The 144,179-nt window shown below is 36.5% G+C and overlaps 2 protein-coding genes across 4 annotated transcripts in view; both read left to right on the top strand.

Moving 5' to 3' along the window:
- YIPF7 (Yip1 domain family member 7) overlaps window positions 1-896 on the top strand; it is a 14,337-nt gene extending 13,441 nt beyond the window's left edge. Inside the window, exon 6 of the mRNA XM_068680240.1 lies at window positions 443-896. Coding sequence (XP_068536341.1) covers window positions 443-605 — 163 coding nt within the window. The 3' untranslated portion in view covers window positions 606-896. The remainder of the gene's footprint in view (window positions 1-442) is intronic.
- A 43,187-nt stretch (window positions 897-44,083) lies between these two features.
- On the top strand, window positions 44,084-134,636 carry KCTD8 (potassium channel tetramerization domain containing 8). Of its 3 annotated transcripts, none has more exons than XM_068680242.1 (2): window positions 44,084-45,016; window positions 133,320-134,636. In XM_068680242.1, exons 1-2 carry the CDS (start codon window positions 44,173-44,175, stop codon window positions 133,778-133,780), a joined length of 1,305 nt encoding a protein of 434 aa, XP_068536343.1. In that variant the 5' UTR covers window positions 44,084-44,172; the 3' UTR covers window positions 133,781-134,636. The 3 variants fall into 3 exon arrangements, with proteins under 3 accessions (XP_068536343.1, XP_068536344.1, XP_068536345.1); XM_068680243.1 differs by lacking the exon at window positions 133,320-134,636 and adding an exon at window positions 91,679-92,075; XM_068680244.1 differs by lacking the exon at window positions 133,320-134,636 and adding an exon at window positions 48,526-49,652.
- Window positions 134,637-144,179: the final 9,543 nt, after the last annotated feature.

The following is a 144,179-nucleotide window of genomic DNA, read 5'->3' as shown; positions in this document are numbered from 1 at the left end:
TTACAAAAATATATTGCCTCCAGGTCACCAGGCTGCCGATAGAAGACTAGGTTTGTAGTGTCATTACAAATCCTAACAAATTCTGCTTGATGATTTTTGGCTGCAATAAGATTTTCCCTAACTTAAAAAAGATCTTCAGCTGCTGCATCTGTTGGAGCCCCAGAAGACTTACCTGGAAATACACTTCTCCTTCCATCAGTATGACTGATGAAGCTGCTATTCTTATCCACACTGAAGAAATTACCTGTTAATATTTTTATTTATTTATTTATTTTCTGATTGGACTTCTGTTATGTCAGTCAGTCCTTGGTTCTGCCACTGCCTTCAGCCTTACCAGTAATGAGTTGCCGGACGTGAGCTTGAGTTTCTAAGTTTGGTAAGATTTGATACTATATGTGCTAACAATTGTACTCTTTTTTATTATTATGTTTTTATTTTCTAGGGGGATCCTGGGAACTTTGTTAGCCCTGTTTATTATTGGATGGTGCAGTTTGTCAGCGTCCAAAATTTTTACCTCTGCCTTGGCCATGGAAGGACAGCAGCTTCTTATTGCATACCCATGTGCTTTACTGTATGGACTTTTTGCACTTCTGGCAGTTTTCTGAAGTGTATTTTCTGATAGCCTTATTACAGTTTGTTTATGGTTGTTGGAGGGCTAAGAAGTTATTTATTTATTTTTAGATTGCCTAGAATTGCATTAAGTTCTATTAACAAAATTAGATTATGCAACTTACCTTTTATTTGCCTAATGGCTTGTAATAAAATAATAAAAAAATAAGTAACAGGTATATGACTACATTGCTGATGTTTTGAAAATCCTACAGCATAGAGAAAGACGTTTGTATTGAGAAGGTACTAACAGCAAACAAACAAATAAATGTTAATTTTTAAAAATATGTTGTCTTCTAAATGTTTAATATATCTAATATATTAAGCAGAGAGTAACTGGAAGCAATAACGCAAATATTTAATGGACCTAGTAAATCAAGTGAAAATACATATTTGTTTCACAAAAAAAAAAAGAAAAAAGAAACAAGAAAAAACCCTGCTTATATGATTATTAATAATGTTACTGAATTTATATGTTTTTTATTATTTTCATTTTTAACAGAAGAGTGAGTGGCTCTGCTTTGTGATGTTGAAGGATTGTTCAAGCAACAGGAAGAACAGGTTGCTACAACAGAGGAAGGAAACTAGGAATGTCATCTTGTTTTATTTTTAAGAGGTGTTGCTGTCCAAAACATTATTGTACTGTTTTTAATGTACAGTAATGTTACATTTTAGAATTGCCACTAAACCACCGCCTGCTGTCACTGCAGAAAAGCACCACACAAAGCAAATGCAGCTCCTAAAAATGTCTCCTGAAAGGCAGAACTGTATTTAAGCAAGCAAAATACAAACCTCCACAATGTTATCTGCCCTCCTGCATACCCCCCTCCCCCATCTATTTGCTGCTTTCAGTATTACAGGAACCCAACATTTTTATAATAGCAATCAAGCACAGAATACACAAGATGATGTTTCAAAATATAATAGTAGAAGTATCAAGCCATCCAGAGGAAACAGAGATGTGAGTGCAGTCATAACAAGTGAAAAATCCAGCAGGCGGTGGTAGAGAAAATGAATGTAGCTGTAGAACAGGCTAGGGAAAAGAAATAAATGAAATAAAGGGAAATATGAAGGAAATAAATGGCAGCAGACTATTTCATCAATGTTTTAGTGTGTCTTCTTTCTTGATTAATATTTTTATGATTTTAATTATTCTCCAATTTAGTCATTATTTTGAGGTGTTAAGTGAAATGCCTGCAAAGTATTTCTCTGTCTAGACAGAGGACCAGTGATTCAGTAAAAAAGTCCTGGTACTGCAAAAGCACTTATGCAGAAGCTTAACATGAAGAAGCTGCTCAATAATATGTGGAAAGAACTCTCTTCCTAATCTTTTTCATCCTTTTCAGGTCAGAGGTAAGTTAGATAATCAGTTTGTCCTCACACTAGTGATTCTGTTTCTGAATTGAAAGTGCCTTTGGTAAAAAATATTTCCCATTGCTCCCATTTTTTTTTTATTTTTTTTTTAAGAGCGCTTGTGGAAACCTTTTTGGAATTCATTGTACTAAACTCCAGTGGAATTAATTCATACAAGTGGTCTTAAGAAGTAAACAAAAGATCATGTGTACTTAACCAATCCTTAAAAATCACAACTCATTTATATAAAAGGATTTGTTGCATTTACCTATGTCTTTGTTGCAAGGCTAGGAACACAGGTGCGGAGAAGTAATGCTGGACACATAACCTTGGCAAACCGTGGATATAACCCTAGCAAACTCTGGATATAACTACACAGGATCTAGCTGTATATAAGTGGGAACATCACAAATTTAGAAGATCAGCATATGTGAACACAACAGATTTGGCCCTGCTGCATTAGGGAGTAAATTTGCCACTAATGAGGTGCAGAAAAACACATCAAGTGACTCAAGGGTATGGTTATAAAATCAGACAGTTTGATTTACTATGCACTAATGGCATTCTTACTTCTGAATAGGAAAAGATTGATATGGCTTCACTTCTGGAGTTCATAAAAGATTGTTGAGAAACATTCAGATCCACTTTTGTTCCACGCTTCATATTACCATCCATACAGACTAAAACAAGTATAAAATGTCTCTGTTCTACAGCACTTTATATTCATTTTCATCCCAATCTACATAATATGAATGGCAGGAGAACCAGTGAATCAAGCCATCATTTTGTGTTTTGATGTCATAGATGGGTCAAATTACTTACAAAGAAAATGAGCACCTTGAAAATTTCCCACTATATTTACAAAGCAAATGCTAGTCTAGCTATAGTGTTGTTTGTTATTTATTCTCTCAGGATTTATAACATTTTTCTTTCCGTCACCAAGATACATTTGCCTCATTTCACATACTAGCTTCTTAATTTTAATTATTTCCCTGGCTTTACTCATTAGCCATGCTAATTTCCTTTTACCTTTTCCCAACATATTTCCACCAAGTGATATGTACTGGTGCTACCTCCCAGCTCGGTGTCCTTCAGGGGTCTCTATGCCACCCATGAGGCACCTGTGAGGATATAACTCTCTTAGCCATCCTCCTTTGACTTATTTTAAACAAGAATCCTCTTTTTAACATAATTCACCTTTCTGAAGTTGAACACAGCCATGGTGCTGCTTTTGGCCCCAGTATTCTTGTGGTTCCTCAATCTAAAAATATTATGGTCACTATTACAAGCTGTTACTTTTTCTAAAATAAATGTTATTTTGATCTAAAATAAAACCAGTTCAAAACACATATATTCAGTAACACAATCTCTTTGAGCAGGCCTTCCCACTGCCACCTAGCTTTTCTGTACCTTGTCTAGGCCATCATATTTCACTCCCTCACATCATTCCATGAAAATTTAAATACAAGCCTGGCAAGCTATTGCTTTCAACTTGCCAAAGAGAGGATTATAAAATAGTAATGGGTCAAAGACTGATTTTTAATTCATGCTTCCCACCCTGAAAATTTACTAAAACAGAAGACTTAAACATAAGCTTCAAAGAAAAAGGAAAAGAAATACAGTTTTGGAGGGGGAAAGTTGCTGATCTGTCCATGTTTTTTTTTTTTTTTATTTTCCTCAGCATGCACATGAAAGTTCAATTCTGAATGTGAAATTTGCACACAAAAATGTGTTGTGACTTAGTTCCTTTATTTTTTTATTATTATTTTTTTTTTTTTCAAATGGTGGTACCAGCACTGGACCCAGGTGGTACAGAGGACAAAGAATTTGCCTGTCTTCTATTGCATTTGCTGTGTGCCAGATGTCTTCAAGGTCACCCTCAGAAACTAGCCTGCAGCATTTTGCTGTACTCTAAACATTTTGCTGTTGTATTGTGACAAAATGCAGGAGAGTATTAAAGTGAGCATATTGTGAGTGAGGGGAGACTGTATCATTGGCTCAGAGTATGCAGTGATGTTAAAATGGGTATCTGAACAGCCACAGCTGACAAATCATCAGGTTGCATCCAGAGAACTGGTCTTCTTGGCAAGCCAAGGCACAGGTTAGTAGTAACAAGGTCCTATTATTTATCAAAAATCATCTTGTCAGATGTCATCTTTAAAAGGTTATAACGCAGGCCTAGAATAGTTTAACTGTTGGTGAACTGAATTGACGATTGAAAGTTGCTGACACAGTAAATTGGGCACATGCTGCACTTCTTGGTGAAATAGCTCCCTTAACAAAGGGACAAAGGGTAATGTTTTCTGTGATTTTTTTTTTTTAATATATATATATATACAGGATTATATACAAAAGCAGTGAAACTGATTTCACAATTGCATTGAATATGTCATATGAGAACAAAACATGACAGCTGTGTCTTGTCCTAGACCTCTCATGCCACCTTGTTTATTTTAGTCCCTTGCTAAACAGCAGTCTTTATATGATGGCATTTTCTGTCCACTAAATGAGTTTAAGTGAATTTTGCAGTAATGTTGAATTACTGACCTTTATTCATATCCGTAATGGCTATGAGTGAAGGCAAAATTCAATAAATTGTGTCTGCTTTGAATTTCCTTTTCCTCCCCTATTGTCAGGAGCATATTTAGTGGTCAAACTGATGTGGGCTTGTTCATGCCTGGTAGCCAAAAATATGGGTATATATGATAGGTTGCAAGGCAGTGAAGCTGCAACAAGTTCTGGACACTGCTTCTGAGATCATAACATTAGCAATCTAGTGGCCCAGCCTGGAAGATGATGTACATTCTTTCAAAGAAATCAGTGGTTGCAGCATCTGATAAGACTTATGGTGAGTCACTACACATAATGGCAAAGATCACAGGAACATGATGCATTTGGTGGTTATTGTATTTTCTGATAGATAATGAAAAAACACTGGATTGGCAAGGAATGGGCTACTGTTATATAAAGTCTACAAACATAAACTGGGTAATTAATGTCAATCTGAATAGATCACTGTAATATGAAACTGACTTTTACCTGTGTTGGCATTACTAATGGATATGTTCCTTTTCAAAATCTGTTCTCTGTCAAAATTTGCCCTTCACTGATTCCATGTTAATTTAGCTGCCTGCATGTTTATTCTAAGCAAACTACAACAGTGCTGTTAGAAGTACTGATTTTCTAGCTGTAGGCCATGACTCATGTGGTTAAACAATCTCACCTGCTCAAGGTTCCCGATGGTGCATTTTTAAGAGAGGTCAGAGCATGCACAAGGGCTACGTTTTAGTCATGTTTGCCAAGCGATTTTGAAAGAGTAACATCTGTAACAGTGACAATATGTTTGCTGTGATTACCAAGAACATTTATTAGACTTATGGTTTCAACGTTAACTTAAAAATGCCTGGTGACCTTGGTGCTGCACCACCGAACTAGATGAATGATGCAATTCACAGTGATCTACATACAGTTGCATAATAAAGACCTTGGACAACACATTCCCTCTGCTATGGCAGCACTGTAGTTATAATTGAAAAATATATATATTTATTATCTTCTTTTGGCATGATATTAAGTGCAGTGGTAATGAGTGAGGAGGCCACAGAAACGCCAAACATGCACAACTGTAAACAGACCCCGTGCAAAGTCACCACTTTGCAGAGAACAAGGGGTAGATTTTCAGAGCCACAAAGGTCAGTCCTGCTGAAAGTCACTGAGAGCTGAGCTCGAGTGTGTACTTTGGTGATTTTCCTGACAGCCTCTCGACAAGCACTCCTGAGCAATCAAGGAACAAGGAGCCACCGGGTTACCACAGTCAGTCTCCTGGGAGACTAATGACCCACGTGTAATTCTGGGTAGAGACAGCTGTAGCAATCAAGCATATGAAGCTATCCCCATGTGTGGCTGCAAAATGTGATCCCTGGCTAAAACAGTGCCTTTGTTTTATTCCAATTTATTTAATGCTCATCCCTGGACCTTGAGTGGTCCCAGCTTGTCTTACTTGAGTACCAGCTGCTTTTTGTCTCAGCTCTAAACGTATGATACAGATTCTGACAGGGCTCTGGCTTTGCTTTACAGCTTAGTAAATTGTTGTTTGCTCTCACTTTTGACCCTTAGCCTCTCTCCCTACTATATCTCTTATCCCAGATTTCTTCTTCTTTCTGAATTTAGCTTTCATGTCTTCTAGTTCCAAGTTTATTGTTTTAGCTATAATCTTAACCATTCAACAGTCTGGATCCATGCTGTATTTCATTGGTGCTCTACTTCACTTCTAGAAAATAAAGCACACAAAGGAAGAAGGAGTGCTAGTGAGTAATGTGAGAACATTTTTGTAAAAATAAAAAATCCCATTAGCCCTTGACCATCATTAGTCCTTTTGGTCTACTTTCAGTGAAATTAACTGTGCAGTTAGGATTATATGTCATCTCAAAAGTAGTACAGATAGATAAACCTCTAGTTTGTTTTATGAATAAAAGTAGTATATTCAATAGAATACCTTCTTGAAGCCCCAAATACAATCAGGACCTTAGGAATGATACAATTGCATATCTAGATGAGAAGGCTCCAGAAAAGAACATCCTAACATATAAGAGGCATAAAGTGATGCATTAGATTTTATCTCCCCATTGTAGAACAATATGATAGTTGTGCATTACTGTTCAATCGCTCTTCTGAATTGCTAACTGAATGGAGGAAGTACACTGTTGATGCACTGCAGAATGTGAAATAGTTTAGGCAGTTATTCCTTGTGAAAAGTAGTAATGGCACTTGGCTCTTCAGAAGAAGTAGGCGTGATAATGTGATCCACTTTAAAGTGCACTTGTGCATTTTGCTTGGTGAGTCAATTTGCTGGAGGAAGATGATACTAAATGACACTAATAACCACAGAAAGGATGAGTGCAGCATATATTTGCTTATATTTCAGACATTGTGCACATGGTGCATAGAGATCTGCAGAGTGTTGCAGAGTAGCAGCACTGCGATACATCTCACCTGCATAATGAGTGCTGCTGAATAACTGTTGGCACTGCGTAGGAAACCCTTTGACTGAGATATGAGCATACCTAATGCTTCCTGCCTTGTAAAAAGGACCACTTCTCAAAAGAGGAATTCACCCTGGAGACACATGAATTTCTGAGGGCAGACACTGAGGTGATAGGTTTAAAAGAGCGCTTTGCTTCACCATCACCACTGCCTATATACTTTATTGTCTCTTTCCAGCACACTGGTCTGATTATTGACCACGTCCTGCTGCAGAGGTGGAGGCTCAAATCACTTGCTGAGATCAGTTGCTGAGAATACCTTGAGGTGCAGCAAGGATCTCCTCCATGTAAGTGTCCATCAGAGCTACAAGCTGGGCATGGTGAATAAAGCGGAGACGTTTTTGCTAAGATAGAGCATACTCACATTGCTGTTGTCTCTCTCCCTGCTGCTCTTGGCCAGAAGATATGTGCATGCACAGCAGTTCAGCTCCTGTGCTACATCTGTGGCTTATCAAAGAGCTAAGTTCTTGACATGACCACAGTCCTTACAGGTCCTATGTCTGGGACCACCAGATGAAGTATTGCATGCATTACATGATCAAGCAGAAAGAAAAAGATTTTCTTATTTCACTAATTAAAATTGAACTTTCTAACCATTATAGCAGCTGAATAATCATAGATTTGATCAATCCTCTACCACAAAGGACTGACAACATTTCTGACACCATGATACAATAGAGTGACTTTCAGCAGAAACTTTAATCTTTCTCTCAGTAGATCTTTCAAATGACTGTACTGAAGATATATACACCTATCTTAAATGGTAGGTGTCATATTCTGGGTAGTGGATGTTTGTTTCATGTGCAAATATTTATGTACTGGCACAGATGCTAAAGGCACAGTAACAATCTCCTGGTTTCCTGGTTTTGAGTCATTAAGTTGCAACAGAGAAGATGATGCAACTGAAGCCACTAGAAGACACCTAGAGAATCTAGTTTCAGATTTGACATATGTAATGCTGATTGCTGGGGAAGAGTCACTCCATGCATGCCCACTTTCTCCCATTCTTTGCTAAAAAATATAATTTTGGCCACTGTCAGAAATGGGATACTGAGCCAGTTGAGGCTTTGAGACCATGATTCTTATGTTTATAATTATTATTCTCATCCTCACCGTTATTATGTAGTGCCTAATTGCTAATCAAGAATGATAGCTAGGCAAGGTACAAGCAGACAATAGTGCCTCTTTCCCACAACAGCTTATACTAGCAAAATATGACTGTGATAGCAATGCACAGTTGATGTAACACTGCATTAAAACATGGCAAAGCTTTCTCTAAGTATAGCCTGACTGGTACACCCCAGAAAGCATTTTGCTCTGTAATCACTGCAGTATGGTACTAATGAGCTTGTTAGGATTTGTCTGTTTTACTGCACAGTTTGCATACTTTGTGCTGTTGGAGTACTTCAGTGTTTTCTAGCTATACCAGTGGTATTTGTGTTCTGATTGCTTAACAAAACTGTGCTGCACCTATAAAGAAAGTTGTAATGCAAACACAAAGCATGGCAACAACAATAATATCCTGTGTGCCTACAAATCCCAAGGCACACAATGGCATGCATTCAGATGTGAACAATCTGGACAATGTGTAGCTATAGGCATCAGTTTGTACATAAATTCCGTTTATGTAAATTTCTTGTACAAGTTTTTACTTTTTTTTTTTTTTTTTTTTTTTTTTAATATCCCAAGGAGTTTAGGGAGAAAGGTTTTGTCTGCAAGAGAAAAGGGATAGTGGTTAACACAGATTGTGACTGTGCTCAGAGGTTCAACTCACACAGGATTTTCTATGGGATACTGGACAGTGGTTTGGGCTTTGAATCCCAAAGGTGTTTAGTGATGCATCCTGTTCATTTACTTGAGAGACAGGCATCTGTCAGGATCTGGTCTTGTGATTCCTCAGTGAGGATAACGATAGTTTCACATTTCACAAATATACTGTGGGGAGCGCTTAACTCCTTAAAGGTTACCAGGCACTCAGCTGATGGAGCCTAAAGTCAGCTCTCGTAAAATAGTAGTGAAGAGCCATTTCCCAAACTATCAAGTTATCTTTTCATTGGGACACAAGTTCCCATGACAGATGGCCTCCAGCCTACCTAATGGTCTAGATACCTAGATACCTAATGGTCTGCATCTCAGCTGGGACAGCCCTTATCATGAATGGTGTATTGCCTGCCCAGCCTGCTGGAACCAGATGGCTAGCCTCAGGCCATCAGCATGCTGTCGTGTTTGTCATGTTCTCCTCCTCCTTCTGTGCCTTTTCCCTTGCTGCTGTGCAACACCTTGATTCTTCCTAGTGGTCACATCTCCCTAGGATGAGGAAGAAAAAAAAAAAGACCTCAGAGTCCCCCTCTCTCTACCTTTGGTGATCCTCCAGGGATCAACATGAAGAGAGGAAAATACAGGTAGACAAAGATTAAAATGAATAGGAAGAAAAGTTGTGAGCAACTCACATTCCTTGTTTGAGTATCTTGATTCTAAACGAAGGGGTTACATAGATTATTGGCATGAGGATTGTGTCCTATATGACAGCTGAGAACTCTTGAGTGGTTTATGTCAAATTAAATTCAGCATTCAAACCTGTGTATGTATTGGCCATTGCAAAGACTTAGCTGTCTGTCCCACAACAGCTAAGGGTTAGAAAATGGCTTCTACCAAAAATCAATTCTTAAATTCAGACTCCAAGTCGGAGTTATTGAATGACTCTTACCCAGACATTCAGCATCCCCAACTTGTGATGTGACCTGGTTTATTGTGTTCAATTTAGTCTGTCTTGCAGGTGTCCTGACTTGGTTTGCAGTCACTGTGTGCAATGATGACTTCTAGCTGTGCACACAGATCACAACATCAGGTTGGCTGGCAGAGCTGGATCCAGCACACTGCTCCTTGTTAGATGGAACTTGGTAAATTGCTCAAGTGACCCCTACAAGACATTACTTCAGTAGTTCTGAGATAAATTGATGAAGAGCTTGATTTTATAAATAGCCTGTAGCGTTTTAAAAAATCAAACATCTGTAACTCTATTAGTCAGTCTGTTTCTGCAGGTAATAATCAGTTTGATGAGTTCCAGAAATATCTTTACAGCCAAATCCACTAATACTATTATTATGCAGTCCAGTGTGACAAGATAATGTGCATGGTCAGCAGTAACTCATTGCTACAGTTAATCCATCATACACTGTTGATATTCTGTTTATTACCAACTATTTATAGTATCTTCTCTTTGTCCTTGACAGGGCATACTCTATTTTAGCAAATAGATGCACATGTGATTTTTTGATAGATCTGGTGGAAAGTTTTCTTATCACGGAATCACAGAATCACAGAATCACAGAATTTCTAGGTTGGAAGAGACCTCCAGATCATCAAAATATGAAACACTTTTCCTGACAAGTTTGCCTATTTGTTCAAAGCAGAGATACAAATCACCTTTTCATCTTAACAAACATCAACACAGCCTGAGTATTGGAAATTTGAGGGGGAATTAGGGTTTTATCAGTCATCAAAACTTTGGAAGAACTGGAAAATCCTACCCTGTTTTACTTCAGTAAAGTAGAATAGAATGGAATAGAACAGTTCAGTTAGAAGGGGCCTACGAAAATCATCCTGTCCAACTGTCTGACCAATTCAGGGCTAACTAAAAGTTAAAGCATATTAAGGAAGGCATTGTCCAAACGCCTCTTGAATGCTGACAGGCATGGGGCATCAACGACCATGCTAGGAAGCTAGTTCCAGTATTTGATCACCCTCACAGTACATAAATGTTTCCTACTGTCCAGTCTGACCCTACTCTGGCCCATCTTTGTGCCGTTCCCATGCATCCTGTCATTGGTTATTAGGGAGCAGAGGCCAGCACCTCCCTCTCCCTGTCCCCTCCTCAGGATGTTGCAGAGAGCAGTGAGGCTGCCTCTCAGCCTTCTTTTCTCCAGACTGGACAACCCAAGTGTTCTCATGCCTCTCCTCATAAGACATGCCATCTAGACCTTCTGCCAGCTTTGTTGCCTTCCTCTGAATGCATTCAAGTATCTTAATATCATTTTTTATATTGTGTAACCCAGAACAGCATTCAGTGCTAAATATAGTGGGAGAATAACCTCTTTTGAACCAGCTGGCTTAGCAGTCTTTACTGCACCCCAAAATGCAGTTTGCCTGCCTGGCTGCCAGGGCACAGTGCTGACTCATGTTCAGCATGTGCTTAATCGGACCATGTTTACCAAAAGAAACCCCCACACCAACAAATATCAGTAAGTGGACAGCAAGTTTTGTTCAGGCATAGGCACAAATAGATAAGATGACCAAAAAGAATAATTTGACAAAGCTGGACTGTTTTCAGTTTCAGGAATACAAAGCTGACTTAAGCTGTTATGTCTCAAATTTCAGTTGACTTGGATCACTGAAAAAGCACTGTGTAGTTTTTTCTTACTTGGAAGCACGGAGAAGAGGAAATTGTGCTATTCTCTATACTTTATACAAACACAGGGAAATAGTTCAATGCCTTCATCACAGGAGTGCTTGTATTATTTTGTTTATCCCCTTTCTCATGCAGTTGCATTTTATAAAGTTGCTTTCCATTATTAAGTAATTTGAGCTGAAATCAAGCAGCAAGGAAAATGAAAGATAAGATTTTCTGTCAGTCCAAAATGTTTCTTTCATACCAATTAATCTGATGCTAGGCAAATACTTCTGTAACATCAAAGCAATTAGACTGAGTAGCATATTTTCATTATTTTCTTTTTAAGTCTGCTGTTCTTTAGATCAATTTCTAATAAACAGCAAGTAGTGAAAATAGTTTTCTACCTCATTTGGATCCTGATCCATCACTACATCTACACTGTCTGTCACAGAATCACAGAATGGTTGAGGTTGGCCAGGCCCTCTGGAGGCCGTCTGGTCCAACCCCCTGCTCAAGCAGGGACACCCACAGCAGGTTGCCTGGGACCATGTCCAGGTGACTTTTGAAGATCTCCAAGGAGGGAGACTCCACAGCTTCTCTGGGCAACCTGTGCCAGTGCTCAGTGACCTGCACAGTACAGAAGTGTTTTCAGTTCAGACAGGACATCCTGTGTTTCAGCTTGTGCCCTTTGCCTTTTGTAAATCCATCAATCCAAATTGTCATTTAAAGTAATAAGGAATACTGATCCTGTAGGCTGACCTCCAGGCTAATGTTGAATGTACCATCCACACTAAGGGGAATTAGTCTTCCCTCCAAGTCCAAGAATGATACTAAACACAACTTACTCATGATGGAAAACTAGTGCAAAGAAGATCAGGTTTTACTCTTGTGGTGGTTTAACTTGGGTGGGCAGTCGAGCTCCACCACAACCTCTCTCACTCCCCCTCTCCTCAAAGAGGAAAGAGGAGAAAATACAACACAAAGAGCTTGAGGTTTGAGATGAGAATGGTTTAATTAAGGGGAAAGGGAATTGGGAGGAAAAGAAACAAAAGAAACAATAAGGCCATGTGGAAGCAAAGAGAGAAGGAAAAAAAAATAAATTATTCTCTACTTCCCATCAATGAGTGGTTTGGCTACGTCCTGGGAAGCAGGGCCTCAGAACGCGTAGTGGTTGTTCAGGAGGAACAGCCCCCTCATGAGAGCCCCCCTTTTTATTGCTGAGTGTGACATCAGGTGTTATGGAATATCCCTTTGGTTGGTTTAGGTCAGCTGCCCCGGCAATGTCCCCTCCCCATCACTTGCCCACCCCCAGCCTGCTGGCTCCTGGGGGCTTGGAAGGAGTCCTGATGCTGTGCCAGCACTATGCAGCAGCAACACTGGAGTGATATCAGTGCTGTTCCAGCTACAAGTGCAGAGCACAGCACTGTGTGGGCTGCTACAGGGAAAGGTGACTCCATCCCAGACAGACCCAACACAACTCTGAATTACACCACAGTAAATCTGGAGTAAAGTCATTAAAAAATATCAGTGAATGGATCTTAGGAATATCAAGACATGAGATGTCTGGGCAACACCAAATACTTGGATAATGGCAGGGTTTAGCCTTAACGACTGAAAAAAAAAAAAAAGAAAAAAAAAAAAAAAAGAGTTTTTGAGTTTTTGACTTTCTCTGGAGTGTAAAATAACTGTGACATGCCTGACAAAGAATAGTTTGTGATAGAAAAATTGCTTTCACGTTTTTAATGAAAAAACTTGAAAGCAGATTCCTTCTGGTTCAGACAAACATTAATCAGTAGAAGCAGGTTCTTGTAAATAAATTAACTGATGTCATAGCCTCCTGTAAACTTTTTTCTCTTCACAAGCTAAGAAATCACAATATACCTCAGGGAAAATGGTCTTATTTGGTGTTAGAATCTAAAGACGTTCTCAAGAACTAAAGAAATACAAATCAGAAGTAAAATAAAATGCTTGTCTCTAATGAAAAGACGGAGACTGTTTGATTGGATTGTGATTCTTAGCATCTACAAAATTGAGGTCACTGTTGTGAAGGGGATCAGTCAGTTTCTAATCTATTTCTTTAGTGCAGTACTACCAGATCATCAGAAAGTTATGGGGAGAAGTCCAGCAGAGCTTGAGGCTTGGGCAGAATTCATTATTCAGTACCAAATTTTCCCTTCATGAGATGCATATTTAGTGCAGCGGCTGTATTTGAATCCATCAAAGAACTCTGCTTAGATCCCAAAGGGTTTCCTTGATAGCACTCTGAAAGGTCTTTTGGAGGTGTCTAATCTATAGCAAGTCTGTATGTATCCTTAAGGGAGTCAAGGAGTATACCTTTATTTACTTTTAAGGCTGTTTTTGTAAACTAACAATGAAAAGATTTACAAACATTACAGATGGAGTCTGACTACTGCCCCCATAAATCATGCCTGTAAAATCGCTTCCCCAAGCATTATAATGCACAAAGTACATATATTTACTCCATGGGAAAAAAAATAAAAATATAAAAATAAAAATGTTTCCCATGATTATTTCTACTGTCTTGGTGAATGCCAGCCTTGATTTCTCTCAGTAAGCCTTTAAATGATCACCATGCTTTCCACATGCAAAATGGAAGAATGGTTTGAAGCTTTGCTACATAACCAGAATCCTCATTGCCTTTCATGCTTGTACATGTTTTTTGTAGAAAAAAATCAGTTCTGTTAAACTATTTTAACCATCAGTGTAACAATCCATTTGTAGATTAAAAACAGCTTTCTATATGTATTTCTACTGAACTAAGGGGAGAAAATGACAGAAACACATCACAGACTCATAGAAATGCTGTTTGGAAGAAACAAAAAAGGAGCACATTGTCCAACCTTCCCCCTCTAAGGGTGACTATCCCCAACGCTGAGTTATATCAGCCAAAGCTTTGTCTAGCCAGGTCATGAATTCTTCCAGGTATGTCTGCAGCATTCATGGGCAACCTGTTCCAGTACTGCACCATCTCCTGATGTCTAACCTGAACTACCCAAGCCATGTTTTGTTGCTATCACCTCTTGTTATGCCACCTACCACAGCTGAGGAGTTAGGATCAGCATGTTTATAAATTCTTCACTCAGAGGGTACTGAGGCACTGGAACAGGTTGCCCAGATGCTCCATCCCTGGAGGTGTTGAAGACCAGGTTGAATGAAGCCCTGGGCAAGCTAATATAGCCGGTGGCATCTCTGCCCATGGCAGGGGGGGTGGAACTAGATGATCTTTAAAGTCTCTTCCAACCCAAGCCATCCTATGAACTTCAGAAGAAAAAAACTTCAGAAAGCTGAAGGCTGCCCTTAGGTTGCTCCTTAAACTTCTCCTTGCCTGTCTAAACTAGTTTTGCTCCCTCAGCCTCTCTTCATAGGGCATGTGCTGTGAATACATCTTCTATCTTCTAACATTGAGATAATTCTCAATATTTTTGTACCAAAACTGCCAATAACTTCAAAAAAGTAAACATATGAGATGATACATAACTACATGTATTTATAATTAAGGCCTGACAGTCTACTGAGATATCTAAAAAGCTCTGATTTAATGAGTCTCACCTTACCATATTTTAGTGAACAAATAAAATTAGACTGTCTGCTTTTCTTGTAAAAAGTGGTCGTATAACACAAAAGATTGTTGGTTGAAGAAAAAAAAATACAAAAACCTGTAATATATACAGCAGAAGTTCAGATCAACACAAAACACAAACCACTGTCCCAGGAGGACATTATGAGATGACTTCAGTTTTGTCAGCTTGTAGATAGCAACATGGCAGCCATTGGGAACATTATAGCAATTCCACAACTGTTTAATTTAGCAGACAATAAATGAAGTGTTATTTGTTCCCTTTACAAGTGGAAGGGGGAAAACTTAAAATGGAGTTTGGTACAAAGTATGCTGTTTCTCTAATTTCACAGCAGAGCAATCAGAGACTACTTAAAACCACAAAGTTTTGGAAAAACTCAATGCTTCTAAATCAGATATCACCCGCCTGGGTCTTATTATATTGAAAGTAACATAAAACTGTAAACAGCATATGCTGTGCTTCTGTACTGTAAAACAAAGGGTGAGCATCCTCTGTTTCAGAAACGGCTGTAAGAAGCTCATTTGTAATCAGCAAGGTATAAAATTCCTGCAGATTCCTAAAAATGATGAACCCCCATGAAAAGTTAGCTATACTCAACACAAGGCATGAGGGATCTTTTACATTAGAAATGGAACTTTGGAACATATGAAAAACAGGTATGTGCTTGAGTTTTACCAGTAAAGCTTGGACATACAAAACATATATTCTGAATTTCTGTGTAACTCTGGTGAGGCTATCCAAGCATCTTTAGTCATAAACATAAAGGTGCCTCAGATATGTAACAGTACTCCAGATATTCATTTTGTAGAAAGTAAGCTTTGACAACACTGAGCAGTTCAGCATGTATCTTATGCCTGAGGCCCAGTAAAATTCCCAGACTGGACATCTAATATTTTTCTCACTGGAGGAGGCCAGTCTGCTACAGATGTTAGTATTTATCTCCTGCAGAAGGCAAGCAGGAGGAGCCTCCTAGGGCTAGAGTTTGAACAGTCATTGAAAATAATAGGTACAAAATTATCTCTGCATCAGAAATTAACCCTCCATGTTATTCATCCCGGCAACATGCTTTAGCCTTTGACTAGAGAGTATTAATGGGTCAGATATTCCCGGTGTGACAAGATTTTTCTCTTTTTCTGCACTATGCCATTTTCATTTGTCACAGAGAGAAACAATGATAAAAGTACATTTTAGTGTAGTTTACACAGGAAGATTTGCAAACATAAATTCTGATTCAGCAATTATATAAATATTTTATACAAAATATATTGGAAGAGATCAAGAATCTTCCACATGATATAACTTCTTATTATGCTGTGGGAGATGTGGATCTAACTCAGGTAAGAAATCAAGCTGCGCCTCTCCCATTACAGCACTGAGTAAAAAAGTGGCATACTACCTCCATGCTAATACTCTGAGCACAGGTAAGTGACAACCAGTTTTGGCAGCTAGCATCCATACTGAATACTGAATTCAGCTTAGCATAAGGAACTGAGTGTTTCGCAGCACTTAGGAATGGCTTGTTAAGCTTGCTGGCCTTTGTGAGCCCATTAATTTTATAAGGGAGCTTAGATGACTAGCTCTGAATACGGATTCTGCAGAAAGTTAAATACCACAGCTATTAGGATTAATCCACCCCCTCCAGGTCTTCTCTCACTAACCTTAGGGAAAACACCTCATATATACCCTTAACAAAAAAAAAAAAAAATAAAAATCAGATACACATACAATCAGAGCAATAAAAATTGGAAATTTTTCCATTAAAATGGAATTTAATTAATTAATTAATTAATTTAATTTAATTTTCCATTAAAATGGAAAATTTCTGCTTGTATTCACTCTTTCTCTATTTTTTTCTTCCAAGGGTTTTCATTTACTACCTGTATCATCTCCAAGTTATCTCTGTCTCTGTTCTTTCCTGTTCTCCCTAATTTTGGTACTTCATACCTCTTCAGTATTTTCAGTATTCTTCAGTGTTATGTTTGCACTGGTAATTTCTATCTTGATCAGCAATTACTTTAATGTAGTAACCTTATTTTCTAATCAATAATATTTCTCATTACTGCTGCTTCTTATGTCACTGTGTTGTTAGTGTAGCCACAAGTCAGGATTAAATATCTGCATATACCTTGATCCCTTTTGTTGCTCTCTACAGCATTTTATAATTTCTCCAGTTGTTATTTTGTTAGTGCAGCTGTGTGTTGGGGCTGGCCATATGCACATATATGTGCATATGGCCAGCCTAACAAGAGTCTATTGTGAATCTAATACACGTCAAATGTATTCCTCACTGTAGTGGAAGATTGATTTAAGGTGTCCCTATTACAATAGAAGTACTGTGTGGGTATTTGGTTATCTGTCATTCTTGGTTAGCACAGGAGAAATGTTGCCTCCCCTGCACTAACTTTTAGATGTTGATGTATAAACCTTCAGGAAGTTTCTGCCAGAGATGAGAAGTTTATATCATCGAAAGCTGCCATGATACAAGAACTTAAAGTTAATTTAACTTGATTCTCCGTATGAAGGAAGAGTAATAATTCATACATAGAAGATAATCATATTATAAGGACTGTTGACTTCTAAGGCTCTTTTAGATTTGTCCAGATTGACATAAAACCTCTTAGGTTTGTCTGGAGAATTAAAAAAAAATTAACTGAGGGCTGTATTTGGTTAAAAATATTCAGTTTCTTCTTTCCCCCTTTTCACCCATTAAACAATAATAGGAAAAGATTAGCAGCTTTCTCTGTCCTCACTGAACTCTCTCTGCTTGGAAGATTACTGCTGTTGACTTTGGCTGCTCATATTGACTGCATGTTTGCATTCATTCAAGCCCTGGTGCTCTGCCACTCTAAAATGTTTTCCCTGACTGCAGGAATGTCCTTCAGAAGTCAGTCTCCAAGTGTAGCTCCTAAAACTCCATGAGGAGGACTCCACAAAAATTACATGGATCACTAGTAGAATACATGCTTATATATGTATATATATATACATATATCCTGTATATACATATATTTTTGTAGTTGTTGACTACTGTAAATGGCTTGAATTATTCCATATATATTCAGCTAATTCAGCCCAGATGGTGAATTCTTAAGACTCTTCTCTTCAAGGACAGAGAGCTTCTGAACAGATAGTATGTGACAATAGAAATCAATTCATGCTCAAAGAGTTTCTATTATTTGTCAGAAAAAATCATATCAAGCATGTCACATCACCTCTTTACTGTCCTGCCACAAAGAGACTGACTGAAAGATATATTGAGACATTTCAAGCAACCAGTGGCAAAGCCCTCCTGGAGATAGTACCTTTTTAGGTACTATCTCAGGCCTTGTGGTTTGAACAGGAGTCTCCCGTAGAAAAGCAGTAGATTATGTCTTTGAATTGTTTTCATAATTCTCAAATATAATATAAGGTTTTTAACATCAACAGAGTAAGGATTAATGAGTTCAGCTAGCTGAAACCTGAGGAAACAGTATTGCCATTTACTGGTCCACTCTCTTACAATTTTGTCATGGATAACATAAATAAAACATGTGGTTATATTGTTTGGGTACTTTTTTGTAATTACCAAAAAAAAAAAAAAAAAAGGGTTTCCATTCTTCTTTGTACAGAATATTGAGTATGCTAGGATATGTGTTGATGTTGTAAGTTACATTGGCTGATGAATGTGCTGCAGATAAGTTATATAAAAAATTGTTGTTGTTGTTGTTCATGACTGAGCTTCCAAATTGTTCACTCTGCCCTCTAATATATGTGATTTCAAAGGGGCAGCTCATAAACTTAAATTGTGACATATTGCTGAACTGCAGTTTTCTGTGACTTCATTATTCATAAGTGTAAAGATCATAAGAGAGCATAATGAATGAATGAATGAAAAAATAAATAGATGGTACTGCTCCAATAAATTAAAAACATGCAATGCTTTACATGCCCATTTCATGCCCTTTTGAAGGACAGCTACTTTTATAGATAAAAAATTAAGCACAGGCTTAGCCAAAATGAATAAAACAAGTGGAAAAAAATAAGTTGTGATTTTGTTGTTGTATTTGATTAGATCCAATAATAATAAAAAAGGTGATTTATTTTATTTTATTTTATTTATATATGACATGACAGTTTTCTTGACTGAAACAAAAACAATCTTCCTCTGAAGATAAAACTATCACCAAAGATCTTCAATATCAGAACAAGAGCCGTAATGGTCTGCTGAATTAAACCTTCTTGTTTTGCTACATTTCTAGCAGACCTGTATGTGTGTCTCAGGATCCACACCATCTTGAGAAAACGGGGCCAATGAAACCAGTCAATTTTGAACAACCAACAAAATGCAGTAAAACAAAACAAAACAAAAAAAAGAAAATCTTGATTTTTTGAGCTCTATATGCACAATTTATTAGTACAAATATCAGCTAGTCATTGAAAACAGCAGCTCTCATTATTTTCTATATGACTGTAGACATTAGCTGAACCTGTCTGAATGTTACTCTTGTTGGTGAGGGGAGAAGGAAAGGAAAGAGGAAGAAATTCCACTGAGAGGGAGAATGGATGTAGTATTTACTCTTCCAAGGGCTTATCTGAAATTGTCATACACTGTATTTGAACATTAATTAATTCTAAAAGTACATTTCAGTACACAATATACACATAAAAGTAGACTTTACTGATTATAAGTTATGCATGGAAGTACCTCCATCTATGATCATTCCAATATTATGCATTGCATCACTTCTGATAAAAATGAAAAGGAATCAAGTCCTATCCTGAACCTGAGACATTAAACTACCTCAAAAGTCAATAAAAAACACAGTTATATATAGTGTGATTCCTTCAGGCACTTGTTCAAAACCTCCATCGGATTGTAGCACCACACCATTGTTAAAAAAACAAAAACAAGAGACATAAGTCATGACACATTCCTCTACAAAGTCCTTTTTCCCAATGCTGGTATATTCTACAGTGGAATAATGTGCTAGCTCCTCTCACTGTGGTACTTTTAACATCAGATTTATTTCCATTGAAATGATATGGAAATGCAATGGGATGCATCCACGTTTGCTAAGGGAGTTGGCAGAGGTGATCACCGAACTGCTCTCTATCATCTTTGAAAGGTCCTGGAGAACAGGAGAGGTGCCCGAAGATTGGAGGATAGCCAATGTCACTCCGGTCTTCAAGAAAGGCAAAAAGGAGGATCTGGGAAACTACGGGCCAGTCAGTCTCACCTCTGTCCCTGAAAAGGTGGTGGAACAGCTTGTTCTGGATGCCATCTCCAAGCAATTGGAAGAGAAGAAGGTTATGAGGAGTAGTCAGCATGGATTCACCAAGGGGAAGTCATGCTTGACCAACCTTGTTGCTTTCTATGATGGCATCACCAGCTGGATAGATGAGGGGAGAGCAGTGGATGTCATCTACCTTGACTTTAGCAAGGTTTTGGATATTGTCTCCCACGACGTCCTGATAGCAAAGCTGAGAAAGTGTGGGATAGAGGAGTGGACAGTAAGGGGGGTTGAGAACTGGCTGACTGGCTGAACTCAGAGGGTGGTGATCAGCAGCGCAGAGTCCAGCTGGAGACCTGTGACTAGCGGTGTTCCCCAGGGGTCGGTGCTGGGTCTGGTCTTGTTCAACACTTTCATTGATGACCTTGATGAGGGAATAGTGTCTGCCCTCAGCAAGTATGCCGATCACACAAAGCTGGGATGAGTGGCTGACATGCCAGAAGGCTGTGCTGCCATTCAGTGAGACCTGGACCAGCTGGACAGATGGGCAGGAAGAAACCAAATGAGGTTTAATAAGAGCAAGTGGAGAGTCCTGCACCTGGGAAGGAACAACCACATGTATCAGTACAGGCTGGGGGCTGACCTGCTGGAGAGGAGCTCTGAGGAGAAGGACCTAGGGGTCCTGATAGATGACACGAGCTAGCAGTGTGCCCTTGTGGCCAAGAGAGCCAATGGGATCCTGGCGTGCACTAAAAGGAGCGTGGCCAGCAGGTCAAGGGAGGTGATCCTCCCCTTCTACTCTGCCCTGGTCAGGCCTCACCTGGAGTACTGTGTCCAGTTCTGGTCTCACCAGTACAAAAAAGAAAGGGATCTCCTGGAAAGAGTCCAATGGAGGGCCACAAAGACGATATGGGGCCTGGAGCATCTTCTTTATGAGGAAAGGCTGAGAGACCTGGGTCTGCTCAGCCTGGAGAAAAGAAGACTGAGAGGGGATCTCATCAATGTGTATAAATACCTGAGGTGTGTAAGACAGAGGGATTTGGCCAACCTCTTTTCAGTGGTTTGTGGGGATAGGACAAGGGGCAATGGCTGCAAGTCAGAACATAGGAAGTTCCACACTGACGTGAAAGAACTTCTTCACGGTGAGGGTGACGGAGCACAGGGACAGGCTGCCCAGGGAGGTTATGGAGTCTCCTTCTCTGGAGATATTCAAGGTCTATCTGGACGCCTACCTGGACAGCCTGCTCTAAGGAACCTGCTTTGGCAGGGGGGTTGGACCCGATGATCTTTCGAGGTCCCTTCCAACCTCTTCAATTCTGTGATTCTGTGATATCTCTTTCCACCACCTTTTATCAAGGGGTATATATGTACTTATAGCATTTCTGGAAAGTTAATCCAACAAGAACCAGACTTTAGTTAACAAGAAGTTCAGAAGTATGAAGATTCATGTTTGGGTAAATCAGGCTATGTCTGCAGCGTGGGATACAAGAATCCTGCACTGTGAGGGATGACCTCCAGGCTTTTGGACTCCTTGCCAGAACAAGACCTGAGCATATATCCCCTGCATCTGCACACCTTGGTTTCTGTGGCTGTGGGCCAGGAGGGAGCTGCCCTGCTGGGTGCCTGACCTGAATATCAGGGATCTGCATGGCACATCGATTCTTGAGCACACAGAGTGTGACCTGAAGGCTGAGTAGACTTTTTCCTCCCATTTACCTGCACCCATTCAGCAAGGATTTTAAGGAAATGAATACAATACACCCTATTCTGAAAAACTCATAATCATCAAATAGCTGTGGATTGCTAAGCTACTTTTCTGTGTAGGCACCCCCCCATCTCTTTGTCATCTGTGACAAGGTGGTATTTCCTCAAAGAAAGGAAAGTGTGGTCCTATGCAGGGGAATGGAACTGAGGAATAGTGTTAGATTTGTACTGGGAAGTTTATAACATGACTTTCCTTTTTTTGATTATTAATTGTCAAAAGAAGTAATTAAATGGCTCAGGTCACTTCATTTTCTGGATATTTAAACATTTGGGCTAATTTTGCTTGGTTTGCTTGGAAAATAGATAAAAAACAAATAGACAAAAAACAAATCAACACTTCATCCTTCAAGTAGAAGTTGAGAAAAAAATAATTAAACATAATATTTTATAAAAATATAATATTTAATAAGGTTATTTTCCTTTAGAGAAAAAGAAAACCAAACAAAACTGATCACCTCTGCTGAGATGTGATTCCAGGCGAGGAGATTAAGTTCTTTTTTTCTAAGGATATTTATACTGATAATATTTGAACATGGCTTATTTCATAAGATAAACATTGGAATCAGTCATTAAAATTCAGTGTCTCTCACCAAAATCCATGTCTGGAAAGTGATAATCTACCATGGGATAATTATACAGAGATAGTATATAATGTAAAGAATGTCATCCCTGTTATACTGTTTATAAAAGTATTTTAAAGACGGGTGTTTCTGTCAGTAGTTACTCTGTTCCTTTTCACTACCAGGTATAAGTCAGGTTCAAAAATATAAAAAATGGCATATATATGCATGTATTCATCTCAAAGTTGCAAGAGAAGTGGTACATAATAGATTATATGCTTTTATAGTGGAAATTGATGGAAAGTACAAGTAATGTGGAGTAAGTAATCTATTAGATTGATTTGTCATTTTAAATACCTTGACTGATTTTTTAAATCTTTGTAGTAATCATATAAAATACATGACAAACTGATATATATATATATATATATATATATATATATATATATATATATATATATATATAAAATCCTTAAGGCAGAATTCAGGCAGAACCAAACACTTAAAAGCTAGTTCAAAGAGAGAAAATTTGGAACATTTTGAATGGTGTCTTAGAATACATAACTGTTTTTATCACTCAAAATTATTTGTCTGTCTATTCTTTCAGACAGTATAATCTGGGTATTGAATTCTTTGCTTCTGCTGCCTTCGCAATTGTTTTCTTAATGCAAAGCCTATGAAGACACACACTTATCCTGCAGGGGATTAACAAAAAATATAAAAAAAGGCAAAGTGCAATAATTTGTGTAGTCATTTCATTTTGCTCAATAGAACAAAATGGAGTTACTCAAAAATCCTATATAATTTCTAAATGTGTATCACAAGAATGGTGTGTGTCACCATAACTACATCATGCTCTGCTATTGTGATATTGTAACTGTCAGCTTTTACACAGAACCCTTTTTGTCGTGTGTTGCTCCCAGTCAGTAATTATTGGTGCCAATAAATAAATAAATAAATAAATAAATAAATAAATAAATATTATATTAGCGAACCAGAACACATATCGGAATTTGTTGGGGTTTTGTTTGTTTGTTTGTTTTTCTACTGATGAAATGTTATAGCAGGAACCAATCTAATACTTATGCAGAGCAACAACTATTTTTAGTAAAGCAGTTTTCACTAGATATAATTTGTGTATGCTGAATACAATATGTGAACCATTGCAAATTTAACTCCTCTGGGGTAAGAAATAAAGTTGATGGTGTACGTGACTAAGGTGATTTTCAAATTTCAGAATATGATATAGGTTTTGATCTGCTATTGCAAGGTCCCCAGTTGTAAGATACTCCAGCGTAGGCAAACAAACACGGTATTCAAGTATCCTTTTATAGCAAGAATACCTATAGATAAACTGTGATTCGAATTAATGCAATTTCTTACTTTAACTTCTTTTCATTAAGACAGATTGGCCTCAAGTATTTGGAGGACATGTCCCAGCTAAGCACAGCTACTTTCATTTTGCACAGTGTAAGTGCTCTATGTATTCCACATTTGTTTCTTCCAATCCAAATATATTGTAAAACCAGTGATTTGTATCTGTCCATTGTAGGTTCAGCCTATTAACTCTTATCTATTTATTTGCCTGCATAAGTAGATTTTTCATATGAAGCCCGTGAAAGTAGTATCTAAGCAACAGCCTGAACATTTCAGCTTTGTCCTGAGGACTCCGTGCAGCATTTAGAATGAAGCATAAATGTCGCAAGTCGTAATGGCTACCAGGAGTTCCACCACTAGAGTAGTTTACCTGAGTGTGTTTGAAGCAGTTGTAAACAGCATGATATTTAAATAGTTACACTCTCCTACTTGAAACACCACTCTCACAGTTGTTACCAGTAATGAAACTACCACTGAGGTGCTAACCTAGAGAAATGTTAAGACAATACTAGAAGCAATAACACTGAGAAAAATAAAATAATAATCAGTGCTATACTCTTGTTGCAGTCTTTGCATCTGGTTGCAGGCATACATGGGATTCAGTGGGATTTACTTTTCTGATATTTAAGGCAGGCTAATAAGTAATGAAAGCTTATGATATTATTTGTATTTTATTTTATTTATACATACATTGAAAGGACCTGGCCTATTTTTTCACCTATAGGTCAATGTATCTCTCGAAGTAAGATAAGTAAGAACTGCTTATTCATGCTTCTTCCCCACCAGTACCTGAGAGTGTGGTACTCACTGTTGTGACAAATTTCCTTCTCTCAACTAGAAGAGCTATGTATGAAACATATGCTCTTTTGGCTGGCCATATATTGTGAGAAAGTTGTTTGGCAAACTCATCTTTTGATTTTTTACCAATTGTGATAAAACATATAAGGAAAAGTTTTTGAAAGATGGCATGAAAAGAGCTACTAACCTTAATGTGTGAGACTGAGTTTTCTGTTGCTTGACTTGCCTTTATTATTGAAAACAAATGAAAAGCCATAGTCTCAATCGGGAAAACAGGAGAAAATAATCAATATGTAAATCCTGTCTGTATTAGAAAAAGAATACTGATAGTATTGCAACTTTGATAGTGTTTCCACATTTATTTATTTATTTATTTATTTATTTATTTATTTATTTATTTTGCTGCAAAATGTGGGAACATCAGAAGTGAAATATTTCCTGCTAAGAGAATGACTGGAATGTCATATAAAAGAACCAGCCTTAGGCTAAAGCGAAGCTGAAATGTAATAATGTTAAATAGGAGGACATGAACTTAGGGACTTACAGAAAGAATTTATTCTATAAACAGTGGACTCTTCTGTTGAAATATCAGAGTAGTAGAAATACTTTCTTTTCTGTTAAGTAACTCCTGGCATGTGAAAAGAAAAAGATAAGATGCCAATGTGATATTACCATGAAAGAGAATTGGAGAATTTATCTACGAGAGGAATCTAAAAGACTTAGCCAATCTGTTTGTCTGTACTAATGAGCAATGAGAGGTGATATCCTGGGAATTTTCACCTAACAAATTCCCAGTCACTACCCAGCTCTCGGACACTGTCTTCGGAGTCTCCCTTTTCTATTATGATACAAATTCTTGACTTCCACATACATTGAGAAGTATTTTGCAGTTTTCTGAACAAAATGTTTATAAAATCTTTTTTACATTTTCACTCCACTGGACTCAATGACCTAATAATTCTTATCAGAAGAATATTCCTATACATATTCTGGGAATTACAATTGCCAAAGTAAAAGAAAATCCACTCTATTATTCAATTTGCTGAGAGAAAATGAAAGTTCTTTATGCATAACCAGAATTTTCATGGCCACAATGTCACTCCTGTGTGTGGGAGTACAAAAACTGTATTTCAGCAAAGCAGAGAGAACTTAGGGACAGTTAAGAGAAATAAGGCTTGGAAAACTAGTCTCTAAAATCTTGGCTAATGTCCACATTTTTATTGTGCCTAATAATGTCTTTGCATATGTATATATGGATAGTTACAAACTTGGATTATAGCTATGCTCCTCTGTAGTAATTAATATTGTTACAGAAGAGATCTGATCCAGAATTATTGCCTATTCTTGACTGCCCTGTCCTTTTATTCCCAGATTAATAATGAAAACGTTATTATTTTTTTTTCAGATATCCAAAGGTAAGCAAGTTAGCAGTAATTCTTATTTCATTTGAAATATGAATCATTATTGCTTTTGTCCTTGTGCAGTCTTTGAGTTCCCATTGTTATTATTCCACTTCTTTGAACAGGACAAAAAAAAATCACTTAAAGAAAAGTATTCAAACTGAATGTAATACTAAATAGCCAAAGATTGTGGCTATTGTGGTAATGAGTAAGTCACTGCACTGAGACATCATAAAAGTTGATTCACCATGGGGAAAGAAAAAAAAAAAAAAAAAAAGCATTAAAAAAAAACATTAAGGGGATGCCCCAATAATCTAGTAAAATATTGCATGAGCTACCTGGCTAGGGAAAAAAAAAAAAAAAAAAAAAAAAGTAAGAAAAAAAGTGGGGTGAAGAATAGAATAGAATTTAATTGGTAAAAGGCAGGAAAATACTAAGGACCAAAATAAAACCAAACCAAACCAAAACAACAACAAAAAAAAAAACAACACTAGGGAACAGATTTCTGCTATTTTCCTTGATAATTTTCTGTTTGCTTCTTCATGCCTTTATTCTTTCTTTTCTACTCCATTATTTCTTCCTTTGTCTCTCCTCTCAGTCTCATTTTCTTACTTCAATCTTTTTTCTTTTTTTTTTCTCCTGGCTGGTCTCCATAGAAAATACTGCAGTATTTATTTATTTTTTTCATATTATTCTTGCCAATACAGCAGTATCCTTGACAAAGAGAAAAAATAAGCTGCTGCTCTGGAGGTGGCTAGAAAACTGGCGTAATACCAGTGAACATAATCCAAGCCTGGTATGGGACAGACAAGGCAATCTAAAAACTTTTCCTTACCTCTAAAATCAAGCTTTTTGTGGAACCAGTAAGGAAAAGGGGCAGATTACAAAACACTAAAATCTGTCATAACTTTTTAATTTATCTGTGAAGGGCTTAAAGTGCTCCAGAGAGACTGTCCTTAAGCAGGGGTTTTGCTCTCAGTGTTCAATTTGCATTTCATCTTGTATTAAACTAAATAGTAATAAGATAACTACTTAAACTACTTCACCTCAACCCTTTGCTTTTGTTAAGCAGATGAGAATACCATGCTAGGGACAGAGGCCATCACTCTTAAATAGGCAGATTTAGACAAACAGATTTAGAAAAAAATAGACAAATTCAATCTGGAAACGAGCAGAGTAAGTCCTAGACCAGCACTACAGTGCAGTGGACATGGTTTCCAGCAATCATATAAAGTGGAGGAGTCGAAGATTAAGGCAGATCCCAGAGAAGTTAATAACCTAGGTATATGCATAAATTTCCTTTCCTTCCTTGCTTGTCTCTTGTCAAGCTTAGCTGCCTGCACCAAGCACGGGCTTCAAGACTGTAGACCCGTGTAGAGGTGTCTGAGGGGTTTTGTCTTGCCTGTGTTTTGTGGATCTGTGATTTTTCTAGCCTTTGAGGAAAAGTACCTAAGCATGTTTGGATACATTTGTTTAATGATTTCAATTCTTGTTTTCATTATTTTGAAACACACACTTCTGAAAGACTGTAGAGATATCCTGTATTCGATAGAAAACAAAATATCCTCTTTATTCCAAGGCCATACTGTGTCAATCCCTGGGGAGACATCAAGCTCATTTATTAGCACAGGAGCCAGATAAATACATGATAGAAGCCACCACTGACACTGACACAATAAACACTGTGGTGAAGGTTCAACAAACCTTCAGACACAGTAATTTGATGTTTTATTTCTCCTCCTTCTTTGTCAGCTATCCATCTATATGTAATTGAAGCACAAAACAACCATTTGATTAACAGTTCTTATTTAACAGAAATTCAAGACCAGAAACTTTTCAAAAATAAAACTAGGAACACTTAAAAAAAATGAAGGATTCATCCCAGATTTGGAGCTAGTTTGCATTGCCATTTCTGACACATAGGACTGAGCCTTTTATTTTCATATCTTGCTGTAAGCCTTTGCCAGCCTGCTTATATTCCCCAAATAGCTTCTGCTTCACTACATTTCCATCTGTACAGAAAGGGCATGGACATAAACACTGATAAACAGTGAATGAAATCTTCCCAACCTCCCAGCTAAAGGCAGGATACTGGCAGGCCATATTTTTCTTTTCAGAAAGTATTATGCTAGGGATTGAGTCTTTTATTGTGATTTAAGAGGGATTTTTACCAGGAAGCTTACAGCAACAAGCCTTTTTCTTCTTCTTTTTTTATTTATTTATTTTGCTAGATGTTGAACTGCTCTATGATGTATAGGTGTGTGTCTTTTGGCTGCTGTAGCAATCTTTCTCAGAACAAATAAAGTTCCATTAACTATATCTTCACCATTTAATCTCTGCAGTAGATTAAAGTAGATTTTTCTCCTGCATTTTTTGTTTGAGTTTTCCTCTGATTAAGAACTAGATGGAAGATTATCATATATGCTTACATAAAGGAGGGGATGTAAGATCTGTACTTACCTCTGTTGACCACTTACATCAGGAAATCATCTGGCTGTTAGTGCAAAGTAGATTTCATGGGAATGCTACTTCCCATGTTAAATAAGCAAGAAACATTTGGAAGGTTAGGGTTTAGAAGAATCTTGCCTTTTTCACTACCCCCCCCCCCCTTTTTTTTTCACCTTTATTTTTAACATTATTGTACTGGTAATTACTGGTAGAAAGTTGTCTGAGCCTCTTGAATAATTAATACAGTTATCATGTCTACAGTGGAAATAAAGCTCAGGGTTAGGGAATTATAAGTCTAGGCAATAACAATTTGATAAAGAGTTTTAAAAATCAATAGAAATAGATAAGTCACTGAAAAAAAAAATAAAACTCTCCACATCTTTCCTTCCTGTAGGAGGAAATCTTCAAGATGAGATCTTTCCAGTAAGGTAGAGTAGTACACGTTGAATATTGAAATAAATACCATACTGTATTTAACAAGTGTTAGTGTAAATCACAGGCCCATCTATTGTTAAAAATACACATATGTCTTAGGAAATTACAACCAGATTACTTAAAACTGAAAAATGTTTTTCTATGACTAAATTAATATCACCATAACTTAAGCTTATTTAATTCTCATTAATATCAATAGGAAGCTGATACTTAGAAAGAATAGAACCCTTATGCACTTAAAAGAAGCAGATTTGCAGCTGATGAATTCATAAAAATGAGAAGCTTTTAGCTTCTGATCCTACAAAACACACATGAAAATGCATGTACAGCTTGTACTCTGCATTCTTATAAGACAGCATCTATTCCTGAGTCCTGAACCCTCTTGAAACATAGCCCTATGGTAGAAAACTAGGAAGAAGGGTAAGTAATGTTTTTCTTCATTTAACTGTTTCCCGTTTACTTCCAGCCTGTTCATCAGAGTTGCTTCAGATGGCAGCTGCTCTCTTACGTGTTTTTTGGAATGATGCTCGGAGTAGCCCTCAATGAAACCCCAAGAGGAGGTCTCTGTGTAGGCAGCTGTGTAAATGCACTCCAGAGTGTGTTGAGGGAACCTGCAAGAATGTGAAGATCAGGCTGAACTGCAGTTAATATAGTGTGTGAGAAAGTTATTGCCTTAGTAACTCTAATGAAGGAAAAATATGCTGAAGAGCAGACTGCAGGAAAGAATTGTGTTCTTTAATTATAGATGCAAGAATTTGAAAAAATACCTGGAATTCTTCTCTGATTCTGAAAGAAAAGAATAAGTGATTGAAGAGTGATAGCTATTGTAGAGGTTTTAAATTGTCAGTAAAGATAGTTGCATGAACTCTTGAGCTGTTTGCCATGAGTTTATTATTAAGGAAAAGACTATAAGACTTGTTATCTCAGTGTTACCCATTTTTCAAAAACATGGTGATCATAAATTCCTATACCAAAAATCAATGTGGATCAACCTTTGGATATGATTTGTAGTTATTGAGGGTATCCAAATCTCATTTAAACATAGCTCTGCCACTGCCCAGTTCCCTTAATATGTCTGAACATTGTGTTCCTTCTGCAACTACACAGGAGCAGAGTGCACAAAAAGCACATCACAACATGTCATGCAGTGGTTTGATGTGGAGAACTGCACTTCATAAAGTCCTACAAGACTGTCATATGCTGGTGAGTCTTCAGGCTATTAATGCCAAAGAACTCAGGAATGATCAAAATGTTTCAAGGGACAAAGAAAAAAGAAACATGATGGAGCTTCTCCCTATCCTGAAATTTTGCATCCCTCACTGTTTGGTGAAATGACAGATAAAGTAATCCTAAAGTGAAAGTATTAAAAGGTTTCTGAGAATTTTTTTTTGTCTTCTCAGATGTTCTGTGCATATATTATGAAGCAGCAGTCTGTGCTAAGAAAATAATAACTTCTTAATTTTTTCTTCTGTGACAATTTTCTGTCCTTTCTTCATTCCCCCTACTATGCAGGTCCAGAAAGAAGTGGGAGACTGAGGAAGAGGAAGGCTTTTCCTTTCTTACAAAATTTTTCTCCACTGGCCACAGCCAGCTTGCCCCAAGCCAGAGAGAATAAGCAAACCAGTGAAAACTTAAATATGACTTTTCTGGTTCTACTCTTCCAAGGACTGGGTGCACTCAGCTCCACAACTCCGCTCAGCTCTGGATTTGTTGTTTCTTTGTTCAAGCCAGTTTGATATATGGCAACAGTACTAGATACCATGGGGTGTATACTAGATACCATGGGGTGTAAGTGTGAATCCAAAGGATCTGTAACCTGACCATATACAACTGAATCATGTTTTATGTCATGCATTGTCCAGTTGGTTATTATCTTCTGCCATTCACCACTTGCTAATTAATTAATTAGCTCACTGATATTCTAACCATGCAGGAAAAATCATTTAATTGGGTAAAAAACATTCAATCTATATTATTACCTTTAAGTGTCATATTTGGAAGTTCATTGGTTTGCTTATTCTCTTCCATATGGTACGATATATGTACAATAATTAAACTTTCTATTTTTAAGCCTTTATGGCAAGCTGTATCCTACACTAGGAAAAATGAAAAAAGACAGGAAGAAATGGACTGAAAGGGGGAAGATAAAACTGAGTGATTTAATCAGCAAACTTTGAAGGTAAATTCAGTCTATAATATAGATTTAATTGTCAGATAGAAAGCTGTGTGTCAAAGTTCCATGATAAAATATACCTGATTGATATAATGTTCATAATGGAGAAAAGGGGCTGACAGAAACTGGCCGTTTCTTTTAGAAGTATAAAGAAACATGGTTATTGATACACACAAAACAAAGGAAAACAATTGCAAACTCTTGGAGTAGGGGGCCTATTGGAACTACTGATCCGTATTTGTATCTCACTACTCACTAATTACAATCAATTTTTACTTTTTATAAAATCTTTTTCCTGTACTATCTTAAAATCTCCCAAAATACAGGAAATTGCAGTGCAATTACAAGAATATCTAAATATAGTAAAGACAATTATGCTTCCTTGTTTATTATAGCATTTGTTCTTATAACAAGAATAAGAAAGATGGACTTGTAAGGAATACTTTTCTATCTGATTTTCTAGATCTTCACTTAATGAGATCTGTTAAATAAGTTGGACTTATTTGAAATGTTTTTCTGTTTAAGTGTTAAACTTCCACTTCTATTGGTGTCTTTTCTTTTCTTTTCTTTTCTTTTCTTTTCTTTTCTTTTCTTTTCTTTTCTTTTCTTTTCTTTTCTTTTCTTTTCTTTTCTTTTCTTTTCTTTTCTTAATTCCCACATTATTTATTTATTTGTTTGTTTGTTTATCTTCTAAATGGTTTTGTAAAAGGAGATCAAACACACTGGGTCAAATAGGATTTTGAAGTTAAATACCCCTGGAAGCATATTACTTCAGTTTCATTTAATAGCTCTTTGGATTTATATTACTGTATAAAATATCCCCACTGCTTAGCAATATGGTGTTTCAGATGCCTTATTTTGATAGTGTTCTTGCCCATGCCTAAATTACTCCTGACCCTGCTATTGTAGTTTTGAGAGCCAGTCTAGGTGGTTTTGTAATTAGACTCTCCCAGGTAGCAGGAAGCTAGAGCTTTGGCTCCCTAGTTAGCAGCTGTGCTCCCAGCTGGGTGTGTTTATTATAAATGAAAAAGACTCTTCAAATTTCCATTCTCGGCATGACCATGCTTGGCTTCAGTCTCCCTTTCTGGACGTCACTGAAGATAAACATTAAAGCCGGTCTGAATGCTGCCTCATAAAGATTTGGTTGACATAATGTACCATAATGATATATTTCTAATCAGGCTATTTAGTGCTATCAAAGGATCTTTTAAAAAATGAATCATGACTTGTCATTTGAATATAAATGTAACCTAACTCAGGCAACTCTCTGTATAACAAGCCTATGCAGTATAGCAACTGAATATGAAATGAAATATTTGCCTAAAGCATGCAGGTGATAACAAAACAATGGGGCATTGTTGACCCATTGTGAGAGCATTTCACTGCTCATTTGAAGAAAAAAAAAATAAATTGTATTTCTATCTCATTATAAAAACTTGAAAATGTGCTCTCTGGCATTATTCACAATAGCGCACTGCATTTTATTGTCTCGCTTACACCCTATTTGGAAGGTTTAAGTGAGATTTAGGGAGTACATAGGCCCAGTACTGCTTCTTAACATGGGAGGGTTTCATCATTAATAGCTGTAGATCAGATATAAACCTCTATAAAAGAAGACATGGAAAAACAGCATTTAAAATTAGTTTTCCCTAAAGTCTCTAGAGTATATTACTGTAGAGCTGGAGGTTTTTGTTTCAGGTGATATTTTTATGTGTTCAAAAAAAATTCCTTTCCACTCTCCCTTCTATTTAAGCCCCTAACAGGCAATCTTTCCCTCTGCACCTCCCAGCACTTTCACTGCTTTTTTGCATGATTCATTGAGCTTTTTGTCTCAGATATTTCATCCAAGTGTAACAAATCCCCTCAAGCCAGCATTGGTCTAAAAAAGGCTGAGGATGGGAAAGTAACTTATTTCATATCAGGGTTAAAGTCTTTAGATTACTGTTCTGCATTTTAATAACTATGAATTTGTCTACTTGGAATTTTTTAAATCAGAGTTCTAGTTGAGCTTAAAGATAAACTCTAGATTTCCTAGACTAAATCCTACCAAAGTAAATGAGAGTTTTGCAAGAGATTTCAGGGAGGCCTGGATTTTATTCAATTTCTTTACCTTCTACATCTCTAGGAGATAAATCTCGGCTCTGCCATCCTATGCTGCTGCATTCTCCTTTAGTGTCCCCGTATGGTTATTCTTATAGATCAGTGGAACACCAAGGTGCCTTCTTCCAAAGTGACTTCCATGCTATGGAAAGCAATAATTTTCTTCCCTGGAAATATGCCTCCCAATGACCAGGTAGCCTTAATCAATTATGTAGGAAGTATTATTACCCATCAGTATGAAAATATATTTGATGCACTGCTCTATTAGGAATACACCTGGTCCACCACATAATTTATTACCTCTCTTGAATTGTAGGCTCCTGTGGCCAATGTCTGTTCTGATCTATGTCCTGAGCCCATTATCATCAATGAACGGATAGAGGTAACTTAACATAACCATGAGGAAACTAAACCAGGAAGCTTTCAAGAAGACCAAAAAAAGTGTTTGGTTTCTACTTCTTTACAAATAGGAGAGTTTAAAAGTGTTGATCCTTTGATTGTGTCACCATAAAAATGTAGTGTTATGTGTTCCTAGGTAGGGCAATCTCAACCACAGATATTCATGAATATGATTTTGACACTATCAACAAATTTTCTTTTAACATGGTAAAAATGCATGGATGGCAGCCAGACACTGTACTTCATCTGAAACCAGCCTCTATGATTAACTATGCAGTAGAAATCTAATTATATGTTACAGTATCATGCCTACAGGATGAATAAACTGGTTGAGACCGTATTCCTTCCACACGTGCAAAGTTTGGCTACACTCATTTCTTGTTTAACATTACTGAAAAAAAATGTGCTTTTTCTCCCAGAGATACACATGATTCTAGAGGCCAAATTATACTGGTTTACACACAGTGAAGTCTCACAAGGTTAGAATTTGATCATTTAGCATATTGCTGCTTAGCACAATTCTTTTTCTATCATGCATGTTAGGAAAAAAAAAAAATGTATTTCACTTTGGAGAAATGCAGTTGTTCTTGTGTGTAACAACAAAAGCTGTCATCAGCTTGGGAGATAAGAATAAAAACAAGAAAAACCAGTGTAAGTATTCATGTAGATCACATTCTGAAAATAAAAAAATAAATAAATAAAAATCCAACCAGATTATACTGAAGTTTTTTTTTCTGCATTTTCTCCAATCCAGTTACAAAAGGTGTTTGAAGTTATTTGCTACACAGCACCAAAATATTTGAGAATTAATGTTAGTTTTAGATCAGTATTAATTCTGCTTACCTTAGCTACATTTTGGTGAACCCCAAGAGCTGAAGGAGCACGGGCTGCCAACATCAATTTCAGAAAAAAATCAGAAAATAAACAAAGAAAAAAACAAATAAAGTCTAAAAAGACGCAAGAGTCAGTTTGAAGATTCAAATGTTTTGTTGTTTTAGGAGTATGATCTCTCAATTCCCAATTTCCAGCAGAAGGAAAAATGAACAAAACCAATAAAGTTTCATGAATTTTAATACAAGGTATGCTACATAAAACTGAAATCAATGTTAATATAATTTATAATAAAATGTTTATTTGTCAAATCCGAATCTGTGTGGCAATGTTTCTGCCCTTAATTCTAATAATTTATTAATATTTTATGTACAAGTATTTATATTACATTCATTCCCTGCTTGCAGCACCAGCTACCTTTAGTATGTTCAATAATTGTATTGAATTATCTTTTGAGTTCCCTAGTACCTCAACCTTTTGTATTTTAATTATTAGTTCCTGCATTTTGATGTTTAATAGGACATACCTCTGTTTCACCTCTATTTTTAGCTTTAATTTCAGGTTTAAGCTTGACATCCTCCATACTTCTTCTCCACATTTGTAGGTTTTGTGATTATCAGCAGTATTTTGCTCAAAGTATTTTAAAATTTATTATGTAGAAAACTGCAGCTGTGTTTTATCTGCACATACACGCTACTAGCTTCATTTCTTCCACTTGATTCTCTCAAATCTATGACTAGTTTAAGAAAATCTCCCATTACTCCAAAAGCTCTCTTGACCTTTCCATATGCCTTTTCATTTCCTCAGTCATTTCACACTTGAGCTGTTCTTTCTGGAGAAGGCGGAATATACAATATTTCTGTAACTAGTTTATTCTCTGAGACCTATTCAAATTCAACCCCTAATGACACTGCAGCCTCAGGAATTGTTGGGTGGCCACTGTTCTTCACATGAAGAACAAGCTAATCAGTGCCAATATGAACACCTGTCATGGGGAAGAAGGAAAAAGGAAACCCTTCTCTCATGGCATGGGCTCTCCACATTGAATTGGATGGCCAATTTAAGCTGATAGAACAACCGTTTATACCCCTTTCCAGGTCCTCTGCCGCCAAGTAAAGGGGGATAAAGTAGTTCCATTCATAAGAGTAGTTGCTCATAAGGAAGGTACAGGCTTCCCATTTCACAGACTTCCTATTTCACATTTCTGCTGGCTTCATCTAATATATATCTTTCATTGTTAATAGCCCAGTTAATGTAATCTGCAAGCCATATTTAAGTTATGCCTATAATATCCTACTTTTCTTCATATGACTAGCTCTCTCATTCTCCTACCTACTTTGTTAGACTTCTTTCCATTTTATACAGGCATTTTAACAACCTTTTATTATTGAGCTTACATTACTGTATATTAATGTCTATAAATTCCCCATTAATCTCTTATATAGCACATTTCCACCACAAAAGTACATTTTCCTGTTAGCATTTACTCTATTTTTTGTTTTCATCATCTCTATGCATACAATTGTTAGAGAGGCCATATTTGGGAGGGGTTTGGCTTTTCTTCAATAGCTTCAGCTGACTATAAGATACTACCTTATCAATCATAAAATACTCTTATGATGATAGAAAACAAATAAACAGTTGAATACTGGTGCACTCAGATAAATTCTAGATGTCTTTCCTCCCTCCACTCTATATATTAAATCAGAAAAGGTCAGCAGGAATGAATATATGTATATCAGTATATACATGATATAATTGCCTATTTTGATATAAAAATCTTGTAACAGTGAAGTAGTTATTTACAGTTAATTAACAACATTTTACTTGACATATGTTATTATAAAGAATACATACATATACACTTGACAAGGAAGTTCTTTTCTTACAAATAAAGAAGTGTCAATCACAACATGAATGCTCATAAACTATAGCAAGACAGTAAGGAGAAAACCGTTGTACAGTGTTTCTACTGAAATATGCTTTTCTTGGTGTTATTGTCCCCTTATACATGTATGTGTGGTTTTGTGTCTGTTTTTTGTTTTGTTTTGTTTTGTTTTATATTTTCCATAGCACCTGTGAAAATCCCAACTTCATTTTTTTATTGTTCTCTCAGAAATGGGTGGTAGCCCTCTCTAAATCCTTTCAGTCAGTCCAGCACACATACCCCCCAAAAATAAATTACTTTATTCTTTCTACTTTATGGCTTTTATTAATATTATTTTGATAGTGACAACAATTTTGTTGGCTGAAAATCAAATGCACATTGTTATTAGTAGTTAATACTTATTTTTGCATTCACGTGTAGATTTACTTTGCTATTCACTGAAGCCTTGTCACTTTCATAATTTTTCTTCTACTTTAAAGCTATCATTAATTTATCATTATAATCCATTCCACAGCTTTCTTTTGTGAATGCTGCTCCCTGCATGACAAAGAAACTCTATCTTTATATTCTGATTTTGTTCTTCAAAGGAATGTTAGGAAGAAAGTATCAAGTACACAAAGAAAGAAGAAAAAATATACAGAAGAAACAAACAGAAATTCATATTTCACTATGTAATTTTGTCTCTTTCAGAGCAAAAAGAGTAGACAGTATGCTTTAAAGCATTATGAATTATTATTTTTTGCTCTATATAAATATTGTTTCATACTAATGAAACATCAGTATAACTGACAGAGAAGCACAGTATAATCTCTGATCCTGCATAGCATGTGAATATCCATCTCATCATATCCATTGGGGCTCTTTTTTGCTGTTATTGAAGAAGTTTCTATATGTCCAGACCCAAGTATTGAAGCATTTACCTCCTGTTTAGGCATTTCACTCACATTAATTCCAGTGCATCATGTTAGGGTCTTGTATATCCTGTTATAGATCTGGCCTTAAGTGTTTTGTAGAATAAGAGCCATGTCTGACACATCCTTTTTGACTCATTCAACAGCAGTGTTGATGTACAATATGGCAAGCTGTGATATTACCAGAAACATGACATTTCTTGGATTTGTGCATTTGACTCAAGTATAATCTTATATTGCAGAAGTACTGTGCATTATATTTTCTTTGATACTTTATACCTTAATGAAGAAGGAAAAGATCATTATCATCATACATTCCAATATTAGATAACCTACAGCAAACAGGAAAAATCTATACCAAGTTTAGTGGAGCCATAATTTGTACCACTGTGGGGAGTTCCTGAAATAAACACTGCTGCATTAATTTCCATGTGCTAGACTGTAGATATATACCCACTCAGACATTAAGTGCCTACTTATAAGAACTCCTGAATACCACAAACACAAGCTGAAGCCAAAAGGAGCTGTGATTATGTAGAATCTATCAAAAACAGGAAAATCAAAATTTTTATTGACAAAACAGTTACAGTCAGACTCTAGCTTCTCCAGCACAAGTGCGTACCACTACCCATATGTGCTATCGGTTCCTGATGCTTCTGGATTTGACTTGACTTATGTTCATAAAGAAATGGCAACAAGAGAATATGAGGTTCCCTGTTTGGACAATAGCAAAAAGGAGCATAGCTGCATAATATCTGTTGCTATATGAAGGGGACATATTATAAACTTAATATTCAGAAGCCAGGTGTTAATGAAATGTAACCTAACTTCACTATAATGAAACACTGCTGTGCCAGTTATATGTGTGTTCTGTCAGGCTGTTCATTTTAGCAGGCTTTGGAAAATTGCTGCTGGAGAATAAGAAAGAAATGAGCAGCTGAGCAGAACGTCAATACACAGGATTTTTATGGAGATCGCTTCACATTGATCAACATTTAAAAGAGGGTTTTTTAAAAAGATAAATGAAAGAAGACGGAAAAAATAGTACATTCAAATACTGAATACAGACTACACTGAGAAAAGTGAGAAAAATGTCCTTATACCCAGGTTACACTTGCATAACTGTTCAGGCTATTAGGCCTAATTAACAATGAGCTAACACATTCTTACTATGGGGTGGTTAGATGCAGAGTATGCTAAATGTAAAATTTGCTCCAGTGAAGCTAGAATTTAGCTAGATTTAGGTTAGTGTAAATTCACAAAGAAGACACATTTCTGTTTTGAAAAGGAACCAAGAGCCTAAATACTCTGGGTATGCTAATTCAGAGTGCTATATTGTTTTCTACTATGTTTTAATCTTAATGAAGCAAAAGAAATTGTGCATTCTTTGTGTAACGAGTCCAGTAATACCAAATATCAAATTATTCTCATATTTGTTTGGATAAAATAATACAATTGAAATATTGTAATGAAGCTAGGCTGGTTCCTATAGGAAGAATTCCTGAGGTTATTCTTTTTGTGTGTGCGTTCTCTCATTCTGTAACATAGTATAGGGAGCATTCAAACAACTACAGTATGAAAGACCCAGCTTATTTTAACTTCCATAGATGACTTTGGACCCCAAGAACTCATCACGTAAAGTTTGTCCAGTTGTTGCAATGAAAAATTCAAACAACTCACTTCAGCCACAGTACAATGGAGCTGATTTAACAATGATAATCTTTGTAAATACTTTAAGGAAACATGTACGTTAACTGTTAGTGACTAAAACTTCCAGTCCTTGAGAAGTAAAACTTGCTAAATTCTTCTTGATTAACATGACTGAAAAAAACTTCTCACCAACTTCTTTTTTTTTTTTTCCTGAGAATGTATAATCTTTGAAACATTAATAACCAGCAGGTACATTTCAAAATGCATCTTACATTAGAGCAATCAATTACTACAGACTGTAAAGAAGAAAGATCCCACATTCTCAGAATCAAGTGTGCAGATTAGTTTCTCCTGATTTCAGTCTCAGCGGTACAACTAAATAATCTATAATACTCATTTAAATGTATGAAATGTTGTGTACACTTGCAGTGCTGTTTAGGTCCTGAATGTACAAATTCCCACAGTACTAAGTTTACATATGTGCTTCTGCTTAACTCTGAGAATTAATCACATGAATAAAATTATTTCTAAAGTCTTGTATGACAGAGCTCTAATAATGAATTGGAATAATGAAACATTACATAGAAATACTTCTAAGGTTATAAAAGATGGATTCAGGACTAGAAGGAAACTGTAGTAAGGAGAAGACCCAAGAAGAAGCAAATACAATACATATATTGAATTGACTGTTGTTAGATGAAGGGAAATGTGACAAGCTCACAGTCTTTAGGAAAAAAAAAAAAAGACAACAACAAAAAAAAAGCAACAACCATTTCTTTGAAATATTGCATTCTTGTCAACACAGAACAAGAAAGATGTACAACTTCTTAATACAAATATATTAATAACCGGAAAAATGACAGAAATTATAACAAAAACAGGAGAGAACCATGAAAGTGGCCAATTCTTTTTGGGCTTACTGAGTGAGAAATCCGATTCTGCTGGCAGTTTGTCACACTCTTGTCTACAATTTTAATGTCATTTTTTGGAGGCTGATGAGTTCTTGAAAGACAACATAATCATCCTAAATGCTTATCAGGTGATTTCTGTAATTATTATAGACCTTCTCATTGTAATTATCTGGAACTTTTTCTGATTGATACTCTTCCTGCCTGATCCTGAAATTCTGGACAGAGAAACAATTCCCTTTGACTTCACTGGAAATCTGCCAGAAGACTCTTCTTGCTAAAAAAAAAAAAAAAAAAAAAAAAAAAAAGTTCACTTAATTTATTCACTTACCGGGATTACAGAGTTTTCATATTTTCTCTCTAAGAACCTCTGATTAAGCAGCCAATTTCATTGTTTGTTCTTCTCCTACATGTTATCCTCTACTTTGTTGTTCATTTTCACTAGGGAAATATGATGTATTTTGCAATTTAATTTGAAAAGTGCTTATGAATCTTCCATTTTGTATTATTCAACTATGTAAAAATAAGACTAACAGCAGAAACCACCATGGATAGTAATAGTAATAGTGAACTTATTTTTTTAAATTTTGTTTTTAAAAAAGGTTGAAATGTATCTTTAAAATATGTGCTCTAATCTTAACTGTTGTCTGGGGACAAGTCACTTGTGAAGGTAACTCTCACCTTCAGCACTCTTCTTCTCAGAAACCTTAAATATTTTATTTATCAGTTTTTAACCAAATACATTTTCATAACAGATTACAGAAACTTTTTTAAAATGTAAATAACTTGCCTTTTACAGGTGTAAAAAATTTACAGGTTTAAACCTTTATCAGTTCAAAAACTGACAGAGCAATAAGCCAAGTAAATGTGTTAGTCCCTAATATCCTGATTTCCATTTCAGAACTGAGCGGTCTGAGCAGCAGTAAATGTGTGCTTGTATCTATATGAATTTCTCATAAGGATGACCCAGTCGATCTGGATGATGCAGTCTGGATGATCTCCCTGCCCATCCTTTCTGTTACTTTCCCGTCTCAGCGTGATTGTCGCGGAGAAGTCTGGATTTATCATGTAGCCTGATCAAGCCAGCACCTGGAATGACTCCACAGCAGGAAGAACTATGGTAAAAGGATGCTTTTTTTCTGAGGAATATGGTCTGCCTGTGTCTGTCCAGGCTGACTGCTTTTCCAGGGGCTGTTGTTGCTGTCTGTTGCTTGCACCAGTGTGCCTACCTAAGGTCAGGGCTGGTGAATCTCAAAGAGAAATTCTTGCCTATATGAGGTCTTTTGCCCTATCTTAAAATGCTCCCCAAAATCACTTTCTTGATTTCACCTGCATCTTTTTTTCCCCCTCTGCTTTAGGAATCAAAACCACCACCCATTTGAAGCATAAGGAAATTTACTTATGTACTTGCACGTTTACTTGTTTCTGTTGAAATGGGCTCAGGCTTCACCCACATGGCATTGCAGGACATTGTTGGGACATACTATGTAAGGAAGAAGAGGCTTCTTATCCTATAGAGTACAAATATGGTCTCTCTGCCCCATTCTCGTGAAAAATTATCTTTGAAATTTATATGAGGTTTGGTCATTGACCCAGACATATGCATTTTTGAGCACAGAATGTACTTATTCACAGAGGAAACCATAAGCTGACCAAATAATTGGCAGCATACAGGAGTTTAATGCAGAAGTGACAGCAAGAATTCAGTATGGTGATTTTTCCAGTGCTTCAGACAATGGCTGTTAAGCTTGGAAAAAATGAAGGACTCATTTTTCCTTCCCTGCCCCCACTCCCCCAATAATCTTGAGAAGAAATTTCTACTTTCCCCGAGTAATATGTTAACATTTGTTTTATGCATGACTTGTATGCAACCTGCCAAACTTGGGCAATCCTACATGGTAAATGATCTCACTCTAACATTTGTCAAGTTGCATATCCTTAGATTACGTACTTACAAATACAAGTCAGTAGAGAGAAAGTTTAACACAGTTGTGCTGTAGCCATGTGTTTCTGGAGATCAGAAAGACAAGCGTTTGTTTCCTTGCTAATGGCACTGTACTGGGTATGGTAGCAGCTCAGTGCCATTCATCGGTGTAATGCTGCAACATCACAGTCATGCAGTGCTCTGACACAAGTTGTCTTAGACACGGACAAATTATTATTCCATACTACACATAAGAGGGCAGGTATGAAATCTGTCCTCTTAGAAATCAGCAGAAACATTTCAACTGAATTCTCAAGGAGAAACCCTGCAGGCAAGAATAAGACAAGGAAACTGTCTTCTCTCATGCCTTAAGGATTTGTACCTAAAGAAATATGTGACAAAATGGTCAATAAACAATAATGCTCTACTTTCTTCTTGTCTAGCAGTTTGAATATTTTTTTTCTGACCTTCAAGAGCATTTCAAACAAATAACCAAAGAGAAAGCTTAATTGTGGCTTAATTTCTTACAGTCATCCCTGTTTTCAAAACCATTCATCAGTTTCGGCGTGTGGTCAAGAAGAGGCACTAATGGTATCTTTTCTGTACATTTATTCTTTATAACAATCTTTTTCAGACCCAAGTAATTTTTAAGTTTGAAGCATAGCATAACCTAGTTTTCTTGAAGTCTTCTCTCAGTCTTTCCAACATTCCCCACCCAACGGATAGGTGAGATGCACCTCCCCTAACATTAACCATGTGAAAGTTGGGAATGCTCTCTAAACATTAGACGTAGCATTTGTTGACAGCAAATGGAGGGAGATGGTAGCACCATAGACTGATTCATCCCACGGTGAAAAACGTACCTAAGGCAGGTGGGATGAAGTGCTGGAGAGATATCTGTGCTAGTGCATTAAAAGAAGTTCTCTCTACATAGGTTGAGGAACATGACTGAGCTTCTGGCAACTGCTGAAGGAAACTTCTTCTTCACCAGCACCTTCTAGTGACTAGGTGAGAGACTGCAACTGTACCTGTGAATGGATGTGTTCTGAAGACTGAAGTGTGACCATTATTTAACTTATGAATGAACTGGGCTACTGCGTCTATATGGCATAATTAAAGCTTGAATTCTTAACTTTTAAGGAATCATAAAAAATTAGTGTTGCCATGAAGTACCCAGCAAAACAGAGTCACACTTAGATCTGGCACTAGTAGTTTGAGAAATCCTGTCTGTTTTAGGCCTTAGTTTCTACTGGCAAGAGCAATCACACGTCTCTCTTCCAATACATGGGCACAAGTCTGCACTCTAGTGCGTTCCAGCAGCACAGACTGAAAGTACATGCATCAGAAATCTGGATGCAGGTGAGCTGTGGCTCCAGCTAAGAACAAATAAATAAAAATTAAAAAACCACACTCTTTAGATAGAGTACAAATGTAGTTGTTACACAGCCAACAATCCAGATGGTGATGTGTTCCAAGACAAAATCTGCGTTTGGCATCTGGATCCTGGTGGCAGCTGAGTTTCTTTTCTGCTTTGAATCACCCCAATTCTGTTGTGAAGCAAGAGAGTATGTTGAGCTTCTACCACAGTGCTCTGAAAATCAAGACCCCAGCACGCCGTGCCCCAGCGAAGCAGCAGCACGATGCATGCAGCGTTTGCGTGCCAACACGGCCTGTCAGAGCCGTACCACTGGCACGGCTGAATACCCGTTTCTTTGATGCCCTCAATTAAATTCCTCCCCTTCCCTCGCGGTGAAGGCGTGCTGATTATACGCTGAAATATGTTGTCATATGCACCCTGCTGGATGCTACTTTTGGACGGACCACCGTCATTCTGGCTGTGAAACTCTGCAAGCGCCGAGCGGCGCGGCAGCGTATGGGAGAGACAGAAGGATCTGGGGGAGAGGTTGAGAGGTTTTTAAGCGGGAGGAACAAATAAATAAATAAAAATAATCCGAAGCGAACCAAAAAAGCCACCCAGCAGCCGAGGCGAAGGGGAGGAGCCGGGCTAGGGGCTTGGCTCTCCCCTGGGCCGTGCTTGGCAGCGCTTCGCCAAGTGCCAGCCGGCTGCGGGGGCTGCTCGGCCGCGGGGACAGGGCTGCTGCGAGCCCCCCGCCGCCGGGCGGGGCCGCACCGGGCGGGGCCGGGCAGGGGGGGGCCGGGCAGGGCCGTCCCGGCGGCGGGGCAGCGAGGGGGCGCCGCGGGGCAGGTGAGGGCCGGCGCCGCGCCCCGCGGCGGAGCTGGAGAGCGGCGGCTCCGTCCAGGCGCTTCCGGGCGCGGCGGGGAAGGAGGAGGGGTGGGGTGGGTGGAGGGAGGGAGGCAGGCAGGGAGGGAAGGAAGGAGGGAGGCCGCCTTTTTTAGGAGGGAGACCCTCCTTCGCGGCCGCCCGCCCGCCCGCTCGCAGCCATGGCTTTGAAGGAGGCGGGCGGCAGCATCCTGCCCATCAGCGACATGGTGTCGGGGCCGTCGGGCTCGCCGTTCCCCGAGGTGGTGGAGCTGAACGTGGGGGGCCAGGTGTACGTGACGAGGCACTCCACGCTGCTCAGTGTCCCGGACAGCACGCTAGCCACCATGTTCTCGCCCTGCCGGGGCGGCCCGGCGGCGGCCCGGCAGCTGCCCAGGGACAGCCGGGCGCGCTTCTTCATCGACCGCGACGGCTTCCTCTTCAGGTACGTGCTGGATTACTTGCGGGACAAGCAGCTGGCGCTGCCCGAGCACTTCCCCGAGAAGGAGCGGCTCCTGCGGGAGGCCGAGTACTTCCAGCTGGGCGACCTGGTGAAGCTGCTGTCGCCCAAGGTCACCAAGCAGAGCTCGCTCAACGACGAGGGCTGCCAGAGCGACCTGGAGGACAGCAACTCGCAGGGCAGCAGCGACCGGCTGCAGCGGGCGGCGCTGGACAAGCGCTCGGGCTTCCTCACCGTGGGCTACCGCGGCTCCTACACCACGGTGCGGGACAACCAGGCGGACGCCAAGTTCCGCCGCGTCGCCCGCATCATGGTGTGCGGCAGGATCGCCCTGGCCAAGGAGGTCTTCGGCGAGACCCTGAACGAGAGCCGCGACCCCGACCGCCCCCCCGAGAAGTACACCTCCCGCTTCTACCTCAAGTTCACCTACCTGGAGCAAGCCTTCGACCGGCTCTCCGAGGCGGGCTTCCACATGGTGGCTTGCAACTCCACCGGCACCGCCGCCTTCATCAACCAGTACAGGGACGACAAGATCTGGAGCAGCTACACCGAGTACATCTTCTTCAGTAAGTGCTGCCCCCGGGGGGGTGCGCAGCGGTGTCTGCTTAAATCTGCCTCCCCGCTACCCTGAATAAAAAACAAAAGCACCTTGTTGCCCCCAACCCCTTAAAAATACCCTTAAAAACACCTTGTTGTCCCGCAGCAACGTGCAGGTGGGGGAAAAAGGGGGCTGCGACCCCTCTTTAAGCATTGTCACTGCCACGGTACTTTGTGTAGGGGGGGGGAGCCTGGGGATGCCTGATGGAGTGCCGACGGGAGCAGTTCCTTCTTCCCCCCCCCCAAGACCCCGTTGGAGAAATCAGGGCTGTTTGCACCTTTTAGTAGGAAGTAAATGCACCCCGGGGAGTATCAGCCCCCTTGCCCCGTGCCGAGGTCTCCCCCAGGGGCATCGCGGCAGGTCCCAGTGCTGGCTGTGCCGCTCCATGGTGTGGGGACTGCGCCGCTGGAGCTGGGAGAGAGGAAGGGTTTTTAATATTTCATTACAACATCGCCTTCAGCTCTCGTTAGCTGCGAAGTAAGCACGCTGCTGGCAGCGGGTGCGCTCCCGGTGAGGGCAGCGAGGGCAGAGCCATGTCCTGGGGAACAAGGAGCCTGGCTCAAAGGGAGGAAAAAGCCCAAATGCATACACAAAAGCTCTGTGGTGTGTACATAGCTCTTAAGTAACTCTGCTTGTTGGCTCTGCTTAGCCTTAAAGGTTGTGGGTCACTTGCAAATAGGGGAATCAAGTGATGGAGAATGCTGTGTTTCTATCTTGCAAAGTACTCAGCCCTCTGTAGGGCAGGGGTTTGGACTGCTGAAACAGCAGCTGGATGGAAAACACCAGCCCTTGGCAGAGATTTGTCTCTGAAAGGCAGAGGTTAGCCTTAAACCTTACTGGTGTGTTTGGGGAGCCCTGCTGTTCTCCATTCCCTGTCTTGTTCCTTCTACCTTTGTGTGGTCTCCTGCTGTCTGAGGGCAGGAGGAGAGCTTTTGTTGAGCATCTCTCTGCCCCTGGGTGGGATACACAACCCCAAACCTCACCAGGAGTGGGGCTTAACAGAAGCAACCTGTTCTGTGTGCAAAACCAGACTTGGGCACAGGATTTAGTAGAGGAGGGAGATGTGAATGGCTTTCTTTTCAGAAGAGAAATTCATTCAATAGTTCTATGTTATATAGGTGGTGACCACCCTTTGGTGAACAAACTTAAGTTCTTCAGTCTTCAAAACTATTATTAAAACAGCTTTTGAAGATTCGTTATGTAACCCATCAAGCTGGTCATATCTGATTAGGAGATGTAAAAACTGAGTTGTCAGAGGGGCTTTACTTTCTTCTGTGTGGACTTAATCATGTAAAATATGTGTTAATTAATTTTCCTTTCTGAAAAAGAGGGACCTAATTTTCAAAATAGTAGAAATTCCTTACTGTTGTTATCAAGACTATGAAATAGCCTCTTCTGTTTGCTCAGACATAGATTTTTTAGGTGCCTAATTATTTGTGTGCATTTGTGATGCTTACAATGTTTTGGATTCTTTTGTGTGTGTGTTATGATTGCTGTATAGAACAGTGCTCTAATTCAGATCAGCATTCCAAATTAATCCCCAGTGTAATGCCACTGATTTATGTGGAATCATGCCAGGGATGAATTAGATGTTGTACACCACAATTTCTTTTTTAATTTTTTTTGGCTTCCAGTTTACCGTGTTATAACAAGTAAAACAGGTAGTTAGTTACTTAATTTGATAATTGAAAACTTAATTTTTTGCCTAATATTATTATTTTTCCCCTACTCTTGGTTGCAAACAATGGCTGAGCTAAAGTAGGCTTTAAAGAAGGGGAATAGGTTTTATTTTTCGTAGCTTAGTTTGGCAACCTCTGCTTAGTGTAATTTTATAAATTTCTGTATGATTGTATGATAGACTCTTCCAAAATGTAGCAATGCTGAGATAACTTTAAAAAATAAACAAAGAAAAAAAAATCCAAATAAGAAGAGAAACAGGCAGAGCACGATGTCTGAAGTAATGCCTTAGGGATTATTTTTCTTTTTAACTGACTTAAATGTCCAGTTGATGGAGATCTCTGATAAAACAATGCTTTATAATGGAGGGCTCTGGATGGATTGGGTGCTTTCTGTAGTTTCTGTCTCCTGCATAAGAACCCACTGAAGGGACAGCAAACCTTGAAAGCCTGCCCTGCTGCTATATACCAGGGGGGAGAAGACTCATCAAAGTTACTGGCTGTGGTCTCTCCAAGACCATTTGCCAGGACCGTATTTGTTTATTTGCTCACATAAACACAGCTTTGTACACATCATGAGCACCTGCTACCAGCAGCTATATTAGTTGTTGGTTTGTAATTCTATAGCAGCCACACAGTTTTCTCTCCAACTGTTTCTCCAGAGGACTTGTGGACAATTCTGAAGGTGTGGAAAAATACATGAGGATATACACATTGTAGCCATTGCCTTAGATCAGGACAAGCTGAATGAGTTTCTTCCCAAGCTACTAAAGAACATTTGAAGGCCAAAGGTGGCCTTTAGTCTCTGCTTGGGGAAATGGATTTCAGGTCTGTTTCTAGTATATCTCTATCTTTTTGTTTTTTCAATTCAAAATACAGTCTCACTTTTTAAGGAAATAAATTCCACTTTCTGAAATGTTGTGGCAGATGAAATTCACTTTGGGTACTAAACACAAATTAGTTATTTTTTTAGATTGCTTAGTGTCAATGGATGGATTAGTTGAATCAACTCTGACTCAAGAACCAGGGGTTGTTTGAGATGATCCTTCAGACTTTGGTAACATGTCCTGACAGATAGAGAGACATGCTTTCTTTGCATGCATAGTTCTTTAAAATATATATTATTTGCCTCCAGTGGTGTGCAAACTATCACCTATGCAGGGACTGCTTCATTTGTCTCCACAATTACTACATATTGATGGCTCATTTCTGGAAAGTGCTCAACAGATCTGTTCCATGTATCTATTACAAACTCTCTCTCCTAATGGCCGATAAAATTGGTAGCTTTTAATGTGGTATTGAAAGGGCTCTCCTTTCAAAAAAATTGTGCATCACTTTTCATTTTTTTTTCTCCCCCAATAGCTCAGCTCTGAGCTATACTTGCTCAGAACCTGAAGACTAACTAGGGCTATTAAAGCTTACAGACCTTAGCCCATGAGAGAGTGATTTGGTTCTGTTAATATGGTGTGAAACATGTCTGCAGTTTGGGAAAGAGGCTCAAGCTCTTTTGCTGCATTAGTTTCAGGCCACCATGTGGACCACTGTTTAGTTAATTACCTGTTAATAGTCCTCACAAAAGTTCCATGTAGGTGGAGATGGGAGACCAGAAGCAAGGAGACCTTACTTCACATGGCCGCAGACAACTTAGCAAACCCTCTGTTAGTAGGTCTCTTTGTAAGGATTTTGTGTAATTTACATTTTTAAGCTTTTCTTTTGTGGTTCACTGTATCTCTTGGTGCTATTGTGTAATGTAGAATTGCCAGTGCATGCTATTACTATATATTTTTTTTCTCTTCTGTAGAATCTAATTGGTCTTAATGGATTTTACATTTAACATCTGCTACACAATCTGACTTATGGGTGTTGAGAGCATCATGCTCAGCTGGAAGCTATCCACTTTGAATTGACATGCATACTGTAAGAAGACAATAATGTTTCATGAAAAAAATGTTGTATTCTGTTTCAGTATCCCTGTTTCACGTGACATTTTTTTTCCGTGCCTGTTTTTATTCGTAACGGGTGACACTTGCGTGAATTTATGGCACTTATTTTCTGCTTGGTCACAGTATGCAGAGATTACACTGTTTTCTGTGGAAATTGTCATAAACAAGTGTTAATAATTTCATAATCAGTAGGGGAATAATCTGTTGGAAGCAATTAAAAAAAAAAACAAAACACAACACTCACCCCAAAAACAAGTAAACAAAATACCATACTAACACCTCATTGTTTGGATCTTTGTAATACAGAGGAGAAGAAAACAGAAGGTGATAATTGAAACATGGTGAAAAAACATAGGTAAAATAGATTGAGATGTTAATTGTTCTGTAAATGCCAAATCCAGTTCATCATCCCACTGGGATAGCTAGGGTATCCTAGCTGTGTGTTGGCAGGTAACCCTAAACTGCTCTGAAGGAACAATGTAAGGAGATCCGTTCTGTGGGTGGTTTCTGTGGCAATGCCAAGCTGCTCTTCATCCATCACTATTTGGTAGTGTCTTTGCTACATGGAGTGTCTTGGGATACTCTTTTCAACTTCCCTTTATATGTATGGGATGTATACCTAGAAATTACTAGGCTTAGAAGAGAAAGGAGACTAAACCAAAAGTAAAATAAGGATATTGCTTCTCTGTGGAATGTTAAGGTGGGCTATTTTTTTCTGAGCCTGAATTGGAGTCTCAAAGATTTGAGGGGTATTGTTGGTGGATTTAATCCATCATGTCTCCCTGCATCACAGGTGTGATGTAGGAAAGCTTTAGATTTCTGACAGTATAAGAATCTAGAAATGTTGGTCACTATTGTGTGAAGCTCTTTAAAACTTAGGAGTGATTCTGTAAGTTGTGTCTTTGGCAAATTGACATAAAACTTCATGTTCTGTTTATTAGTCCAGTTAACTCGAATATTGTTTAAAAATATAAGCGTAATAGTATATGCTTTGTCTTTTCATCTTCCAAAATGCACGTCACTGAACATAAAAGGATGAATCAAAGCATACAGTCGTAAATTACTATTATGAGAATATTTTCCTTATGCCATCACTTGACATAGTGAAATAATCTAGACTACTGAAATTGGTGTTCTAATTTCAGTCGTCATTTCAATCTACAGACTCAATTTCAGGGACTGATTTTTTTTTTTTAAAGATGTGAAATTAAAAAGGAATTAGAACAAATTCTTCTTTTCAATAAATAATGAAAACCAGAATTTCTCTACAGCTAGTGTGTGAAGACACTGCTCTAAAAATGATACTGGGAACCTTTTGATTTTCTTAAATTCGAGTAGAAGTATGCAAGACTCAATACAATGATTTATGATTGAACTTGAATCATTACATCCACATTCTGCTCTTATTAAAATAAAGTTAAATGTTTAAGTACTGTATAACCACTTTAATGTTTGGAGCTGGGGATTGGGATTGTTGCACAGTATTTTAAAAGTAAAATTGGAGATTATCAGAGGAAACATCTGTCCTGGTATTACATACTAGGATCACTACTGGATGAGTAACAGATTCATTGATACAAGCAGCTGTTATTTCTGGTATTCAGAAATGGAAATATACTTTTTTTGATAACTATTCCAGACTTACACTTCTTATGCATTGCTTGGGAATGAAGTTACAATGTTGCAGAAGCTGACTTTGCTGGTTCCCTAATATTTTGCAGGAAAACTACTTCTTGGTGTCAGATCACTTCATGCATTTTCAAGGATTTATGACAGTGGTTGCAGGGAAATGTTTACATTCTGACAGTGGAATGAGCAAATCATATCTTATTTTTTTCCTTTATTGTCAACATGAATTTCTAGTTATCTACTGTTCAAGTGCAGAATTTGTGTGCAAAAGTTCTTCACAGTATACCATTCCAACATCATGATTTAAAATTAAAACATTACTGCTAATAAAATATATTTTGAAGCATATTTGCTTTCACAGTGTGATATGGCTGGTAATTTCACTGCTGCTTTTCTCCTTTGCAGCAAATACGGAATTCATTATGCTGTGATGAGAATTTGTGTGGTGTGCAAAAATTCACTGAGCACTGCACAAAGAGGGAGCTCAACAATACTCACGTTATCCTCTTTCTGCCACAGTTCTGCATTTAAACATATTTTCCCAGAAATGAAAAGCCTGTCAGCCAACTCTTAAAGATAAAATGTTATGGGTGTGAGGAAAGACTGAAGTGGTTTCTACTAACCTAAGCCTAAGAAGGGCACTCTTTGTGGCCCAGCTGAACATCAGCATGACCTGAACAAACCATCCAGAAATAATCAGTCACATTTTGGTGTGTTATCAGTTTAAAGGTGAGGTTTTTGTTGAGGAAGGTATCTAGGACAAAGAAGGAAAGTATGGAGGGTTGTATACACCCATTTCACTTCTGTGGGGTGGCCAGGACCAGCATGGTGCCTGGTACAGCTCCCAAACAGCACTGCTCTGTGTTCTCTCAGCAGCTAGGCACATTCTTGGTGTCACTGTAGGAGATGTGAATAACATGCCCTCCATTTTCTATCTCCGCTTTTGGATTACTCTACTGCCAGAGTCATGTAAGTTGTCCAAGGTCACATTTACAGAGCTTTTCTACACTATGGGCTGATTATTTGGTTGGGGGTTGTTTGACTTGATATAATTGTTGAGGAAAGCTGGAGTCACGATACCAGATAACATCTTTACTTGGCAAGCAGATATTGATATTTTTGTATTTGAGGATGACTTTATTTAATTTCTCATCGCTAGACTTTTCTTACTTAAAGTGGCAGGAATAGTAATGGCACTCTCAAATCATGGCTCTTAAATTGAGCCACAAGCCCAATGGAAAATCCTTTAAAAAAAATTACCTGGTAAAACTTCATTTTTCTTTAGCAAATCAAACGCTTCATGATGGATTTCCTGGGGAGGTTGTTCACTCTAGCTTGATAAAACTCCATGTTCTCTTTGAGAAGGGGTAATTTATATTCTAATTAGAGTTCATATATTAACTAAATGTTAGGAGAAAAAAGTGCTAGGTCTGAAATGAAATTATCATTCTCAGTAGAGTTTAAGTACATCTCTTTAAATATTTTGTATTATTTCTATTCTTTTATTTTTAAATCAGTAATGACCTTTGCATATTTATCTTTTGCCTCATACACATTAAGGATTGTTCAGTGTTTTTTTTATTTTTTTTAACCTAAATGGGATTAGTCATAAACAGCATGTGAAACTCACACTCCAGCCCCATTCACAGCTGCAGGATAGACCTTCACTGGGACTGTAGCACCAAATTGTATTGCACTAGTCTTTCACACCAAAGTGAAATTAAAACTACGTGAGTAATTACTTAGTGTCATAATTGTTCCTAGTACACAAAATCCTGGCAGGAGGCAAGCAAGGAGGATTTATAATTTTCATGGCACTTGTAAAAGAATTGAATGCAACCATTCAATTTTGGTTGCATTTTATCAGAACGTGATACCAAAACTTATGTTTGTTACATTTTAACAGTTTAGTTTCAGAAGACATTTAAATGAAAGGGTGCATCTAGCTGCAAGGTGTCACTCCATTTATGTAATCACATCTCTAAATCTTCTCAGGACTTCACCACACATGTAACACAGTGGTGTCGATAAATGTTTCATGTTTTTAGTGATGAATACAACGGTTTGAAAATGTTTAAGCAAATATTATTTCATATTTATGGTAAGACTTCTGTCTTGGTACTGTCTTTCCAAGGTTGTAAGCAATGTGTTTATCCATTCTTTACCCTATGGGTGCCAGCCAGGCCATAAGCAGTGGGAGGACTGTTCAGCTCTGGCTAATACAGTGATTCATTCATCATCATCATTTCGCCTGGTCAAAATTCAGTTGTTCCCTTTCTCATTGTTCTCATATTCCTGAACTCTATTGCAGGGGCTCTGAGTAAAGGAGGTGAAGAGACAGGAGCCACTGCCTCAGGGGATTGCCACTGCCTCCAGGCAGCTTCTGCTGCCTCTGGGCTGTGTGTGCTTGTCAGGTTTGCTTTGTAGTGCTCCTGTACGCTGTGCCCGACCTCTTTTCTGTTTCAATGATATGCACTTAGTGAATAAGGAAAACCAGAATGGATTATAGAATAAAAAAGTAATAGAAATTCCTTTTGAAGGGGCTTCTACAACACTTTTACAACACTGAATAAATCCAGAGACAAACAACTCAATCCAAAGTGCAAGTACATACAGCAAGAGTAACTAATGCATAGAAGTAGATATGCTGCATGTTTCTTTTGGGGGAAAAAGAGAGGGATGAAGAACTAAAAAGAAATCAACACTGTCATTATTTTTTATTAATGAAATTAAATATTCCAGGTTTTCACTTAGCATGCATTTAGTCTTACTGTACATAGTATATAGAGATATTCTCTTTGCATTAGCACAAAGATGTGATTCAGAAATGAAATCAGGCAATATTTTATTTATTTGTTAAAACCTTCAGATGTGTTTTGTATCTTTTCTTCTTCATCCTTACTGGGAATTACTCTTTAGTAGTATTAACAAATATTCCCAGAGAGAGAGGAGTTGGTGCTCAGGGACTCTTGTCACATTTTGTTGTAAACAGACTTCTGCAACATAGGTTAATAGTGAAATTGTTGTGTATATGCATCTTTGAACACGGATATTCATAGGTTATTTCAAGGTTTATAACTACGTAAGCATATTCCATGGAAGTTGGTAAAATGTGCTATCGTTACAGAGGCTTTTAACCAGTAAATATTTTGTTGGATGTCTGTAAAGCTTTTTATATTTGTTAAATAATAAGAAATTTATGTCTAAATTCTAATGCAAGCATGTCTATATGCATAGGTATGTGTATCATGTATGTGTATCACATGGTTAGTGATACTCAGAGGTATATAATCTGGCAATATTGTTCATGATTCAAAGTTTTTTTTCCCAGCAGAGTTAGCAAGCTCCTTCCTTTATTCAGATTACTAATGAAATACCCATGTCCATCCTATCTGATGGTCACAGTTTAAGGTACAAAAGAATTAAAGTGGACATGTGCAGTATGATTTTAAATGCTCAAACACAAGGCATTCTTATCCTTTTGCACAAATAAGCAATTTCCCAGAATAAACGAACTTATTGAGAGGAAGAATTTTCATTTGGAAGATCAGTTCACTTTTCCTTGTCTTGATTTCATTTACTTACAGTTGTTTTTTTCATATACAGCTTGTCACCAGGTAAGTAGGCTCAGTGGATACTAAGTCACTTAGTAAAAGTAGAATTTATTTATTTATTTATTTATTAATTTTTCCCCTGTCCTGGAGAGATGTAAGAGTCTCTAGGGCTGATTTTCATTTTCTGTTTGACGTACATATATCCAGAGGATGTTCATTAAACATTTTCCACCTTTGGCTGTTTGCTGCTTACTTCCATATTTGCTTCTCATCTTAGACTTGCTCATCTTTTTTTCTATTTGTCTTTTTCTCTCCTCCCCCCATGCTTTGCATATTTCCTTCATCTTTCTGTTTAGCTAATTGCCTCAATTCCACCACTTGCTTCAGAACTGGGGATCTAAAGTTTTCATGTAAATTTCTTACCCTGCTCTGAGTAGGCTGGATACAAGTCACATCAAGATGAAAGTTTGGTAGTGGTATGCACTGGTCCATGTATTTAAACTATTGTGCCTTATTGACAGGACACGCAAGTTTGGTTTTGTTTTCCAACTATATCTAGTTTCAGTGAAAAAACATGGGCTTAGCTAAAGATTTTGAAAGTTTAGATTCACAGTATTTCTGTGAGAAATTGACTTATTCCTTCCTAACCGTGTTCTGTAATAGCTGAGTTAGAGCATGAATGTAACTTGGAGAGTCTGTGAAGTATACGCATTATTGACCCTTTATAAGTATCATAAAAAAAGGGGTAGTGCCAATATTTGTATATAGTGGAATATATTTTAAGGATGACTGATCTTAAAGAGGTCCAGAATTACATCTATACCCATTATACAAATAAGTATGATATAGTTCTTTTCAATATGTTTTCATAACTTAAAAACAGTTTATTAGAACAAGATGTTTTTTTTTCTGCCTATTAATCAAATCCCTACTAAAACCACTATACCAGCAAAACTTCCAGAGTAATGATAAATATCTATTATGTGTAAGTAGAAGTATTCTGTAATGCTTGTGGTCTTTAATCCAAGGTTCTTTCATTCTCATTGGAATTCATGAATACTAAATAATATGAAAACAAACTACAAAAGTGTTAGAAGGCAGATAAAGTAAGTCTGGAAAATTTATCGGGGTTGTCCTTCTCCACTGTATTGTCTACACATTAAAGCTGAACAACATTTTCTGCTAGTCTTTCTTAATAAAGACGGTTTCTTTCCCTTTTTCTTAAGTCACCCATTTACAGCCAGTAACTTCTCAGTATTGTTCGTAGACAGCTGTTTCTATTTATGTTGTTAATGCCTACTGCGATCTTTTTAGTTGATCTGAAACAAAATGGAGGCATGGCTACTCTTGCCTTTTCACCTATTTTTGTCTCTTTCCAGTGTTTAGGAACAAAAATACCACTCATTCCATCCTTCTAAAAATAACTGCATGCAATCTTGTAAGAGTGTGATCAATATTACTGAAGCTACTTGGACTTCCAGAAAAAATATCAAAACAATTCAGCTGTATATGGTGCAAGATAGAATAGGGCAGGTGTTTAAGATTGGATCTGTCCTCTTGTTTCCAAATTTCTGGCATCTATCCCCCCTCCCCATCTTCCTTTTTCAGTAGCATCCATTTTCAGAACCAATTCTTGAGAGCAGGAACTGTCAGTATCTGTGTATGTGCATATGCCTTATCATATTAAAATAATAACAAAAAATGTGAAAGGAATGTAACTATGAACACTAATTTGTAATCCTGCTTGCAATTTTTACTTTACTAATACCTGTAGAGTTTAATTTTCTATGTTAGCAATTCCTTAGAAAGCTACACATAGCTGCTACCTGTTTCAGTTTTGCCATAACTCAAACATCAATTTCTGACCATTTTCTTTTTTTTCACATGAAATCTTTTCATACTGTCAGTTTGTCTCTGGGGATATAATAAATGAATATAGCATTTCTAAATGTTATAGACAAAGACAGACAAAATGTATATCCTTAAGCTATTATCCCCCCCCCCCCCCTCCAAAAATTGAGAATCAGATAACAGTATCTGTAAGCTTTAGAATAACACTAACTCCATAAGATAAAAGATACAAACTTTTCAGACATTTATGGGTTATTTAGTATGTGACATTTTGAATACTGATTGAATTTGTTTTATCCCATAACCTGCCAAGATTATATATATTAATATGATCATTAGCCATCAGCCTGGCCTCCAGTCATAACAACACTCACATTTTCACTCGCACCCTTTCATTACTTGCATTTTCCACCTGCAATGGAAGTAGTTTGGTGTCTAAATTGGTGAAATTATGCCCCTAAATAACTGCATCTGTGATCACATTTAATTACAGGAAGAAGAAGGCACTTGCTGTAGAAGAGATTAGGGTAAATGCTGCCTGTCTAATCACATCCCTGGTGGCTGAGCTCTGGCAGTGCTTTATTCCTAAATCCTCTTGCTGTGCAGGTGATGAATAAAGCCTGCATGGTCTGTGCAAGTATATGTTTGGGTCTATTCAGAGGCTTTAGTTGTTTGGTCTGATGGATGTGGCATGTTAGGGGCGAGCTGGATGTGGGTCAATGCTGCCAAAAATATGTGGGGGCCTCTCAGTGTCTTTGGCTAGGTGGGCTGAGCAGGGCTGTAGGCCTAGGGCCCAGGGCTGGGTTCTGGAGAGCTGGAGCCTGTCCTTGCTGTGGCCTTGCTGGGGGTCCTGGGCCTGATACAGGATTTTAGCCTGTGCAGAAGTCCCACATTTGTGGCCTGGGTTCTTAAAGCCAGGCCTGGCAGCAGTGGGTGGAAGGAATTTGCGACTGTCTGCATTCTGGGACTACAAGCAGAAAAGCCAAGAGCTGTGTCCTCCAAGGACTCATGGCAGGCCACCATCACGAGATTGCTTCAGAGCCTTGAAATCCCAGGGCAGTGATTCATGGCTTTTTTTTTTTTTTTCCCCTCCTTCTTCCATGCAATTTCATGAACTTCTTATGACACAAAGTAAATGAGAAATAACTTCTTGAGTTATTATTATACATGAAAAGCAAGGATTTCTGGTCAAAGACACCAGGAAGGCAAGAGATACCTAGAAAATATTTATTCAGTGACAAAGCACATTATCTGAGCTTTTTCAGTGGTGCTGCTGAAATGGTGTAAACTTAATTGCAATCTTTAATTTAGTAACGTTGATCCAAATATTCTTTACATTTGGGTACAAAATATGGAGAATAAAAAAAAAGTGTTATAAGCAGTAGGTAACCTGGAAACAAAATATCTAGGAAAAAAAAGTACTTGCTTTTTCGACTTATGTAAAAGTGCTTGATTTTTAATTAGTATTGACAAAGTGACTGCATGCAAGCCTATCTATGTTGTCACACTTAAGATGCATGAAATGTTTAAAGGAGCTTGGGGGGTTGCTTTGCTGCATTTTCTGAAAACAGTAAAAATACTCTGAAGTTTGAGAAGATGCACTTTTTTAATCTTCAATACATCTTTTTGGAAACAGTTATCTTCTTTTAATCAATAGTGAGGCTACCAGCAAAAACAGATATCCTTTTTAATGAACCATATAATTAATCACATTTGAGAATAGCATGAGTCTAAAATTGAGCTCCAAATCAACGCATATGGTCTCGAATGTATTTTCAGAAAATTCAGACAAGTTCAGGGAGAATTTCCATCTGCAGTTTGAGTACCAGTCAAACAGTAGGAATAGAAGACCTGAAGTTTGTGTTGCTGGTTTGGAAGACTTAGTGGTTCTTACCTTCATGACTGGCAATAAACTGTACTTGTTTGACTTCTTCTTTATCCTGTGGTTATGTTAGAGGTTTAGCAATACAGAAATCGACATTTTTATCCAAAATCACTTTTTAAAAATTTCTGTTAGTGTTTACCTCTCAGTCATTATTTTGCTCAATTAAATCAGTTTATAACAGTGATACTACTGTACAACAGCAATAGTGGTAAAAGCTATTTACTGTATTATCGAATAGTTGTATAGCAAAGCTATTGCAAGTTACTGGGTAATTACTGGTTGTTCAGAATGGGTTGCCGTAATTGCTGTCCAAGAAGGTGTGTGGTGTTAGACTATGAATCAGTAAATTAAGACTATTCCATATTACTTGTAGCAGCTGTGTAACACTCAGCTTTAGAGCTTTTTAATAGACTTACAAGTTCCGTGATAGAAGGAAAAAGTCTCCTGCATTTAGGCATTTGAATAGGCTGTGCCATGATGCTGTGTATGTTGGGCATACCTGGAGGTTTTCAAGACTCAGCAGGATCAAGTTCTGCTAACCTGGTCTGGACTCATAGATGTCAGACCTTTCCTTTTGCTTTAAGTTTTGAGCAGAATGTTGGATTAGAGATCACCTCATTTACCCTATGATTCTGTGCTAGGTGTTTTAACTTAGTATTGGAACTGCTGCAGGTAAATGAAGTAGATTATAGAGAGCTTTCAATTCTGATCGCTCCAAATGTCACGAGGTTCAAAACCTGAACTTAGTTATCATTTTACTTATTTTTCTGTATCTTACCTCTAGTCTGAACTGAAACAAATACTCCAGGAAAATGTTTTTTTACAGGACTTTCTGCCTTAAATTCAAGACCGTAGAATGTTGAACAAGCCACAAATAAGAAAGTACCTTATACAAGTTTTACAAAATTAATGTTGGATATTACTATGGTAGTTGATCACATTTTGCTTGAAGAAAAACATGTAAAAAAAAAAAAAAAGTTAAATCACTACTGTTTAAATCTCTAACCGTTTTCATTGCCATTCTTGAGATATACCTCCTATAAAATTTAAATATGACAGATCACCTGGGATTTTCTGTAGGATTTCCCTCATTTTTATATTTTTGATTGGTGTTTGGTTTCTTTGGTATGACATATTTTTACTTGAGCTCTTCAGCCTCTGTATTTTTCCCCAGCACAGCTTGAGTCAATTTACATAGTAACTGAAAATGTGCTGAGCAGAATTTTTTTGGTGGCTTGGAAAACTTAAGAAACAAATCATACAGCAAACATGAACCATGCTGAATTACTTTTCAGTGGTTCTCCTGGATTTATATTAATCTATCTGTAAGTACTGATTCATTAATTCATACCTTCTTCCTAAGATATGCCTAAGATATAGTGGATTTTTAAAGCTATCCAGGGCCTAATAGGGATGTGTCAGAAACCTCACAGGGGGAAAATATCTGTTTTGATTTTGTAGTGTTGTATTTGTGGTTTTGTATTCTAGTGGCTAGAAAGTCTTTTTTTTATCATTATGTCTGATTTACCAGCTTGAAAAACTAACAAATTGTGAAGAAAAAAAGAACATGCATTAGAACTTTTTCCCTTTTATTGACGTTTAAAGGCTTCATGTCCACCATATGTTCCATTGTGGTGCATCTTCAATAAAATGCTAACATGCTACCAAGAAAATGTTGTCATGTTACATTTTATACAAGTTATAGTGAGTTTAAATGTGTGTATTTTTATTTTTTTTAATTATCCAAATAATTAATGGAAAAGGAAAAAAGTCTTGATTGTGTACAGTCTATGACAAAAGAAGAAATTTATTATGGGTTTCTCCTGTTGTTAGTATACCTGCTAGTTAGTATATCTGCTGTAGTATACCTAGAAGAAACTGCTAGACATTCAAAACTATGAGCTCCATTTTCATCTTTCCCTCAGCAAAGAACTAACTTCTGTCTAGGATGCGACAATTCTACGCATAGACCAGTTGTTCACGATAGCAGAGAGGGAAGGAAGGGTTCCTGAGGAAGCGCAGCCATGAGGTTTTGGTAGATACTTTCTGTGCCTAAGCTGGTGTTATGTCATAGATGCAGTAAGCCATGGAGTTTAACCCCTCAGTGATTTGCATGGGCTGGCCTCCTCATTTCAGGACTTTTTAGGCTCATCTCCAGAGTTTAATTGATCTCATAACTCTGTTTATGTCTGTCATCCTTTCTTCCTGGAGGGGCAGATAATTGCTTTTTATTTTAAAGATAAAAGCCTTTCATTTATGCATGGTCATGCGAATGAGGAGCTTAGTGTATGTTGGTGCTGTGACCTCTTTTCAGTACTCTCCTTCTACCTTTATTTGTATATTACCATTGAAACTACAGTAACAAATTATCAGTGCAGTATTTCCAAATATTTCTTAAATCTGATGTGTCATAACCTTAAATCTATATATCTTATATTGTATCTGTATTTAACTATCTATAAATGTTTAAAGAAAAGGCATTAGCTAGATGTGATACCCTGGCTCAGTACTCTGAGTCATATTGTGGTGGTTTGGGAGGAATATAAATAAAGTACTTTACGAAAAGTATTTTCCCTTATAAAATTATTGTCAGGAGTTAAATTCTTGGCAAGATACTTTTGCTTTTTTTCTTTTTTATTAACATCTAAGAAGTAGATAGCTGCACCAGTATGTTTCAGGATGTTATTGCCATATCATGTATGCCTTTTATTTTTTTCATACATTCTTCAGTAGTCAAACAAATATCTCATTGTTCCTTTGTGATCGTTAGAATGTTTAGTGTTGAAATAATTTTTTTTACTGTATGACTTGTAGCACAAAAGAATTCCTAAATGATTTTGCATAAACTAAGAACTGTTTGTTTCATCATGGGTGAAAGCTTCTTGAAGTCTTTGCGTTTAGTTCAGTTTATATTTATATGTAAATTTTATCAAAATACAATTATTGATTTTAGCAATCATTGTATGTAGTGCTAAATCCTACATCAAATAAAAATTATATTATCCATTATAGAAGATTATGCTAAAGTAATTCTGCTTTTTATAATTCTTCTTTCCAAATTCTATACAGAATTTTCTATCCACGTATTTCTCTTTTAAGATTATAATGTTTCACCCCTCATTGGATAGGAAAATAGTCTCACTGGCACATAAATACATTTTCTCTTTTCCCTCCTCCAAATTAACAGTATCTCTCCAGCATTACTGAAGACCAGAAAGTGATTATATTTTAATCAAGATGCAGAAACTAGCTATGTGGACTCTAAGAAACATTGGTTCAACCTGGATTCAAAGCAGGATTTTCTTGTGGTGGGGATGATGAGGAATATCTGTACCAGTTAAATAGCTCTGTCATGGTATAGTTTAGGAAAGGGGCAGACTACAGTGTTACTTGAGTAATTCTTGATGAGCGGAGTGGTAATGTAGAGATTATAGAAAGTTATAGAAATGAGAAACAATTTATGGTAATCAGTCTTTATAAAAAAAATCTGCAGTTTTTGTAAAATTATATGCTATTGGTTTATATCATTTGTACATAACTTCATCAGTGCAAAGTTGGTCCAAGCAAAACAGGTCAGGTCCTTTGTGTGCCCATTGAGCAATTGTAGATAATTGCACAGGATGCAAAACAACAGAAACTTGGGGCTGTATTGAGAGAAATCTTCTTGAAAGAGATGAGAAGATCTTCAGTTAATGCAGAGACAAAACTGAAGAGTCCCTGATCTCTGGTTGTGCAGTCCATCTGTTAAGATGCAGTGCTTTTCATAGACTGTGAGTTAGAGAGTAAAGCCTTGAAATTATAAGTCTGAAATTAAGTTTGTGCTAATTAAGAAAAAAACTCTTAGTAAAAAAATCTTGCTGTTAAATACTGTAAAATTTTTGCTTTACAAAGTCACTTCAAATGAGGCTACAGGGATGAAGAGCTCTGAGCCTGACTGCCCTGACACAGTACAATCTAATGGAAGCCATTGCAGTCTGTCAAGTTAAGCAGTTTTCTATAAAAGGCAGCATATTTATATATATATATATATATATATATATATATATATATATTTAAAGAAGAGTGACTAATATTATGAATGGGATGTTCAAAACATTTGGTGGAAGCTGATAGCATTTCATCTACCATGTTGCTGAACCTTTTTTTTTTTGGTTTGTTTTTGTTATATTGATTTTCCACACTAGATGGCAGTGCATTAGCACTAGTCCATAATAGGGGAATTGATTTAATTTGTCCAGGGGGGAACAAATCCTTCTATTTCGTGCTTCCTTACACAAACATAACTCAAAGAATTGCAGAAGAGACTGGATTACAATCAGCTACGCATGGGTGTGCAAAGGAAAATGCAAATTATTTCCCCTCTTCTGTTGTACAAAAGAAAATCCATTCAAACTGATTGAACTAGGCTTGCATTGTAGGTGAGATGAACCAGGTCTCTCTCCCTGTACTGTCCCTAAAGAATTGCATCCATAGAAACTTCATATGAAACATTTTATTGAGTTAGAGCTGAGAATACATCCAGACTCAGAGCAGATTGCCTCACAGTTTTGAGCCATGTGTTGTCTACACTGAGAAGTCAGGGAGAGAAAAAAACACAGCTTCCTTCTCTTTCCAAGAAAACCAAGTGCTGGGGAGGTGGGGATGGAGAACAGAGGGAGATGACTGGGGTTGGGGGGGAAGGAAAGGTAGTGTCTCGGTATGGCTTTAGCCATACCACCTAATTTAAAGAATCCAAAGGCAGAGACAGGGAGAATGAAGAAGTGCCCACTGTAGAAGAAGGTCAGGTTTGTGACCATCTGAGGAACCTAAAGGTGTTCAAATCCATGGGATGAGATGCATCCAAAGGTCCTGAGGGAACTAGTGGATGAAATTGCTAAGCCACTATATTTGAGAGGTTCTGGCAGTCCAGTGACATTCCCACTGACTGGAAAAAGGGAAACGTAACCCCCATTTTTATAAAGGGGGAGGGAAAAAAAAAAAGGAAGACCTGGGGAACTGAAGGCCAGTCAGTCTGAACTATGTGCCTGGCAAGGTCATGGAGCAGATATTCCTGGAAACTATGCTATGGCATATGGAAAATAAGGAAGTGATAAGTGACAGACAACATGGCTTCACTAAGGGCAGATCACGCCTGACAAATCTAGTGGCCTTCTATGACAGGGTTACAGTGTTGGTGGATAAAGGAAGTGCAACTGATGTAATATACCTGGACTTGTGCAAAGTCACTTTGACACTGTCTGGCGTGACATTTTTGTCCCTAAATTTGAGAGACCTGAATTCTATAGATGGACCACTTGGTGGGCAAGGAATTGGATGAATGGTTGCACTTGGAGAAAAATGTAAAAGCAGTAAGCATGGAGTTGAAATTTAACTTGAAATTAAGATATAATGCTTGAAATTTACGGGTGAAGGCCTTCAAAACATAAGGTTATTAAAAAGCAGACCCCTCCTCCTCCTTTCCCCCCCCCAAAAAAAAAAAAAGGGAACAAAAAAAAACCTACCACCCCTTGTCTCTCATTTTTAATCTTCCTGTGTAAGAACATTAGGACTTTGAAAAAACACAAATATGAATAGACTTTGCAGTCAAAAAAAGTCACATGCAGTACCAGGAGAAATTAAACACGTTAAAAGAAAAGCAGTAGTTGAAATAAAAAATAATATTTTTTATTTTATTTTATTTTATTTTATTTTTTTTTTAAGAAAAAGGTTGCATGCAGGAATAACTGATTGTATGAGAAAGAGCTGAAAGAAAGAGGGTATAAAAGAGACTGAAAAAAAGGTATCAGGAAGTCAAGAGTTACCAAAGAAATATCTTTCTCTATGTGGATTTCCTGAATAGTCTCTTAATGGTGGGGGCTTGCTCAGGAATAAGATCATTGTTTCAAGTCTCATTCAAATTTATACTTACAGGAGATAAATTCACTGCACCACCTTTATCTTGCTCACTGGAGTTAAGCATTTTAAAATCAGGAAAGTTTTTGCCTGGGGCTGGGAAGACTACTGCCATGAATATATTTTCTTAAAGAAAATTTAACTAAAGTTGGTGTCTCCTGGGACCTCAATGCATGCAGCTTCTGCCTTATTTATTCAGTTTTATTTTATTTTTTGCTACATCCCTACTGAATGAGCTGGATAAAAACAAATTGAAATGCAGGAAAACAAATTTTCTCTCACTGGTTTTTACTAGGTCTGCCACACTAGCTGAAATTTCATTAATACTGCTGGCAGAAAAGCCAAAGGAATGTTTGCCTATCTTCTACCATGATGTTCACAGAAACTTTATCTTTTAGCAGAATGTGCTGCTGTTACTTGCTGTAATTTTTTTTGTAGTTCACAGAAAGCGGTAGTCCTGCCTATAATTTATTACATAATTCTGCCAGAAGATGCAGATGGCTTGCTATAAAAATGCAGCTCAAATTGTATTTGACTTAAACTATTCCTTATTTGTTAGGAAAAGCAACAAATGGTGTGAAGTCGGAATTTGTCAGGAACTTTGTGTTAGAAAGTGGGCCTAATTCTTGGGACAATTATGTGGGAGGGAGAAGTTGCCAGTTCTTTAAATCAGAGAGAACAAATGACTGAATATAGACCTCCCACCTCTGACTTCTCTAATCATCAGGTTAGGTTGTCAAGAAAATACCTACTTGCTTTGCAACTTTTTTTTCTGAATTCAAATATAAATATGGTGCCTTGAAGATTTACTTAAAACAAACTTGTTTTCCAATTAGGTGGCTTCTTCTCATCAAGAGGAGACATGGCACAGAGCTGTTAGAGGAAAAATGTCTGAAGTATTTTAAGGGAGGGAAAAAAAAAACACAACACACTATATGTTATATATGGAGTGGTAATTCGTGTCGAGAAAATGGTTGATATTAATAAAGAAGGGGGAGATTTGGGAGTGTGGCCATGGGGGCCAGAAAGCCCCGTGGTTGATGATAACATTAGACTTAACGATGAGGCCATCAGGAATGTAAAAGAGTTTAGAGGGAACAAAGAAGGGTGATTCAGGAGATGCCATGCAGTCTCAGGTTCCTTCTTCTCCAGCCGTTAAGGTATGGAAGTTTCTGGGTGTTTGCTGTTGCTGTTATATGCAAAGTTGTTTGACCAATAAAAAGTTGTTTTGAAAAGAACTGCTGTGGGGAGAAGGGTATAAGAGGGGAGCCTGTCCTCAAGATTAAAAAAAGGAAAAAAAAAAAAGGGCAACACGATGTAATGAAGTTATGTCATCAATAAAGAAGCAGAAAGAAGGAATGAAAAGGAACAGGCCAGCAGAACGGAGACCAGGACGGGAACAGGCACATTGATTGCCTCTTGGAGATAGGTTCGGCCAAACTCAGCAAAGGGCTCAGAGAAGCTTACATAGAAAGTCGCTGGAAATGGCACACCGGAGCTCGGAAGAAGCTCAAGCTGAGAGAAGCGGCCCCGTGCACACAGCTGCCCCTCGCTGGTAAGCAGCTGCACTTTGTGGGGAATCATACATGTACGTCCTTAGGAACAAAGACTGTCCTGGTCACCTTACAGCTTATTCTCCTTGTTAACAATCAGACAGTTTATGAGCCTGAAATACGGGACCAAATTGAGGACAAGGTGTGGGACTCTGCCATTAAAAACGATAAGGTTGTGGTGGGACTGCTCAGCACCTGGCGAGCAGTCTCCGAGGCCTTAAAGAGCTCTGTGGGACCACAGTCAGAAACGTGGGGCTTGCCAGACAGTGAGGGAGCTGCGGGCTCCTTTACTGATCCTTCTGCTACGCCATGGGCCCCTCTGCTGCTACAGCTTTTGCTGTTATGCCCCCTACTTTTTGCACGTGCCTTTTGACCCAGGCCTTATTGGCCTTGCAAAGGAGATGGATATGCTTTTCTTCGATCTGGGAAGAACGACGGGATACATAAGGCCTGAAGACCGAGTTGCTTGACAACTTAAAGCGAGACATATTGTTCAAAAGGAATGGAAAATGGAGGCTTGTTTGTAATCAAGAAAAGGAAAGGGAAATGGAGACAGTTAAGTCATGGAACTTCAAGGATTCTTTGTTACCTTTTCTGCTCGTGATTATGTATAGGCGTACTCGATTTTAGTAAGTTATGGAACTTAAAGTATTGTTTGTTACCTTTCCTGATTGTGCGTATGTATAGGCATACTCGGGTTTAGTACGTAAAGCAACGTGCTGTATATTTAGAAAATTGATGTTTGTGTGTGCGTGTTGGTGGAGCGTAGACTCCCCGCACACCCAGCGCTGTTTACTTGCCTTTTATACTTTTTATGAATATTTATTTTATAAATATTACTAAATTCAGATTGAGTTGAGACTTCATTTATAACATCTACAATCAGTGTTTATAAAAGTTAATATTTGTTTATATGAACAGTATTATGCAGAACTTTAAAATGGGGAGGAGTTATTGCTGCTGCTGCTGTTTGTTTGTTTGTTTGTTTTTATGTTCTGTCTTGCTTTTGTTTTCTTTCCCAAACATCCTGTGGTCAGATGATGAATTTGGATTTTCTTTTTGATGTAGATCTTTGGGAAGTCTGAAAAAAAGAAGTCGGAGAGTAGGTGAATTACTCCCAGAGTTTGTCTTCCTTTCAGTCTTTTGTTGTGAGCACACAGTTTCACATACTGGACAATACATGGTAGCCAGAGATATAGGGGCTCTCTGGGTATCCCTCTGCTAGAATTTCTTTAATATTAACATAATTACATTTTCAGAGGCTTTGCTAACCAATATGGGTAGCATGCAGATCAAAATCCATCTTAAAAAGAAGATAAATTGTAAACATTCAATGTAAGTAGCAAAGAAATGTAACATCTGTATTTTTAAAATAATTAGAGAGTCTCATTAGAATCTGGTTATCTCATCAGTAGATTTGTAGCCATTCTCATGTTTTTTAAGAGCAATGTTAAGCATTTGGAGAAGCAGCAGCAATCTTAGTGTTCAGGCAATCCATGAGCATCTTGCTCTAATAGCAGATTTTTATCTTGCTCATATGGCAGTTCTGATTAGATCTAAAGAACAAATGAATGACAGGATTCTTCAAACCACCCAAATGACTTGTCTTTACTCATATCTGTGATTTATTTGCAAGCAGTTGGTTTGCTTTTAAGAATCAGGCTTTGCAAGCAGAAGGAATACACATTTGTTAAATTTGCACACCCATAATCCAAGCTTTATTTTCTCAAAAAGGCAATGTGCTCTTCCAGACTATTTTCTTGAGTTTACTGTGGCTGTGTTTTTGAAAAACAAAACCAAATGTCATACCTATCCAGTTTAGATAATCTTGACATTCATGAAGAGCACATTCATTATGGGTTCCTACTACTACTTTCCCTCCCCAATGTTTTGCTTGCCTCCTCCTGGATCTGAAATGTCACCTCCACATGGAGTTATTACTGTTGCTACATTAGCATTCCTTGGTATGGCTTTTATGCTTACCAGTCGAGTTTTGCAGATTACGCTTGAGTTACTCTAAACATCATCTGGGAGATATCCTTCCAAGTCATTGGACTTGGGAAAAGCATCCTATCATAAATTAAATTTTGAATGGCTTTTCCTGTCACAGATACTCCTGTAATATATTCATTATGCACTTCCGTTGTCCTCCTAATTTCTGCCTTTTCCTTTCTTACTTGAACCTATATAGCTTTATTATTTGTTTGCCATCATCTTCCTCTTGAGAGGCTTATAGATCTGTTCGTTATCCTTTTGACTGTGATATCATTTTTCTTTGTTTTGATTTTTTAATGCATTTTTAACTCCTTTCTTTGTTGTCACTTAGTTTTTTCTGCCACTGTGTTTTGTCCTTACTCTTCTTTTTTCTTGTTTAATTCATTACCTTTAAGTTTTGTTGTTATTTTAATTTAAAAGTCTCTGTTGCCTTATATGCTTGCTTCTAAATGGAAGGCATTATACCTGCAGTTGAAGACTTTGTACTCAGGGGGTTTAAAAAACAATCCCCTCTACCTCATATTATGATTTATTCTGTTTTTAGCAAAATTAAAACCTTTAAAAGACAGCAGTTTTATTTCTTTCTTAATTGTCTTTGTTTTCTCATCTCTGTCTTGCCAGACATATGGAAACAGCTGGTTCCCTTGTTTCCATTCCTTAACTGTTACTTCCTATGGTCACATTCTGTTCCACAGCGGTGGAAGTTCTTTGGCTGGCATAATAGAGATAAAGAGGTTTGTATTTTCTTTGTAAAATGTCACGCTTCCTTATTCTTTCTTTCAATTCATGTTTTAAAATGGAGGCTGAAATACATGATCTTGCTGTTTAAGGCTTCATTTTTTTAATTCCTTCATAAGTTCTGCAACACACTCAAAGTCCTTTGTTTCCATTCACTAGGTGGTTTCTCCTTTAGATTCAAATCCTCAGTCCAGCTGAAAAGCCAAATTGTGGCTGCACTTATAGCATAAAGGCATTTTTATGCACTTTATGCATTTTTATTTAGTATTACAGACAAAAAAATAAAAGCTGCTAAGGTATTAATCTGTTTTTCTCCTTGTTCTTATTTATTGCAGTTACTTTCTGCCTCCCTTCATACAATAGCAGCAAAGGTAGTGAGGTAGATTTATGTCCTTCCCAGTTGGAGACAATAAACTTACAAAATTGAAATAAAATAATTTGTGCTAAAATTACTATGCAATTACATAATGAATTTTCTTTTTGGAAAAATTCCATACAAAATTAATGGGAAAATGGCTAATTTTATCTAACTTGAAAAATATTTAAGAAAACACAAAAAGCATCTATCCTAAAAATTAATGCTGAGTTATTTTTATTCCCCATTCTGTATTCTGTGGACTTGATTTTCTAGGTTTATATGTGCAACTTTAGCATTACCTCATTGTCATGTTAACTTTGTGAAACTTAATATTGAACTGAGTTTTTATGGAAAACAATATTCTCTTCAAAGACAACAAGAGAATCATAAGCCATTAAAATTCAAGAAGAATTCTTTGAGAGGAAAAGGAAGATCATATTTAATCATGCCATGTGTTAAGAAGTCAGCAACAGAAGACAGGATATTTATCTTTGATGATCACAGTGCTGTATACAGACAAGAGGCAAAAACAGAACTGGCATTTTAATTTAAATATCTAAAATTGCTGGTCCCAGGGATCCTAAGTATCACTATTAAAATTATTTCTCTTAGTTCACAACTATAGTACCTTCAGGATGCTACACTGGAGGCTCACCTAACTCTTGGAAATTAGTGCCCACCACTGGACCTTCACTTCTGACATCCAGAGGGGGCAGCTTGTGCCAGCTCTGCTTTTCCTTGGACTGGCTTTGGAAAGCCAAGTTTGTAACAGCAGGAAGGGAGCTGAGATGCTTCAAAGACATGGGAATGAGGACAGAAGCAGTTGAGAGAGACCTTTTCCATCTTCTTTTCACAATGGCTAAATACAGTTTATTTAATCACACAGTAATACAGACCCCAGAATGTGATGTGTTCACGTGTATGTTCCGTTTGGACTTTGTGAATGTGCCTAATACTTTTTTGTGTTCTTAGTGTACTTGCTTTACTGTTTGACATTTAAAGAATCGGTTGAAACAAGTTTTGCAAAATAGAATATCTGCCCTAAATCCTTCAATCCATAACTTTTAGTAACTAATAACTATTTATTTACTCTGTCAGAAACCAGTTCAGAATCCCTCAGAGCAGCTCCATATTTCTGTATGACAAAATGAAGAATGAAATAACACGGGGAAATTAGATTTTTTTCTAAGTCACATCACACTTTTCCATCTGTTTGTAAAGGTTGTATCATATTTTTCTTCCTATTCATGTTTTTTAAACCACTGAAGAGTAGTGGGATTGTTAATTTTTTTTTTTTTTAATTGAAGTATTTACCAAAAAATTTTTAGACAGAGGTTGCGGAATCACTGATCTGGCCAGCTTCACCCTGTGTTTGTAATTCTCCTTTTCCTGGTTGGAGGGTGGATTTTTTTCTGGAGTATAGTGATTTTTGTTAAAGGAAATTTTACCTCACTTTTCCTTTCAGCTTACAAAAGATTTTAAGGACTTAAAAGAACTTTAAAACTTTTTAACAAATGGGAAGGGACTCTCTGAAAATAAAAATAAAATTGAAAAATATAGGTTTCCATAGTAACATCTGTAGAACATTTGCAAAAGTTTGATTTTTATTATGCGGTTCTGTTGTATGGTACGAACAGATCAGTTTGGCATCCTGAGTTATGCTTTGCGTTTCTCTGGGTCCTGGCTCATAGTGGCAATATGAACAACAATCAGCATGACGTGCGGATGAAGGCAGAAGTGTGCAGTGGCAATCTGTGTAGATGATTTAACTTCTCATTGCCATGAAAGTTTTATTCATCTGCTATATTTATAGGATGGATGAGCTCTGGGAAGATAGCTTCAGCCTGTAGCTTCATTTTGTTACAGAACTTTTATGAAAAAATATGTAATAAAACATGCAATACTAATTAAAATATAGGATTTCATGCCTTTGTGTTAACAAAATCTCCAAAATTGCCTGTTTTGTAGCATTGTACATCTCATTGTTTTTCTCTTCTCTGAAATGCAATACCTGTTTAGCAGATGTAATTCCTGCAATACTGCAGTGGACAAAAATACAAATTTGTAATACTTACGCGATTCTGCTGAGGAAGAGTATGAAGGATTCATAGAATCATAGAATATCCTGAGTTGGAAGGGACCCTTAAGGATCATCAAGTCCAACTCTTGACACCGCACAGGTCTACCCAAAAGTTCAGACCATGTGACTAAGTGCACAGTCCAATCTCTTCTTAAATTCAGACAGGCTCGGTGCAGTGACCACTTCCCTGGGGAGCCTGTTCCAGTGTGCAACCACCCTCTCTGTGAAGAACCCCCTCCTGATGTCAAGCCTAAATTTCCCCTGCCTCAGCTTAACCCCGTTCCCGCGGGTCCTGTCACTGGTGTTAATGGAGAAAAGGTCTCCTGCCTCTCGACACCCCCTTACGAGGAAGTTGTAGACTGCGATGAGGTCTCCCCTCAGCCTCCTCTTCTCCAGGCTGAACAGGCCCAGTGCCCTCAGCCGTTCCTCGTACGTCTTCCCCTCCAGGCCTTTCACCATCTTCGTAGCCCTCCTCTCCAACAGTTTCATGTCCTTTTTATATTCATGTATTTGTATCCAGCTAAGGTCCAGTGAGGAGTTGGCTATGGTCTGATGTGTTTTCACATAGGTTAAAGCATATGTAAATAAATAGGATACAGTAATAATTTTATTCCTGTGAGCTGATGGCAATCATTCTGCCATGGTCTGCAGAAATTAGATATTCTCAGTTCTTTCTAGTGCAGCTGTGTGGGAGATGAATGACAGCACCTTTGTTTCCTCTGTTCACAGTCAGTCTTCCTTCCTGCAAAGCTCTCTGAAAAGTGAATCTAATTTTTTTCATGTAATCTAGTGTGTACATTTGTAAGAAAGGTATGGTAACTCAAATCTCATCAATAAATAACACAATATAATTAGAAATCAAATATCCCTAAGAATCAGATGAGATGAATTACCTGGTCTCTCAATCTTTATTTAGAATACATACATAGAATACAATTCATGGAATATCTTAAGGCAGAGGATAAAGATAAAACACTAGATTTCTTCCAGCAACCTATTGAGACAACAAAGCAAATAGCTTTGTTGCAGCCTCAGTGCAACTTTTAGCTGCACTGGTTGGTTTGTAGGAAAACAAGCCATAAGCCTGGACATGACATTGCAGATCCTCAGGTCCAGCCCCTTGCCTCAATAAATGTCAGTAGTCCTGTTAATATGTCTATGTCAATTTAAAGCCTATCACTTTGTCCATTGTCGCTACTTTTGTTGGCTAGAAGCCACCTTGAAATGTCCAGCCTTAGCTCTACCCAGAATCAGTTTATTCTTTTTTATGATTTGCTCTTATTTGCTGGTAGTTTACATAGGCCTTCTTGTCTGTTCTAGGAACAGCTGTGTTCTTTCTGTGTTTGTTTGCTAACATGATCAAGGTATGATTTTGTTGTGTACTCTTATTTGATAGTGTTATAATTCCTCTGATTTTCCCAGTACCTTTATTTTCCCCATCTGAGCCTCTGTGGGGAGAAAAAAAAAAAGTTAGAATTGTATAGAGTACATTCAATGAGACTTTATTGTTATTGTGGCATTTATATATTTTAGAATAAAGTATTTTTTTCACAAAGACTTTTTTTTCAAACAGATACTAGCTTGCTCTTTGAAATTTATGGATAAGTTGCTTTTAAAACTCTTGACTACTACAAAACAAAAATCCTCACAATGGGCCCATCATAATGAAATGTTGTTAGTTAAACATCAGAGACAGAATCAGCAATTTTCAAATTTGGCCTGCAGCATGTGTTTTTCTTTTGGAAAATTCTGTTTTTCCATTCTTGAGTTTTACAGTGTGCTTGTATCTCAGGTGTTAATAGAAGGGATGAAGAGCTGTGATGAATGACAATATGAGCTATGGTTAAAATTAAGCTTAGAATGAGATAACATAACATTTAGCTGCATTTGTCACCTGCTATTGGAAAATACCTTGTTATGAAATTCTCATGATAAGTACAGTTTATTATTTTTTTCAAGAGAATTCCTTGATTATGCAAGTAGCAATAATCTAGAAATTGAATGGAGTAGCCTACTGCACTTCTGCATTGTATTTGATTTCAGTCTGTTGCAAAATGATGTGCGTTACACGTTGTTCTTGTGGTTTAAAAGGTATAGAAGTGGTCTGTTAGGATTGCTGATGTTCAAAAGTGGAATAACCATGCCAGACTTTTCACGCTTTCCAATTCAAAACAGCATCATTTCTTGTATTTTAAAACTGTAGAAAATGCTTAAGATTATCACTGATGTATTTTAAAGTGGATTCAAAAAAAAAAAAAAAGTTGACTCTCTTTGAGACCGTAATATATCATGATCTTTGGCTTAGAATCTCAACGTAAACTGAACTCACACACAAGTATTTCCTTATTTTTTTCCAATTTTTATATGCTTATTTGTGTATTACTAACACGTATATTAAATTTAAGAATCTTGCATCTACCATCACACGTGGTTTGAACAGTTGTTAACATTTAGGCTTGCTATGATTTAATAATTGTTGCTCCATGGTTTGTTTTGTCCTTTAATTTAATATAAAATTAATTATATCTTGAACTCTACCTGTTCCTCTTTCTTGAAGCTAAATATGTCCATTAGAAAGGAATGCTATATTTCCAACAAAAATTGAGCAACAAATTTGATACCTGCTGTGAGTGTTCAGAGAACTGCTCCCAGCTGTGATATTAATATTGCATTGTTTATCAGGAAGGTAACTTGCTGAGTTATTTCAAGTTAAAGGCCAGGGTTATCTCCCACTGAGATAATAGCAGCATATTTCTCTGTAGAAAAGTGTTGGTCTAATTACATTTTTTTTAACTGTGCTGCTGAACCGCAGTACCCATACAGCTACATACATTAAGGTTAAAATGACTTTACATTGTACATTCAGTACTGAATTATCCTGTCTTTAAAATATGTTTTTTTAAATTTTTAATAAGTATGTTGTTACCCAATGCATTCTTGTTTTTGAATTTTATTATTACTGAGCTTTAATGTAGATATTCAGGAAAATTAACTGCATAGAATTCTTAAACATCTGAATGTTTTAAAAGTCATGTCCAATTTTTGTATTTCAAATAGTACTATGTGATTTATTAAACATTAGTAATTTTAAGAGAAAATTACAAATTTAGTATCTGTTAATGAAAAGATCATAGTAGGTTGTAGTCTCAAAATTCTACATCTTGTACAGGTAAACACAAAATAACATTAACGTGATATTCAGTCAGCTAGTCAGTGAGTTTGGCAGTACCCTTCAGTCATATTTTGTATTTGGTAGCTGTTCTCACAATTTGTACTAAAAATGTTTCTAGCTCTCCTAACTGAAGCAAGACAAATAGGCTCTAGCATATTGTTTATTTTCTGCCAGAGACAGTGGCAGTATAAGATTATGAGGAAGTATAACAGCAATTAGTCTTATTTCCCACAGTGAGTATTCTGTAGTGATATTTTAAACATTTATAGTCCCTTACACCTGAAGATTTTAATGCACTTTAAATGTGTGATTTACTACTCCCATCATCTCTAGGACATATTGGGATTACCATTTGCTTTAAATAGTGTAAGGCAATCAGAGAATTTATTAGGGCTGCACTAAACATGTAAGTGGAGATTACAGTGTATTGCAGAATTAAAACTGAGGTGAGGAATTACATGAATAAATGTGAGTGTTTGAAATAGAATAGAAGAAAAGGAAAGTAGAAAGAAAATGCATTGAGTCAATTCAGTGTAAATTGCTTCTCCATCCTGAGTGTATGTACAGAACTTAATAACTAATAGAAGCAAAATGGCAGGGTAAGGCAACATCCATAATACTGGGTGAAAGTTTGTTAGGTGAAATGTTATTGCAGTCTTTAAATTGAAAAAATAGTTAATGCACTGAAGATCTGAACAGTTAAAACACTGTTCAATACACAGTACCTGGCAAGGGAAACTTCCATTCTTTTGCTGTAGCCACAGTCATAGGTGATGCATTTAACGAATGGACTCAGCTCATCCAGGTATGGCCAGCTCTTGATTTTCCATGGATGCATTACTCAGTTTCAGGGTTAAATACGCTGCTGGTGCAGAGATACCAGAGCTGGCTCTGCCTGAGCTGGTTTCATTGCAGGAGGAGTACAGCAATGCCCAAACTGAATGCACAATATGCTCCTAACTGCTTGGTGGGTGCCACCCTGGGGATGTTTGTGCTCCATGCTCATCTGTAACAACCTTGCTATGTGTTCTCAGGGCCTAATATTACTCATATTTTGTATTATATGTGGTTTGGGGTTACTTAGGTTATCCAACCCCTTCAGAGTCTGAGTGCGTAATCAAAAGCTGATTGTTGCCTGCTGTTTCCTCTTTACATTTTTTATGTACCAATTTGCTAGGAAACTATATTAAAAATAGGATTAAAATTAAAAATGCTAATGTTAAAGCCATAACTTGCATGTGACTTCACAATTAGGCATACTGCTGTGTTATAGTAATAGGATTCATTATCTCTCCTAGTGGCAAAGAGGCATTCTTACTACTAACTTAGACATTTTGCTCGCCTTGGGCTTTTGGTGCAAACTGAATTTAAACTGTTCCTGCAATGTAATTCTTCTGCAGCAAATTGATAAGGCAGTCCACTTCAGAACTTTATGTGGAGTAGATGCACTTTGGAAGAAATACGAAGTAGCATGCGATTTAAATTTCATACGGTTTTGTTTCAGATCCCTTTCACAGCAAGTATTAAGCCCTACTTTATGATATTTTCACTTCTCCATTCAGAATTTTAAAGTTCTCATCAATTATTTTGAATGTTTTGTCATAGCGTGCCATGAGTTTTAGAGAGTCAATTATACACATATTCACATGTTATTTTTGGCTGTGAAACCATATTTTATTTTAACAGAAGGCATCATTGGTGCTGTCAGAGCCATTGATTCTCAACCATAAACACTGATCTGTATCTTGCTTATTATTTATGCACTACTTGCCCCATTATTTGGAAATAGTAGAATGGGAATCCACTTAAAAGATATAATCATGATGTTTTTAAGTTAGATAGTGTTGTGGTTTAACCCGGCCGGCAGCTAAACACCACACAGCTGTTCGCTCACCCTCCCCCCTCCCTCTCTGGGACGGGGGAGAGAAATGGGAAAGTGAAGCCCCTGAGTTGAGATAAAGACAGTTTAATAAGACAGGAAAATAATAATAACAACAATAATAATAACAATAATAATAATAATACTTTAATAATAATATTGATAATAATAATGATGATAATATTGATGATAATAATACTACTACTAATAATGTGTACAAACAAGTGATGCACAATGCAATAATAGCTCACCACCCGCTGACCGATGCCGAGCCTAACCCCGAGCAGTCCGGCCCCCTCCCCCAGCTAGCCACCCCTATATATTGTTTAGCATGACATCAGATGGTATGGAATACCCCTTTGGCTAGTTTGGGTCACCTGTCCTGGGTCTGTCCCCTCCCAGCTCTTGCTGCACCCCCAGCCTGCCCGTTGGCAGGACAGAGCAAGAAGCTGAGACGTCCTTGGCTTAGTATAAGCACTGCTCTGCAACAATTAAAACATCGGGGTGTTATCAGCACTCTTCTCATCCTAAGCCAAAACATAGCATTCTACCAGCTACTAGGAAGAAAATTAACTCTGTTCTAACTGAAACCAGGACAGATAGAATTGTAAAGTTTACAAGTAATATGAAGTTTTTGAATTTTTTTTTTTTGACAAAAGTAATTTTAAATGCTTAGCATAGCCATTTCTATTTGAGATATATTCGAAGATGTAAGAGAGAAACTTCTGTTTTGGGTAAAAACCTTTACACTTTTTGGTTACTTCCAGAGTAGTGTATTGTGTGTTAAAATGCAGTGCTGTGGAATCTTTCACATTCTCTCCCCAAGCTGCCTATAATTGAATTCTTGGTCAATCAGTAGCATTTCCTCTGTAATCATGAGATGCCATTTGTTTCATCAACATCATCAACTGCTTCACGGAGAAGTATGACAGTATAATATTACACTCACTGAAATTATGTGAAGTAGATATCTGAAAGGTTAAAATCTACATTTTCACATGTGTCTGTCAGGCACTATCTGAGTAAGAAAGAAAAGAAAAAAGATGAGGATTTTCAATAACAATCTTTTCCTCTGGCCTTCAGTTCCACATAATATGCTAAAATGATAGTTGCCTTTAAAATACCAAACAGTTTTTTCTTTGAAAGATTTCCAACTTTCTCATCTAATATGTTGTATCAGGCTCCTGTTGAAATGGAAATAAGCTGGTATCAGTATTTTTGCCTATTAGTCCACCTGCATATGTCCCTGTGGACTTGGATATAATGTGCAAGCTGGTCTTTTTGTTACAAGGCCAGGGCATTTTCTTATTAATGTAACTGTGCTTACAATGTATTCCCAAAGGCTTTGAAGAGACTTCCTCTGTGTCTTTGAGCCAAGTGGAAAATGTAAGACTTTCACAAAAATTTCAAAAGCTTTGATGTTGCTAGTAAGACCATAGGTAGCATTTGTTTTTGGAACATATGGTAATGAAGATAAGAGTGTGTTTCATATTTAAATCTTTAGTTTTCAGAATTCCTCATTACCAGCACATGACCACCAGTAAAATCAGTATAGCTTCAGCTCTTAAAGTGAACTATTTGTCTTCAATTTCCTAGACACTTTCATCATAATCTTTAGAAAATGATTATATATAAAAGAAAAATGGTGGGAGGATACATACATTTATATATAAATACCAATTTCTGTTAGGAAGGCGCTTCACTGGTAACTCACACTTCAATATCAACTCAGATTTTTGACTTCTGACTCTGCCTCACAGCAGAATGTGCCTTTGTTCGTCATTCCCATGCTACTACAGCCTGTTGCGTTTGTGACCTATTTTTGTGACCTTTCATACAATTAATAAACCGACTGTTCATTTCAGCTGTGTTCACAAAGATTGCCTCTTGCTGAGTAGCTCTCAGTCATTGAGTCAGTGCCTTTTCCAGCTGTGAAACTCAGTGAAACTTCCTTGCAACTTCCTACTGAATCTGTGTTGCAAGACCCCCTCTGTCATTTTTGAAGAAGGTACTCGTCTTGAGTAGTACCTCTTCCTTTAGGCTCACCCAGATGTGTAAGCAGATACGAGCCTGTGAAGTGTGCACAAAATACATGGAAAGCAGCAATGCAGCTTTCTGTCTTAGCAGCTAAATGGTGACAATCAGACTATTCTTTATTAGTTTCACCTCATGGACCCCTCCCCAGTGGCTGGCTGTGCTCCACACCTTCAAGGTGTCACCAGAAGCGTACAAGGCATGTATTAGCTGACAGGATGGGAGCAAGGCAGAGAAAGAGAAGGGAGAAGGCAAGGGATGGAAGAAGAGTGTTGAGGGTCCCTGAAATACAGTCCTTATATTATTTTCTTTTTCTCTCCAGTCTTTAGAAGAGCCCAAGTAAAATCCTTAGAGCTATATATCATAAAAGTTTCCATCAATAACAACCCTTCCAAGCAATGATTTTTGTCTTGTCTTGGGTCCTTCTTTCTTGCACTCCCTTTCAATGCTTTCTTTCCCTCTATCTGCAAGTCCTCAAGCCTGCTACATGGTTCTGTAGAGGTACCTTGATCTGCTATTAAGTGCATTGCTTTTGTTTACTTAATCCTGCAGTGATCTCCTGCCTGCCAACAGCTGGTGAAGAGGCATGCATTAAACTCTGCTCATTCCTCCTGGCTATGAAACTATATGGGGCTGAAACATGTGTATCGCTCATCAGAGCACATTTTGGCAGAGTCCCCTTTCCAAAAGAGCAAGTGGGTGGAAATTGGAATAGATGGCACACTCTCCTCTACACTAAGTATTCCTGTGCTCAACATTGTAAGAACAGAAGAATATACATCATCTGGCCAACTTTTGGTTCCTCTAAGCCAGGTTATGTGAAATAACCACAACCTTTGCTCTTTCACTGTCTTCTAAAATGTTTGTCTTGTGCTTCCAGATTCTCTGAAACCCCCAGTGTAGAAGTTGTCAGATTTCTGGCAGTAGTGTGAGTGAAGCCTCCTGTGTCTCCTATCTCAGATAGAGCCTTAGCCATTGATGATAGGGTTGTCTCCACAGAAAATCTGTAGGGGCTGCTTTACTAGGGCAACTTGGTGATTAACCCACCTGCAGTGAAGAGCAAATATCTGCACAGGGCAATGCCATGTATAGCTGTATAATTGTTCACAGTGTACAAAACTACAGCATATTATGTATATTTAGGTATGTATAACTTCTTTTTCCTGCCTCTACTGCCTGGTCTATCATGGAGGTTTCTGGGGGCAACTCTTAAGTCCAGTTTAATCTCTTCCATGTATATTATTTTTATTTTGTCTACATGCTGTCAACTTTCATCCTGTCCACCAGAACTTCAGCCTCCCTTGTACATACATATATTCTTCCTTGTAGGAAATACCCATCCACACTACATAGACTCGGATGATGTATCTGCCATATTTCTACAACTCTCAACTGGGCACATTTTTCAGGAGACTGTAACCCTCCTTGTATCTTGAGCACAACAGCTGTGTGTCTCCTAAGGGACAGTGCCAGGAAGTAAGGAGTGACTGGATGTCAGTTGGAATGGTCAGTATTGGAATAAAATCCCATACATTCAACAGAGACACAGGTGGAGATTGTGCTGTAGCAGCGCTGTCAGATTGTCCTTGTCCAGCTATGGAAATAACCTGCCCTGAGGTGAGATATCTGACACGCTGTTGTAGTTTAGGCCCGGCAGCAGCTCAACACCACACAGGTCTCACTCACCCCAGGTGGGATAGGGGAGAGAATTAGAAAGATAAAGCACAAGAAGAATTCATGGGATGAGGTAAAGACGGTTCATTAAGTAAAGCAGAAACTACATGTGCAAGCAAAGCAAGACAAGGAATCCGTTTACTGCTTCCCATCATGAAGCAGATGTTCAGCCACTCCCAGCAAAGCAGGGCTCATCACACATAACAGTTTCTTGGGAAGGTAAACACCATCACAGCCCCTCAGGCTCCTCACTGACAGGGCAGCATGAGAAGTTGAAAAGTCCTTGGCTCTGTGTGAGCAGTGCTCTGCAACATCCAAAAACATTGGTGTGGTATCACCAAAAATCCAACCACTGCATCCTACAAGCCTGTTTGAAGAAAAATAACTCTGTTCCAGCCAAAACCATGACACGTGCCTTAGTCAGCCAGTCGTCCTCAGTTCTTTATGACACTCTCAACTGCCTGCATCATTATCCACCCTGAGTTTTTAACTGGAGATGATGATAGCTTAAACTAGTTCATTTTATGTTAAATGAAGGTCTGTTGCATATGACAAGAGCTGGTAACTCATTAGTCACACCTGTCAAAAAGCAGAAACTTCTACAGTAGGTGTTTGTAATCTTGACTAATTTCAGTTAAGAGTTTGCCACAGAGTGGAGGTTCTTTTTGGAAAGCTCACTGGCCTCAACACAGATACAAGAAAAACAGCTTATTGGATGGCATTTGGCAAGTCACATCAAATAATCTGGCTAGTGATGTACTCATTTACCGCTTCCTTCTGGATATGCTTTCAAACACAGAATTTTTTGGAGATGTTAGATGTTACAATGTGGTTAAGATGGCTCAGTGGTCTTCTTCAAGAATAGCAATGTGTTTTTTCCCTTCTGAATCTTTTTTTCCAGAGTTTTTTTTACCTCTTAATGTTTTAAGATTTGCTACAGGTGGAATGGCAGGATCTGGCAGCATGTTATGGCAGAGGCAACAGCACAAGGATGGTGATGAAGTAATGCAGAGATGAAACAGCCTTCACAAGATGTAGTTGAAAGAAAGGCCAACATCGCAGTACGCAATGATTCATCAGAGCTCAGCAGTGGGGGCAGCAGTGCTCTCATCAGTTTGCTGAATTTATGCGACTGAAATCCCCAATCAATGACAGATGACACAGGCAGAAATGTAACTGGCTATGATATTATCTTATGTCTCGTTCTTTGGCCCAGCAGGCGCAATAAGCGAATGTAATGGCAAGTATGGGCAGTTGAAAGAACCGCATGGTTTTACTTGGGAGTAATCTCTCTTGTTTCAAAATTATTCTCTAATTCACATAATTCTGAAACCAAATCCCATGGTGCAAATGCACTTACATTGACTTCCTCAATGCATCCCAGCTGGGCTGATCTAATTTACAGGCAAGCACGTTATTTCAATGACTGCAGCAGCCCTTTACACTGAGTGCTTGCTGCTTGTGCTCAGGGCTGCTGCTTCTTTCCCCGAGGAGCAATGCCACACGCTCATGCTGGTTGTGTTTATTCCTCAGCAGGATTTCACCGCTCATGTCACAGCCCTGGTGTAGTGTTTGGGGATTGGGACCTGTGGGGCTGAAGAAGCAGAAAGCAAGAAAATGTAACTTTTTATGGGTAATAACATGATCAAAAACACTCGAGCTGGATCTTCTTATAGAGGAACAGTGTATGACATGATTTCCTCATGGGCAAGAAATTATATTTTGCATATATAGTAGTGGCATTTCATCTGGATATTCATACATCAAATAACTTCAGTGTCCTTTTACACATACATCACATTTTTGCCACCTGCTCTTATTTTCCCGTCTGTGTAGGAGTCTGCTGCCTTCTTCAGAGAGAAAAATAGCAAGTCCAGTGCCATTATTGCTGTTGCCTCTTTGCACTTATCAGTACCAAGGTTTCCATTTACCTTTGCTTCTTTAGTCCTTGAATCTCTTCAAGGACTCATCAACAGCCTGACATGGAAAACGCTAATGTTGACTGTTTTAATGTTGTCCTTTTCATTGTTGACTTATCCTGTTGCCAGCTAGCAGCCTGTCTGCTTTTATCCATATGTCATCTCATGACTGGCACTGAAAATGCAAACTGTTGGCAATAGACTTGCTGCTTACTAATTGCCTTCAGTAATACTTTGAAACTTGACTTTTTTTTTTAATTCATTTTTTTTAATTCATTAAAAAAAAAAAGTGCTGTTAATATGACTGATACTGCTTTTTTTTTTTTTTTTTTAATGCTCTGCTGATAACACCAGTAGATCTATTTCTGGGCACATGCTTTACATTAAAAATAATACTGTTAATTTAAAAGCCATGCAAAATATAGCTAAGGTAGTAGACCAGAGTGCTATACATCATATATCACCAGCAGTGATCCATAGTAAAGTATGTAACTGTTAAGGCATCCCAAGTGTGTTTGAAAACCTTGTTCCTAAAAAAGTTTCTGGAATATTTCAGTTGTGCTCTGATTATTCCACCTGGATATTATGTAGTTATGGCTGTTTGGAAATGCTTTGAAATAAATTTGGTAGCCTTTTTGTTTTAGAAGACTGTAAAATGTAAGATACTTGGGTGATTTTACTTCTTTATATACAAAATGATAATCCTAGCTGGGAATAGCCAATGGTTTATGTTTCCAAGATGTCTATAATAAATAAAAGGAAGGGTTCTCATCTGAAAAGTCAGAGATTTATAGGGAAATTTGCAAAACGTCAGGGTGTAGTAATTTAAGTCCACTTGAGAACTAATTTCACTCATATGGTTTAGAAAACTGGAATGCCAAGGACATTCTGTTTAGAAGCTTGGGAGATGAGACGGAAGCTTTACTGACAACAGTATCACCACAGAAGCATTTACTAAATTGTTTCAACAACAGTCTGTGCTGCCTTTGTGAGCTATGTTTATAGAGATTTACTTTTCATTCTTCTTGCTTTGTTATGTTTTGTTTTCGGTGCTGGTTGAGCTGCCTTTTTTACTTGTGACCTTTTTGCTGTATCTTTAAGCATGTAAGTATGAACCAGCAGAACAGGGGAGAGAAATGGAAAGTACAAAGGAAATAGAAAGTTCAAAGCTTTCACAGAATGCCTTTAGGTTCTTGAAGTCTTTCAAGTTGAAAAGTATGATGAAAATTAATTACTTGCTGGTGATAAAACATAATTAAGAAATAATAATAATGGATGGCACAATATACAATATTTAAACAAAAGTTTTATTATTAATATCTAAAATATTTATCCAGAAGCAATTTTTAACCATATCGCAGTATTTTATTTTATTTTTTTATGATGGATATATTTTGTTTTTTATTATGGATATAATTTTAATAATGTGAAAATAAGTGCTTGCTAGCAGTTTGGTGCAATGATATTGTTGGTTTTAGGTCACAGTTCAAATAAGGCCTTTAAACTAGTAAGTTCAGGCCACTGCAAGTTGGGTATCCTACCTTAATTTGTGTTTTAAAAGCCTTTCTTTTATATGTAAGCTTATCCGTACCATGATTTTTGCTAAATACCAGTAGTTATATCTGGACTTCAGAGACATGAATATGCCCACCGTGAATGTCCGTGTTGTAAACCTTAGGCTACTTTTAAGTACCTAATGTAGGTAAGGTTTAAAACATCTGTCATTACAAATTTATTTATTTATTAATTTTATGGTTAAGAGAGACAGAGAGATACCTCCAGAGGATTCTGGAAGGATTGAAGTTGTATATCTCTTTTAAGACAATGAGATTACCTCCTTTAGTGTTAATATCATTTCACATCAGGATAAATTTATGCTCTCAAGAGTAAAACTTCATCTGACTAAAACTGAAAAGTTATTAATAGGTTTTAAATAATTTCAGGAGGTTCTGTTAAACTAATTGTAATGTTGTAATATAAAATAAGCTGTTTATCCATTTAGAAGAAATAGCACATGGAAATATCAAAAGGAAGATGATTTACATATAGAAAGTGTCATGTAGCCAAATGAAGTGCCAACTACATATCTTGCCTTTAGACTTCTAATTAATGTGGCTGTGCTGTCTCAAACCAAAACCGTGTAGTCAGTAGCCACATTATTGTGTGTGGAGAGGGTATTTAATCAGAGATGTATATGGATGGATAGGGTATTTAGTTAGGGAGAGGCATGAAGAACAGGTAAGACAATGTCAAATATCAAATGCCCTGAAAAGTGTATAGATACTTTGTGATCTAATAGTGATACTTCCTCTCCTTATATATAAAGACAGAAAAAAATATTTTAGTGTTAGTATTTGAAATGTAGATGTTGGCACACCAAAGCAAATAGATTTCTGGATGTTCTTTGGAAAATAATTTTGCAAACCATGCAATTTCCATAGAATATAGTGCATCTCACCCAAAAGAAAATGTCTTGATAGTAAAAGGTAGGTGATTATGTTGATAGATGCTAAACTACTTATTTTAAATCCAACATTAAACTTTACCTACCTAAGACAATTCTAATGTAACTTTCATTCACAGATCCTTTGTAATTTCTTTATGACTTGTTCATTAACTTTTAAAATATGATAATGTTTTATGTTTAATGTAGAGAAAACTTTGAGGCAACAAAGCACATCATGCAATGTCCTGAAAAGAGCTGAGAAAATAATTCATAATTTAGTTGCTGATTTTTTTTTCTCTCTTTCATGAATAGAACAGTTTTGAAGTATCAAATGTTTTAATTGCTGAGAATGGAGTTAGTTTTAAGTTAAGTTCATAAGTTTTAGTCACTGAATTCATGAACATGTACATGTTTCGACTGATAGGACTGGTAGATCTCAGTCTTCAGATGCCTCTGAGATTTCCTGTCTGGAGTTCAGAGGTCCATGACCAAGGATATTGAAATTCTTTCATTGGAGAATGCTCATGAAAAATAGAGTATAATGTTTATATAAGTTTATAAACTTAGGAGAAGTTTATTATGGGATAAATGAGACATGAAATGTAAGACGAAAAAAATAATAGACAAGCAGTAGAGACCAGTAGCAGGGAACTGTAAGTGCTTCTACAGTATTTGGGTAAGATGGCATTTCCCACACCTATTTTGTTCAGAGCATAGAAAAGAATCTACAGTCTGAGATCTTTACTGTCACACAGCTGTAGCACTGATTAAGGTCTAGCTGGTTGTAGATAAGCATCTGATCTTGAGAATGATAAATAGTCTCGGAGTTCTAAGTAATATTGCTATGTGCTTGAGAATTTTCAATGGCAATAAGATGGTGATGGAAATTAACATAGACTGCATATGGAAAAAAAGTCATGTTCCTTTCTGTATTGATTGTAAAATATTTGTAAGCTCTGTAGTTTCACATATGTTATTACTTAAAACGGATATATCTTTATTCAGACACAGACTTTAACTTAGAAAACTAGGCACATAGTGTTCCTGTGCAATGTTTCCACTAGTATTCAGTATTTCTTTCTGCAGTTGGCTACCAATCAGAGATTTATTTCATTTGTTTGCTTTTCTCCAAATGCTCAGGGACAGAGTGGGAAACAATTATTTCTTGCTTTGGCTGTTGAAAATCCCCGACTTCAGGTACAGCCTGTCTGGCCTGGAAGGCTTGCCCAGACCAATAGTTTTGCATTTTGCACCATAATGATGATTATAACATTATCTCTTGCAAGTACTCTTTGTAATATAAACTAACTCCTAGTGTTCTTCAACATGCATGATCTTACAACACAAAATACTCTCTATTACTGGTGCTCTGAAATATCAGTAATGTGTGCTATTTGTTCCATCTTTGAAGGGCACTTATGTAAAAACTAAATCTATTTTGAAATACCCCAAATAAATTTGAAATACACCTATTTTATAAATAGAAGACAAGATACATGGACAAAATGGCTTGTAAAAATTAGCTCTATAAAAAAAAAAAAAAGTATGGTTTTCCCCTCACAGTTTAGAAGGCATTTACCCAGAAAAAATGCATATCTTGGCAATTGGATTCAACAGACATATCAAATGCAAAGCAGTATAAATCCCAGACAAAATCTACTTCAAAATCTACTTATGAGGTGTTTGAGATAACCTATTTCTAAAAGCTGTAGAAACTCTTTACCAAATGAAAAACAGTACCATTAGAAAGGATTAAAAAAAAAGGGGGGGGGTAGGGCAGAGGAAGAGGGATTTAATACTGGGTAGCAAATTTATGTTTTGTTGTTGTTATTTTAGCTAAAGCTCCTGTTAAAAGAAGGTTTCTGAGATAAATGGGACATGAAGAGAAAAGTAAAAAAAAAGAACCATCTAAAATATTAAAATGTTATTATTCAGCTGTAGGTACAGGTAAAGGTGTTAAGTTCTCTTAGTTTAGATAGCTGAAAAAGCTGAAGTGGCTTTTTCTTTTATTAATTCTTGTCCTGATCATACTTGTGAGAGTGTGATGAAGACAATACTGATGTTTTGTCACAGCTTGCAGGTCACAAGCAGCTCTCTGAGACCTTGCATTTCAGTGATGTGCCATAGCCAGGTCAGGGCTTGTTGCTGTGCAAACACAGGAACAGGGGCCTGGAATCAGCTACCCGAGGCTTCTCTATTCTGTCATTTTGTACAGTGGCCACTTAGTTTCACAGTTGATATCTATGAATAAATAAATAAAAAACACACGCAATTAAAGGTTACAGGTTTGGAAATGTCTCTACAATTGCTACAACAAAGCATTACTGAAACTTCTGTGTATATTTGCCTGACTGTTGAAAACTGGATGTCTCTCAAGATCCTATGCAAAAGCCCCATTTATTACTTGAATTCTGTTGTGCTTCACACCATTGCAACTTGTCACTTTAAATGTGTGTTTGTTTATTTATTTATTTATTTATTTGTATTTGCTGCTTTCATTTGGAAGAACAGTGATTTTATTTTCTTATGCAAACCTTTTCCTTTAATGCAGGAGACAGAGATTATTGCTTCATTAAAGAAACATTCAGGTGGAAAGGAACCCAGCGCTTTATCCAGCTTGCTTCTGTTTTCAGTTGCTTGTTTTTGTTCTTTGTCTTCTGTCACTAAAAGCACAGTGTTGTCAGCATAATTATTCCATACATCTCTTTCCATTTTCTGTAATTTTCAAATTAAAGCACACGAATACCATTCTTTTGTAGGATTCATGACACCTCATTTCTTGCCCCTAGAGCCAAATTCGCCATTGTGAATAAGCTTATCAGCCAACGGTGAGTTGTCTGCCAGAGTCTTTCTATCCGGACTATGTTTCCTAGTTTAATTGCTGTGAGTCAGCAGTAGGAAATTAGAAACATGCTTCATAATGAACGGAAGCTGTCTGTGAATATTGTCTTTCAAAAATATAGTTGAGCCTTTACAAGTGTAAGCTGATTTTTTATGCTTTGTTTTTTATGCTAAGCTTCCATTCAATATTTTTTTTCTTTCAGAATTTAACATCTTGTTGTATGTGGCAGATCATAGCTCAGCCATAATTGTAACCTGTAAATAATTGGCCAAATGATTTTATATTCCCAAATCATTGAGATTTGTAAACCTTGTACCGTAATTCTGAAAATTGTGAATGTTCCCATGTCCAGCTTTTCCTGCATGAAGTGTCCACATGGGTTTTTGGAAATGTTGCCTTGCCCATGTAGTCAGAGTGAGATTCCAAGAAGTTCCTATTGCAAAAATAGCGACAGCAATGCAATACTTTATATAAAGGTATGTTATTTTATATCACAAGGACTAAACAGATGTCTTAGATGATCACAATTATATGTCTTCCCAGGATTACATCCTAAAATTTTGATGCTAATTGACAAGTATTTAAATACTGAAAATGTATTCTACTTGATAAATTCAGTTTAATGATATGCCACCCCTTGATTTTTTCCACTGCTTAGAGCAAAGACAAAGAAATGTTACTGAGAGGGAGATCTTGGTGTATCACACTGCTAAACTACCAACAGCTGTGCTATGGCTGGGTCTTCCGATGATTTAACGTTTCACAGTGCTTTACTGACAAGTACATGAGGAATCTAATCACTACATTGAAATTATCCTTCCTACTTTTCCCTTTTCTTTTTATACTTTGCCCTTGCTTAATTCATTGGTGTGAAAGACACAGAGTCAAAGCAATTAGATTCTTTTTGGTGTGTTTTTACTCTGATTTAAGTCCTGAAAGTTTTGCATAATCAAAAAGACAATATGAACAGGTTTTTATATTTGGATCAAATCTGAAGCTTGCAGAAAATGGTTCTTACCAGGTGGTTATGCTAGCTGTTGAAACAGGATTTTTAGAAAAAATGTATGAGCAAATTGCAAGACACTGCATGGCTTTGCAGTTTGCTTTTTATTTAAGGTGGTCAATTTATTGTCTATGACTAAATTCCATAAGCATAGAGATTCCTATTTTGAGACAGTATTTGGTAAGGAATACCTCTGTGGGATTTTTGAGGTGTAGCATTAATATGAGGCTGTTGCTGGATGCTCCCTTTGTCAGGTTGTTTCAATCCTTTTTGACTCATTTTTTCCATCTGTAAAGTAGTTGTACTGGTCTTGTTTACTTTTCTGAAGTGTTTTGATATCTGTTTATAAGATAATGTCTTTAAGAGCCACATACAATTAACACTTTATTAGCATAAGGCTAAATGTAAGCCTTATGCTGTAGCATAAGGCTAAGCGTAACTATTTATAAAAAAAAAAAAAAATTATATAACATTTTTCTCACCCCAGATTTTATGACATTCCATGATTTACCAAGAGTCTCCTACCACACCTCAGTCCTCTTCCTCCAGAAGTCAAAACCAAGTTCCTGTATTCATCTAATTAACCAGAATTCAAGCTTTTAAATTATATTTTAAAATGAGTACTGACTCTTGTGGATAGCAAAGAAAAGATTGAAAGGTGTACTTCACACAGATGAAAGTAAAAAGAAAAATCATATTTCCTTCTTCCTGGCAAGATTTTAAAGCCACTGTTATGATTGTTTTAGACTTGCCTTTTGTTTTTGGATGTTTGGAGTTGGCATGATTTATTTTAAAATATCTTTTATGTATTTAGACTAGTGGACTTCTGTTCCCTGTACCTAGTCTCACAGAAGAGATAGAACATAGAAGTTGCCATACTGAGTTAAGTCTACCTGTTTAAATATCCTAAAATAACTCTATCGTGTATAGAGACTGTATTGAGAATTTAAATATTCCATAATAGTTTCATAATCCAAACTGGGAGTAAATACACTTTTAGAGAGAGACACTTTCAGACTACCAGAACTGATAAGGAGGTGTAGGTTAGGCTATACATGTATGTCTTTCTGTGGAATTGACAAACTTTTCATTGAGTTGTAAAAAAAGGTAATAATAATTTAGAGCTGTGTTTGTATTGTTTCCAAGTTTCTGGTAATTAACCATTCTGGGTGCTACAATTCTGTAGCTTTCAGCTTCCTCCCCCCCCCCCCCCTTTTCTTCCTTTTTTTTATTTTTATTTTTATTTTTGGTCAATGTGATTAGTTGTGAGTGATATCAACTGCCTGCTGTCCATTGAAAACCTTGATGAAATAGTGCTGCGTTGCTTCCGTGTGTTTGCTCAAACACAACATGAGGTGTTTTAGCTGCAGGCATCTGTTTTTCCTCCTCTTTCTCTCCTCTCCCTGTTTCTTGCTTTCACTCTCTGTGGTGGGCAAAGGACCCTAACTGTGGTTTAGCATTTATCCAGAAGCCAATAGCAGCAACCCCAAGGATCCTGCCCCAGGCAGAAACAGCAAACCCTGCTGTGAAATTTTACAATTGTTACTGGCTGGGACTTATATTCATATGACTTCTGCAACTCTGGGGTTTCAGAAAACCTGCGTGCATGTGAAAACCTATAAAAGAGCATGGGGGCTACCAAACTGTTGTGAACTCCCACAATGAGTGAAATTTTCAGTAAAAATGTCAAGTTCTGAAGCCAGAAGATTATTTTTCCAAATTTAATAATATTTCTTTCAATATTCCACTCATGTTACCATATAGCCTTATTTCATTCTAGAGATAGATGTGAAAATAAACCAAAATCTTGAATTGGCACAGTGCTAATTTAACATTTTTACCTGAGTGAAACCCATTCTCCTTTTCTTGGCAACAGTTTACTGCTAGAGTCAGTGCTTTGTAATGAGGTTTCCTTATATGTGCCCTCTCACTTGAGCTGGGATTCACATCAAAGCATTTACTCTTTCTTGGTCTATCCATGCCAGTGTCAAAATGGGTCCATTTGGCTCTAGTCATCTTAACTCTCCTACGCTTCAGTTTCCTGCAAGTACCAACTTGCAAGTATAAGCATAAGTTTTTAAGGTGAATGAAGTCTGAGGCATTAAAAAAAGAAGGCTGGTTTCATTTGCTGGCAATTAAGATAAGGTTATTCATGCATGTAATAGATTGCTTTTTTTCCCTTCTTCTAACTAATTATCAAAGGTCAGTTTTAGCATCAAAGCCCTAAGTGTTTCCATCATCACTGACTTTCCACAAAGTCAAAAAAGTTCACATCCTCACAGGCAACATTCAACACTGCTGAGTGAATGCTCCCAAGTCTTCTGGTGCACCTTTCTGAAGAATTAATCTTCCTTGAAAATGGAAAATACATTCAGTTCATGTTTTGATTCTAACATGAGAACTTCTCAGAGTACATCAGAAATGAGTATGGGTACATGGATAAAATATGTATTTCTTATGTAAATTTTCCAGCCACTAAAAATAATAAAAACAGCCATGATTACATATGGATGCATTCATCAGCTCCATCTGCTGTCTGCTTATAGCAGGCCTTTGGAGATTTGTTTCAGAATAAAATATTAGCATAATGGACAACAAAAATACAGTGCATATATTGACTTCAATATATTATACAAAAGCATCTTTTACTTTAGAAAAATATAGCAAAATGAATGGTTTTCTACAGGAAACTGTTAATAGTGACAGTATATGTAACAAGATTGAATAAATGAGATATGAAATTTGTCATATGCAACTATCAACAAAATATTTGTCTTATATTGAGGAGTTCTGCAGTAGGCTTGCTGTCACTGGGGCAAGGTTTAATAGTCTGGTACTGTTTGATATAGTTTTCTAATTTCTTATTGGGCGAGGAAGAAGAGGAAAGGTGGAAATGCCTGGAAATGCCAGGAAACAGCAGATGATGGAGACCATATTCAGTGAACACAGCACTCGTAACAGATAATTATAATAGTTTCTTCATAGTCTTGTGTTACACTGCAAAGTTTTTACATGAATTGGAATGCCTAAGTCTGAAGATCACAGCTATGATTGATCACGGTCTCCAATAGATCATACGGTAGATGAAGCATTAGTTATGTGAGCTGGCAGCTCTAGAAGTGAGGTTTGTTTGTTTTTTCTGTCACAGATGTCCTCATGTCTGTTAGCATCCTGGAATCCAGAAAACTGAATTGATTGATGTAAAAAAATATATATAAATAAATAAATATATATATATATATATATATTCTTAATGAACAATAAAAGATGTATTTCATAGCTAGTCTGGAACCTTGTAGAAAACAAAACAAAACATTAATGAATTATGGGGAAGTTACAGTAGATTGGTACTGGTATAACTGAGGTCAGGAATTGTTCTTTCTTAAAACATTGCAGTTATTAATCTGTTAGTTTAATTGCCTGTTTGATTGTTGTCTCTGTATCAGGAGCATCTTCTCACTTTACGGGATTCTCAAAACAGTATGGGCTGAACTGTGGGGTTCAGAGCCTTTGCTATTCATTGGTGGAGTGGCATATTATTAATTTAGGGTTGTTGCAATGGCCATACAGACATCAGTTGGACTAGATGGTGTTTGAAGGTCCCTTCCAACTGTTCTATCCTATCCTATCCTATCCTATCCTATCCTATCCTATCCTATCCTATCCTATCCTATCCTATCCTATCCTATCCTATCCTATCCTATCCTATCCTCACAGGTGACAGAATATCAGGCTAGTGCTCTGTCTGGGCTGCTAACCTCAGAAGTGCCGATGGCTTTCCTATTCCTCATCCACTGCAAGTAGTTTAAAGTTGTTGACAACTACCATAATTTGGAGGGATGAACCTAATTCACACAAAAATAAATACTGGGAGAGCACAAGGAGGCTTTTAAAGATACTCTTTCAGAACTGAACTGGGTTTAATGTATAGAATGTGACACAATTTTGTATTTAATATTAGCTTTACGTCTTCCTGTTGCAATTATGCAAAGGCTCTTTGTATTAAAATATTGTTAAACTTTTTATCTATGTAAGATGTTATTCAAAAAAGTGAATCATGTAAGATGTTTCACAAGTAAGGAAAAAAAAAGATGGTATTCTGGGGAGAAAGCTTGTTTGGACAGAAGAAGGGCATTGGACATAGTTACAAGTTGCTTACAGGAGTAATTTTTAAGTCAGGCGTATTTTGTCCTGCATCTCAGAGAATACTGCATGAGAGCTCATGGGAGGCTTTTTGATTATAACTTTATCCTATGGCAGATGTGGGTAAGAAGGATTTTGTACTGAGCTGTCTCTTGGGCAACCACACTGATCATATTTCTGGGTACAGCCTCTCCTGAGATACTGGGATTTGCTAATACCTTCCACCCGACATTTGTGGTCCCAGGATGGCTGATGAGTTTATGATTGTTTCGTAAAATGGAAAAGAGGGAATATAGAAAGAAAGAAATAAGAAATATACAGGCATTTGAGAACCTGCTCATCTTTTATTTCCTTGCCTTCATAGCTTCAGTCACAGCACTTGAAAACCCAACTTATACCATTGGCTGGAAAAAATGTTTAGCAAGAAGAGAGACATATGTCAAGGGACATGTAAACACCTGGGCAGAGAGGGAAGTATTCAACTGGAAAGTGCCCGCTACAATGATTGTTTTAATTGGACTGTAAAACTGATAACTCTTCATCATGGAAAATAAAAAATAAACCTAATTTTTTAGGGATAAAAACTGTATAAATTACTTAATTTAAATGACATTAGAATAAAAATGTTAATAGCAGAAATGCATGTTAGAACCACGTTTTTAATTCCTTAGGTACAATTATGGAAAATTCATAAACTCAGTAAGTATTTCAGGCCAAGACAATAAAAACAGCTTCAGTTTTAATAATTGATTTGATAGTGTTAGGGGTTTTTTTTCGTCATGTTTTGAGTATGAATTTTACTGGTATGAATTAGCATGAAAGTATGAATTTTACTGGTTGTAGTAAGAGCTACGTAGAAGTTAACAAGATTTACAGGTTCTTTACTATAAGTCTTTTTTAGGAATGCATTGGAGCTTTCAAGTTTCTCGTCTTCTTCAATCAAGAGTGGTGCTGTATAGTTTTGGTGGTATTTGTTCGTTTTGGTGGTATAGCATCAACTGGTTATGTGACAGTGAAAATTTGCCTGGCACTATGCTATGGATGCACAAACACCAAAAAAAGCATAGCTAGGGGCTCAGCTGAAGGAGATGGCTCTCTGGCCATTCTGGCAAAAGAAGTGCATTCAGTATGAAAAGACAGTGCTAACCTTCCCTATAAGTCTTAATAAATGTGAAATGGCTAAGCATTGCTATCTAGGGATGTACAGAGCTCTGGGATGAATGGGGAATAGTAATAGATTTATACGATATATTTATTAGATAAAGATATCTATTAGGTTAGACATATAAGTAAAGTTTAAAACACCTCCATGAATAAAAGCTAAAGCTACACTGTTGTCATTTCTATGTCAAAATATTCTTTTTCTATGATTACACATAAATTTCTCAGTTTCCTGTGACATCGTTATTTTTTAGTTTATTAGTTGCAAAAAATTATATAAAAATTACATTATTTGTATCTGTCATTCACTATACAAGGTTTGTATTCAGGAAAAATGCACATCTGAAAACTTAAACATGGGATTTGTGCATTTTTGTAAGTACTTCTTAAAAAAATATATATAGTCTAATTCTATATTTTCTGTTCCTTTTCACTCGTTCTTCCTTAACATTTATTCTACCATAGGTGACACTCTGTGATTGTCAGAGTAGTTAATAAAAACATTAGCCTAAAATCACAGCCAAAATTGATTTGCTGCTCCTTTTCTTGCAGTGTTGCATACTTTGATATATTTTCCCATTGTCCTTAAATTCTTTCTCACTGTTGTGAAAGTTCTCATCACAAAATTATTTTTGACATAAGGAGACAATTTTGCTACAAGAGTCCATTTAGAAAAAATAAAAATAAAAAAAAGAACACTCAATTTTCTTAGAATAGTTTGAGCGTTTGTGGGATTTCATTGTGATCCTATTTAAGTTTAGGAAAAAGGGTACTGCTAACTTCAATGCATTTTAGTTGGATCTTTTGGGTAGGCAGACCCAGAGCCTCTGTCCTAAAAAAGACAACCCTGTATTTACTGTTTGTCATGAGAGATTTTCATTGTTAATCTGAGCTGTCTCATTTGCCTTGAGGGTAAAGACTATGCTAATATTTGCCACCAATTTACAAGTGATGACTTGGCCCTTATTTCCCAGAAATTATAGTCAGGGAACCAAAAGAAAAACAAACAAACAAAAAAGCCTATTTTCTTATCTTCCCAATTTCCTTTCTTCTTTTTAGAGTAGCTGAAGATTTACTTTCCTCCGCACAGAAACATCTGACACGGGACAGAGTCAGGTCTATTTACACTTGACTGTCACATGAAACAGAGTTTTAGTAATCCCAGCATTCCAGTGTACTTCCTTTTCTTCCTTTGAATCCTTCATCAAAATCCTTATCCTTTCAATGACCTCACAAAGGCATGACATGCAGATAATACACACCTCAAGCAACATCTCTTAAAAGAGAACAGAAGATTCACTTCCTTCCACCTTTCCAGGGATTGTCCAAGCAGTCTGGAGATTCCTCTCTGCTCAAAAGTGCAGAAAGCACCGCTATGTTATTCAGAATCAGAGCTGCTTTTCTTCCCAGATGACTGCACAAGACAGGCTAAGGAGGATTTATCCCTTTTTTTTTGTGTAAACTGAGTGATTGCATTTACATTCTATAAAACATTAATGATAGATTAAAAGTCTGTGAAGAACAAATGAAGTCTCAATAGTTACTATATTGAAATCTAACTTTCCTAACTTTTCGATGCTACATAATTACACAGCAGTTTCTAGATGGGATGAGATAATTATTGGCAGTTTTATTTATAGAAAGAATAACTTCAGAGATTCTTTTGAAAATGGTTATCTTTCACAGAACTTAAGTAGGTAAGAGAAAAGGAAATGCATAAATTGAAATCAGCTGAATCACAAGCAAACTTGCAAAAGTCTGCTATCCTGCCTTATTTTGCTCCTGAAGATTTCCTTGAAGGAAGAAGGAATTCTGTGCTTTTTTGACTCTTCTGTTGAACAAAAACATCTGCAAAAACTGCAGAAAAGGAAACCTTTATGTTCAAGTAGTCACTCCTAGAATGGCTTCTTTATTTTCTCTGTGTTCAAATATCCAAGGTGGCAGAAAACAGTTTTGTTTGTTGGGTTGTTTCCTATCACGTCAGACTTAGTTAAGGTTTTTGTTTGTTTGTTTGTTTGTTCGTTTTAATCAATAGGACAAATAATAGTGGGCTAAAATTGATGCTTATGTTCTGAAGGCTTCACTTCATTCAAATACAGGGCTGGTATTTTCATGTTTGAAAACAAACCAACAGACAAAACCTGAGGGATTAAAAAGTTAGAACTAAGAGTAGCTCTAAGCACACAAAAAATATCAGTACTAATACATTTAAAAGCCTGTTATAGTAAGTTCAAAACAGGGTTCAAAGTTAAAATCTTATTAAAGTTATATCCTTTCGGCTGTATATTAATTCTTTAACTTCAGCTTTATAGGGGTTTTACTATTATTACTGTGTTGTTTTCTAAGGATTATTTTAATGAAAAATTCTGTAAACCTATACATCACTGTTTAAAACTTCTAATAGTTGTCTGATAAAATCCTTATTTGAGTTGAAAAAACTCTTTTAATTCTCAATTATGTAGCTATAACTGTTGCTACAACTGTGGAAAGTAATATAGTTCAGGCATGACATTTTAATCATCTGATAGAACATAAGATTTATTTTTCATTAAAGTGTTACTCATCAGCAAATTGACTAAATCCTTTATTGACCTTTCTTTTTAAAATTTTTCTGAGATTTCAGAGGCTTTAAAGACTTGCAGTTCATCATCCTGATCTTTCAAGATCGTATTCATCTGACCTTTACTCTGTATTTAACATTACTTGATTCTTTGATTCAAAAAATCCCCTGTTGTGAAACATCATTTTAACATTTTCTTCTCCTGTCAGTTGAAGGTAACACCTGCAAATGTTAGTGATAAGAAAGCAGAGGTCTTTTTGTAGAATGAAACTATACATGTTCGTACTGTTACCAAATTAAGATGTTCCAGTGCAATGTTTTTCTATTCTGCTCACGCAGAGGCAAGGGGGATTCGAAATAGCTGTGCCCTGAAAAAAAAAAACACAACAGAATTCCTTGGCTTTGACTTACACTGTTAAGACAGTGTGACACTACGTTGCTGATGCTAATTTCTCAAATCACTACCTACAGTTACATTGCTTGATTGTTTTACAGAGCATAATGAGTTATGTCAGACAGTATTTTGATGAATCTTCAGTTGAAAACTACAGTCTACTGGTGTACTAGTGAAGTCCACTCAAAGTTGTGCCATTCCCCCAGTAGTTTCTGCTATAAGCGTCAAGTCAACCTATACTTTATGTATTTGGTCTTCCACCTTCCTCTGACTGGGTATCTGTAGCCACTTTCTCAAAGAGTTCTTGCAGGACAGTCACTTTGTGGTTGTTGGTCATTTGCTGCAAAAACAGCACTGAATCATCCACAGCCACTTCCTCTTCCTCAGACATCCTCAAGCTGTCACAGCCATGTGTTATTCAGCATGGGAGGGAAAAAAACAGTTCTCTTGCTGAACCTGACTCAATTCTTGTTGAGCCTAAACTCCAGTGGATGAGGTCTCTTAGGATGCCTGAAGTCAAATAATGCCAAATTCGGGCAAAACAGGAACTAGGCTAAGACTGGGTCAATTTTGTGTATACCAGAAGCACTGTTTCTAAACTCAAAACAGTGCCTACTGAATTTAGTAATCTTCAGTCACCAAAGAGAATTTGGGCAATGCAGCTTTGTGTGTAAATACTTCCACAGTGCTCAAGTCCCCTTCTAGGTACCCATTTTCATGGGATAGGAAGAATACAGAAGCCAGCTCACCTCTATCATTACATGTTATAAACACACATAGAAATGTTCTTGCAACTCAGAAACTTGTATATCCAATTGACAGCCCGCTAGGAACATCAAAAAAACGGAGCAGGTTATTAGGGATTTCTGAGAATGGTCATTCTGTTTGTCCTCGCAGCCCTCCATACTTGCAGTTCTCTAGAATATGGAGCATCAGCGTCCCCAGATTTGTTTCCACATGTCCTTAACATTGCTGTCTGCAGGGGAGATTACTTCCTTCCTAACTTTCCTTCCATGCAGAAGCTAACTTTCTATGTTAAAGTATGTTCATCTAAATAGAGCCCAGGTGTGATGGTAGCCCAAATGTATCTGATTATGGGCTGCCTTCTCCTGACTCTCTTATCATACCTATCTGCTTCTAGATAATGTTGACTCTACTTCATGTAGCTTCATGTTGATTAGGAATGGGAAACGATTAACTGTAGGTGGCTGTTTCAGTTCACTTGTAGCCTTACCCCAGCAGCAGTGTTTTTAGAGTGTAATGAATGCAGACATGGGTTTAAAAATTACTCAAGGGAAAACCTGGGAATTGTTTAAAAAACAACCACAGCAACTCATCTGCTTTTTTTTTTTTTTTTTTTTTTTTTTAAGAAGAGTTGATGATATTTAAAATTCTTTGAAATTCAACCTGATGGCTCCCGGAATTACTTGCAAATGAATTCCACAGTGTTTTAGTATCATCAGTGGGAAGACGAGTGTGAAGCTGAGCAAATCTCTTGCCATCTGGAATGTAACCCAAGCACCTGATAGCTCCATTCTAAGTCCCCTCAGGAAGCTTACAATTATATAAAATGCTTAATCAAAGCTGTTATGCCAAGTATAACTGCAAAACTGACATCAACATAGAAAAAGGGAAGCTAATTGACTCCATATGAGCTGTTCTTATCACTAGAATTTTTAAAAGCTGGGGGAAAGAGAGAATCCCAAATTTACTTCCTTTATCTGAGAATTATTAAAATCAATCTTTTAGTAAATAGTGTCATTTGGCTACCCAACATTGTTATTGTAACTTATGTTAATTACAGAATTAATGTCCATAGATGTATGGTTCTGTTTCGTGAAGAATAAATGTTTATTAATTCAGTTGCTTACAAGTGTTCTAATTTCTCTATTCTACCAGTACTCATACAGAGTTGTCTCAAACCCAAGTGGCTTAAAGTGTATGTTTTTTATTTTTTCATTTCAGCTCTTAAACAGAAAAGATTGAAGCATTAGAAGGACTGATTTAAAAATGAACTCATCTGGAGTGTTATATCATCAGCTGAGGATTTGACTGCCATAGTATATCTAGTGAATTTTAAAATATGGGTATGAGGAATTCCAATTCAGGAAAAAAATTAGTCTGTCACCTTTTTGTAACATGTTATGGTATTAACAATGGTTTTAAAAATAGGAGAAAGGAATTCAGATCTCATTTTCACAAACTCACCAAGAGAGGTACAGATTCCTTAGGGCTAAAGCTTTACTATGATGGATTGATGAACATGACATACTTGAAGAACCTAATTAGAAATTAATACATGATCCCAGAGTGAAGGAGATTCAAATGCCTCTAAACCATCTGACTTCCAGTTCTACAAATATTGTTCCATTTCTTGATTTAAGGCATCCTACTTGGCCTATCTATGTCTGTAATTCTCATCTAATCTTAGAAATGTTGGCTGGAAGGAATCTCCCAAGGTCGTCTAGTTCAGTCTTCTGCCAGAAGCAGGACTGTCACCAGCCTTATACAAGGTCAAACATGGCTTTGTCTAGCTGAATCCTGAAAACTGCAAAGGAAGGGGTTTCATGACTTCTCTGAGCTATGTAGTTCCAGTGTCACACTGCCCTCCTGGTGCAGAAGTTTTTCCTAATGTGCATCCTGGATATCCCAAACTGCCACATGTTGCTGCAAAGATACATCACCTGCCTTTATCAGGCATTTAGCTCCATCACATGTACCCAACCATCAAATAGCTATGGGGTCAGTCAGTTTCCTCTTTTCCCATTCAAGTGTTGGAGATGTTAGGTATTGCTAAAATCTTTTCTCAAACTATCAGTGGAAAAATAGCACCATTACTTACTTTTGTAATTACTTGTAGGAAGGCAGAGAAGGAATCAGTATTGAATTAGAAGGTGCACTAGTGACTCTGGTTTACTGGGATGTCCTTTTTTTTCTATCAGGAAAAGTCCATTAGTCCCAGGCAGCAAGGAAGTCTTCACAGAATCACTGAATCTTCAACTTCATCCAGAGCCAATTTGGTTTAGAAGAGAGGGAGCATGGTTAGATCCCACCCAATTGTGGTGGATGGAGTATACCAACTGTGCTTATTTTGAACAGGAGATTGATTTGAAATTTTCTAAGCTTTTACAACTCCCCAGGATATTACAGTGGCATAATTGGAGCTGTACCACAACTTTACGTACCACCATTTCTTTCTACCTACCACCATTTCTTTTTTAATAAGTGGGCTGAAATTTCCATTAAGCTAGTCTAATAGCAGGTTTATCCTGCTGCTTTAAGTACTTCTTGCCTTTCAATTGGAGTGAATTCTGAAAAAAAACTAACAACTCTCAGATCAGCTGGAGAATGTGCCTTAGGTACCAAAAGGAAATGAGCTGCTTTAATGTTATTACAATTAAACCTATACATATTGAAGGTATTTAGGCTAGCACTTACCTGTCATGAAGGTATGTTTGAGGGTTACCAATATTAATAAAATTAATAAACTCTGAAACCTAAGAACTTGAGTGGATCTTTCTGTTGTTTTTCTTTAAAATGTAGAGCACCCGATCCCCATGCCAGTAAATAGCCATTAAACGGTGCAGAAGGTAAATACTATCATTTCTCTTTCGTGTCTCTGTGCCCTTTCAGAAACTCTCCAAAGACTTGTGAAGTGGCCCATTCATCTTAATGAGATACTGCCAGGCAAATGAGGACATCTCAGGGACATGAGTACAGATGGAAACTATCCCTAGGAAGTCTGCACTGCTTCATTCATTTCAGTGGTTCTTCTCATTTTTCTTACTGTAGTTTTCTCTCTTGTGAGCTTGCTGTTAATTAGAGCATAAAGTTTTATTTTTAGATAAATAATTTTGCAGTACTTTGATACTTAGAGTCAAAAATTTTCTAAGATTTCTGTGTGTATGTGCATGCATTGGAGACAGAAAAAGAAACTTGTTTTATTTACCATTAGCAAATCAAATAAAATGCCTGAGTCAATGTTGCATAGTGTTGCACTAAAAACCTGAAGAAGTGAGTGCAAACCATTCAATTTTTGTTTAAATTATGTCTTCATACAGTATCTTCATGATGACACCCATAAAAGGTCACTTGAGCTGTGTTGTCAAACCTTACACATTTTCATCAGCAAGAGAACTTCAACTAGCAAGAAAACCTCTACCGATGATTGAAATACTGTTTGCAGTCTGACTCATCTTCTAAGTTTTGTTCTAGTTTCTGTCTTCCAATTCTTTTCTTTATTAAGCTATTAATAACCATTTTCTCCCTATTGGCATTTTTTTTTTAAATTGTAAAATACTAGAAATGTGCTAGGCAATCACCAAAATTATTGTACATCTATAGCTATTTTAATTTCCGTTGACCTTTCTTTCATTTAGGATTTTTAATCTTTCTCATTTAGCTTTACCAGCTGTATTAGATTCCTTAAATTCTGTTCAATTTGCTTCATAGTTTTGTCATATTCCTTGACAACCCCCTGTATAAAGCATGCTGTCATTTAAATTATGTATGCTTCTATTGCTTCTTTGTAGCACTTACTCTTTTAAGTTTTGCAGGATACACCTTCAGGTAAAATAAATTCAACCTTGCTTAGTGTGATCAAAGAGCAGGCAAGAATTTAACAGGAGCTAAGATCGGCTTCATCTCTAGTGCTGCCAGCACCCAGGTTATACCATCTGGATTGTTCCCTACAAAATAAGGTCAAAAAAAGTCAACTTCTAAATCCAGTAATGAAACCAATCTGCTAAAGAGTGGAGTGATGTGATCATAATAATTAGGAGGAATTCTTTTATTTCATAAGTATATGTTTCATGAAATAACTTCATTAACAAACTAAACATCTCTGCTGGGTACTCATTTTCACTTAATAATAATGGTATAAGTTGATTCAATCTTTTCAAAACCTGTGAGATGCAGTCCTAAAAATTCATATAACTGAGCTCATAGGATCAATTCAGTTTTTTTAGGCACTTAAACCCTCTGATCATCTGAAATGGTCATCTGCCTATCTGAATCATAATTAGCACACCTCAGTTTTAAGAGATTGTATGAACTTTACCAAGCAGGTCCTAGCTGAGGAAGCAGTTGCTAATTACTACTGTCTTTGTCTAATATAATAGAAATTGAAAATTTGGGTTTATTTATGAGGCTTTTTTCATTAGCTTCAGTCCCTGATAAGAACCTGAATTCACCAAAAACTTTCTCGCCAGCTTATGGAACAAGTACCTCTCTAAAAAGATTTCACAGCTTTGTTCCATCATACTAAGGATCAGTTACACTTCTCAGACTTGGAGCTCTGTTTGATAACTTCTGCTCTTGTTTTATTTTTGCCTACATCAGCCAGTGTGTAGATTTTCCAGAGAGAATCCTGTTCTTCATGGATGCATCTTTCCTTGTTTTCATGTGATATTTTGCTGTTTCAGTATGAATCACCAAATAAAAGGTTGAGATCAAAGAATATAGGAAATCTTACGAAAAATGAAATTAAATTCTAATACAGCCTATCAGAACTATTTTTAGTACAATGAAATATTGTTAAACCTCATCCTGCTGAAGTATTTTAAGTAAAATATTTTCCCAAACATAGAAGTTCTTGAAAATACATTACAGCCTACACTGAAGGCTGCATAAAAAGAAAAATATCAGAAGTAGTTATCACAAGAAAAATATAACTCTTTAGGCCAAATACTTTTAGAAACTGTCTGATTTTTTTTTCACCATTTTAAGGATTAAGAGATTTTGCACTGTATGAAAGAATTTTTTTTTTCAGGCCATCTGCCCCTATTGCTTTTCTGATTTTGATTGGGTGTCTTGACTTGTATCTCTCATCTTGTAATTAGTATTCTAAAATTGATTTGTCTTCTGGTTCCTGTAGATAAAGATAGAATTTATCTAAAAATGATACTGTTTCTTCAGGGTGCTCATAAATCTTCTTATGAAATGAAACAAAACAGTAAGATTTTAGTGAAACAAAACATGAAGACTGTAGGGTTGCTCCCTTGGGTTCCTTCTGTAGATGCTTTTGCTGCTGTTCCGTCAGACAGCATCTTCTTCATCTTCTACAAAGAAATACTTGCGTAACTTCTCTTAAATAAGGATCTTTGCCAGTGTTTTTTTCAATACTGAAAATTGCACAGGTAGAGTTGCAGATTTTGGGGAGTCATTTACAGGCAAATGGTGGTGACTATGTGATGGTTTGAGATGAGTGAGCCTAAAGTCCTTGAGAGATTCATTAAGGATCCTCTCATCCCTATTGCAGGTGGTCTCACTTCTAGGGTAATTTGTGGATGAAACCTGCCCAGGGTAATTTACAGGTAAAGCTTGCCCTTCAAAGCTAGCTCTGATCCAAATGTTGCACAGCATCTGTTTTTGGCTCATGTGACCAATGTGTGCATGCCTACATGTGTGTATCAGCGGTTTTCAGTCTTTTACAGTGAGGCTTCACCTGAGAAAATTGTCAAAGTTATGTAGTGCATTGGAAATCAATGTCTAATACTATATTTCTATACCTAGCAATTCACAGAGCTTTGACTTTGCCAGAGGCCTAACTACCTCCTACATATGTTGAATTTCAAGTTTAGCCAGCACTTGAATACTGCGATGCCAATAGGTTTTGCCTCCTTTACGGGCAATAAATTCATAAACTCTAGAGAGCTTTTGAATCATCAATTTAAGAAGCATGAATTTAATCCTGTCCAAGTTCCACTCTGATGCTTATTTATGTTTTTTTTTGGCTGGATTTTTGCTCCCTCTCTCCAGACAGTTCTTTATTTGTGAATATATATTGTTCCTTTAAAATGTTTTTCACCTTGTGATATACAGCAGATGTGAAATTTTCACATTCCATGTGAACTACAGGTTATTTTCAGACAGACTCCAAAGACAGAGCACGTTAAGCAAAATCATACTGCCATAATCTTCTTCCTTAAAACTGAGTGACAAAAAACTAACAAAATATTAGTTAGTGACAAATGTAAAAGAGCTTTACCCGTAAACATAGTTTTTTTAAACTATATAAATTTTAAAAAGGAATACTTTTCTGAAGTTTGCAACTTATTTTTTAATTATGTATACTCTTTAAAGAAACATAATAACATGAATTACAGAAAGATATAAGTTAAGATAACAGTTCTTGTGGTAAAATCACATACTTTCTTGATTCTGTTAGTATAGGCCTAGAATTCAGTAGTTTACCTAACGTTTTAACATACTGGCTGCTTTCTTAAAGGTGAAAAAAGAGCAGTAAAATGACCTGTTGATGAAGGACTGTTCCATATTTGGGGCTGAAGCAGAATGGGGGAAAAAAAAATGTTGAGAGAGAAATCCTAGAATCACTATTTCAGAGCTGTCTCCAAAGTAGTTCATCATTTTGAGCTATAAATTATACCTTGCAATTCTTTTGTTTAGCATATTATATAGAAAAGAAAAATCAATCTATCATCTCTCTGTTCTTCAAGACCTGCCAGTCTAACGTAAAACTAATCAAATATATTCTTTCATAAAATGGTTGATTATACTGTGCGAGCTGAGAGGATGCTTCTTATAACTTGAATATTAAGAGCTAATTCCAGTAATACTGAGTTGGAGTGGATAACTACTCTTACTCAATCAGTTCTCAAGAAAAGGGCAGTCTGAAGTACTAAGGAAAGTGAATTACCCTGCTTTTATTATTTTTATTTACTTATGATAATTTAAACATTCTTGTTCTTTCAGTTTTCATTTTTAAGTGTGAAGTACATCTGTTTTGACTTACTGCATTTTGCTAAAAAATATTAAAAAAAAATAATAATATATCTCTCTGCGAGCTATATCACTTCTGACTGCATACAGCTTTCTTTCCTGGAAAAAAAAAAAAGCTACATGCAGAAAATTCAAACTCTCTGACAAGGTCCACTCTGCCATGTATAACTGGATTTTGAAGGAGTCAAAATATGTTTTTGTCTCACCTGTAGCCACTGCTCTAGGATGAGATTCGTTACTCAAATAATCCATCCATTTCATCTGGTTTTCTTATCTCCTGCCATGTTAGTGTATGTGTTGCAGGTGAGAAAACTATGGCAACTGCTGGGTAGGGAGGAGTAATGGAATATATGGGAGGAAGCCTTTTGGTGTCTATAAAAGACTTAAGATTATTGTGTTTCACATACCCATTCGCATACCCACTGCTCTGGTCCAGTAGATAACTGGTACTCTGACATTTTTGTCAAGTCTTTCAGGGTCAAACAATGGTTCTCTTCTAGAGAGGGCCAAAGACCTTCACCTCTATTTGGCTGACATGATTGTCAGGCAAGAATAGGGTTGTATTTCAGACAGTCTCGTCATACAGGCTGAAAATGCATCCACACCTAAACTGAAACAGAAAAAAAATGATTACTGCTGCTTACTGGCATAAAACCATGGTGGGCATGCTGTGGATGCTTTGTATAAGGAAGATTACTTGAGCTGGCTTTGTAATTGCTCTCTTTTACATAAAAGTAAGAAAAGTTCTTTCCAATATGTTCTTAGGATATGTTGATGCCTCTCACACTGCTCAGTTTGGGTACTGTAATAAAAGACTTTTTTACCTTTAAGTCCAACTATGTCATACTGTTTTGCTGTTCTCAGTATCCAAAATACAACTTCAGTAACTGAAATTTCTGAGAATTATACCATTAATTATTTATTATTATCATAATTTATTATTAGATGCCTGATTTTTTTTTGTTCTGATAGCTAATATTCACTGTAAAATTCAATAATTTAAGTCTACTAGGGTCTTTCTTTCATTATCAAATAGTTTATAGAACCCTTAGAGGAGATTTTGTCATTACCATTATTAAGTATTGTTTGAAACAAAAAATAATAATTTTAGCACATCTTCTTGGAGTATTAGTTTTTCTTGATCTCTGTTGTGAGGATGGAGATTTCTTATTTCTTCAGTTCTGCAGTTGTGTAAGCAAACACACTGCAGTAGAGGTCTAAGGACCAGCTGAGCAGTATGGCCCTTCCCATCACAATAAGAAATTGTGGAATCTGGATCAAAAAACAATTATAATTCATTTGCTGTAATTATCTACATACCTTCCTTGTATGTTACATTTTCACTTTTCAGACACTAGGATGTTTATTTAGAATACTGTACAATTTTATTAAAATAGCAAAACATGCTGCTGTTCAACTTCAAATTGTCAAAGGAGTTTATGCACAGCAGAGAAATTCCAACTCACATTTTTCCACACAATTGAGTTAATAATGAGCCAGTCAGCCTGTCTGTGGATAATTAGTAAGGAGAAAATAAACACCCATTTCACCAAGACAGTGCTCATTTGGTGGTGTTTATTCTGCAGTAGTTGTTGACAAAATTTGGATTGCAGTCCCAAAAGTCAGAGGCTTCATGTCCTGTTCCTGTAATTCCTCCGATTTATATATATAGTCACTGCACTAAGATCCGTAAATTGGAAAATATTCTTTAATTAGCCTTTTTCCTTCAGGAAGGTGCTTTCTAAATATTTCTAAAACTATTTTCTCATTAATCTTTTTGCTCCTTTTACTTCTAACTTTCTTTGCAGAATTCAGTCTATTACGCCTGGGAAAATCAGAATTAATTAGAATATTAGAATTAGAATTTACCTATACCTATATATTAATAACTTTTTGTGCTGAATTACATGCTTACTCTTAATGTTTTTTCATGTGTTTAAAAGACATGAGAAATCCAGACTTTTATAAAGGTTTTATTTGATGAACAGATTAAATGAATATATCCCTGAACTGTAATTATTTATCATCAAAGGTAAAGCTTTTTTAGTCATATATGGTTGTGACTCAAAATGTTTAAAAAAATGAAAATGCAAAAAGCAAACCTCAGAGATTTCAAAATATTACTCTGCACCTTGTACAAATAGCTTTGAAGTGATGATCTGCAGCCTACTTCATGTCATCCAGCCTAAAAACCTCCTTCAGGCTTCCTGTACCCTGTATTTCTTTCTCTCTCTCTCTCTCTCTCTCTCTTTTTTTTTTTTTTAATTAAAATTTTATTTAAGCTTTAAAACCTTCAGAACTTCAAGAAGTACTAACCTTCAGAATTCTTCAGTTTCATTTAGAGATATCACTACTGGGAAGTTGCTGCCTCATATTCATAAAATAAAATAAAATAAAATAAAATAAAATAAAATAAAATAAAATAAAATAAAATAAAATAAAATAAAATAAAATAAAATAAAATAAAATAAAATAAATAAAATACAGTATTCAGTCACAAATTACAACCTTTACACCATGCATGGGTATTATCAATTTATCATCATGGAATTTATCTGGATGCTGATACTAGTTAGGTAGAACAAATGAATGAATATATGCCCCGAAGGAAAAGCATTTTCCTTCTGAATATTTATAGGTGTTAAATTTAGTTATATTGGAACATACTCATACCTACTCATAGTATCTGGAGTCGATGAATAAAATAAATGAACTGTCATGTATAGCATTCAAAATATTTCCAACAGGCCCTGACTTCAGAATCACTTATTTTCCATTTTCTAAATAAGTGTTTATTGCCTATTTTTCTCAAGTAGTAAGTAAAACACTTTTTCCTTACAGTAGAGAAGTGATGCTATATAAACAGTGATACAATGGCACATAGGTATTGTAGATACCTGAAACAGGAATACTTTGAACTCTTTCTGAAGCTCACATTTCTGATAAATATGCAGGGTTGGAGACATACTTAATGTTTTGAAAGAAATAATGCTAGGTAGTCCACTTGTCCTCCTGTTTCTCATTTTTTTTATTTTGCAGATGTGGCTATGAAAAAATAGTTTAATATTTTGACAGTTTGATAAGAACTCTTCCTTACTTACAACTGTTAGGTTTTAGGAATATTAAAGCATTTTAGTTCTTTATATGAAGGAAGGGTTAAGGGCAGCATAGATGATGGGGAGTATACCAACAGAGCAATAGAAAGCTTTGAAGCAAACACGGTAGTTGTGACAATAGTTGTAAAGTTTCTTGAGACATATTAATAACCTATTAGGATGCTCCTGTATCTCCTGCTCTTCCCTATGTTCTGTACAGTAATGGAGACTAGGATAATCTGCTACTCCCTTGCTCTCCCGAGAGCTAACATACATGGCTTGTAAATTTTGATGAATTGCCGGCATCCTGACAAACACAAAGAGGCCTCTGCTTCAGTAGCCACCTCTATCATGAATCTTCATGAGAAAATCATCCAGAAAGCTCTTCCTTACTACTCCCATCCTAACTCCTTCCCATTCTGAGTAAAAGAAGTAGTGTCCTTGGGCCTTTACAGGTTAGTTCAGAGAATCTAACATTTTCTGCCTATGTGATACAAAATTTTGGTAAAGCCAGTAAAAGCAGTATCATACACTTTCCAACCATTTAATTTGAGAACAATTAAGTGAAAGTAACCTCTTAAAACCAAGGAAAGAGCATGAATTAATAGTAAAACCTATTATTGATTAGAACTTCTTTGTTAAACATAGGTTTCACAGTCTCCCATGGACCACCTGTTGTCACCTCTAATATCAAGAGATATTAAAAGACAGTATTAGTAAGATTTAATAGACCACTTACAACACCTCACCAAACCTAGGCTACTGTACATAATCTTTAACTGAGCAAATATAAAACATTCAGTCATGGCAAGGTCAAATCAGCAAATTAGTCTTTACTGAACTGGAATTAGATAACCAAGCTAATTAAATCCTGAAATTAATACCAGAAATAGCCTATCTTTATAGGTATTCTAAGTGAATCTAAGAAAGTGGCTGCATCTATGGGGTGCAAATCCTAACTAAAGAATTTTCCTAGAGCTGTTTCATTCAGTAGTGTGAATAGGTAAATGGTTTAAAACTGACAGCTCGCTATACTCTAGCATCTATACTGCATTCTTAAGGGTAATCATAAAAAAAATCCAGCAAATAAACTTACATGGAGATTTCAACTTTTCCTATATATTTATTCCCTAGGAAAATGTTGACTTTAATGGTAAACTTACTGAAAAATGGAAGAGTCCTTATGTATCAGAAAGTGACAGGTGTTAACGTCCCAGTGTTCCAGAAACCACACAATACCAAAGCAATAATTGATTACATTTTCCTGCATGGACACACTGGTTGCTGACATAATAGTATTGCATATAAAACATAATAACCATGCAGAGGTTGTATAGAGAGAATTCCATTTCTACAAATGGAAAATATAAGGGGAATCTTCAAATTAATAATGAAAAACAAAATGAAGAAGAATGAGCTGCTTGAAGCTTACTGGAGCTTGGATATCTTTTCCCTCCCATAGGACAGGTCTATACGGTGAAGTGGAGCACATCTCCAGGATAGGGCTGATGAAGCTCATCTGATGCCAGAAGTGATATGCCTGACGCATGTTAGTGCTACCCTGGTGCTCAGGTGTAGCACTGAAAATATGCCATAGATAATTCTTGGTGTAATGTGTTAGCTGTCAGTAACTTGGATAGTCTGAAATGGAAGTATAACAGGGCCAGTGATTGTTATCAGAGTGAAAGTTTTGTACATAAGCTAAGAAAATAAATCCATACTCACGGCTGCGGCACATTTTGTTAAGCACTACTTTTCTTCTTAAAGTACTGTCATTGCCTCCATGATACATGGGCTTTTGAAGTCTGGTTTGAGGTATACCATATGAAGAAATGTGAAGAAATGTGATGAAATGAGGCGCAACAGGAAAAACAAAATCCAGGAGAGCCTGTTCTTTGAAGCAGACAGAGCTAAGACCTCTGTTCAAGGGGATGTTCAGTGGGTATGGGATAGCCAATCCCAATCTATAGTTCAGGACCACTTTTTCCATGCTGCATATGACTTCTTTTGAGAGGTCAAATTTCTTGGAGGAAATCACACTGGTGTCCAACAGAGAGATGCAGGACACAGATGAAAATCAGTTAATTATTTAAAAAACAGAGTACAAGATTTCTCTTCCTAAGGCAATTTTGAGCAGACATCAAGCACAACTATTAAAAAGGCCAATATTCGACTTATTTTTACATGAAAGAAAGTTAATAGAGATGGGTTATTAACTTCTGGTGTAAAATATTTTTGATATTACATTAAGGCAATCTCACACAGAGAGACACAAATTGAGAGTTTACAGGATTACAAATTGAAAGCTTATTTTCTGCTGCTACTCTCCATTACTCACTGCAAATCACCGTTCCAGTTAGCATTTTTACCACAGAGATAATTTCATAGAATATTAATATATAGTTAAAAGGAAACAAGCACAAAGTAATAGTTAAATCCAGCAAATAGTTGTCAAACTTTGCCTTTAACTTCCTCTCCTTTTCCTCCTCCCCATAATTTCCCAGGGAGCAGATTAAGACCAGAAATTTAAAAAAATATAGATTTTTTAACTGTGTACCAAAACCAAACCAAACCAAACAAACAAACAAAAAGAAAAAAAAAAGAAAAACAAACAAAAAAAAAAAACACCCAAGACCAGGAAGGTTCTCTCCAACCTTCCCCTCTCACCAATCTCATCATTAACGCAAGTCGTCAGAGCTTTTGAATAAATGAAAACTATTTACTCTGCTTTGCATATAACTAGAGGATGTCTAGCTTGTGGGAAAATGGAGCTCTGTGTCAGTTCTCTCCTAGTTTCATCAGATACATTTTTCATTACTGTGATTAGTTTGGGGGGGGGAAGGTTTCAATTGTTATTTTCATATTTGTCCAGAAAGTGTGTTTTCTTGTATCCTCTTATTCCTATCTTCCCTTTGCCTCTACCAAATATTAACACAAAACTTCTCCTTTTGCTACTTCGTGCCCTGTGTTTAATTCACCTTTTTAAATGTCACATTTTCCTTTTTGCACGTCTTTTGATAAAGAGCTGAGAATAGTCATAGAAATATAAAATCCCATTATTGATCTCAATCTAAAAATAATTTTAATTTAGTCAGATATGTTGTATCCTATTGGCACAACACTGTTCTGTGTTGTGGTAATCCAAGAAATGCTGCTTTTATTATCTCATAGTTGCATACCCTCTGTCTGCTTGCTTTTATGTGTTCAACCAATCATATTGCACTTCCTACTCCTCTGCCCTGATCCTGCAAATGAGGCCTCTGAGTCATTTACATTTCATTTTCCATTCATGCCCCATAGGTTTTAATCCAGTTGATAGTGTGTACGGAAACAGGTACATTGAGCCCTTCTGAACATGGAATGAAGTTACAGCAACTACATGCTGCACACGAATTATTAACAGCTTCTGGAACAAGGCTGTGTGTAAGCAGCCCAGTTTTCCAGTCTAGTGCTTCCCTTCACTCAAAGCTTTCCTAATACTTTTTTTTTTTTTTATGATATCAATAAATGAAATCATAATTAAAACATGAGCAGATCAACAATGCCTTTAGATTTTCAGGTGTAATCTCTTAATCCTGTACTAATATTAGACATTGGTCATTTTTTCAAATCCTCTGTTTAACATGTCTGGGCTACTCCTTAATTTGCCCAAAGATTAGCTTTGGTAAACCAACCTGTGAGTGTTTCACGGTAGTCAGCTGATTTCCTTTTCAGTTTGTCTTTTGCATGATTTATTGCTTGCTAAGAGAGACTAATTAATTTTAATGGACTGCTAGTATGCGTCTATTGGAATATTGACATTTTATCACCAATTAGCCTGTATTCCTTATCTTATTATGCCATTAGCTGGCATTTTATTACTTTACCTTATAGGATTAGGAAATGCTTCTTCCTTTGTTTTTCAACATATCTGTTTTTAATTAGGGTGGGGTTTTTTTTTGTGGGTTTTTTTTTTTTTTTTTTTTTTTGGAAAATAGGAGTTTTATATATTGAAAGTATGCAAGCCATGAAGACGTATGCTTATATACCGGGAAGGTATACATCCTTCTCTATTTTTTTTTTCCACCTATATTTTTTTCCAAAATGCATCCCCCACTTTGACAACTTAGGCTCCATATGTAAATTTGCATTCAAGCTAGAATTGTCTTCTTTATTCCAAACCATTCCTGCCACAAGAAACTTTGAGTGATTTTTATCTATATCTTGCTAAACTGCAATGCCCAATTTCTTCATTATGAAACACTGCTGCAGGACAGTCTTCTCACTTCTCATCATGAGTATCTTTTGGCATTAGAAGAGTGACTGTGTAGGAAAATGCAGCATTAAAAGATGTGTGGGGCTGTTATGGGAAACTTAAGCCTAGGTAGTGGCCTCACAGATACCTCTGTATCACAGAGCTGTTGTAGGTGTTATATATGGAGTGGTAATTCGTGTTGAGAAAATGGTTGATATTAATAAAGAAGGGGGAGATTTGGGAGTGTGGCCATGGGGGTCGGAAAGCCCCATGGTTGATGATAACATCAGACTCTTAACAATGAGGCCATCAGGAATGTAAAAGAGTTTAGAGGGAAAAAAGAAGGGTAATTCAGGAGACTCCATGCAGTCTCAGGTTGCTTGTTCTCCAGCCGTTAAGGCATGGAAGTTTCTGGGTGTTTGCTGTTATATTCAAAGTTGTTTGACCAATAAAAAGTTGTTTTGAAAAGAACTGCTGTGGGGAGAAGGGTATAAGAGGGGAGCCTGTCCTCAAGATAAAAAAAAAAAAAAAAAAAAAAAGGCAACACGATGTAATGAAGTTATGTCAATGGGGAGGCAGAAAGAAGGAATGAAGAGGAGCACGCTAGCAGAACGGAGACCAGGACGGGAACAGGCACATTGATTGCCTAATGAAGACAGGTTCGGCCAAACTCAGCAAACGGCTCAGAGAAGCTCGTACTGAAAGTTGCTGGAAATGGGTGCACCGGAGCTGGGAAGAAGCTCAAGCTGAGAGAAGCAGACCTGTGCACACAGCTGCCTCTTGCTGGTAAGCAGCTGCGCATTATGGGGAATCATATGTCCTTAGAAACAAACTGTCCTGGTAACCTTACAGCTTATTCTCCTTATTAACAATCAGTTTATGATCCTGAAATATGGGACCAAATTGAGGACAAGGTGTGCGACTCTGCAACTGAAAACGACAAGGTTGCAATGGGACTGCTCAGCACCTGGTGAACAGTCTCTGAGGCCTTAAAGAGCCCTGTGGGACCACAGTCAGAAACGTGTGGTTTGCCAGACAGTGAGGGAGCTGCGGGCTCCTTTACTGATCCTTCTGCTACGCCATGGGCCCCTCTGCTGCTACTGCCATAGAAGGCTTTTGCTGTTCTGCCCCTGCTGACCTGGACGTGCCTTTCGACTCAGGCCTTATTGGCCTTGAAAAGGAGATGGATACGCTTTTCTTCGATCTGGGAAGAACGGGATAAATAAAGCCCAAAGACTGAGTTGCTTGACAACTTAAAGCGAGACATATTGTTCAAAAGGAATGGAAAATGGAGACTTGTTTGTAGTCAAGAAAAGGAACGGAAAATGGAGACTGTTAAGTCATGGAATTTAAAGGATTGTTTGTTACCTTTTCTGATTGTATAGGCATCCTTGGGTTTAGTATGTAAAGCAATGTTCTATACACTTAGAATGTTTGATGTTTGTGTGTGTGTGTTGGTGGAGCGTAGACTCCCCGCACACCCAGCGCTGTTTACTTGCCTTTTATACCTTTTATAAATATTCTTTTATAAATATTACTAAATTCAGGTTGAGTTGAGACTTCATTTATAACATAGGGTTATCGTCTGGTAAAGAGGTTGTTGGCATTGGGTAATTGTTCAAAGAAAACTGCTTGCATTTACACATTCTGAACAATCTCCTTGGCCAGTAGCTGAAGTTTCATCTATTTACTAGTGTTTATTTATCTGTAGAGCTTTCCTTTGCATAATTCTGACTTGAACTACAATCTGAAGATTGCGCAGTATTTCATTAATAAAGGTCAGAGCATAAAGAAAATCAACACTGAAACGTCTGTTTAAAGAAGTAAAAGTGAGGTTGGGCTACATAAAAATTTGGAAAAGAAATATAAATCCAAATGGATTTCTGCAGCAGTCATAACAGCATAGATATCGATACTATTAGACTATTTTACATAGACACTGCCTGATATTTTAAGTCCAGAAGCAAATAATAATTTTGCAATCTCTTTCCATAGCATACAATATCTTGTATTTATATGGAGTGTTCTGCACACAGTGTGATGCTAATTAATGAAGTGGCATACCTATTCACATTTTCTCTAAATTTTCAGTTAAGTATTACTGATGAAATTGTAGATAATATGAGTCCATATCAAAAATATTCTGTTATTGGTATATTTGGTACATATTGGTAGACTTGTTCACCAAGAATATTATTTATGGACTACATGATTATTTGGCACAACAGTTTGTAAAAAATACAGGATATAATTTGACAGTTGTTTATATTAGAAATATATAGTATTTCAGTGATAGAAGGAACAACTCTGATGTATGATGATGGAACCAAACAAGAATAATAAAACATACATTAGTGCTTACTCTTTTAAAACAACACTGATTTAGATATATATATGTGTGTGTATGTGTTTGTGTGTATAAATTTTAATAGATTTGATTAATGGGCTGTGTTGAAAGGTAGCTGAGATACAGGCACATTGTTTTCTTTTGTTGTTTCAGAGGGCTATAACCTCTTCCAGAGTTGCACAGAGAACAGATGAGAATAAGTGTAAGATCTTCTGTCCCCATTCATTAAGATTCACCAGAGGACGTCTGTGCCTGTTAACTTTATACAGCCCTTAATTTTAGCCCTGTTGATTACCACTTTAGTTGATGTATGGTCATATCTGCCCTACAAATATACTAGGAAGAAGAGATAAGTGTACATGTACAGTGATGTTGTGGCAACAATTTGATTTCCAGAGGGACTGGGAAGTCTAAATTTTCCTCCTGGAATCACAGATCTGTGAACTGTTGGGTGAATATAAGGTTTTCAGTCTGAGCATGGAATAAATCTTTAAAGTTCCTCTCCCATGAACAGATATTTAGTTTCATTGGTTAGTGCATATTGTATCATATTCAGTTGCTGCTGAGACCTTCAAAAGATAGGAATATGTTAAATTTTGCCCCAGAAAGGTACACAGTATAGTTCTTTTCAGAGTAAGTGATAACCACTGCAGATGCACTGAAGAATTGTACAGGTTATTAACATAACCTCAAAAGAGTTACCCTATTGAATTAGAAGAAAGGTCTTCATATGAATTTATGAATTTATTTGGTAACCTTTAGTACTAATTATTTGATTTTTACTAGACTTCTAACTGGCCCTATGCAGATTGTAGTGATAAAAAGAAATTAGCTTTATGTTAAAAATATCATTACTCTATAGTGTTTTTAAAATAAAGTAATCTGCTTCAGAATGTCTGTTATTCTCAGGATGATTTAACAACTTGTCTTAGATGCATTAGATGTGGAAGCAACAGCAGCAAAGATGGCAGCATAAACGTCATGCTCTATTACCTGCCCTTTGCTAAAGAAATGAAAGAGAATGTGGGAGGAAGAAACACTGTGTTGAGAGTGCTGAGACTGACAGCCATGAAAGTGATAAAATCTTATGAAATCAACAACGTGCAGAATATGTATTAACCAATTATGATGACACGGTTTCACTGAAAAGTGGACCCACTACCATTACAACCAAACTGTAGGCTGTTAGGACAGGTTTATGTTTCCAAGTGATCAAGAAAATCATGTATATGTATAGCTTTAAATAGATAATGAAAGTTAGTTGAATCCAGAAGCTCTTCTAATGCAGCTTCATCTTTTCTCCTATCAGTACAGAGTTTGAACTGTGAAATACTTTTTTGACTCTGGGTTTTTCTCATTATTCTCATCTGACTTCAAAATATTTTGTAGCCTCTTCTTGTTTGGGAAGGCACGCAGTCTTGGTCTTAGAGCTTGGCCAAGATCCCCATATTCTCAACATCGCACATGTAATACACGTGCTACTGGGAGCTAACAAATTCTCAGAAACACCTATAGGGGAGGGTGTTTTGTTTGTTTGTGAGTAAGATGCAGGATTTTTTAATAAATATTTTGTGTATAGCTCACCAGCTTCTTTTCTGACAGGGTGGCATGACTGCATGTGTTTGATTTGTTTGTCCTTAAGCTTGGACACTGTGATCTTTTATATAGGCTGAGAAAAGGAAGGGATATTGCTTCTGCCTCGTACCATCACTGGGTCACTTGGAGTGGAAAAATTTTGCTAATCTGAGAAAAATAAATAAATAAATAAATAAATAAATAAATAAATAAATAAATCTGGTAGCCTCCAGCAGAAATGACTCAAGGAAACCCATTTTTTGTTGTTGTGGTTAATTCTCATTTAGTAAAAGCCCTTTGAGAATTACCAATAAGAAAATATCTAGGCAAATCCAAAGCTGTAGCTGATCTGGATGTCTCATCATAGATGTGGCTTGAAGACAATTGCCATTTTACTGAATTTGTTCCTGTACTATATCACACAAGCAACCACATGGAATCCTGTTAACAAATGTTTCAAATTTCAAAACTCTGTTGTTTTGCTTGTTAAAAAGCTACTACTATATTCATAATTGGTTAAAATCAATTTTTTTTTTCCAGCACTGTAATTTCTGTTTCCAAAAAAAAAAAAAAGGGAGGAAGGGAGGAAGGGAGGAAGGGAGGAAGGGAGGAAGGGAGGAAGGGAGGAAGGGAGGAAGGGAGGAAGGGAGGAAGGGAGGAAGGGAGGAAGGGAGGAAGGGAGGAAGGAAGGAAGGAAGGAAGGAAGGAAGGAAGGAAGGAAGGAAGGAAGGAAGGAAGGAAGGAAGGAAGGAAGGAAGGAAGGAAGGAAGGAAGGAAGGAAGGAAGGAAGGAAAAAAAATTAGATAGAAGCTCTTTCTACATCTCCTTTGATTTGAAATTGTCTTTCAAGAGTGTGGGAAGTTGTAATTAAATGTGGTATTCTGGGTCAGGTCTTCCCTTTAGAGCTGTTCAGTACTTTCTTCTGGGTATGCATGACTTGTCATACTCAGGAATTGCATACATCTTATTCTTTAATGTCTGTATTACTTTGTTCAGAGGCACTGTGATCAATTAGCACAACCAATTATTTCCTGTCCTTTTGTTTCCACCTCAGATACTTAGGGAAGAAATTCTTGTTAATAATGTTTAAGATGCCTTTTATATCATTCTATTTCATCCTGTTTTTAACATTTTTGGTCTTCAGCATCAGTGCATTTCTCCAGCTTCCCTTTTAATGGCGGTATCTTGCAGCTTTGTGTCAACAACACATTTTAGCAGCATGCTTCTGTGCAGAGGTCATTACTACAAATACTAAATGAGACACTCGTCACAAGAATGATTCCTAAGGGAAACCACTTGTCACTTTTCTCTAGCTTAACAATTCAATTTTCAGTGCATCTTCACCTCCCATTTAGTCAGAGGTTGCCACCTTTGTATTTGTGTATCTGTCCTCCTCTTGTCTGGCTTTTTGCAGATCATTGCTGCAAAAGTTTCACAATACTCTTCAAATGAGTGAGAAGTTGTGCTGATGTCTTAGCAAAATATTTATTACTCAGAATTCATCTTTTCATGCAGCTGCAGATTCTATTCCTATCAACGTATTTATAGCACACCCATCACCAAAGTGTAAGAAACCCATGGCAAGCAGAAAAATATGTATATTTACACAAAGCCCACTCAGAGGACTGCGGCACTCAAATGCTGCAAGTTTTTCCTTCGTGTATATAATTTTGCAAAGCAGTTAAGGATTCTTCATGCTTAAATGCCTAAGGAAACTAAGACATTATTTATATTAATTCTTGCATAAAACATCAAGAAAAGTCAATGAAATCTTGGAATATTTAGAGCAGCAATGCTTGTTTATGCAAAGCCATGACACATAAACTCATATTTATTTTACTATCAGTTAAAATAAATTCATTCAAAGGACACTAATAATAACATGAAGGCACAATAAATTGAGTTAAAATGTTTGGGCCTATCTTGTATTCTTAAGGTCCATGACAAAACTGGTTAGTACAATTTTACAGCCCGGAGAATAATGTTGCCACTGTTTTCTGTGCAGTTGCAGCTGAGAAACAGCTTTTTCCCCCCTTTGCTTCATGACATTTTCTTTTTGTTTATTAAAAATAGAAAAGGACAGCTGCATACTTAGATTTGCATTAACTTCATAAATTGTTAATCCTGAAAAGACATGCTGCTCACAGAGGGGGTTTAGTTTAATGCTGTGGACTCCCATTCAGTGACTATCGCTATTTCTTATGTCTGAAATTGTGCATATCAGGCAATATTTGCTTCTGTATAAACTGAGCCAATTCTCAATGTGTCCCTTGATGCAAGTAAGAGCTTTATTTTTGTTCTGGAAAAGAGGGCTCTCACATCAATCTACTTTGTCCTGACATCCAGGCTTGGACAAGGGTTAAGGAATCAAGCTGGCACATATGCTACCATACACTACCATACACTACCATATACTACTATTTCCAAGCCTCTTTAACTCATTTACTTCCCTGCCATAAGTTTTTCCTTTTATTTCGGCTAAACTGAGATACTGAATATACTTAGTGAATCCTTTATTAAAGAAATATGAAGGAGGAAAACATGACTGGAAATTTTTCAAAATTTTCATTGCTTACATTACAGATGACAGGAGAGTAGCATTCAATCAAGTGAATGTTTTGGAAACATCTCTAAGCTATGTCCAGTTATGGAAAAACTGAAAACCACATAAAAAAAAAACAATATTTAAGTATATATGCTGGAACTTAGACAACTCCAAAATTGTCATCCTGAGAAACCTGACTCAGCTACTGCTTCACTGTGCAATGTATAGCAGAGTTTTCTATTTTCCAGGCTTTTAGCTTTCAATGTCTGTGTTCCTGGACCGCCTACTGAGATTGTTCCACAAGGCAGAAAATAATTCATCATCTAAAAATGATGAATCCTTTCCTAGTAGCTATGCTTTAAAAACATATCTAAATACAATACACAAACAATAAAAATGAACTGCAAGAGCGATACAATGGTTCCAATCCTAGCAGCGCTGTTTGATGATGCCTATGAAAGCATTTCTGAGTTTTTTGAAACAGAGAAGTTTCAGAGGTGTTAAGTTCCTCCAGGTCCAACTATAACATTGCTGAATATAGCACTGTGTCTCTTTTGCATATATTCAGGTTGATGTATGATAATAAATGAGATGTTGTCAGTGAACTCATGTTCTGTTTTAAGTTTGGTGAAAGACCAAAGCACCTCCTTCATTTTCAGCATTGCTGAAATGAAGTTATATTTACAGTACTGCAACTCAGATCAGGATCTGATCCATACTATCAAAAATGTATCCCTATGAATGTGCCAGAACTGAAATTCTCATTACTGAGCAAACAATAGCAGTAGGAAGCAAAGGATATGATGATTGTAAAATAATTGCCTGCCTCCACCTGCTGAGGAAAAATGTGTCATATTTTATATTATATAATGTCTTACCATTAGTAGCAATGCATTCCTGTATCTATATTTTTAGTACTGCATTATCTATGTCTACATTATCCATAGATACTGCACAATCCATAAATACTCTTATGCTAATTACTTTACCATACACATTAAAATAGTCCATATTCTTTGCCCCTTTCTTTGCTTTAGTCTTTCACATAAAGACTTTAAATAGCTTCAGAAATATATAATAAAATAATAATCTGTAGAACTATTCTGTAGAACTATTGGTTCAGTTGTGTTACAGACAAAAACAAACAAACAAAAAAAAAAAAACAAGGAGAGAAGGAAAAAAAAAAAAAAAAAAAAAAAAACAAATGGATAATTTCCAAGGTATTGGAAGTTAATTCAATATTTTTTTTTTAACTTATGTGGATTTCATCTTTAAAATATTAAAGACTTAGTATAAGACTTACGTATACTTGCTGAAATGACAAAAATTGTCTTAAAACAAGAGTCCAAAAATTTTAAAAGCAAAAATCACAAAAATCCTGAGCAAGAGAAGAAGCAAATTTGTTTTAGTCCATCATATATTTAAAAAATGTAAAACCTCCACTATGACTAGGATATTACAAATATATTTTGCCAAGGATCTTCACCCTCATAATGATAATGAGAAATAAAGACAGAACTATTTTCTGTTCTGAAATTGGTTCCTTTTTTATTGTTTCTCTTTTAAATACACTCTCTTTCAAGCAAAACCTCAACATTTTTGTTCTGTTAATAAAAAGTTCCTACCAGTGTTCATCTCACATCTGTGACCTCATCTGGAATACAGACAGCTCTGAAGCTCTGCTATTCATGCATACTAAGGATAACACGAAAGCTAGCTTTTCAGCAGTTATAAGTTATAATATCTTGCGTGAAAAATGCAGGATTCCATATTGGCACATTTTTCTTCCTCTTTTCCACATTTGTTTGCACTTTCTTTAAAAGGAACAATGTCATAAACTTTCAATTGATGAATGAAAATCAAAGTCAATTAGAAGCAGCCAGAAGAACCAATGTTGATATCACTGGATCTTCATTCATCTTTTCCATTAAGGACAGAGTAGTCGCTTCATGTGTTTAGACTTCATTTGCTTTCCTAAATTTGTCAAACCACAGTCATACCATGGAATACCACTCATTAGCAGAGCAGGAACCAAGTAAGAAAAAGTGGGTATCTTTTATAGTCTCAATAAATAAACTTGTTACTGAGTTTATGATTTTGATTTTACTTTCTCTTTGCCCAAGCTGTACTTTATTGTGTAACCAATCTCAGTGAGATTTCTTCTGGTTTAATATTATGAGTATCCAGTTATCATACAATATTTTCAGCAGTAGATCTTGAAAACATTTACAGAAGAGACCACCCACATTTAACAGATGGAGAAACTCAGGCACCAAGGCAGGGGCACACTGACGTTCATAATGACATTGAAAAGCAGAAGAAAATAACATTTTCAGACGCAAAACCAATTTGTTCAGTGTAAATGTCTTGTTGCATTTGAAAGCTCAATGTACAGCTGATTAGGAAAGATATGCTAGCATTGGTAAAACTTGGTTAAATGAAACTAGCATTTGAGACAATCAGATGAGTAATATTAAGAGAAACAAGATGTTGAAAGCAAAACATTTTGTACAAAAATCCTGAGGCCAATAAAAGAGTATTTTGACCTTGGGTTCTTTTCTGGGGAATAGAGTGAGAAGAAAAGTAACATGTAGGCCTTTCCTTGATTAATCACCACACAGATAGCACTTGGAAGTCCGAGTTACTGAAGTTACATCATACACCCCTGACAGTCTTATGCATATAGTCTTTTGTCATCTCTGGATCGTGACAGAAAAGAAACACCACCTCAGCTGTTGTCAAAAGCAGGTTTCAGTTTGGGATGCTGTTGGAAACTTCCAAATGCAGAACTAGGACTCACTCTAGGCTCTTTTTGTCACCTGTAAGGAAACAAATGAGTATTTCATTCTGAAAGACTAAATATTCCCAAACCTTATGGTTATTACAAGAAAGAAGTGTTTCATGTCAGCTACCCCTTATCTTCTTCTAAATCTTAATGTTTGTTTGTTTTAGTATTTTTGTACAACTAAGATATTATAGTTCTTAGATGAATGCAATGAAGATGCCAATTAATACAAAATGAGATTATATTCATTATGAATGATTTGCTAAAATGCATTGAATGCTGCTATTCTAACCCAGTAACTTTTTTTTGTGATGATATTCCCAAGTAATTATTCCATCTGCTGGCCAATCCTCTGTTGAGCCGGTCCAAGACAGAAAAATTAAATAAAATAGTGTAGATTTAATGAAATTCTGATAGAACAATTATTGACTTGACATTGGTCACACTGAGGCAGAACTGTTAGTGATAATCAGAGTGAGGTTGTAATTTTCTATGAAATGTTTTTCTTATTAGGTAGGAAAAATGAAAATTATGTTAAAATGAAAATTGTTTGGCAGATGAAATCTGAAGTAATAACTTGCAATAGTACTTTCAACTGTCCCAAAATGACATTAAAGATATTTTTCTTTTCTGCTTTTATTGTTTATGTTGTTACTACTCTTAATTCAAACATTACTCAAATAATTTACTGGAATTTCTGTAAAATGTATAAATGAATGTGTATCTCTCTGAAATTCTCTTACTTATTCTTATAGTTTGTTTGTTTGTTTTGCCTCTGTTAGGGCTAAATTAGATAACTGACTAATAGTTATCTATGTTTCTGCACTGATAAGACAAGTTTTGTGAATCTCACAAGATTTGTTATGTTTCATAAAATCCAAAATTCTAACAATAATGAAAGAAATAATAGTCTTTTGGACTCATTTTGTATTCAATTTGCAAGATGGTAGAAAATCAGTGCATGTTTTATTATTTAACATTTTTATTATTTAAAAACTTTTCAAATATAGTTAATATTTCAAGAAAGAATGAGCTTAGATAAACACATTTCAGTCTGAGATGGGCATAATTTATTCATGCAACTGTGTTAAGTGATTAAATATCTCAGTTATGCATATTTATTGTGTCTCCTGATAAGATATCTGAAACTTTGGAAATAAAGGGAGGATAAATTCCTCCTACCTATCCTAATCTTAGTTTCCTCTGGGCTGGGAACCAGTGTCTTTTTAACTTGGTCAGGGGTGGAAATGTTACATGTAAATACAACCATTGGACACAACGAGATGTCACCTTGCAGCAAATATTTTTGACAAGGGATTTAAGCAATAAATAAATATTGCAGGCAAGATCTCTAAGATCCCTCGGCTTACAAATTCGTGCATTGTGTAGCATATGTAAGCTAAGTAGAATCAAAAGTGTAAATATACATGTATCCACAGGACCAATCCTAAGAGCATAAAAGTGCTCAGAACAGGTCTGGTGTAATTTAGCTGTTGATTAGTGCTGCAGGAAGAAAGGAGAACTACATTAGGAAGAGCTAGAGTGGTGCGAGAAAGCATTTTAGGAGAGTACTATAAGAAGTGTTGGGGAAATCATGGAAAAGCTAACCAGGACCGGCCTGCTCCATTGGCCTACATAACAGAGGACACAGAAAAATCTTCTGGCAAATGGTATTTTCTACCTTATCAAAATAAATTAAGTTCAGATAGATTGAAGAATAATCTGTTAGATTCTTCTAACAGATTAAAAGAAGAAGAACCTGTTCTTGTGATAGGGTGAAAACTGATTATAGGCACTTTTGTGTATGTTAACAGCAACATGGATTTTTAGTCTTAAATGAGCTTGCTTAAAAACATGGATAATTAATTATACTTTTAAGAAGTGGTCTTTGTTTTCCTCCTCTTCCATCCAAACTTTAAGTAACTGTGGAAAACACACCTTTATCTCCTAACAGAGCATGTGCTCTGTGCTGTTAATAAATAAATACTATTTTTTTAAAAAATATATATTTTATTGCTTTGATCCTTGTTTCTCAGTCCGTACATTAAATTTCTCAGTTCTGTGTCAAAGGTGGGTTGTTTGTTCTCACATTCCACATATTTGGTTGACTATCTTCACTTAGCCCCACATATTTCCTGTTGTAATTGTAACTCATGGCTCCAACTAGACCATGGTGACTTTATCTATCGCTCACATTCGTGTCATTGCTAATACTGCTTCTTACTTGAGGGAGAAAATTCCTCTTAAATCTGGACTGCTATTGTGTTATTCTCCTTCAAAATCCTCCTTAAAACTCTCTGCTTCTATGCTGCTCATATAAGTCTTGACAAAAGATTAGACAGCTGGAGGTCTGAGACAAGCAGCCTATCATGCTGACCAAAACTGCATTTTTTTGGTATTTTCCCATCTGTCTCTTCCCATCTGTTGTTTCTTGTCATGTTCTTAGATTTTAAACTGTTTAGGGGCAAAGGTTGTCTATTAATTAATGCTGATGCAGCCCAACTACATTGTGCACAATGCAGGTGATTAATAGAGCATAGATTCTGCAACTGCAAGAGGAATAAATTTATTATTAATACCAGCTACATCTTTAATAAAGGTAAATCCATTTTGGGTCTTCATTTTTACGTGTCATTTGGGTTAGTTCAAGACATATGACACCACACTTATCTTCACATATTATCCAAGTGAAAGAAAAAATTTTGTGATGTTTCAAATATTTCTGATAGGAATATGTTTTGAATTTTTAAATGTTATCAGTGTACTCCTCTCCCTTAAATGCTTTTGCTTCTGTGTTGTCACAAATTTGGTTTGCTCTTCTGCATATACTCAGGATTTCTGTTAAGAATTTCACATCGCCTTTACTGCACTGCAGTTGTGATCTGTGCAGTTTCACTTGTTCCCAAAGAGAATTCATTCAATGAATTCAACCTTCAGTCTTTGTATCTGTTTGTGGGTTTATGTGATATAGTCATAATATTTTGGTTGAGGAAGTGTAGATATATAATATTTTTAGATACAAATCATTTGCAAAATCTTTTTGTTTTTGCACAGGAGAAAATGTGTGGAGTGAATTCAATGTTCAGTAACTTTTATTTTACTTAAATATATACCAGATAAATAAGACTGTTTTTCTCCATGTTTTCACATTTTCTGTAGTTATTAGGGTGAATGCTTTGAATGTGCCATAAGGCTGATCTAGGAATTTGGATGTAAAGATAGCGTGCTATTATCAGCATGTGCTTTACATAGTTTAGGATGTGATGCCTCATTACTCACATATTTTTACTTTATTTTCCATGTACCAGCCATTAATGATACAATAGAGAAATGGCACTGTTATTACTGAAATGTTAGTCTGAAATGTATTTCAAAGCTTGTACATAGAAGTAAGAGAGTGATGGTCATCACTGTTACTTAGGGAAAGCTTTCAACAAACATTTCACAGAATTCTTAAGACTGACACATCCCAAGAACCTGGAAGGAAAGGCATAAAACTATGCAAGTATAATCTGAGTATATTCTGAATTGCCACTCTGTTAGTTCTTTAACTCTTAGGAAAATTCACTGTGAACTCTTAAACTGTGCATTTAATTCTTGGCTAGCTGTCAGTAATCAAAATTAAAATACAGACTTGTTTTGAGTGTGTATTTCTCATTATTTTGTACTTGAATACTGCCTATAGTGCTATCATTAGTATCATGTAAGCCTGCCAAAATTGCTGGTGCCTAAACTATTTCTTTAATGAGACACTTTTTCTCAAGCCAGTGCGTGGTATTTTGGCAATGTTCTGCTAGCGTGTTTTATACACATTCTGTAAATTCACATTAACATTAATTTATTTTGCATGCTAGTAGGAAAGAAACCTGTGAAATTGAAAGAGACTGAAGGAAGAGGTGGAGATTACACATTTTATCTAAAGTGATTGACAATGTAATTGACAGAGCAGAGAAATGTGAGATGATACCAGACAAACTGGAAGTAAAATTGTGGAGGAAAATGTCCCCATATGGTTTATATCTCTCCCCTCCCCCCCTTTTTTTTTCTGCCCATTCTGTCCTTCACAAAGAGAAGAGTTCTTATCAATGTAAGAGTTGTGAATGAATTTACATTAAAAGAAAATATCAAAACAAAGATTCCTTATATCGTTGTGTAATCCCTCTCCTTCAGTCTTGAAATAATTTTTGAGCTTCTGTGGACATAGCAGTGTTTTCAGAAGTGACAGAATCACTGAAGTCCCACTGAAATAAGTTTGTGGTAGGTAGATCTTATTTGAGTGGGTATTTTTTACATTCCAAGTATATTTTTATTGAAAGTAAACTACATGTTGATGAGGACATTATTAAGTCAGTATATTTATTGTATGTGTGTATAGAAAAAAGACAGGTTATAGTTTCATGTATGTTTCAAGTTGCCATAAGACTCCTCTGAAAAGTGCAATCCCTTCCCTTGTATTGTTTCCTTTCCCTTTGGTGCCTTTTGTTCTGACACAAATATTTGTGTGGCCACACAGGGGAGCCACATCTGACAGCTGAGAAGTTAAAACTAATTTAGGAAAAACAAAACGTGAGTCATTCAAAAAGGAGTGTTACTTATCTTGGTGGAAAGGGATTCAACTTCATGTTGCCTAAAGCTATTATTAGGGCTTTGCCAAACACAGATCCAGTGGCTAAAAGACTATTTCACAATTGAGCAGATGCCCAACCAATATCAATATTTACAAAGCAGAAGGAAGCAGCCAGCAATTCAGTTGATGACAGACTGAAATTCCTGATTAGGTTATCCTTAAATATGTTCTTAGAAGAAAGGGGAAAGGAGTGAGGAAGGTGAATGATAAGTTGCCACAAGTATCTGAAAACCTCAGAAATCCAAGGAAAGCACAGGTATCTAAAAGTCCTTCCCTAGCCCAACAGCTGTCCTCTTCTTCTGAATGCAGAAGGATACGGGATAGGAAAGAGTAATATAGTAAGTAATAGAGTAATTATATAGAGTAATATAGTAATTACATTACTATAATTATATTATAATTATATTATATTTATATAAAAAAATATAAAAAAAAATTATAAATTATATTATTAGAGTAATTATATTATTAGAGTAAATTATATTATTAGAGTAAAATTATATTATTAGAGTAATATAGTAATAGAGTAATTATATAGAGTAATATAGTAAGTCTATAAACCCATAGGTTAAACAGTAATGTATAGTTTGTCCTGTGAATCCTGGGAGGGAGATGCATCTAGGGTTTGTTTCTGCAATATGAAGATGGAATGATTGTCTTTCTTTGTCACTTTGCCCCATAAAGCTTTTGTAAGTGCATTGTCTACTTTTTGTTTTTTTTCTTCTTCTTTTTTTTCTTGTAATTTAAACCTGTAGTAGAAGTAATTTCAAGAAAATAGTTAAAACAGAACAATTTAAAGACATCTGGATCCTTGAAATTGGGATTTTATTGTAGTATCTAGATGAGTATCCTGGTGTTGAAAGAACTGAGAAGACGCTTTTAGCTTTAAAGAGAGAGTTGGAAGCTTGGGATTTGCATCAAGGAACTTTCTTCCAGTGATCAATGGTAACAAGATAAGCTTTCTGTCAGCACCAGCTAGGGGAAAGAAGCAATGAAGTCTTAAGGGAGTTTATAAGAACTGCATGATAAAATGTCCTGCTTTTGATACTGTTCCCCTGACTCCTTTTTGTGGTCAATTGAGAATATCACCCTAGATAAGTTTTATTAAATTTCAGATCAATAAATTACTAATTTGAAGATAATTTGGTATAGTTTAATATCAATTAACTATTTTTTTAAGGAATAGGATTGCTCTTTTTTGTGAAAACTAATAAACATTTCTCATGGACAGAACAAAAGATTTTAGCTCTTAACTCTGCTAGCCACTGAAAAATAATCAAAAAGAGGCAGATAATATTAGCTCATAGAGCTGAGTGCAAACCTACTTGACAGTTTGGAAATGAATGGCAAGGATGTTTACCAGAAGTTGCTGAGATATTTCTGAAATACAGTTTGGTCTATTCACGGTTGCAAGTGAAGGTATGGAAGATGCCTGATTTTCATGAAAGTTTTTGTTGTTGTTGTTGTTATTGTTGTTTTCATATATACCAATGCACTCATTTCTAAGTTGTCCTTAAGTATCAAATTTATCTTAAATAAGATTTCAGATTTGGGTCCAAGAAATTACATTTCTCAGTACTTCTTCATAATTTTCAGATTAATATATTTAAAAATAGTTATATTTGTGAACTCTTCATTAATTTTACTGGAATGCAACAAATTGTGTTAGAATTTCACTCTCTCCTGTATTTATATACTGTTCTGCCTACCACAGAACCCAGTCAGAAAACTAATAAATGGAAAGAGTATGGTTTTGTTATTTGTTCAAACAAAATTAGGTTGAAGTATCTAATGAATTCAAGTTGGACATCAGAGTGCTTATTGTGAGTGCTTATCAGAGTGCTTCAGTCATTCCATCTATAAAAAATTTCATCCCTCTATATAAGTTAGTTCCCTTCTTACATTAGTTCTCTCTTTACATTATGAATAATGTTAATATTTAAAATAAAGCTTTGCTGGAAGTAAACAAAGAAATTTTCAATAAATAAATGATTTTTTTTTAACTCCTTCTACTATAACTTTTCTAGAAGTTAATTTAACATCAGGTGGTAGTAAATGTGACTGAAAAAATATTTTTGTGTTGTTTTTTGTTTTGCTTTGTTTTTCTTTTGAGACAGAGCACTTATCACTTACAGGCATGTGGTACTAATCTGAAAGATGAATTGGTTCATTCCCTTCAAGTACCACATATCCATTCACACACCACCAAGTTTAACACTATTAAAGGGTAATTTCTCCTGTGAGAGCTATGCCCGGTACAGCCAAAATCTCTACACAGTGCCTTTTAAACTTTCATGGCAGGTAAGGGGATTTAAATAAAATGCTTCATCAAATGTGCAATCACACACATATTCTTCCTATTGAAATATCCAAGTATTCAAACAACAAATAAACATTCCTAAAAATCCTAATGCTCTGAAATGTTAACAATAAGTGTAACACAAACAATTAAGTGTACAGTTCCCACTTTGAAATATTGTGTTGGAATCAAAGTGTGTGAGATACCTCCTGAGCATATTTTTTTCCTGAGGACAGGAAAAAATATTGTGAAATTTGTATTTCCTATTAAGTTCTGAATGTAGTAAAATGTATCAGAATAATCAAGGAATATATTTTTCCTTCATCTGTCATAATTGCCATGATATATATATATAAATTTATCACCATTTTTTTAATTTACTACAGTAATTCATTGAATATCCTATTATTTATCATAGGCTCTGTATGTTAGTGAAGGTGATAGTTAAGTCTGTGGTGAGGTTTTCTTTAGAGCATAGTAGTTTCACATGTTCCTGCACTAATATTTGGGGGCTAAAGTATTATCTGCAATAATTTTGCTTGTTTTCACCTAAAGATGAACTTTCCAGGGATGCCAGTAAAAATACACTTTTTGAATAAAGTACTGAAAAGTTATAAGAATAGATCTTTCTAAATCTTTTCTTTTTCTTTAAGACAGTATCTTTTCACCCCTCCTTCTTTCACCATTAAATTACCTTCATTCTAAGATTTTTTGATTTATTTTTTATTTTTTTTTACATTCACACTAAAATGAATACTCTTTCTTTTGAAATTAATTTTTTATAACTTAAGGTCACAGATTATGTTGTCTCTGACTTGAATGGGGTCAATATTTTAGTCTAAAACATATGTATTTTTTAAATGGCTGCAGTTTTGGAATCAGATTCACAGATCAGAATCAGCTTGTTAGTGAAGCCAAACTAATCTGCATACCCTGAAGACATGAACTTGAAGCTTTGCCAGATCATAGGTCATATTTACAAAACTGTTTTGTTAAGATGTGAGTAACCTAAATGCTATTCTTCATGTTAAGGAAGCTGTGCTGCAATTCACAAGACCTTTCTGTGTCAGTCTCATCTGCAAACTGACTTGCTTGGCTTTCTTAGGTCACATAAAATTTAGGTTCTGCTCCAAGTACTGAAGTTGGTTTGTCAACAGTATTGGCCTTTTATGCAAGAGTTCAGGGCTTAAAGCATTAATAAATCAAAGCCTCCCAGATACTAATTCTCTCTTGTGCCTGAAGGAAGTCAACTCACGTCTTCCAAATGTATATATTACCCTGAAGGTACTGGAGTAATTGAAGGTGAAGGGAATATTCTCTTCAGTTTGAAGCTATTCTACTTTGCATTGAGTCAGTTGGGTCAAAGAACACACAAATGTGAGCATTTGGCTACCCATAGCAATTGATCACTCATCTCAAAGGAGAAAGAAAAATAGGAAAATCTGAGTTTCAATCCTCCTTCTGAAAAATACTTCACTATTTTATACTAAGCATTCTTTGGATATGGCTTTTAATCCAAAAACTGGTTTGAAATTTTGTTCCAGATGAGATGCAAGCTGAAAACTGAGTATTTTCTTATTTACTTATTTATTTGCTATTAAAAAACAACAACAACAACAAAGCAAACACCACAACAAATATTATATTTCTTTTTTCTGGCCATAGAGCAGTTGTTTAGTTTGATTTTGTTGTGCATTTAAGAGGACAGAGTGCAGTGGTCCTTTTGTAAACTTCTTTGCCATCAAGCACTATTCTTCAAAATGTGTATGTTCACAGAAGAAATTTCAATAAGATGATATAGCACAGAACTTACAGTTGCTAGTTTTAACCTACAATTCTAGTAGTAAGAGGCAAGCTTAATCCCATCCTGGTCTCAAGGAATTATCTGGATTTTCTCCTATCAGTTGAAATATCATTAATATAATATGCCACAGATCATCATAGAATCATAGAACAGCTTGGGTTGGAAGGGACCTTAAAGACTATTTATTTCCAACTATCCTACCATGGGCGCGGATGCCACCTCTAGATCAGGTTGCCCATGACGTCCAAGCTGGCCTTGAAAACCTCCAGGGATGAGGCATCCATAGCTTCTCTGGGCAACCTCTTCCAGTGCCTCACCACCCTCTGAGTGAAGAATTTCTTGCTAACATCTAACTCTTCCCTCTTTTAGTTTAAAACCCTTCCCCCTTGTCCTATCATTATCTGTTTGAGCAAAAAGTTGCTCTCCATTGTTTTTTTTATAAGCCCCCTTACTGAAAGGCTGCAGTGAGGTCACCCCGGTGCCTTCCTTTCTTCATGCTGAACATCCCCAAGTATCTCAACCTTTCTTCACAGAAGAGGTGAAGAAATATTTATGCCTCTGATCATCTTTATGGCCCACCCTTGGACCCACTCCTTCTTGTGCGGGGGGCACCAAACCTGGATGCAGTACTCCAAGTGAGACCTCACAAGGACACAGTATGTACCCTTGTGATTGTAAACTAGACGTTGGTGTTAATTATATTATTGAAAATCAGAGTAACAATGCAAACCACAAATATATTGGGTTTATAGTGCTATCCTGTTGTAGCTCTTAAAATAAATAAATAAAAATAAAAAACTTTTTAAAAAATAAAGGTGAAATTAGACCAAAGAAAAAAAAATAATGCTTTATCAAAAAAGTAACATACTAAGTACTCAGAAGTCTGTTAATGAAAATGTTCTCACAGTAATTGTAACCTGTCATCAAAATTCACAGGTGACTTTTCTCTAAGCTTTTAGATTAGTGCAATACTTAGAATGCTGGTGAAAAGTAATAAAAAAGGTAGATATACAAGATGGATGAGTCCATCATAATATAGGATTTGATTACGGTGTTTTGTTGTTGTTGTTGTTTTGTTTTGTTTTGTTTTACAATAGATTATTAAATATAGTTTATTTTATTTAGATTTTTAAGAATAAAGCATAAAACAATAGGATTTGTGTGATAATGTAATTTGAGAAACTAAGTAGAAGAAAATTTCATTCAGGAATATTAACAAGGCTGTGTACCAGACTGAAATCCTATATAGCTATGCAAAACAATGAGAAAAAAGTCTGCATGTCATGCAAAATCATATGCAAATCACATACTGCCAATATTCTCATTCATGCAAAAATTATTAATCAAATTGAAAACCATATTGTTGGGTTAGATTTTTTTTAATATGTATATAAATACAAATAAAAATAACATTTGTTCTCTTTGCTATCATGTTTTCGAGCCTTCTAAGAGTCAGCTTAAGCCTTGTTGTCCTCCTGTTTTCGTTTTTTATTTTCTTTATTGTCAGGGTGGTAAAACACTCTGACAGGCTTCCTAGCAATGTGGTTGATGCCCCATGCCTGTCAGCATTCAAGAAGCATTTGGATAAATGCCCTTAATAATAATATGCTTTGACTTCTGGTTAGTCCTGAAGTGGTCAAGAGTTGGGCTTGACCTTTGTAGGTCACTTCCAACTCAATTATTCTATTCTATGTATTGGAAGTGCCCAGAGAAGTGTTAACTGGGAAATATTGGGAGAACTGGGCAGTGGAGAGGACAACCAGACATACATGGGTAGAGGAGAATGTGTTGGAAAGGACCAAAATGCAGTGACTGACTTCTAGCTTCCCTTAAGTTGGAGAACCAGCAGCAGGTAAGAGGTTCTGGAAAGGGCAAGAGAAGGAGCAACAAGAAAGGGTGAAGGCTGGAAGTCAGTGAAGCTTTTTAGTTACATGCACAGTAGAGCAAATATACTTTCTCTGAGTTTCTATTCTATAGACCTATTCTATCTATACTTGTGGAAAATACATATTTCCAGGCAGACTGACTTGTATGAACATCTTTGGTGATATTTTGGAAGGGCTGAGAAGTTATAGTGGAGCCAGCACCCCGTCACACAGTCTCAGTCACAAATAAGGGCAATAAGAAGTTACTTTCTGAAACAGATATCTAAATTAATCCAATAATACCTAATTTTGAAAATTAAAACAAATTTCTTCTGAGGACCCTTTATTATGTATTTATACATTTTTGGGTGGTTTCACCAGGTGTAAAATATTGTGAGGAAAAAAACAAAAACAAAAGCCTCTCATCCAGCAGGACTTTTGCTTCTGTTAATAACACGCTATCAAAAAAGAAGTGCAGGAGCATATAGATAATTCTTTCCGAGGGACTATCTGTTAGCTGTTAAAAGGAGAGGTATGAGAGAAACCTATGTATAGATTAAATTCATTGTGAATTTAGGCAATTCAGTGCCTCAGGACCCTGATCCAAATAAACACTTACATACCTGCTAATATCAGGCACTTGGATAACCTTGTAGCTGTAAAATGGATTATTTTTTTTTTATATATATTCTTGGAAGTATGTATGTGTATTTCAATACTTTTTTGAATTAGATCCTTAGTAGAGTGTAGGTTTGAGCCCTGGAGAAACAAGGAATAACAATAAAGAAGTAATAGACCAACTAGACATAATATCTTGATTCATGTGGTTAAAGAAAAAAAAAATAAATGGTCAGGAAAGAGAGTTGAAGTCTACAGGGTGTTGATAACACTAAACTAATTTCTCAGTTGCAGACTGTTGTTACATTTGAAGAAGCTATGATTGTAAACTAGACATCGGTGTTAATTATGTTATTGAAATCACAGTAACAATAGTGAAATCATTATCTGATTAACTGCTCAGTTTTATAATCGCATGCTGCACAGGCAGAGTAATTCCATGATGTCAGCTGACTGTCTAGATTTAGCATATTCATACAATGGTTTTGAGGTATGAAATGAAATGCCAGATACAATAATAGAAGGCAGGCATGTAAATCTATTTAAGAAGGTGAACATGTTTCTGGAAGAGAAAGAGTAGGAAAATTTCTGCAGCCGTGCACTAAATATTTTCTACTAAAGAAGTAGAAAATCACTTGTGATTTCCACTCTGAATAATGTAAGCACAAGCCCTGATGGATTGTTTTCTCTTCTCTTTGTATCTTGATTATTCATGGATTTCTCCAGGTGGACTACAGAAATGTGGCACAGTGTCTTGGGATGCTGTCTTAAACAAAAGAAAAGCAGACTGTTGAGTGCTGCTTTGTTAGTTTATTAAATATTTGCTTTTGTGATTTTCTTTGTTTTGTTTTCCCCTGTGTCTCTTATAAAATACTGCCATCTTCTTAGATTCCTTTGAATCATAGAACGGCACTGTCAAAAAGACACTAGAGTGTTTGTATTGCTCCTGCATTCTTTATAATTGTAATTATATTTCTAATTTGTAATTCTGAAAAACAGAATAATAAGTGACTCAAAAATCTCCTTGCAACTCTGTCCCACTAACTCGGGGTTGGGCTGTCATATCCAGAGGTTTGGTCCAGGCAAAGACAGTAACTGATGCTTGTGGTGTTTGGATAAACTGTAAGGATAAGCTAGGTTTGATAAGACATTTGGATGCTGTTTTGTGTGTCTGCTAGGACACACAACTGTCACTGAAATACTGCTCTTCATTTTCATTTAGATGTTTAAACATCTTTGCTCTGATCTGAAGCCTGTTGAACTCTGTACATATTTCTGTGAGTTTTAGATAGTGTCCCAAACTGACATCATAATGTTTATATGATGTCAGCATAACATCATTTCACAGCTGGAGTTTTAAAATAAGTTTTCGGAAGTGAAAATACTTGTGCAGATTTAGCGACAACCATCTTCACATTCATAATTCTGCTCCAGACTTCAAAGCAAAAATAATATCTGGAGAGAATACAGCCTTGATCCCATTTTCAGTCCCATGAAGCACTGAGCAATTCCTGCTGATAGGCCATCAGCTTGCTCTCTCTGCTGCTACAGAGTGCTTCGTTGCTGATAACTTCGTAGCCTCCTTTTCCTTGCCAGCTTGTGCAGTAAGAGTAAGAGTACAACCTAATCCTGAACATGCACTGAGGCAAATCTGGCATAACAACTGACAGTAGGAGAGGAGTGAAATCAGTATATGGCAAAAATAAATAAATCAATAATAATAAAAAGCCTAAAGACTGTCAGTACAGAACGATCTCTGTTATTCCAGGATTAATGCTCTTTTGGAGACTGGGGTTTCTGCATAGCTGACATCTGTAGGGCATGGCATCAGTAGACTGTTCTGAACAGATAAATTAGAGTTTCAAAAAATAAAAATAAAAATGAAAATAAAAATAAAAATTAAAAAATCAATGCCCTTGGAATATTTTTCCTTAAGCAAAGGAAAGGGATTGCAGATTGTATGGTAGTATTTTCGTAATACTACGAAATCTAATTTCTCATTATAAACTTCTTGGGATGTGGTGGCAAAATAACTCTTTCAAATTTGCAGGCAGGGATTTCTGATGCAGATAATCAGTGAGGATTATGCACATTTAATTTCCTGGATTCTTCCTAGGCAGGCATTGAATTCTTGCTGAAAACATTTTTAGGTGTGAGGACATTGACAACTGAACACACATGTAGGACCAGACCTAGAAGTCACATACCACTCTGACATAATTCTTTTGACTAAAAGGAAATGCCTCCATTTTGTCTCAGCTGAGACCCCGTGTCATGTTTTTCTAAATGGTAGCTGATCAGTTTTCTGTGTAATCCAATGTATATTTAATACTTTTTCTTTCCTGCCTTGTATTAGGGCCACCACAGAGAACTGTTTCCCCGAAACAAGACCATGAGGACAGGAAGCACGACAAAGTCTTGGACAAGGGTAGTGAAAGTGGGACTTCCTGCAACGAGTTGTCCACCTCAAGTTGTGACAGCCACTCAGAAGCAAGCACTCCTCAAGAAAATGCTTCTAGCACTCAGCAGTCCACAGCTCATCAGCCAAATACTCTGACTTTGGATCGCCCATCTAAGAAGGCCCCAGTGCAGTGGATGCCACCGCCAGACAAACGCAGGAACAGTGAACTCTTTCAAACTCTCATTAGCAAGTCCAGAGAAACAAATCTTTCCAAAAAGAAGGTGTGTGAGAAGCTGAGTGTTGAGGAAGAAATGAGAAAATGCATCCAAGATTTTAAAAAAATCCACATTCCAGATTACTTTCCAGAGCGCAAACGTCCTTGGCAGTCTGAACTCTTACAAAAATATGGGTTATAGTACTCAACTCTTTCATTACGTGTCTCTGGGGCATTTGGTGTTTAATAAGTTGCCACTAACTTACTGATGTTCTTCTCCTGGCCAACTCTGCCACCAGAGCTATTCCTGCTGCTTATTTCCTTCTGTGAACAGTGGATGTTGGATAGTACATGGTTTCTTTAAAAATATATATAAAAAGATAGAAACTTAAAAATACAAAAAAGTGTCTCATCTTAACCACCTCATAATAGCAAAGAAAAATGTGCATGGTGAAGAAAGATGGGTTTTGAACTGTAGTCAGTTGAGCTTCATTATCATTTTGAAATTTATCAAATAAAAATCTCAATCATCAGTTAATGCCTCGTTTTATGTCACAAATAAAAATGACTCAGACTTGCTATGGATGAAGAGAAACAGGGTTGAAAATTTGATTGAACTGGTTTCAGAACTAACTCCCAATGTTCTTTCAATGTTAATGCAATAAAGCAAATACCTATTTTGCATGAGCACAATGTTACAAATAAATCACACAAGAACAAGAGGTTGTCTGTTGCTTGGAGAATTATTTGTTTGATACCAAGCCTATAAACGTAAAACGTCTAAGGGATTGAATTTGCTTTGTTCTGGGTCTGTGATTTTTTTGTGTGTACAGTGTTCTGTATGTAAGGATGGTGTAAATATGCCTTATACTGTTTTATTATTGCACCAACAACGTTCATCTATTAGTGCTTGTCAGGATTATTTCTGTGAAATGCAAACTTATGACAGATTGTGAAAACTGGTTTGATGGTCTGAAAGTTTCTGTTATGTTAGTCGCTAAAATTGGAGAAAAATAAAAAAGACTTTAATGTATTTATTAAAAGAACCATCTGGTAGATTTTCTTGTCTGTTGTTATCTCCTCTCTCTTTTAAAGAGACTCAAGCAAATTGTTTTGTTTTGTTTTGTTTTGTTTAATGTTTTCATAACTACTTTGCTAAAAAAAAAAAAAAAAAAAAAAAACAACAAAACAACAACAAAACACCACGCATGTTTCAGGAGTAGGTGAACAATGTTTAGTGCAGTGCCATTTAATCAGAACAACAGTACAGACTCCAGAAGGAAGAGCTATGCTAGGCTGCAGAGGAGAATGAACTAAAACACTGAGTGTTTTCACTAACAGAACTGAAAGCAGTCCAAACTTGACAAGTTCACAAAAATCATCTTAAAAACAGAGAATTTAAAATATAACAGAAAATTTACACATTTACAGAATAAAGTTTTCTGTGAATAGCCTTTTCTGTAACAAACCTAATTTCTCAAAGCAGATAGAGGAAAATTGATATGGTTTTCGTTATAACAAGGTAACTGTGGTGCAGACAGCCATACTTGGAATGGGTAAGGGCTGCTGGGGTCTGCAGGAGAACTGCTGGGTTCTTACACACATGAAATTATCACTGGGCATAAATGCACAAACATATGTATTTATCCCACACATTTATCAGGATTGAATGCCATACATATTCTTTAATAGGAACTGTACGTATGCATGTGAAATGTTTTCTTTCTGGTGTCTTTTCTGGCAAAATGGGGCTTCTTGTTTTTCCATTTCCAAGATTATTCCTAATACCTATATTATTTTTTAGTCTCCTAACAGGCAATTTTGCATAATTTTGATAGCAGCTCAGTGACTTCATTCACTACTTAAATGTATATATATATATATATATACATCTGGAGTTTATTGCTCTTTCCCATTCAACTAATCAGTTTACTCCAGCATTTTATCTTTTGAAAGACTTTTCATGACTTAAGACTAATGAAAATTTTTGAGAATCTCACACTGAATTTTCTTCTTGCCTTTTGAATCTTACTTCACAGTGCTTCTCACAGGTTATGCAGTTTTCCACTGTCTTTATTTTATGCTATTTCCATTTGGGATGATGCCTTTTAGGTTCACACAGTAACTTGAACCTTTCCATTAAACCTTGCCATTGAGTTTGGAGACTGTTTTGCGCTACTTGCTCTTTGCACTTCAGTCACTGCCTGCCTATGGTATGGCTAGGTATTTGGTTGACCTGTGTATCCCTTCTAATTTGTCAATATGTAGATATTTTTTCAATGAGATTTTTTTCTTTTAATGTACTACCTAAAATTTCTCAGATTTAATTCATTCTTGAAGAGCACTGAAGTGCTCACAAGGCACGAGTGATGTGTCACATAAACCACACTGCTGTTACTTAGCAACCCCACCAGCATCTTCGGATAAAGTGTTTTGGTCTGGGGGTTACACAGCGCATACTCTGATTCTTTCAGAGTGAAAAATTGGCACATGTAGTAAGAGACTGGGAAAAAACAACGGCTCCTGTGAATCCTCCAGGCATATTCTGTGATGCCTGTCAAGCTTTCATACAGTTCACACAGTTACAGCTCCAACCCCATCTATGTGTTTATTAATTTACAGGTTTAAGATTACAGGCTGTGATTAGGGAGATAGCAAGCCACGTCATTTAGTGTAACTGAGGAGCTTGTGGGTGATTAGATGGATAGGGTTGACAGGAAATTCCCAAGTGTTATAAGAGAATTCTGTAATAGAAGCAGAAAATGGTAAGAGCTGGGTTTTTTGACTGCGTTCTTCTTTCTCCTCTTTTTCTTATTTTTCTAATTAGCTTCTTTTTCTTTTATCCATTTCAGTCTTTTTCATTGTCTTTCTTTTCCAGCCATTTACTTTGTTACAGAGGAATAGTCTTCAAACCTTGGAAATCTGTGTCCTTTATTGGCTTTCAGTAGAGGTGATCAGTACATTAAAATTCCACTCCATGTGAAGTTTATACATTTAAAATACACATTCTTTGCAAAGATAGATCAAAATTTTTTTTTTTTTAATCTTAAATTTAAAAAAGAATGTCAAAAACAAATGTACTATTGTTCTCTCAATATCTCAATTATAATTTTCATATTATTTTCACATTTTAAAGGGTTATGTTTCACAGTTAGAATAATGACCTTAACTTATCTCATTATAGAACAAGTTGTTTTTAGCCAGCATACGATATTATAAGTTTTAGATGACAATTGCTTTGTTAAAAAGTAAAAAATAAAAATCAATTTAAGATAAAATACTAATAGGTCACATAACATATAAATGAAACTTATTTCTGGAAGGAAAGTAAGTCTTTTTGAAAAAAATATTTTGTTTTCAGAAAGTTTTTTTCTAAATCAACAAAATTGCTTAAATCATTATGTTATTGAGGATTTAACTTGTAAAACCATCTCCCTTTATATATTTCTGCCAAGTTTAGTTCCTAAGCTTTAACATGCTAAGCAATGCTAATAAGAATAATAAGAAGGCTATATTATAAACTGTTTTTAAAGATATGGAACAGATAAAAATAAAATAAAACTTCCTTTAGAAGCAATCTCCTAATTGAACTAATATTTCACAAAATTCAAGTATTCTATTCTATTCTATTCTATTCTATTCTATTCTATTCTATTCTATTCTATTCTATTCTATTCTATTCTATTCTATTAGAATCTGACACAAAAATGGTTCTCATTGCCCATGTTTACTCACTATAAAAAATATTTTTAAGACCACATGATGGATATCACATCTGTCTATTTTTATATTCTTTGTTGTCCTAACTGAGCAGATGGGAAACAGGGGTACATGCAATGGACTTTACACCTTCTAAACGTGCGAAGAAAGATCATAATCACATGGTGGCCTAATTACTGCTGAAAGATTACTTCTGAACCTATTTCTGAGGATTATTTCTAACCTAAATTTACAAGTCTTGTATTTTATTCTTTTTACTTATCTACTGGAAGAAAAATCTACCAAACAAATCAGATGAGCAAAAATGTTTGGACAGAAGTCAGTAATGTCCATAAAATTGCCACTGAGCACATGCTTTGAAATTAATTTTGAAATATATTTTAGAATTCACTTTCAATAAATTTTTAAAGAACTAAATTGTATTTAAAACACCATGTCCACCTTTAAAAAGTGTGCTTATTCAAAATCATTTGACTTTATAATGCTGTCTTTGTTCAAGTAATGATGTTCAAAAATACACTTCATACTGGAGGTGGAAGACTCAATTTAGTATACTGGGTAACAACAGGGCAATGATGGGTTCACTCTATGAGTGACTCATGTCCTGAACCAAGTTCCTTGGGAATGCTAGGAAATTCTCAAGAAGGCTTTAGCTATTTACAGGATCACACTATTGGTGTAGCTTACCATAAAAATAGCATTCACACATTACTTTAGCTTATATAGTAAAGGCTATCAAATAGCTTTATTTTTTCCAGGACCTGTTATCTAGAAGTAATTTTCATCCTATTTCATATTTTCTGCTCTGCCTCTCTTTTCTCCATTGTTACTACGGACATTCTTACAATCACTTCTATTTATCTGTTCTTTACTTGAAGTTACATAACTGAATTCAGAAGGGACTACAGCAGGCTTCATGCTAGAAAATGATGGGGGAAGCTGAGCACACTGAGTGCTGCTTGTTTGAGGAAACTTCAATACTATTGGCAAGAAGATAACATAAGGCACAAGCTGAAAGGCAAAGTCAGGTGGATCATCCTACATCTCTTTATCACTGTCAAGTCATCCAATGAAGCAATCCCTAATAGTGTTACTAACAGATAAATAAGATCCTAGTATCATCACTATTCATCTTACCATACATATGCGCTTTGTGTTGGTACTGCAGCTGAGAGACAATGATCCAAATTCAAACACAGTGACTCTGGGTTTCACAGAGCAGGTAAGAGCAGTATGTCTGTTCATAAAGATATACCGCTTTTTACAGGCTGCTGTGGTGGATAGCTGCCTCTCCAGAGGCACACCCAGATACATTACTGTATCTGACCTGGGACCATTGTTTCATCCTGCTGGATTATCACTGCTTGCACTGAGAACATCTGTCCGATGGGACCAAGTCCTTACGTGTAGCTCCATAGCAGCAGATGGAGATCTCTGCTGCTTTACCACACTGTTCCTTCTTTGAAACTGGCCTCATGGTGATGTGCATGGGGTGCTGAGAAAACAGCACAAATGGTGCCCAGAGGAGAAACTCGGCACTGACTGTACTCCCATCTCTTTGGCGCCTGGCACCCTGGAAACCCTCAATTTCAGGCAGTATATTGTGTAAAGCACATTGGGGAAACCACAAATGCAGTGAGTGCAGTGAATGATGATTATAAGGGAATAGATATTTGGGAATTTTCTCTTCCCCTGAGGACTCGTCCTCTTTTTGGTGAGCTAAAAAGAAAAAAAGAGTGAGAAGCAACAGACTAGATAGAGGTGGTAGGAATTTGACAGTCTCTGTGTTGTATTGCCTTTTAAAATCTGCTTATTTAAAATATTACTTTATCTTCCTTTATGTACATAAAGAGAGAGTGTAGAAATAGTTTGATGACATTGGTCTTGAGATACTAGATTGTATAATCTTTCCTATACGTATTAGATGTAATTCTAGTACTGAGCATAGTAAGCATTTCAATTATAGTGCAGTGCAATTCCTAGCAAGAAGTCACCCAATAATAGATGAGTACCAGTAACAACAAGAAAATTAAATTAACATAAAAGAAGGGAGATCACAATTGGCAATAAATAATCTTTCCAGATTCTCAAGCAACATTTAATGCTGAAATACCATAGCTTTATCTACTATCTGCTTAATATGCATGCAATTCATTAATTTAATATTGATCAGTTCATAATGTGTTAACACCTCATGCTAAATTTCTGACAGGCTGTTTTGTTCATAAATGTATGCTGTGCAGAGTAAATGTAAATTCTGACAGCAGGGAACACCTGATGGAATATTTCTCATCCCTACTAGATTGCTAGTTTAGGACAAAGTATGGGAACCATCAATCACAGACCCTATTTTTATTTATTTATTTTTATTTTTATTATTTTTATTTTTATTTTTATTATTTTTATTTTTATTTATTTTTATTTTTATTTTCTGTTTTCTTACCTATTTAGGTGAGTTGTGGGTGACATTTCATGCTATTTTTCTGTCTAAGGTAGTATTGGACTCAATGCAGTATAAAACAGTTACTGGCCTTTTGGTCTTGAATTATTTTGATTTATATCTAACCTTGATTTAAATTACATTAGTAAGCTTCTGACATCAGCAATTGAGATGACTGCTGATCAGTGAAGCAATTGCCATAGAGTCTGCCCTGGAGGTAGGGAAATGGGACTAAAAATGATAGTGTTAAAAATAATCTTTCATGATATTGTGGATGTGGAGGCAACCCAAGGGATTAAAAACCCAGTCCCTGAGGACACAGCCTGTGGTGCTCTGGGCAGGGCAGGATGTAGAGTCCTTGCATACCCCTCCCCAAGGGAATTCTGGATTCACCACATTACAGAACTAAACCTAGTCTTTGGGGGAAAAAATGTTGCTCTTTCACAGGTTTTATGATGCTGATTCAGTATGTCCTCATGGAAAAATTAAGTAGCACCCTCCTGGCCTCCAAAGAGAGCGCAGGCTTGGCTTCTGTTTTTGTGACTAAGTCATGCAAATACTTGTCCAGAATTTCCCTGGCAAGTATCTCTGCTGACATTGAGGTTCAGTCTGTCTCTTCAAAAGTGTTTTCTTACTTTCCTTGAATGTCTTCCAAGTGTTCAATACTCTTTTGGGAAACAGGTACCTACAGATGCACATATTCTCATTTTGGTCAGTAATGGAAGGACGGGTAGAAAAAAGGTTATTCTCTTCCTGCACTGTAAAGGGCCATTCCCATTTATAGAATTCATTATTTTATGTTCCTTTTTTACTACCTTCTTAAATTGTAAGTCTTGCCTGAAATACAATCTGTATTACTTCTTTCTTTCTTTCTTTCTTTCTTTCTTTCTTTCTTTCTTTCTTTCTTTCTTTCTTTCTTTCTTTCTTTCTTTCTTTCTTTCTTTCTTTCTTTCTTTCTTTCTTTCTTTCTTTCTTTCTTTCTTTCTTTTTCTTTCTTTCCTTTCTTTCTTTCTTTCTTTCTTTCTTTCTTTCTTTCTTTCTTTCTTTCTTTCTTTCTTTCTTTCTTTCTTTCTTTCTTTCTTTTTCTTTCTTTCTTTCTTTCTTTCTTTCTTTCTTTCTTTCTTTCTTTCTTTCTTTCTTTCTTTCTTTCTTTCTTTCTTTCTCTCTCTCTCTCTCTCTCTCTCTCTCTCTCTTTTTCTCTCTTTCCCTCTCTTACTTTCTTTTTCTTACTCTTTTCTTCTTTCTCTTTCTTCTCTCTTTTTCTTGCCTTTGTTTTTCCTGGTTACTTCAGCCCTTTTCAAATAAACAGCACCGATTTTCAATTATGTCTGACCAGAAATAATGTCAGACACATTCTACCATTCTGCATGTTTCCAATTATTCATGAGTCTATTTTATTATTTTTTTTTACTGAATTTTATGAATATCCCACTTACTTTATCTTAGATAATTAGAGAAGATGGCAAATAAAAATGTGAGACAGATTTTCAAAGGCACATAGGTGAGAGAGCCCCAGTTCCCTGTGGCTTTTACTGAGACTTGCGTATCTAACTCTTTTTTCTCTACTTCTGAAAAACTCCTGTTACCTCTGCAGTGATCCCTGTGTCCTTCCCCTCATCTCAATAGGATCTGTCAATCATCTTTAACTGCAGCTTCCCACTTCCACTCCAAGGCAATTTGAATTAATCATACTAGTAAGGTTTTTTTTTTTTTAACATTGAAATCAGGCATGATTATAACATCCCATTCCCTTCATACACTAATTCTGTAGTACTTACTAAAAAGAATAATCAAGTTTGTCTGACATGAGCTATGTTCTAATACTCCTTGTGAGTCTGTCTCATTCTCACACTAGGGTAAACAGCAATTGCCTGAGCCAGCCTGTGATAAGCATCTCAGCGGGAGGGAAGCCATGGTGCTGCTCTGTGGGGTACAGAAATGAGAAGAACTCCACTGCATATGAGCTTCAAATAAATTAGATGTACATTAGTGTTTCTGAAAACCCACAGGAGTTTTCTGAAGGCTTCTGTGTCCCTCTGTAAGTCTACTTATGGTGAAGATGCCGCAGGAGGAAAAAGAGGCAAAATAAAACAAGAACAGGACAAAAAGATTCTGCATGGCTTTGAAAATTATTTGAGTGGTTTCCTCCAGTCTCCAAATACCTGGGGAGCAAAGAGATCTTTAGGTTCTTTGAATTCATCCTTCCTACATGATTACCTCAATTCTGTGCTGGGGCCCCCTGTTTATTGAATTGTTCCTGGCTCAGGAGATGAGTTCCTACTGGACTTCCAAGATCATGGTCCTCATTGCCTAAAGCCATCAATGTAGTAAACAGGGAAGTAATTTCATAGCTTATTACTTTAATAATGGTGGGAGAGGTGTAGACTACCCCCAGGGATTTCTTTCTTGGATGTTTGCCACATCCCATCATTAAGAGAAGATCTCAGCAAAACTGCAATATTGTGCAGGACCCAGGACCAGAATTATCATATCTTGTTCTGACTCTAACTGTTAAAGGATTATTTTCATCTGGTAAGAGACCAGGATTTGAAGCTGTATACGTGCTTGTGTGATTATCTGCTTGATGCTTCCTCCCAGTTCTGAAGACAAATTATTTATTTTTTCCTCATCCCTGCTGGCACCTCAGTCACCCAAGGATATTCAGTAAGAATTATTGATGCAGTAGGCGTATGCTGATTTACTTAATACCCTGGAATGCCTATCATGATTCATTTTTTATTTATTTTTCATGACATACATGGCTAGTGCTTTACAGCTAAGCATAAAGACTTGTCTCCTGTCTCAAGACAATTGAAAATGACAAAACAGGAACAGGGACAGTTGCAACAAATATAACATAAATGCAATGAGATTGTTTGTTCTATGTTGTTTCCATTAGTATTCCCACAATCGTTCTCTTTAAACTTTATTACAATGTGGGGTACAATCACAGTCTTTTCATAACTCCTTTGTTTTTATATCAATGAACATCCTTGTCAGTTATTTTGTTTCTAGACCTAGACTTTCTGCACCAAATCTTCCTAATTACCTATCTTTCTCTTTCACACTTTTATGTTTTTAAGACTTACCAGATTATGACACCCTTTCCTTATCGTGTGATCGTCTAACTTAGAAATCACATCACGTGAATGCAAAACAGAGGAAAAAATCCTTACCTACAACCTGTCTCAGTAGTGAACATTCTGGTCGGTATGTGATAGTTGAGAAATTTTGTCTTGTGACAATTCAGGCAGGAAAGCTCCTGAAGGGGTAAAATGTTTTTATCATAGGACCCAATCTTGCAGCCCAGTGGCTAAGCAAGACCCTGTGTCGGTCAAAAGTCTGTCAGTATCAATGCACATGTTCTCTGTGTATATCCAAATGCAGGATGAATGCCTTAAAATTCTGCCCTTAAAATTCCCATCTGTTCACGCCCTAGAAATGCAGAACAATGTTTTGAAGCAGATGGCAGCCATGAGAACTTACCTCATGAAAGAGCATCACATTCCTCAGAAAGACTAGAAATAAATAAATAATGAATGAATGTTTAACAGTTTTGCAAGTTCAGCTGCCTGTAAATAGAGACCCAGACCTTTCTGGAGAGATAGGGTAGGGTCTCTCCAGCTTGATACCACACAGCTGTGTTCTGCATTTACAGTGGCACATTTCTGCTCACTTATAGGATATTCTACTCAAAGTTTTTCAAAGGCAGCCCTGAAAATTGGCTGCTCAGCCTCCGTGGAAGGCATGTGTCCAAAACAATTGTCTGGTCCATCGCTACCTTTAACTGTTGCAATACTTATAGTTGCAAATCTGCTTAAATTACCAAAGCACAGTGCTGAAAAGTAGAAAAGAGATGTATTCTCCTTCTTGCATAATGACCCTTTCTGTACCTTCTGTCTCTGAGGTTTTCTGTAGAATCCAGGTGGGAAAACAAGCTGCTTTTTAATATATATATCTATTTACAATTTTAAAAGAAGGGAATTTATTTCTGGCAGTGCAGATATTTTCTGGCAGTGGCATAATGTATTCTCTGTAACACATGATCAGCAAAATCCTATTTTCTTCCTTCTTTTTTTAGGCTTTAATTCCTGGACTGCACAGCAGAGCCATACAACTAAAAGCATTGTTCCCCCCGGGATTCTCATTTTATTGGACACCAGTGGGGGAGAGACAGTAGATACTGCTACACTCCCCTAAACCTTAGCCTTAACCTCCTTCTATGTTTCCAATGTCTTGTCTGGCTCAATGATGCCAACTGCATAGCCTGCAAATTCAGCATGGAATCTGGGTTATTTTGTTTATTGGTTTGTATTTTTCCCCTCTGTAAGCTGGAGACACCAGCTGCAAATCTGGGCCTGCAGCCAACTTTGTCTCTCCTTGAATAAAAATAAGACTGAGCTTGTGGAAAGTGCAGAGAGGGCAGAGGAAGATCACACAG

The sequence above is a fragment of the Anas acuta genome, chromosome 4 (assembly GCF_963932015.1).
Source record: "Anas acuta chromosome 4, bAnaAcu1.1, whole genome shotgun sequence".
In the NCBI taxonomy this organism is placed as follows: domain Eukaryota; kingdom Metazoa; phylum Chordata; class Aves; order Anseriformes; family Anatidae; genus Anas; species Anas acuta.
The sequence above is the reverse complement of the archived record's forward strand: the minus strand, read 5'-3'. Positions and strand labels throughout refer to the sequence as shown.

Excerpts from the sequence above, each read along its gene's own strand:
- KCTD8 (XM_068680242.1), top strand. The coding sequence starts at position 44,173 with ATGGCTTTGAAGGAGGCGGGCGGCAGCATCCTGCCCATCAGCGACATG. Across the intron at positions 45,017-133,319 it reads CACCGAGTACATCTTCTTCA|GGCCACCACAGAGAACTGTT; the intron begins GTAAGTGCTGCC and ends GCCTTGTATTAG.